The 102479-nt window shown below is 42.4% G+C and overlaps 2 protein-coding genes and 2 pseudogenes across 3 annotated transcripts; 2 read left to right on the top strand and 2 right to left on the bottom strand.

Annotated features, from left to right (window-relative positions):
- Positions 1–4254: 4254 nt before the first annotated feature.
- On the bottom strand, positions 4255–86283 carry C4H2orf76 (chromosome 4 C2orf76 homolog). Of its 2 annotated transcripts, none has more exons than XM_078070679.1 (6): positions 86023–86283; positions 61410–61554; positions 44105–44155; positions 40216–40253; positions 35912–35993; positions 4255–4606 (listed from the first exon to the last, which is right to left on the bottom strand). In XM_078070679.1, the coding sequence occupies exons 1-6, from the start codon at positions 86281–86283 to the stop codon at positions 4587–4589; spliced, it is 597 nt and encodes a 198-aa protein (XP_077926805.1). In that variant the 3' UTR covers positions 4255–4586. The 2 variants fall into 2 exon arrangements, with proteins under 2 accessions (XP_077926805.1, XP_035935547.1); XM_036079654.2 differs by lacking the exon at positions 4255–4606 and adding an exon at positions 27085–27259.
- On the top strand, positions 63845–64433 carry LOC118527706 (actin-related protein 2/3 complex subunit 3 pseudogene; annotated as a pseudogene).
- Positions 71626–71753, bottom strand: LOC118527715 (U4 spliceosomal RNA; annotated as a pseudogene).
- Positions 86163–91719, top strand: DBI (diazepam binding inhibitor, acyl-CoA binding protein). Its single transcript, XM_036079669.2, has 4 exons — positions 86163–86290; positions 87346–87463; positions 89743–89805; positions 91424–91719. Exons 1-4 carry the CDS (start codon positions 86282–86284, stop codon positions 91495–91497), a joined length of 264 nt encoding a protein of 87 aa, XP_035935562.1. The 5' UTR covers positions 86163–86281; the 3' UTR covers positions 91498–91719.
- The last annotated feature ends 10760 nt before the right edge of the window (positions 91720–102479 follow it).

Genomic DNA, 102479 nt, shown 5'->3' with positions numbered 1-102479 from the left:
TGATATAATAGCATTGTATGGTGACAGATGGTAGCTACACTTGTGGTGAGCACAGGATAATGTATAGAGAGGCTGAATCACTATGTTGCATGCCTGAAACTAATGTAACATTGTGCATCAATTCTACTCAAATAAAAAAAATTAAAAATAAGTAAAACAAAAGGAATGAATTTAACAAGAAGATGTAAATACACTGAAAACTATATAACATCCATTGAAGAAATCAAAGAAGACTTACACAACCAGAAAGACACTCCATCTTCACAGATTGGAAGATTTAATATTGTTAAGATGACAACATTCCCCAAATTGATCTACAGGTTCAGTGTAATCTCTATCAAAATTCCATCTGGCCTTTCTTTGCAGAAATTGATAAGCAGGGGCGCCTGGGTGGCTCAGTCATTAAGCGTCTGCCTTCGGCTCAGGTCATGATCCCAGGGTCCTGGGATCGAGCCCCGCATCGGGCTCCCTGCTCTACGGGAAGCCTGCTTCTCCCTCTCCCACTCCCCCTGCTTGTGTTCCCTCTCTCGCTGTGTCTCTCCCTGTCAAATAAATAAATAAAATCTTTAAAAAAAAAAAAAAGAAATTGATAAGCAGATCCTAATATTCATATGGAAATGCAAAGGACAGAGAATAGCCAAAACAATTTTGAAAAAGAACAAAGTTGGAATTTCAAAACTTACAAAACTTACACAAAGCTATAAATAAACAAGACTGGCATAAGGATAGCCATATGTATCAGTGAAATAGACTTTAGAGTCTAGAAATAAACCCATACAACTATGGTCAATTGATTGTCAACAAGGGTGCTGACTGAATGGCGAAAAAATGGTCTTTTCAACAAATGGTGCTGACACAACTGGTAGTCTCACACAAAAGAAAAAGCTGGACCTCTACCTCACACCATATATAAAAATTAATTCAGATGGATATGCAACTTAAATGTAAGAGCTAAAACTATAAAACTTGTACAACAAAACATAGATGTGAATCTTCGTGACTATAGATTAGGCAGTGGTTTCTTAGACATGGCATGTAAAGCACAGGAAACAAAAGATGAAATAGATGACATGGACTTCATCAAAACTAAAATCTTTTGTGCTTTAAAGAACACCACCAAGAAGTGAAAAGACAACCCACAGAATGGGAGAAAAATACTTGAAATCCTTTATCTAATGAGGAACTTGTATCCAGAATATATAAAGAGCTCTTACAATCCAACAGTAAAAAGACACCTGATTATATGCTAAAAGCCACCAGATTATATTCTTCATAGGTAAGTTTTATGGTATGTGAATTATATCCCAATTAAAAGAAAGAAAGTGATTCAGAAGTAAATGTGAAGAAACTCTGAGAATACCTTAACCAATTTAATTCACATATATTCTCCTGATGTGTATCCAGAAGAGTGATTTATGATGAAAAGACATTTCAGAGAAATAAGAAATGTTAAGTCATAAGAAAGCATTATGTTGTAATGTATGGGGATTAACATAACAATAAAAAAATTAAAAAAAAAAGAAAGCATTATGTCATTTTTTAATTGACAATAATTTTTCTTTTGTTGTTCTACCAAAATTATGTTACATCTTACATAGATGGCTTCTTAGAAATATGACTTTACAGATATGGCACTGCAGGTTACTGGGAAAAAGATGGTAATAATCAATAAATGGTTCTTGGACAATCAATTACATATGTGGGAAAAAATCAAATCCCACCTCACAACATTTATTAAAAACAATTCCAGATAAAGACTCAAGTTTCAAAGGTAAAACATTAGCACTTACAGGAGAAAGTAGAGAACATCTTTATGACAAAGGGGCAGAGAAAGAGTCCTTAACAAGACACAAAAGGCACTAAGCATAATAGAAAAAAATATACTCAACTATATTAAAACTTTTAAAGTCACTGAATGGTACATGTTAAAATGGTAAACTTGATGTTATATGAATTTCACCTCAGTAAAAATATTAAAAACTCTTTGTTTATCAAAAGACACCTTAAATGATATGAAATAGTAACTATACTGGAATTAAAATTAAAACTTAACATAAATTAATTAATGTCTCCTTAAAAAAGAGAGAGAGAAAAATAATTTGCAAGAACTAAAATCAATTTTTTTAAAAAAAGACACCCCTAAAGAAAACTGGAGAAAAGACATGAACAGGCAATTCATGGAATAGGATATATGGGGGGAAAGTAAGCATACGAAGAGAAGATGAAAATGAAGGAAAATGCAAATGAAGACCACAAACAGCAAACTATTTCCACCAAGCAGATGTGGAAAATTAAGAAATCTGACAAGTATCGGCACACCTGTGGATCCATGAGGGCTTTCATATTCTACCGGTGATAGCATAAACTGATGCAACAACTTTACTTATTTTTAAAGATTTCATTTATTTATCTGAGAGAGAGACAGATGGTGACAGAGATAGCAAGAGAGAGCACACAAGCAGGGGGAGAGGCAGAGGGAGAGGGAGAAGCAGGCTCCCTGCAGATTATGACCTGAGCTGAAGGCAGACGCTTAACCAACTGAGCCACCCAGAGGCCCCAAGATGGAACAACATTAGAAAACAATTTAGCGCTATCTTGTAATGCCAAATATTTGCCCTATGAATGTGTCATTTCCCACCCCCCCCCCAAGGAAACTTAGAAACATTCCTGTAGGTGTACAATAGTAAATGTCTATACAAGTATTCCTGGGCACTCTGGGAAGGCAATATGCTTGGTGTTGTAGGTGTGTAATCTCTCCAGATCCCCCACAAAGATAGAGCAGCCAGGATTGCAAAACTAAAATCCCACAGGCAGTACCTACGACAGACTATCCCACAGATCCTGCAAACCCTAAAACTGAACGGGTGGAGACACACCTACAAGACCTTCGTGACACAGCAGCTGAGTCAGAGGAAGTGACAGAGCAGGCGACAGACCTAAGAACTTCAAAATAACCAACAGGCAACCACAGGAAAGCCAGTGGGCCAACTAGAGAAGGGCATCTGACCCGGGCAGCGATCCACTGACTCTGACAGCAGGTGAGTCCAAGGGGCAAAGTCTGAAGGGACCAGGGAAGACTGGGCCCAAGAAACACTCAGAACTGACCAGGCCAGGCTCACAACCAGGACAAACCCCAGCTGAGGAGTAACTGCCAAGAACAAAATCCAAAGGGAGCAGGTCAGGAACACAGAGAAAAGAAAAAATAAATGAAATAAAAGGACCCAGATAAAAGCAGGGAGGGAGATGCCATAGTTCTTCGCTACTTAACAAAAATGACAGAAGAATGTATGTGCTCTAAAGTTGTGAAACTAGAACAACTCCTATACCTCCTTTCTTAAAGTTCAGGAATTCTAATATTATGTAAATGTAAGTCACAGTAAAAAAATTAAAGCCAAATCCCATACTGTTATTTAAGGAAAAAGTAAGGAGCAGAATAACATCCCTGTGGATAATGGAAGCATGCCGGAGAAACGCACAGATGCAAACTGTAGCCTAATACTTCAAAGATCTATTTATTTATTTGAGAGAGAGAGAGAGCACAAGAGGGGGTTGGGTCAGAGGGAGAAGCAGACTCCCCACTAAGCAGGAAGCCCACATGGGGCTCCATCCTGGGACCCGGAGATCATGACCTGAGCCGAAGGCAGATGCTTAACCGACTGAGCCACCCAGGTGCCCCTGCAGCCTCATACTTCAAAATGGCAAGAGAAAAGAGAGGACATGGAATGTGAGCCTACAGGTTAAGGGAGATTTAAAAGACACTCTTAAAAAAACATAGGCAAAGCTGAACTGTAGTGTTTAGGACTGGTGACGAAACAGCAAGACCAGAGGTGATCAGCGTAAAAACCAGGCTCGGGGAGGGAGAGCACTGTGTTCGGAAAAGGGAGCATGTCGGGCTGATGGGGTCAGAGTCAGTCTCCTTGCCTTGCGGGTCTTTAAATGCATTCCCTTGTTAACTAATTAACTTTCATTTTGTTTTATGCTCTATATACATGTATATATGTGAGCATATAATGCCATGTTAACAACTAAACTTCTTTTAAAAAAGAATGCTCACAGAAGTATTATTCATAATTGCTCCAAAATGGAAAAAGCCCAAATCCCACTGAAAGGAGAACGCATGAATAAATTGTACTATTCAGGCGATGGCCAATTACCCAGCAATGAAAATAAACCACCCATTGCTCCAATTAAACAAAATATAGACTGAAAATAGCCAATAGCATAAAAAAAAAAAGAAAAAAATCAAGAAAAAGCTGTAGGATACCATCTTTATAAACTTCAGAAACCAAGCAAAAGCTATATAATACATTGTTGAGAGTCTACATACATATGTGATGTTAAAAACTATTTTAGGGAGGCAAGGGTGGTAAATACAAAATTTAGGATGGAATATACATATGGGATTTTTAAAACTATGTGCTAAAGGGAAGGGAATGAGAAACCCAAAATTCAGGATGGTTTTCACTTCGAGGGAAGCAACAAGGATGAGATAAGGAAGGTGCTCATGAACTTTCTTCTTAGATGGTGTGGTGGGTTGGTTGGCAGTGTACTTCCCATTACCCTGTCATAATTTACCAATATGTTCTTCATGAAGAGCTTATCAGATCTGCAGACAAAGAGGGAAAGAAATGAAAATGGAATTCTCCCTTTTACCAGCCATCTGCTCCTTTACTCAGTGGTTCAACAGATAGTTGCTGTGTGCCCATTGTATGCCAGGCACTGGGTGAGGCTCTAGAGCAGAGCAGTGAACAGAACAGACCCCACTGCTACCCTCTGGGAGCACACAAGCTCGGAGGACTGGAGATGGTGCTGAGTGTGAAGCGACTTTTCAACATCTGCAGTAGGTAAGAGCCAGGAGCATCCACAGTAAGCACGATCAGTGTCAGGATGGGTGGGAGATCCCCTCTCAGTATCCCTTGAGGGAGGTGATTTTAAAATAAAGGCAATTAAATAGTCAACAGGAAACAGCAGAAAGGCAGACCAGCACTCCCAAGACCGAGGTCCCCCAACACTGCTGATTCGGTTCCATGAAGAAATTTTAATTTTCTTAAAAACAGAATATATATACATGCATGCATACACACACATACAGGCGCACACCCAGGTTATTCCAAGTTTATGTCCTCCCCCGGTTGCTGAGTTAGGATCTCCTTTCAGTTACCTATTCACAGTGACGATGGACGGTGGCCAGGCTTTGTTACACTTTAGGAAAGTACTGTTTAGTTTTAAATGTCCTTACTTGGTAGAATAGAGAGCTGGTGAATCCAAATCAATCCCTAAGATTTAAACTATTTATTATTTAAATCTCAGAGTCTCAGAATTGTTGTCCGGAGTCGTATTTGAACCCCACACTTTCTTTTTTCAAAAGAGAACACAGGGAAAGTGGGCTCACCCCTTAATCACAAGTAACGGGCAGTGTCATGTGCTGGAAGAGAACTGGCCTGGGTTCAGGAGCCGCCTGGGCTGACCTCCCAGCACAGAGTGGACAAGGTCAGCAGCTTCTCCTGGGCTTAGCTCCTGCATCCAGCAGTGGGGATGAAAGCCACCTCCCAGGCTGTTGCGACAATTAAAGGGGATACTACATGGATGGTAGAGGAGAATGCATGTAAGGAGAGCGCTGGTTGGCTCGATTCCTGGCACCCAAGAGCACCAGTGTGTGGACTTCCGCGTGAGTGTATACACACGCATCGTGTACGCATGCGCATACTATTACACATACAGCCGGTCCTGCAAGATGACTCCATTACAGAACCAGCCCGCAAGAAGTTGTATCAGAAGCTCCAGGGATCCTTCGGGTGGAGTGTGCTGTGTCTGAGGTCAGGTGCTTAATTGGCTAGGCACTTCCTGATTCTGTCAGCCAGGGTAGCCAGCAATTTGCCCTCATTTTAGTTCCCCTTTCACCATTTCTGCCATCCCAGAGAGTGCAGGAGCCTTACTGTCTTTATAGCAACGTTTCCTTCAAGTCGACTCACTTTTTTTCCTTGAATACATTAATTTTTAACGTGCTCCTGTGGAGAAGCAGCATAGCACAGAGGTTAAGAACACAAGAGTCTAGAGCCAAACTGGGAGGGTTACTACGCTGCCTCCCCCACTTCTGAACCTGATTTAACCCCCTCGTGCCTCAGTTTCCCCATCTATAAGATGAGGGCAATTATAGTTCTTATTGCAGAGGTTTATAATTAGGTTATGAGAATCAGCGCTCTTTCTAAGCATTTAAAACGAGCCTTCCACAGCGTAAGTGCTATATAAGTTGGCTAAAGGAGACCTCTAACATCAGTGGGAAACCAGGATCACTTGCTTCTTAAATAAAACATTAAAGATAAAAACAAAATGGTGCTGTTAAATTCTAGCTAGATAGTTGCCTGCTAAAATACTTTAGCAGAGTAGGCCTGGTCTCATCTTAAAAAATGTAAAACAGAGAGGAAGGCAAGAGGTGAAGGAAATCTTCAAGACTTGCCAAGGGCAATCCAAGGCCGCCTCCTCCACCCAACCAGAAGACCTGGAGAAGCAAAACAAGACTAACTTTCTCGCTGTGCTACCCCCCTGAAATCATCCCCTGGTACACTAGGAGGAGGCTTGAGTGAATATACACGCTGGCAAGTTCTGGAAGGGCCAGAGGTAAAAAGTTGGGAAAGGGAGAGGTGTCCCGAGTAACACATATAAATGAAAATGAAAGCAGGCACCCCCGTGTCGATCCATTGATCACAAACATCCCCAAGTTGAGGCAAAATACCTTACACTACCAGGCTGGCTCCGATGCAGAGAATCTGTTTTCACTTTGAAGTGTTGCTGTAGCCAGCGCTGCGGGTGGGACTGTCACTCACCTATCCTCCTGGCTGTCCTTCACCTGGGGGTGACTCCACACTTCCCAGTAGGTGATTCCAGGTGACAGCTCCCAGCCAGCTTGCCTTCTATTCTCTTCCGTGGGCAGGGCTGGTTCAATTGCCATGTATACTTTCTTTTAACCACCAGTGTCACCTGAGAGGGTGGCTGGAGGGGAGGGCAGCAGGTGTGGGGTCCTAGCACCTTGGGACCTCCTGTTCTGTGTGGCGCACGTCCCCAGCGCCTGTCAAGCTCAGTCTCTGTGGGCCCTGATGGACGGGGTGAGCACCCCGGGGCAGCCACCAACCCTCATAAGAGGATGAGGGGGATGTTTAGAAAGCAGAGCTCCATCCCTGGAGGGAAGGTGCCACAGAGCCATCAATACGCGGTCCTGCATAATCAGTTCAACACCAGAACAACGGAAATGGGAAGGGAAGATTAAAAAATAATCCAAATTTCATAGCCCTGAGGGGTGTGATGGAATGGTAAATAGGGTGAAAGCGTTAAGCCCAGAATCACAAAACACTCTCATCTGAGTCTTTTAAAACCTCAAGGCTAGGGTAGGAAACCACATTCTTGCCCTTGGGAGAATTATCTTAAGTCCCTCTGAAAGAGTGCCCATTTCTGAGGTTCCCTCTCTGTGGAGACACTGCGGAGCCTGGCCACTTTAGCTGAGTGTCAGGATAATTCACTGGGCCGCTTACAGTGGATCAAGAAGTTACGGGCCCTCTCCCAACCCGGGAAATTTGTCCACAGGACCGTTGGCAGGAGGCCTGGGGTCCCTGAAAGATGCTGGCAACCATCTCCCTCCAGGCTTCAGGTGGGGTGCCCGTGGTGGCACCAAGGGGCAGCATGGGCTTGTGGGGGTCGGGCATGCACAGGGGTTTCACGCCCAGCATCCTCCCAGCCCTCCCATGCTCTGCTCTATGTAATGTGCTTGCCCAGCCCCCCTGCCTGGGTGTAAGCCCCGGGTTTGCTTTGGTTCTTTCTCCTCTCTCTGCCCTTACATGCCTCCCTCCTCTTCCTCTTGCTCCCCTGTCTCTTCTCCATGCCCTGTTTTTTAAGATTTTATTTATTTGAGAGAGAAAGAGAGCACAAGCCGTGGGGGGGGGGGCAGTAAGGGGAGAAGCAGAGAGAGAGGGAGGAGCAGACCCCCCGCTGAGCAGGGAGCACACACAGGGCTTGATCCCAGGGCCCCAGGATCAAGACCTGAGCCGAAGGCAGACGCTTAAACGAATGAACCGCTCAGGCACCCCCATGCCTCATTTCTATTTTAGTGTTTAAAGACTGAGATTGGAGGGTTTTCCCATTTCTAGGTTTTAGATTGCCAAATCCAAAAATCAGAAATTGGGCTTTGACAATGGGACTGAATCTTGGAAACTGAGGCTTCCCAGAAAGTCCAGAATACGAGCTCCATGCAACTGCACAATGAAATACCCACAGACATTCAAGAGCACGGCTGAGACATTCAAAGTTGGCTACCTGGTAGAATCCAGCTTTGTTCACCCTGCTCACTGTGATATGAAAACGGTTTCAGACATTGTGCTGACTCCTCTTCTGTGCCACATGCTTTTCTCCCTCCAAACACTGGCGTTCCTTGAAGCTTCCCATGATTAACCAGCACCCAACATCAGCCTCCCCATGCCCTCTCAATCTTCATGACCAGGAGAGTGCATCTCGCTAATATCTTATTGGCCTTTCCAGAACTTTCCAGAGTATGTACAGCCCACTCCTAGTGCTGTACTAGGGATGATTTCAGGTGGTAGCTAAGAAGTGTGCATATCCAGCCAATGACAAGAGCTTCCTACCCATCACTGAGCCATGCTGTGAACAGGCACCTGCTAAGCACCTGACAGACATCCTGATATTGAATCCTGATGACAGCCCTTGCAGTAGGCACTGCTGGCCTAATTTTACAGATGAGTAAAATGGAGCTCAAAGTAAACTGCCCAGAGTCCTACCGACCCCGGAAGCTGTGATCTTAACCCCACTGTCTCACTGTGCCCATAGAATTCCCAAAGAGATTTCAATGAGTCACTGGGTTTGTGTGATACTGATTTAGGTATATTGTCAAATTACCTCCACACTGAAAATACTATTCTAGGTTTCCTCATGCTGTTACTACACAGAAATACTGAGGTATATAAGCTTGTGTTCATTTCGTATACTATGCATCTTTTTTTTTTTTTTTTTTGGCAATCTAACAGCTAAGATATTTCTCATGTTTAAAAACTTAAATACATGTACACATATAAGAAATAAATATACAGGGACGCTTGGGTGGCTCAGTTAAGCACTGGACTCTTGATTTCGGCTCAGGTCATGATCTCAGGGTCGTAAGATCAAACCCCAAGTCGAGTCAGCCTCCGTGCTCAGCAGGCAGTTTGCTTGAGGGTTCACTGTCCCTCTTCCTCTGCCCTCCCCCCCGTCGCTCATGCATGTGTGCACACATGCGTACTTTCTCTCTCTCTCAATAAATAGATCTTAAAAATATATATATAATATATATAAAAATAATATACATAAAAATAATATACATATATGTATATACACACACATACACCATAGGTATTCGCCAATAGAATCTTATGGCTGACAATCTGTGAAGGATTTAACCCAAAATTTCATGTGAATGAATTTAGATTTGAGTATCTGTAGGTAGCATAATGTGAAAACCTCTAAAATTTCGAGCCTATGCTCTGTGATATTCGCTGTAGAGATCTGAGGCAAATTAGTGTGTCTGAGCTTCGGTCTTCTCATCTCTAAGGAGGGGACGCAATATCCATGTCCCAGGGTTGTGCACAAGATCAGATAAAGGCATTCATACACAAAAAGCCCACCACAGTCCTCACAACACATCAGTATCTTGTCATTTCCTTCTCAGGTTCCTTAAATAAGGGACACACATTTGTTTGCATATCCTTACTAAATTCTTAAAAATCAATAATTTAGTCAAATCCAATTCATATATAGACGCCGATATATAATAAAATTATCCACTGTGCATAAAATCATGTGAAAAGAATGACACAGTAACTATCAACTGACATTTTATTTAACATGATCGAGTGCCACCGTCTTAGTACAAAGTGACCTTAACCGCTTCAAAATTCCTTCCTTATTTTTCCTGCAACAAATCATATGGTGAAGGAAGACCTTCATCAGGGTCATGTAATTCAGAAGGGCTTCTCTGGGGATATGTGCAGGCATCTTTGGGGACTTTGGAAGAAAGTCTCAGTAATTGGTTTTAATGAGGCTTCTCTCCCCCCACTACAGGACCTGTCCTGTCTCCCTTTTTATGTGTCAGGTCCTCAATGGTAGGGACCACATTTTACCTGTCTTTTGTATCCCCCAACCTAGCCAACTCAAATCAACAAATACATTTTAAACAGATAGTGCATATCCAACACTGTGTCAGGACACGGAGAGAATATAAAAGAAGGAGAAATTGTGGTCCTAGCTGTGAGACACAGATAATCTCATTAGGCAATTTGGGCATAGGCTGAGTTATCTGGCTGTTATTGCCGGTATGTGAATTCCTTAATGTAAGTTCCAGAAAGCCCAGTAGCTTTCAGAAGAATACAGATGCAATAGGGAAAGTGAACCCATTCATTCATATGTAAATAAATAGGCCTGTACCTTTATTAAGTCCTGATATGTGCCAAGCAGTGGAGCTATAACCGTGAATAAGACTTGATCCCCAAACTTGGAGAGAGCCCCATCTTGTGGGGAAGATCAACATATAAGAAAGCAAGGCAACAGTGTATTCTAACGGCTATAAAAAACTGGCCAGGACATGGTGAGGACCCAAAGGAGAGCATAATTGAGTCTACTAGCTGTGAAGTGGTGGGAGAGGTGGGTAAGAAAAGATCTTAGAGACTGGTGGTCCTTGACTGTCTCCCAAGATGAATGATAGTCTGGTGGAGAGAGGGTGGAACATTCCAGAGAACAGTGTGAGAAACCTGAGGTAGGTAGAAGCCTGGTGTGTCCAGAAAGAACACATGGTAGGGACAGAAGACGGCTATGGGAGAGAGGAGGGGGTTGCCAAATCACCAGCAAAAGGCTGGAGATGTGTCTTGAGATTAAGCCAAGAAGTCCCCAACGCCATGCTAGAGTCTGCACTTTATCCTGAAGGAAATGGGGACGACCAGGTGGTTGTAAACAAGGGAGGGCCACAGTCAGACTTGCATTTTTAAAGGAGCACTCTGGCAGCAAGCATGACAGACGGACCCGATGGATGAGAGTCTGTAGGTAAGGACACCAGACAGGAGAGTGTCTCGATGGTCAAGATGAGAAATGATGAGGGCCCAAACTAGGGCAGGAGCAGTGGAAAGAGAAGGAAGGGCGTTCCTGTGCAGTGTTAATTCCAGGAATTCTGAGCTGACTCATCCTGAGGAGTCATCAGAAAGTACTGAGAAGCAAAGAAGGTATCACTCATGGTAGCTACAGTTAGGAATTTTTTTCTAGCACATCCAGTGAGTATAAGGAGCCTCCCTTTTACCCCTAGAGCCCCTCCTGCCTTCCTTACAAAGATAGTGTATAGTTGGTTGTGAGCAGGCTCTAAATGCCCCCTCCATCATTTACTAGCAGAGTAACTGAGTGAGAAAACACGTAAAGTGGTGAGGCCCTGCACAGACTACACACTCACTAAATACTAGCTGTTACTGCACTACTGAATGAGGTCTCCCTTCCCATGGCTTGGCTTGTCCTGCAGAGGTTGCTGAACTTGTTTGTAGGAAAGATACTCAGACATGGCCTTTTTAAATATGGCTCCTGTCATTCATAGGAGGTCTACATGAAGGGAGCAACCACCAACCGGAAGCCAAGCAACTAGCACACCCAGTTCTTAACACAGCAATACTACAGGCTCCCTCTGTGCACATGGCAGCCCCCCAAGACCCACCCCTCACTGCCACCCCTGCCATGAGGGCCCTGTGCCCATGAGTGCACACACTTCAGAAGGTACTAGAAGGATGGCTAGTCAAATGTTTTTTGATAGAGGTCAGATACACATTTGAAAACAGGGAAATCTCATTTTTTGTTCAGAAGAACAAAGAAGAGTATGACCTTGAAGATCTGTAAAGGGGGCATAATGTGGGTTCAAAGACATTAAGGATCTTTTTTGATTACCGAGTTTTTAACTAAATATGAGATATGAAGTTCTGTTGGTTATGGAGGAAACAGATTTCCCCAAAAGCCCATCTAGGAGAGAATAAATCTCTCTTCACTCCTGAAAAACGAGGTTAGAGTTGGCCAAATTTTGTGCTTTTTAAAAAAATAAAATGGCATTGTTCTCTCTTCAATTCCAATTTCTTGTAATAGAGCTATTCTTCAGTGAGTTAAGTTGGGAGAGTAATTTAGACTGTGTACATATTTCCCTCAAACATCCAAAAATGAGGCCCCAAAGCTAATCTATGGTGACAGAAATCAGAATAGCGGCTGCTGGTGGCAGAGAGGCAGGGAGGAGACTGGGAAGGGGAGAAGGAAATGTCTGAGGTCATGGACATGCTCTGTAAAGACACAAATTGGGCTGTAGGTTACACATTTGTCACAACTCTTAAACTATACACTTAAGATCTTTGCATATTAATGCATGCAAATTATACTCCAATTTTTTTAAAGGAAGGAAAGACGGAGGGAGATTTCTAGTTAAACATGATAGAATGACCATATTCACTATAGCATCTCTGGAAACCCTACTAAAATGGAGTAAAGGGATAACATAGGTATAATAAGCCCTTGAAGACAGAGAGACCAGAAGATAAAAGGACAACAGAGTTCATCCCATTTTGGAGATGGAAAGTGGACAGAGAAGTAGGAATTGCCAAGGTAGAGTTGAGTTGGAGGAAGCTCCAACTGGAGTGGTCACAGAAAGTGACATCCCTAAGAAGCTGGCTCACTCACCCTTCCAAATCCTGGGAGCCTCAGGCCACTCTGGAGGTTTATTCTCTGGGCTCTGGGGCCTGGAACGCCACAGAGAAACAGGTTCCACCCAGATGTAGGGTACTACTTTGGAGCTTTTTAGCACCTCAAGCTTAAATATAAGTGGACAGACATTTAGGGAATGCCTCTACCATGTAAGAAAGAACCCAAAGCAAACCACTGGGAAAAGGAACCCAGAGGAAACAGAGACAATATGGGCAGCAGACTAAAACATTTAGATAAAATGTCAATTAATAATATCTTTAGAGAGAAAAGAGAAGATATTACACCCATAAAAGAAGGAAAGGACACTATAGAAAAGAAATAGAGAATTAGAAAAAAAATTGAAAATATGATAGCAGAAATATTTTAAAATAGAAAAAAATAGGAAGATAAAACTTAGTACACTTGCCAGGAAGGGAAACCAAAAAACAAAAGTTAAAGGCCCAGAGGAACAATTCCAGGAGTCCAATATTTGGCTAATAGAAATGCCAGAGAGGGGCGCCTGGGTGGCTCAGATGGTTGGGCGTCTGCCTTCGGCTCAGGTCATGATCCTGGGGTCCTGGGCTTGAGTCCCGCATCAGGCTCCTTGCTCAGCAGGGAGCCTGCTTCTCCCTCTCCCTCTGCTTGTTCTCTCTCTGTCTCTCTCTCAAATGAATAAATAAAAATCTTTAAAAAAAAAAAAAAGAAAGAAAGAAAGAAATGCCAGAGAGAACAAAGGAAACAGAGAAGAAAGAAATCAACAGAGAACCTACAGAAGAAAACTTCCCCAAACTGAAAGACGTGAGTTTCTAAATTAAAAGTGTCCACACCAAATTTAAAACACACCCTTCACCAAAGAGAGAGGAGTTAGGTCAGGAAACTGTGGTAGAAGTCTTTTAGTATGATTGATGTTTTTTTTAAATTGGTAAAAAGTTACACATATTTTTTAATTCTCAAAAAAGAAGAGAAGGTTCTTTTGATAATTTGGAAGTAGAATTTCATTCTGTTCTCCATTTTTATCAAATTATCCTTTTGGTTGGCAATAGAAACCAAGAGGCTACATTGTCCTTCCTTAAATATTAAGTTGGGCCAACTCTAGTAAGTTGTATATGAATTTGTGATTACAAATATTTGTGAAAGAAATTTCCTATTTTTTTTTTTTAGTTTTTATTTAAATTTCAGTTAGTTAACATACATGTGTACTATTAGTTTCACATATACATCCTCTTTCTTTTCTTAAGTCAGATTCCAGGTCCCCATCTGGCTTGAAATTCAATCTCACTCACTCACATTATTGAGCTTCCTTATCCTCTACCTCTAGGCTATGTAAAAGTCCTGGGGCAAAGTATTCCGGGGAGACTCTTTCAGTCTTCGGTTCACACTGGCTTTCCCAGAGGTTCCTGCTGTCTCTATCCATGTGATCCTGGGAAGCTGAGCAACCTGTTGGCTCCTGTGAGGAGTGGAGGTCCAGAGTCTTGCGTAGAGTGGGAGGGCTTGCCCCCTCGGAGGTACCTATTTCCTCCCCAGAACACAGACCCCTGCCAGGGGTAGAACCTGCCTTGTGGAATCATTCCAGCCCTCCAGTCCACTCCTCCTTCCCCTCCACCTCAAGCCTCATAGCAAAATCTGCCTGACCAGCATAAGGCTCCAGGAAAGACTGAAAGAATCTGTCTTCAAGCTGCTTCTGCTTTCAGTCTTCAAGCACCCCTGGGTTAAAACACCAAAGAGCCTTGACTACCTTGGAATGAGAGGAGAAAAGAATACAGAGAATTGCATACAAATTCCCATCTCAGTAAATTACCCTGTCCCCTTGGTCTGGAGATCTGAGGAAGGCCAGTCAGCAGAACCTCTGCACACAGGTCTCAACATGTTTCCATCACATATAGGAGACCTAAGACCATACACAGAATGCTCTCGAGGTCAGGAAAGCCCCATTCTGACCAGGCCTGTAACAGTTTGAAAAAGGGAGAGCTGGGGAGGAGTTGGGGAGCTCCCACCTGATACAGGCCTTCCTAGGATGGTCCTCTCTCCTTGCCAGCTCCTGTGTTTCATCCCAAGTGTGACCAAGTCTCTCCTCAGCATCTTAAAGAGCTAAGTGGCACTGATAGGACTGGGGACCGAAATTCAACCCCAACAGAGTCACCAGCTATGCAGAGATCCTCCCATCTCAGGCCCTGCTCCTGGGCTAATCCAGCCTCTGCCCTAGAATTTGCTTCCGTCGGCCAGACTTGAGCTGAATCATGAAGAAAGCCCGCAGAGGCAGTTCTGCACTCTGGTAGGTTGGTTTGGTTTTTTTTTTTTATTCTGTTTATGACCTGAAAGCTGTATTTCTTAACTTATTAAATAACCTAGAAATAAACACAAGGCTTTTTGTAAACTATCGAAGAGTTAATGGGATGTTGCATGTGAGCACTTCCAGCCTTCAGAAGGGAAGAGACAGCACCTCATGCTACCATGTCCCTGAGGTGGGAGTCACTCTGCTTCCAAAGCTCTGGGCTCTGCTGTCAACTCACCTTTTCCCATGCAGAAGGATCGCTTCCAGGCCCTTCCACCGAGCGGAGTGTCTTGTCTAATATCACTGGTTTGGAAAGGGATTTGTTTACGCATCTAAGCTCAGCTAAACAAAGGAAGTTGCACATAATGCAGTCTCCTTGGAAGCTTTAAGAAAGGACCTATTAACACTTGCTTGTCACTTTTCAATCTTTAGCTTTAAAAAATAATGCTTGACAAATAAGCAGGGGCATTTTGCAAAGCATAAATGCATCATGGTATTGTTTTTAGGAATAAGTAAGATTATTGAGGTCTGATTAAAGGTAGGTATTGGCTTTGAAATAATTAGGCACTGACTTTTGAAATAAATCTGAATTTTAGGCAGTAGCAGCCATATGATCACTTTTAAACAAAAGTACAAAACTCCATACCATTTACAAGCTGAAGGCTTTGACTTTCAGCTAAAGGAGTCCGGCTAAAGGCTGATTTGACACGTGGACAAACATACCCACTAAGCACAGTCACTGACAAATGCCCAGCCCTCTCGCCCTTGAGACTTTGAGGTCTAGGCAGGCTCTGCTGACACCTGGTGGCAGAGAGCAGGCAGATGGGCCTGAGTCCAAAGCAGATTTCCCTCTACCTGACCTGCCACCTGGATGTCGAGTCTGTGTAATGAATGCTGGCTAAAACAGCACGAAAGGTGTTATATTGGAGGAAGAGCTACAAGCTCTAAAGAGTAATGGCCAGGCATGAGCACCACTGAAGATGCCCGGGCAGATGTGAGGATATCTATACTGCAAAGCCTGCCTTTGCAAGATCGTTCTTCCCAAAGATTGTACGTGTTTGAACAACCTCTGAATCCATCTCTATATCCAATCATTCTACCACCCTTATCCCACTCCTGTTAAGCAAGTTATGCCCAGAAAATAGGGATGGCCTTACTCTTACGAAAAGGAAATTTGAATTATTCTGCTTTTGTTAATGAACTCGGCCCTAATTGGGAAAAATTCCAACCGGGAGAAAGAGGACGTGTACAGGAAACATTTGACAGGTAACACGCTGAGGGCACCCAAGGCAAGGGAATGGGGAGGGAAGATTTCTGGGAAAATGAGAGTCCTTCCCTGGGTCGCAGGAGCAGTGCTGGGCAGTGTTGTGGGAGCTGACAGGTGTAGGTGGACGGAAAAGAGCTGACAAGCAGTGGGAAACACCCAACTTGTAGGAAAAGGCCTGGCTTTTCTCCCCAGTGTTTGATGTGCCTTCCCTGTGTCTCATTCTGTGCCTAAACCTTCCCTCTGTGCAACAGGAGTCATCTGCTTTGTGCAAAAGCAACATGGCAGTTCTCCCCAAAACAGAGTACGTGTGTGCCAGGCACTGAGCCTGGTCATCTGACCAAAACCTCGGAGCACTTCCATGAAGTTGGTGCCGTTATCCCCCATTTAACGAGGAAAGAAACGGAGACGCGGAGAGACCGGGTGGCTGGCCCAAGGTCACACCTGCAAACTAGCGACAGTGTGTGCATTCTTCCAACCCAGGACTGTCTGAATTCAAAACCCATCCCCTTTCCTCCTCCTCACGCTTGCCGAAACCAAACACTGAGGGAAAGAGAATTCCAATACATGCAAAAGTGCACCATTTGCCTTTTTCAATTTGTGTAATTTTAAATGTCACCACAAGTTCCCTTCTAGGTCACTTTTAAAACAAGCAACTTTGCTTTAAGGCAGGTGAGGGGGAAAAAATCCTGCTGCAATTTGTACAGTTGTAGAATCCACTGTTCAATTTTCTGCTTGGCTTTCTGGGAACAGTTCAAACAGAAACAAATGACAACCTAGGACACTAATCTTGCCTATTGTGAATAACCACCACGGCGCTTTTCCACCTGGTAAAAAGCCCTCACATGAGGCACAGGATTGCCTCCAGGCATACACAGCAATCGCACCGCACAAAAGAGCTGTCGGCTCCATGAATTTGCAGGTGCGGCAGCAACCAGCTTCAGACCAATAAAAACAAACTATGGATGAGATCTTTAATCTCATTTCCTGAACTCCATTTGAAACACGTATGCACTCAGGACTGCTGACCAATTACTCCAGAGCCCATTCTACATCCGTGCATAAATCTGGATGACCATTCTTCAAGTGCAGAAGCTTCTAGAGTTCATCCAATCTACAACGGGTCTACTTTGCTGTGAAATGAGCTTCGAAAATCTGCAAGGTTTCGCCTTAAGATTCAAATACAGTCTCAAAGTCATTCATTCATTCAAGAACGATTTATGCTGGCCTATTAAGTGCCAGAGACTGTTCTATATGCTGGAGGCATTCTAATAGCAGGAGACCAGAAAAATAATTTTTTTAGAGTTAGAGGGGCAGGGAGTGCTGCAGAAGGCAGGCATTTGCTATTTTATATAGTGTGACTAGGGAAGTCTTCCTAATGGCATTTATGCAGACACCTGACAGAAATAGGGAAACTCACAAAAATAACTAGGAGAAAAGGCATTGCAGGCAGAGGGAAGAGCAAGTGCAAAGGCCCTGGGGTGTGAATGTGTTTGGCATACACCAGGAAGGGAAATAAGGCCAAGGTGGCTACATGGAGAGAGGAGAGATGCTGGATGAAGTCACAGAGGTCGTAGAGGCTGATCACATAGGACCTTGCAAGCCTCAGCAAGAGACTGGCTTTTTTCCTGAGTAGAGCATGACAATTTATGTTCTAGAACAATCACTCTGACTCCTGGGTAGAAAACGGTGGCAGGGCAGGAGTAGGAGCAGGAAGCCCCGTTAGGCTATTGCAGTAATCCCAGTGGGGGACAGTGGTGCCTCGAACCAGGTGGTAGCAGTAAAGAAAGTGAGTTGAGGCTGAATGCTGGATATACTTCAAAGGTGGAACAGACAGGGCTGGCTCATGGACTGGCTATGGGGTCTAAGACGTGAAAGAGAAAGGACTCCAAAGTTTCTGGCCTACACAAACGGATGAGAGTTCTTTCCTTTGGTGGGGAAGACTGAGTGACCAGGTTAGGGACGACAGATCTGAAGCGTGTTTTCTGACATCTTAAAGTCTGAGATATCTATTAGTTGATTAGCCACCTTAATGGAGATGGAGAGTGGCCAGTTCAATGTACGAGTGCTAGGTTCAGCGGGGAGATCTGGGCTGTGGGATAAAATGAGGAGTCCACAGCATGTCATTGTTATTTAAAGCTGTGAGATGCATGAGCTCATCAAGGGGGTTCCATGCAAATAGAGAAGCCCGAGGACCAAGCCCTGGGGATTCCAATGTTGGAGGAGATGACAAAGGACCCGCAGAGGAAATGAGGATGAGTGCCCAGTGGAACATGAGGAAGCCACATAAAGAAAGTGTTTGCCCACAGGGTCATGAGATCAAGCCCCATGTCGGGCTCTGCGCTCAGCACTGAGTCTGCTTGGGATTCTCTCTCCTTCTCCCTCTGCCTCTCCCGCTCATGTTCATGCGCTCACTCTCTCTCTGTCTCTCTCAAATAAAGTAATCTTAAAAAAAAAAAAAAGAAAGAAAGAAAAGAAAAAGTGTTTGCAGGAAGGAAGGTGTCCATTGGTTCATGTCAAATGTTTCTGACAGGTTAATTTGAAGACGGAGAATCATATTCCCTTGGCAACAGGGGAACCACTGGTGACCCGGACCAGAGCTGTTACAGTCAACTGATGGGAACAGCAGCCCAACCGGAGAGTTGAAGAGAAAATGAGAAGAAAGCGGGAAAAGGAGGGTGTGGATAACTCTGTTAAGGGTTTGCTGTAAAGGGAAGAGGGGGCAACTGGTGCGGGGGTCAAGATGGAAGACACCACAGCACGTTCACATGCCTCTGGGAATGACCCAGAAGAGATGGGGAGGACAGCCCTGCAGTGATGCTCTGGGCACCATGCCCAGATGGAGGACAGACTTGGAAAGGAGCACCGCTGGCTCACCACTGTCACAAGCAGGGGGACACGGGAGTGCAGCCGGAGCAGGCCATCTGCCAATGGCCTCTGTTTTCTCAGTGAAATAGGAAACAAGGGTGGCAGCCCAGAATGAGGAAGAGAGGAGGTGTCAGGGTTGACGGCCAAAGAGAACCTGGGGGACTAAGGGACCCAGAAGTGCAGAGTTGCAGGGCAAGGTCAGGAACTTCCTCGAGCCTGGCAGTCATGAAACAGAGCTTTGTCACTCTGCTTCCTTTTACCCGGCCATGTTCAGTTCTTCCTGGCACAGAGTGAGATGAAACCCCAGGGCTTGGGGGCGGTGAGGGGATGAGGAGGAGGACCAGAGAATCTCAGGTTAGGGGAGGGGCCGTGAAAAGGTGGTAGGGGCTGTAAACTCCAGGTCTGGTGAGGCTGAAGAACTGCTGGAGGGGGCACCAGACCGAGAGAGAGAGAGAGAGAGAGAGAGAGAGAGAGAGAGAGAGGGAAGGGCAGGAGGCATGGTATGAAGATCATGTTACAAGCTGGGGTGTGGCTGCTGGTGGTGACCATGGCTAGGGTGTGACTGCGGGAGCAGGTGGCTGAGACCGAGTCCATGATCACAACACCGCAGTCGAGCTGGTCAGCGGCCTGAGAGCCCCATGGTACTGGAAGGCTTGTCTATACTGAACTACAACAGGAGCAGTACTGGAGAGGTGACAGTGAGCCAAGAGCTAACACGGTGAAGGAATGAGGGGGAGTGGCCTGGGGGCCTGCAGGTGTCTGCAAAGGGGGTAGGGAGGTAGCAGTGCATAATCTGATGGCATAAGGAGCAAAGCTGAGGGGTACAGAGAGGAGGCAGGGCAGTGATTAGGAAATTAAATGAGTTTTTTGTTTTTTGCTAAAGAGAATTTAACACCGAAAGGACAGGAGACAGCTCTTGATCTTTCTGGCTCTCATTTCCCACCAGGTGAGAAATGGAGGGGGGAAAAGCCCTCATGATCCTCATCCTTCCCATTTGCCTTAGTCCTGTTGAAGAAATGGAAACTTCAGAGTACCCTGGTCACGGCTCTGACCCCAAGAACAGCGTCACTGGCAGGGACATCTTTCCCTGTGTATTGGACTTAACAGGAATGAGGCTAAAACTAAAAGCTTGAGTCTCTAAGGCAGCATTCCCAAAACAGCCTGCCTTCATTTATTTCAGGAGTCGTATGACATTATCTGGGACCTGAAATGGATGTGCTCCATCGTAAATCTCAGTAACCCAATGAATGACATTACTTACTGAATACTTCTGTAAGTGCCAAAAGCACCCAGCAGAGCAGGGTCACTGCTCTCTAAAAACCACATGGCAGAGAGAGCCGCATCACACACATCCTGTATGTTTCCTTTAAATCGTTACACATGATATAATCCTCGCACTGACTAATGATCGAAAAACGAATCTCCAAAGGCCATTATCTAAAGTCAACGTTAGTATTATAACCCAAAATGCACCTTTGGGGATGGGGGTGTGGGTGGGGGTGGGGAATAGTCTCAGGTCTGATTCATTGAATAAATAGATCTCCTTTGATGGAAAGAAATGGCAAAAGCTGCGCTCTCCTCTACCACCAGCCTCCTTCCCGAACGTAAGTGCTGGCCGTGCCGAGTGAAAGGTGGAGAGTGGCAACAAGTTCTACGCTGTGGGTCCAACGTTAGAGATGGGAGCTGCTCAGGCCTGCAGAACCCAAATCCCACTGTCTTCATAGTGGAGTTCAAAATACTGACCTCAAATCAATTAAGGAACTATTCTTACTTCAATTACCTTTGCTAATCTGATGAATCAGAAGAGTTTTGAGTAAAACGAGGGGCAACTGCCAGCAACCGATAATCGGAGCCCTGCCCCCAACACACACGCACATAATGAAGAAAAGATGACAAGACTCAGGTCCTCGGACACTGTCATACTTGGACTTCTTCTCTTCCCACTAGGGAGGTGGTTCCACCACCTTAGACGCGCCCTCCTTGCCTCCACATGCAGCGACAGTTTTCCAAAGGGGCCCAGGCAAGGCCACCTCTCAGGGTGTCCCAGGCAGGCAGGAACATCATCCCCTCTCCTGCTTGTGTCTGGAACAGGCAGAAAGACAAGGCAAATAAAACACCTTTGCTATGGAAAAAGCTCCTTGAACTCATAACTAGGCTTGGCTAGTTAGTGGGACTAGGGCCTGTAAGCTCTTGTGGCACAAGAAGAGGAAGTAAGTTCTCTTCAACTGAAAAGGGCAAAAAATCATATAGAAGGAGTGCCAACCACAAACAGTGGGGCACGGTCTCTTGGCCTGTGATTGACCCCCTTCCTACCATGTTTCTCCAAGGGCCCGACACCCCTTGTTTTCAAAGAATGGCAGAATGTGGGATTTGAAGTCAGAAGAAAGCTGCTCTCGGACTTAACCAAATTTCAGGTCTTGGGCAAGTGCCTTAATGTCCAACAACATCAAGGTTCTTGGCTCCAAAATAAAGTTGATTCTGCTGCACTGCTCATAATAAGCATCATAAGACACTTACTGAGCATGTAACTTTGTGCTAGGCCCTGTCTACTAAGTGCCCACAGGCAATCTCGCTTCATCCCCAAAACTCTGGGAGGTGGGGATTGTCTTTTCCATTTTACAGATGGGGCTGCCCCCAGTTCTCTCCAACAGGACAACTTAAATGAGATAATAGGTAACATGCAGTGTCCGGCACATAGTGAGGATTCAAAAGGAAAAAGAGACACCTCAACTGTATTTAAGAGAATAACTGTTTTAAATATCAAAGGATAGCGCTTTAGAATGCATGTTTTTAAATAATGACATATGTGCAGAAAAAGGTATGGAACATTAGGCTATGCAAAGAAGTGACCTTTGAAGAAGGGGATTTTCACTGTACCTTAGAGCTGGTTGTTTTTAGAAATCCGAGGTTACCTGTGTAACTTAAAACACACCAGAAATTCAACAGTCTTGCACAATATATGTTAAGAAAGAAAAAAAGAAGAAGAAGAATGTAGCAGGAGGGGAAGAATGAAGGGGGGGAAATCGGAGGGGGAGAAGAACCATGAGAGATGATGGACTCTGAAAAACAAACTGAGGGTTCTAGAGGGGAGGGGGTTGGGAGGATGGGTTAGCCTGGTGATGGGTATTGAGGAGGGCACGTTCTGCATGGAGCACTGGGTGTTATGCACAAACAATGAATCATGGAACACTAAATCTAAAACTAATGATATAATGTATGGGGATTAACATAACAATAAAAAAATTAAAAAAAAAAAAAAAAAAAACACACCAGAAAGATTAGAAACACTGAAAAACGTATATAGAAGAAATAACCTAGATAGAATATGCCAAAATGGTAATGGCCATTGCCTAATGGGTTTTTTTTTTTTTTTTTGCTTCTTTTAACTTCTATACAGGTATTAGTTTTTACTAATTCTTAACCCAAATACATTCTCCTTATAAACATTACAGAGGCTTTTCCCACGTCACCTCCCAGTACTAGTCCCCTCCCCAGAGGTAATCAATGTGATCAATTTGGTGTATATGCTTTTGTGCATATGAATAGATGTGTATATTCATATACATGTACACATATATATACATTATAGATTTTTTTTAAATAGACTCCATGCCCAGCATGGAGCCCAATGTGGCGCTTGAACTCATGACACTGAGCTCAAAACCTGAACTGAGAGCGAGAGTCAGATGCTTAACCCACTGAGCCACCCAGGCGCCCCTATAGATATTTTGTGCTTTTAAACAAATGACATCACAGTTTGAGTCTCTGCAATTCCATCCATCAGGATGTCCCAAAGATGGTCACATGTCCACAAATAAGATATACGCCCTTCATTGTTTCAGATTAAGTAGTTGAGAACATAGATACACCGTAGTTTGGCTATTCTGCTACTGACTTCAATTAGGATGTTTACAGTGTTTTTCTCTTGCAAATAACACTGTGGTGGATTCCCTTATAAAATGCCCCTTCTGCAGGTGTGAGAGGGTTCTTTGGGTCAGAGTCTAAGAAGTGGAACCTCTGGATCAATGGAATCTGCACATTTGTTATTTTAATAGCTAGCAAACCAAATTGCTTGCCTAAGTGACTGTACACGAATTTATATTCCCACTGGCAGAGTGGGCACACATCACTGCCAATACTTATTACCAAGCCCTTTTTACTCTTTGCCAACTTGACAAATGAAAATGTATCCTATTGTTTTGAATTTCCCTGAATAACAGGATGTGCATCTTTTCACGTTTATAAGCCATATAGATTTCCTTTTTTATGAACTACTTCTCTATAAAATGTGTTTTTCTGCTGCATGTTTGTCCTTTTCTCATAGACTTATTATAAAAGTCATTCACAAAATCTGGAAACTTATCCTTTGTCTCCTTTATAAGTGCAAGTAGTTTCTCCCCATCTTTGTCCTTCAATCTTTGATTTTTTTGGGGGGGAGCTAGTTTTTCATACAGATACATCAAATTTAGCAAATTAGAGTATTTGCATTTTGTGTTTTAGGGAGAACTTCTTTATCCCATGGTCATAAATATAATCCACTTTTTTTTCTAATAAGCTCATCATCTCATTTTTCATGTCAAGTTATTTAATCCATCTGAAATTTTAGTGAATGGTAGGAAAAAGGACCCTTAATCATTTTTTTAATGCCTAGTCAGGTGTTAAATATCTTTTTCTTACAAATACCTTTATCATATAATAAGTTTCCAAATACATTAGTCAGATTAGTTTGCTATTCTATTCCTTTGATTTTTTTTTTTCTTTTGGTCTATTTCTGTATCACTCCACAGCTGTTTTAATTCCTGCACTTTTAAGATACATTTTTACATCTGGTAGGCAATCCCCCTTCCTTCTTCCTTTTCCAAGTGATCGTGCCTCCTTTTGTACATTTACTTTTCCAAATGAATCTTTCAATCAGTTTGTCAAATATATAAATCCTTTGGGATTTGAGGGAGGTCACACTAAATTACAGATTCGGTATAAATCTATGTCTTTAGTATACCAAAGCTTCCATCTATAAACATGTGAGGTCTCTTTGTTTAGGTCTCTTATATCCTCTAGTAATATTTCTGTAGCTTTTGTGCACATGTCACTGTAGGTTTGTTATCAAGCACTCTGGAAGTCTCTCATTACTTCTCATAACGTGTCAGTTGATCCTCTTGCAATCCTATTGTCTGCAAATGGTTTACCGCCTCCTTTCCAGTATCGGTGCTTCTTATGACTTTTTTTTATTGTATTGACTATAATAAGGCCTGTGGAACAATCTTGGATAGTCCTGGCAACAGTGGTCATCTTGGTCCTGTATCTTCTCTAATAGACCTGCTTAAAACACTTCTCCATTAAGCAGTTTTTGTGGGTAACTTTCGTCAAGTGAAGGAAATCCTCTTCTAGTCTTAGTTTTTATTCGTGCCTGGGGTTGCAGATCATCAAATGCTTTTCTGGCATCTATTGAGATAAGCATAATTTCTTTCTCCTTTAATCTGTAGGATTTGTGAATTACTTTGATCGGTTTTCTATAGTTTTGAACCAATCTTCCATTCCTGGTGATAGCCCTTTTTAGTCATAATATAGTTTTCACACCTGTGTTTATAACTATATGTAACTAACAAGGAAAATACACACCAAAGGGTCATATATGCATATTTTTGCATTTTTGTTAAAAAAGAAAATATACAGGTAAAGATAGACTTAATTTTTCTTAGAAAAGAAAAACGTGTGTAAACTAAATGTGTGCAAAATGAGCAAATAGTGTGTGCTTTAACCTGTTCTACTCACTAAATTCTCTATTTGGGTTAATGTCGTCACCATCAGGCCACTCACTGGAGCCAGAATCCACCGAAGCCCCCACTCCTCCTTCTGCTAAACCCTCTGCACACAGCATTCACCAAATCCCAGGATCCCACCAGTCACTCTACCCCATGCCTCTAATGGGAGGCCACAGGGCAGAATGGGCAAGGTCAGGACTTCAAGACACGCCCAGCTCCAATCCCACTGCACATGATTGCTCTGCTTTGATGAACTACTTTACCTCTCTGGGCCCCAATTTTTTGATCTATAAATAGATAGGATATTACCAAGACTGAAAAGCTGTGGTCAAAATTAAATGAGATAATATATGTAAAGTACCTAGCACGATGTTTGCTGTGTAATGCATGAGCAAATGTTAACACTATCTCACGAAGGTCTCCTCCCCTCTCCTTCTCCTGTGCTGTGCCCTAGGTCAGGCTCTCCAGTCTTCATCTGGTCCATGACAACTATCTTTCTGCCATCAGGACACAGCTGCCAAAGCTCCCTTTCTAAAATACAAATCTAGCCATGTGATGTTATCTGTTTAAATCTTTCCACTGGCTCCCCCACTACCTACTAGATAAACGTCCAACTCCTTAGCATGAGGGATAAGGCCCACCTCAACCCCCCTCCTGACCTTCTCTTCCTCCACTCTGGTCTAAGGGCTTTCCACACCAGTACATTGAAATCTGTACTTTCTACAGAAAATCACAAGCTCTCTCACCGTGCTTTGCCTTTGCATATGCCGGTCCCTTTTCCTAAAAGCCTCTCCCTTATTTTCTACTAAGCAAAAATTCCTATTCAACCTTTTAAGAACAAGCTCAACTGATACTTCTTTTAAAATAAAAATTAATCCCACATAGAATTAACTACCCCATCATCAATGCTCCCATAGCAGTTCTCACTGCCATTATATTAAGATTACTTGCTTAAATATCTTTCCCCACTCACCAAGGCAAAAACTGTGTCTTATTTAATTCTTTGTTAACTCCCCAGAAGCCTGGGTCATTGGTCCTTTTTTAATGAATGAAATGAATAAATTTTCTGTTTTAAATAAGGCTCTACCACATCTTTCAACAAAGCAAAAAAGCATATTCTGATTATGTTAACCAGACTTCAAAGCTGATTTTTTTTTTTTTAAGTTAGCCTCCTACCACAATGAAACCAATTTGCCTTACTAGCTATTTTAAGGGTTCTTAGAAAAATTCTAGACCCAACTAACCTCGTAGGAGTCCTGATTAGATATACATCCTGGCTGAGAGGCCCCTTTGAAATCACTAGTCTTCAGGCACTAAGAGTAGCCATTATCAGGAATCGAGAGTATTATATTATTTTGAAAGAATGTATCTTCCATGTCTTAGACTTGTTCTCAATGAACAATTTTCTTCCAGAAGTGCAAACATCCTGCTACCTTCTCTCTCCAAAGAAATGAGTTTGGTTCTATTATAGTCTGTTCCTGAAGTAAGGAAACACAGCTCAGGGGGGAAAAAAAAAAAATTCAGCCATGTTATTTGTGTGGGCTGAAATATTAAAAGAAGAAACTCTCTTACATCAGAAAACCTCCCTAAAATATACACAATTCAATTCATGCATGGCAGCGTATCATCGTGAGCAAAAAGATGGCACTGGTGGTCATCAGAGACTCATAATCTTTGCTAACTACAGACAGTAACAGTGCATAGTGGCTCTAATAGAAACTGAAAAAAATACAAAATGAACAGAATGACCTTAGTCTTAACAATCTTTTTAAAGAACCCAACATGCAAGCCACCCAAATAACCCCTAATTTCAGAAAAATAAGTTATGACTAAAGAACCAATATTCCATGATGATTTTTTTTTTAAGATTTTATTTGAGAGAGAGAGAGAGCATGAACAGGGGGTGGGGGTGGGGCAGAGGGAGAGGGAGAAGCAGGCTCCCCGCTGAGCAAGGAGCCAGACTTGGGGCTGGATCCCAGGACCCCAGGATCATGATCTGAGCTGAAGGCAGATGCTTAACCAACTGGGCCACCCAAGCACCCCTCCATGATAATTTTTGAATAACTCTTTCACTTAAAAAAAATGTTTTTCTCATAAATATATATATTATTTTATAACAAGAAAGAAAGAAAAAGGGCAGACCTGCAGAGAGAGAAAACACCACAGACTTCAGCTCAAATAGCAGAGCCTGAGATTAATTTTTAAGTTTATTTGTCAATTTCCAAAACTCACTAGTGGAATAAAGAGCTTAATACAGGTATGCAAAAAGGGAGCCCCCAAGAGGTTTTCACCAGGATGAAATGGGATTAGCTTTGTAGTTCTTATAATCTTCTTCACAGAAAAATGCAATTTCAGTTTCATGAGCTGGAAAAAAAAAAAAAAAGACAATGGAAAAAATTTTAATGTAAAACTAGATTTTAAGCAAGCATTGAAATCCATATTACTCTGATTCAGTGTTTCAGATGCCTAAAGTGAGAAAGACGAGCTACTTGTTTGGTTTCACATTTCACCAAATCAATAAGAAGTATCAGCTGTCACTAAGAATTTAGAATTCAAGTAATTTAAAAGTAAAAAGAAAAATAACCAAAAAAAAATTAAAAACAAGAATGAGTACAAGAACTGGTTTCCAGGAAACCATAAAATTACTCATGTTATAGTCCTCTTAACAATCCTAGAAAATAAACGTTTATTTTTTTCCAAATGTGCTGCTCAGTTACTGAAGGAGGAGGGGAAAACGCTTTTTTTTCTCTCTGAAATTAGCCTGTAGGTATAATAATTTAATACTTAGAGGATCAGAATACTTTACAGATCACTTTACATTCTCCCTCATGACCCATCAAAATATGTGTCTGAAGAAGTTAATTTTTTGCCTGCTTATGACTAATTCATGAGGCTTCAACAATATGCAAAGTGAAAGACACAAATTGGCTTCTCCCGCAATACCTTCAAACACCTCTAATTATTCACAGGGGATATGGCACAGCTAAAGGACCCACAAAGGAGCAGAGCAGTCACAATTCTTTCAACCTAGCAGGTCAAGGACTCCGTCTTCTAAAACAATAAGTCAGCAACATTATTAATTCAGACTGGAGACAAATCTGATGGAGAGCCTTCCAATTATTAAACATGCAATTCTTTAAGGTGTGCGCCAACAAATTCCGCGTTTGTTTTTTTTAAATTAAACCAGAAGTTAATACAGTCTGCTTAGCTTTTACAGAAAGAGCAAAAGGGCCTGCAGACTCTCGACAAGAAAACAGACAAGATTATTTGTAATGAATACCGATCACTCAATTAACATATCCTCTAAAAACAGACAAGTAAAAACTCTTCAAGCCAAATAAACAGGATAATAGGGAGAGATGCCAAGGATTACCACTGGTCTCTTAGTTTACCAAACTCATCTCATCACAGAATTTATCACAAAAGAATGAAATTAAGGAGCTTAGCATGACATTTCAGTTAAAAAAAAAAGTTTTTGCTGGTTTTAAGAATATCAAATTTATTGTTTCTCAGTCATGAGTTACCCGTGCTCATTACAGAAAATACAGAAATGCTGAAAGAAGAAAATAAAGTCACCCATAGTTTCAGATCCTCATTCCAGTCCCAGTGCATCTTCAAGATTAAATGAAGATTAATCTTGATGAAAATCAGATTGCAAACTCTCGGCACAATGAGCCTGGGGGTGAGGGGGAGACAGGGCTGCGACAAACTGAGAATCAGTGAGAAGAGGCTGGAAACAAATGAACCCTGGGCAAACAAGAAGTTTGTACAGCTGAATTTTACATGAAAATAGCATTTAAAATGATGGCTAAGAGGCTCCACACGTGGAATCAGTAAAATGTTGAAGGGGGGGTTCAGAAAACTCAATATTCAGAGAGAAGATAATTTTGAGATCTATTCCTTTATATAAAAAGCTCCCGGGGTTTCCTTTTTTGAAGGGAAGCAAGCCCAAAGGTAGACCTATATCATTTGCAAGTAATTCTAATTATCCTCCAAATGCAGAATGAGCTAAAAGCACCCTGTTCTTCAGAATCACAACGCAAGGTTTTATCTACAATGTGCTATTTACATACAGAACTTTACATAGCGCTTTGCCCACGCAGCACTTTGCTCAATACACACTAACTGTAATTACAATTTTCACTTACTGCCGCTGACATTTATCTATACCCCTTTTGAGAAACAAATATATCGTAGAGTTCCTCAGTATGGTAATAATAGGTTCAGGATAAGCTGAAGTAAAGAAGAACTGACAAAGCATTTTTGTTTTGCCACATAGGTTTTCTTGGGTCTAATTAACTTACAGATCAATTCATTACTTATCTGAAGTATTTATATGCCATCTCTCACAATACACGCTCAACATGAGATCCCCTAAGATAAAGATTTTCAGATGAATACTTTTTTTCAAAACAACAACAACAACAAAACAAGACTGACAAATGGGTTCAACTCCCAATACTTCATGAAGGCTGATAAAATTTACACCCTTCAAAAACTGGAAAACAACACACAAGTTCAAAGTGGGTTACTCTAAACATTCAAAAGTCAGACATAAAATGTATTTTTTAAATTTTTTTAAAAAGATTTTATTTATTTTTGAGAGAGAGAGAGTATACAAGCAGGGGAAGCCCAGGCAGAGGGAGAGGGAGAAGCAGGCTCCCCGCTGAGCAGGGAGCCCGATGTGGAGCTCGATCCCAGGACCCTGGGATCATGACCTGAGCTGAAGACAGACATTTTACTGTCTGAGCCACCCACGTGCCCCATAAAATGTATTTTAAACTTGAGTAATGTGGTCCTCAAACAAACCAGATAGAATGCTTTTTAAAATCTGTAAAATTCTGTTGAAAATGTTTGAGAATGATGTCCTGTATTTACGCCACAAATTTACTTATCAATTAGAGTGAAAACAAATTACAGAAGATTTTCAAGACCTCTGCATCATCACCCCTTCGACCATTATCCCTTAAATTCTTGCTTCCCCAGTTCTACTTAAAATGGCTCCAAAGAACCCCAAGGAAGTCTACTATGTGCCAGTCCCCTAGGGCACCTGATTTTAAATTAAATGTGCTGCAGGCGCAGTGCACTCAGGTGCAGAGCGCCTTGGCGTGTGAATCTGAAATGAATGTAAAATCTAAAATCCAATAAATACATTGCCAGTTCATCCCTTTGTCTTACTATCAAATGAAATCAAGTAAGAACCCTCCAAATACTATGCACCATTTTAATGTGACTTTCAAGTTTAATGCAATGAACACAAGCCAGGACATTCAAACTTTGAAAATGAAATTAATAATTTTTTTAAGATTTTATTTTTTATTTGAGAGAGAGAGAGAGAGCATGAGTCAGGGGCAGAGGGAGAGGGAGAAGCAGACTCCCTGCTGAGCAGGGAGCCCGATACGACATGGGGCAGGGGCGGGGGGGGGGCTCAATCCCAGGACCCTGGGATCCTGACCTGAGCCCAAGGCAGATGCTTAACCGACTGAGGCACGCAGGTGCCCCTGAAATTAATAATTTTATAATGTGTCCAAACAGGTCAGCTCCATATATATACACACCTTTAACAGGAAAATAATAATGACTTTAAATAAAAGAATGTAAGAAAAACCAATTTTATACGTAAAAGCTCAAGAAAAATTCAAGGCAATATACTTAAGCTCCTAACTAATTTATTGCAAAAACTCACCTATCAATGAGGATTTATTGCACAGTTTTGAACTCCCTAGCCTGTACTAGTCGGCACCAAAGTAGTATAAGGCACAGCAACTGCTGTCTGAGAAGACAGACAGAGACATGCGCACGGACTCTGTATTACAGATAATTAATGATCAGGCAAGCTGTAATGTGATAATAAGTACAGGTTATTGGCCAAAAAAAAAAAAAAAAAAAATACAGGAGTGAGGTCTGGTTTCTGCAGCAATTTGAGACCAAAAGGACAAAGTTTTACCTTCTCTCCTAATCCAGGAGTATATCCTATCCTTCCAAGGTTCATAAAATCTGAAACTACAAATCATTCAAAACTATGCTCACAGCTGAGTTATATATTTATATATATTTTTTACAGCTGAGTTATATTTCTAAGTTTGCACCAAAGTGATCCAGCCAAGAGTTCCCAAACACAGTGCTTTATTTCACATTTGCTTCAAGCATCTGTTTTTTAGATCAGTGGGCAGAGAGGATTTCAAGGTTCAGTTTGAAGAGAGCAAACAGTAAAATAAATCTGACCTTTTAGAGACTGGACACAGGCCTGTGGATTCCCACAGTGGTGAAGGGAGGGGAAAAAGGGAAGAACAATCCAGGCCCCTTGTTCTGGAATCCCAAATTCCCCAAGCCCACCACCTACCTTCTTGAATACCAGACTACCACTGTTTTGATGTTTAAGGTAAAGAACAGCCCCTGTAAGACGCCATTAAGGGAGGAAAGCATGTATGCCCTAAGATATTATTACTCAAAAGAGGATGGGAAAGGCACCTGGAATGTTCAGGAAACACAAATCAAACACGATCCTGATAAAGAAGTGAGAGCCAAAGAATCCTGCAATATTAGCTGTACATCTGAGATAATCAAAAGGTGCTGGGCACAAAGTCAGGGTTCTGGTTGTGGGCAGACAACATAAGTTGACACATAAAATGAAAACCGACCACAGGGGAGCTTTGGAATGAGCACAGGATCCGGTTTGAAGCAAACTCTTCCCTCAGATAAGCACTTAGGGTTTGGCCCGCTGTATCTTGTTTTAAAATATTTCCAGTAAAACACAACAGGCTTGAAAAGAGTTACCCTGCCACCATTTCTTTCCTAAGGAAAGAGGATTCAAAAGATAATAGTAGTAGAATGTAGCCAAAGGAAAGAGATAAAACACCACCCCAAAACTACTGACATGCAAATTTACCACTTAGGGGAATGAGTCCATAAAACTACAATCATTAATGACAAGGTAAAAATCTTTACATTTACAAATAACAATTCTAAGTAAAGCTTTCTTCTTCCTTCAAAAAAAAAAAAAAAAAAAGCACATCTTTTTACTGAGGTCTTTTAGCTCTGAGTCCACAAGCGAAAATGTGCCCTGACGTCAGGCGCAGAATATACAATTAGGATCCGCAATGCAGTTAAAAGGCTGGGGCAGGAACCGGAGAATTTCTCTGTGAGAAAAGAGATCTTCAAACAAGTTTTTTCCCCTAAGATCCCCCTGCTCACAGTCCTTGTCTTCCTTTCATGAATTCTGCAGAAAAGTCTAATGATAAATTTGTTACATTGGCCTTATTCCCATGGCAACTGTGATGGCAGAGTGACAGCTCTAAGCAAGATCAAGTTGGGAAAAGGGAGAGTGAGGACTCGGAATTCTTCTCTTCAACCACTTAAAAACCTAACCAGACACGGCACCGAGGGAGGGGAAATTCCCTAGAAAAATCACACACTTCAGGTGTCATTTTTACAACTCTCCTCCCACTCAGAATTTTTTGTGGCTTCCAGGGACCACCGCCTCCTTCCCATGTGGATGTGAAGCTTCTCCAGGGCACAGCATGGCAGCTCCAGGTGACACGGACAGGAAGCCACTCCAGCCGGGCCAGGAGTCACCACAGACCAGGGCTGTGGGCTTGCCAGGGCTGGGGGGCAGCGTGAGGTTCCAGGACCACCCTGAAACTAGTGGGGAACTCGTGACAAGAATCTGATGCTCATCAAAGACCCATGGCCTTACAAGAATAACAGAAAGATGGATCTGATTCTTACCTTTACAGCTGGTTCATTACATGAGTCTGAAAATGACAGTTAAGCCAACAACTCAGTAATTTTAATAAATTCAAAACATTCGCCAATTGCCTTCTCTAAAATGGCTTCCAAATATGTGTTTCTGAGGGTCTCTACGTGCATCGTTCCAGATGTTTTCATAGGCTTTTCTCATTCAACTCTTAGGACAACGCTCTGAAACAGGTTCAGTGGTTTCTGTTTTGTCTTACAGGAATCAAAACAGAAGTTCAAAAACACTAAATGGCTTATGAACGGTCACAAAATAAGTAAAATGCATTGTTCCAGATGTTTTCATAGGCTTTTCTCACTCAACTCTTAGGACAACGCTCTGAAACAGGTTCAGTGGTTTCTGTTTTGTTTTACATGAATCAAAACAGAAGTTCAAAAACACTAAATGGCTTATGAACGGTCACAAAATAAGTAAAATGCAGAGCCCTCATTCAAACCAATTTTCTCCAACTTTAGGAGTCTATTCTTTAAAATTCGTTCCTTAATTTACATGGGAACTGTAGAAAAATTTTAAATTACGAGGACAATTAGATAATACCGAAAAGGAAAAAAAAAAAAATCAAATGCTTGCAGTGCCACCAGCCAGAGAACCATTTCTACAATTTTGTTACATGATTTTTTCTTCATATACACATACAGACGTGTAAATATATACATTTATAAACAATAATGGCATCACACAATATATTCTACTTCCATGCAATAAAGAAAGCTCTGTATCAGTGATTCACAAATGGGTAGGGTGACAGAACCCTGCCACCCCGTTGAAGGCACATCTCAACCTCGGGGGAGTCACGGAGCTTAAGGAAGCATACTCCTGTTGGCCTGGTAACAGATGCTACAGGAAGGTAAGAGTGGCAAAGTCTTACTGGCCAAACTGACCGACAGGAAGTTAAGAGGTAATATACATTCCCAATAGTAGTACCAGAGAGTATCCACTTCGCAACACTCTCTTGGATACTACCACTTTTCTTGACGTCTGTTAGTTTTGAAATTACTGCTTGTCCAAGGTCACCCAGCCAATAAGTGGCAGAATCGGGTTGTAAACCCACACACTCTGGCTCCAGTCTCTAATTCTTAACCACTAGACTAGTATACTACATAAAATAGCATCTATCTTCATGTGTATTTCTCTCTGGACTCGTAAGACTGAACTATTTTTCATATGTTAGCTATTTCTTCTATCAGTAGGATTTCTTATATTTTTCCAACCTAATTATAAGAGCTTTTTATAAATTCAGGCTAATACTTTTTGTCATATATGAAGTATTCTTTTCATAGTTTAGTGCTTCTCCTTTAACTCTGTTTACATTTTTTAGTTTTTACATGGACGAATCTATCATTTCTCCCTGCTCTATGGCTCTGCCTTCAAGGTCATGCTTGAAGAGCTTTTCTCCCCAAGATTATGAAACTACTAAGCTACATTTTATTTAAAAACAATTTTTTTAGGGGCGCCTGGGTGGCTCAGTCGGTTAAGCGTCTGCCTTCGGCCCAGGTCATGATCTCAAGGTCCTGGGATTGAGCCCCATGTTGGGCCCCCTGCTCAGCGGCGAGTCTGCTTCTCCCTCTCCCTCTGCCCTGCTCGTGCTCTCTCTCTCTCTCTCTCTCAAATAAATAAATAATCTTTTTTAAAAAAATTTTTTACATTATGACATATAATCAATCTACAATTTATTTTGGAATAAAGGTTGAGATAGGATTTAAATTTTATTTTCCCAAATACTTTGGCAATGGGCCCAACATCATTTTCTGGCTAATTCATTCTTACCCCACTTATTTGAGAGGTCAAAACTTTATCATATTGTGAGATCTTACTTTTTTTTAGTTTGTTTCTGATCTTTTCCATAGAGGTTTCAATCCCTACATCAATACCAAACCAGTCCGGGGGCGCCTGGGTGGCTCAGTCGTTAAGCGTCTGCCTTCGGCTCAGGTCATGGTCCCAGGGTCCTGGGATCGAGCCCCGCATCGGGCTCCCTGCTCCACGGGAAGCCTGCTTCTCCCTCTCCCACTCCCCCTGCTTGTGTTCCCTCTCTCGCTGTGTCTCTCTGTCAAATAAATAAATAAAATCTTTAAAAAAAAAAAAAAAACCAGTCCGTTGTAAGAATTATAGCTTTATGTTTTAACAACAAGCGGGGCTAGCTTCTAGATGCCCCGTGCCTCAGTAACACAGGTGCCACTTGCTATAATAATATACCAGCATTTGAGGAAATAAATGCCAAAATAAAAACTGTTTTCAAACAAGAGCAACCTTACATATTTATAACATGAAAAGACACTAAATGTAGCCAATAGTGTAGACAAACAAGGAAAGTAAGTCTAAGATTTTGTAACATGTTATTTAGAATCCTATTTAAATGAGAAGACCAGTCAGGAACTCACTTTAGCTACACGTGTCACTCAAAACTGAATTCCTGACATATGTCCTTAAAATAACTCAATAGAACACCTGTCAAAAAAAAAAAAAAAAAAAAAGTAAGGCTTCCTAACATGGACCTCTCTGAGAGGGCCCCGTAAGCTGTGTGTCTGGATAGTTACAAAGTGTGATTTGGACTGTTTCCTTAGAGTCACGGACCACAAAGGTGCGTCAGAGGCATAGCACCTTCAACAGCTCACACCTCTCTGAAAATCTTCACTCCCATTGCCAGATAACCTTCAGGTGTACATACACAGAATTAGAGTGACATCTAATGGTCACAAAACACGTCACATGGCATTTCTTTAAAATAGCACTACATGCACATTATAGGCTGAAAAGCGAATTTGGGCCCCCTTTCGAGCGCACACGCTAGGCTCCTATTTGAAATTCCACGACTCGGCGGGCCCTGAGTGATCCGGAGGACTATTAGAAACCGCACTACACGTTATACAAACATCTCACTTCATTATTCCACATTAGTTCTACCAGGTCCATTTCTCTCAAACCATCAGTTCAAATGATGCTGATAAGAGTAAGTAGGTTATTAAGTGAGTAATAACCTGTCAATCACTTAAAACAACCCTCAGCAGAATTCTGAGCATACCTGCAGAAAAGAACTATTTGCATTCTGCACATTTGGAGAGCAGATATCGCCTGCCCTCAGTCAAACGCTCTGAACGTACATCATTCTCATCCTCCTCCTTTGAATAATTATCAGGGAGTGTAAAGAGCACCCAGGGTAGCATTTACTTTGCGGTGAGTTATCCAAACATAATCAGCCGGGTGTTGGCAGAGAGGCTGGGGAAGTGAGCGCCCATCCAGCACCATGGGGCACTCTTTCTCACCGATTCCACCGGCACGCAGCGTGCTGTCTTCTTCCAGAATGAGTGTGTCGTCGTCTTCCAGACTCAACACAAGCTCGTTCGTCTAGGAAGAAAGAAAACCTCCATCTTATCGGTACCCATATGTGCTTCATATTTGGTGAAGGCTTCTCGAAGACACAGAATTGTTACTCTGGGTCACAGCAATAACCAAAGTCACATGCTGTTCCCGTCATCATCAGGGCAGAAGCAAATGGATGTGAGCACCTACCGTGTGCACACACTCCATAAGTGCTGGGGAGACAGCGCCCTAGCATGGAGCTCTGGGGCCAGGTCTGGATGAAAATTTGGGTTCCACTGATGCCCCGCTCTGTGTTCTCCACAAACTACACAGCCTCTCTGAGACTCAGTTTCCTCCTCTATAAAAAAACGGGGAGGGGGCCCTGGGTGGCTCAGTTGGTTTAGCATCCAACTCTTGATTTCGGCTCAGGTCATGATCTCAGGGTCGTGAGATCGAGCCCCATGTCAGGCTCTGTGCTGGGTGTGGAGCCTGCTTAAGATTCTCTCTCTCCCTCTCCACACCCTGGTCCCTCAATCTCTCACTCTAAAAAAAAAAAAAAAAAGGTGGGGGGGGATGAATCTTCTTTCGCCCCATGGTGAAGATGAAATGAGATGAAGTACAGAAAACCGTAAGGGAGTGTCAGTCATAGAGCAAGGCCTCTCCATGTTAGCTGTCACTGTTCTGTGGCTGTTGTCCTCACCATCGTCATTGTCATCTCATCCTCACAATATTCCAGGAGTCAGAGAGGTTAAGAAACAGACCCAGAGGGGGGCGCCTGGGTGGCTCAGTCGGTTAAGCGGCTGCCTTCAGCTCAGGTCATGATCCCGGAGTCCTGGGATCCAGCCCCACATCGGGCTCCCTGCTCAGCGGGGAGTCTGCTTTGCCCTCTGCCTCTTCCCCCCACCCCCACCCCCACTCACGCTCCATCTCAAATAAATAAGGAAAATCTTTAAAAAGAGAGAGAGAGTAAGAAAAAGAAACAGACCCCAGAGTACACGGAACTGAGGCCCCTGAGCTCTGACCAGCCTGACTTCGGAGAGAAGCAAGTTTACCTGTATGGCCGAAAGTCCACGTATCTATAAAAACCTTGCCCTAAGAGCAAACACTTGATCCCACGTCATATTAACTTGACCCCGTGTCATACTGACTGTAACCTTTCTCTATGAGGTTTGGGGTGGGGGTGGATGAGTTGGCCCTCCAATGAAATTTACAAATCCAGTTAAACATTATAATATAGGAGAAGATTTTGAGTTGATATCTGCCCCTAAAAAGCATACAGAGGTGACCACTAGTTGGACACACAGTACCACCTGTCAACAGAATGCAGCTGCTTAGCAACATAGTCTATTTCTAGAATGTTGCTAAGAGGGAACAGAAAGGCCACTCCAGCAGCTAAAACAGAAGGCCCAGAAGCCATGCTCCACAGTCCACAACTTCACCCACTAGAGAGCGCAGGGCTTGACCTCCAGAGTACACAGATTAAAGGGGGGGGGAATGTTATTTAAAAAAAATCATTTTAGGGGCGCCTGGGTGGCTCAGTCAGTTGAACATCTGCCTTTGGCTCAGGTCATGATCCCAGGGTCCTGGGACTGAGCCCTGAGTGGGGCTCCCTGCTCCGCAGGGAGCCTGCTTGAGCAGGGAGCCTGCTTCTCCCTCTTCTGCTGCCTGCCGCTCCCCCTGCTTGTGCTCTCTTGCGCTCTGTCAAATTAATAAATAAAATCTTAAAAAAAAATCATTTTAGAATAGGTAGCACAAAGGGGCGCCTGGGTGGCTCAGTCATTAAGCGTCTGCCTTCGGCTCAGGTCATGATCCCAGGGTCCTTGGATCAAGCCTCAGCAGGAAGCCTGCTTCTCCCTTTCCCACTCCCCCTACTTGTGTTCCCTCTCTCGCTGTCTCTCTCTCTGTCAAATAAATAAATAAAATCTTAAAAAAAAAAAAAAATAGGTAGCACATACTCATGATACAAAATTCTCCAAGCACATAGGGAAGGAGAGAAAAGTAAGTCTCCTCCCAACCCTTATCTACCAGGTGGTCTAGTTTCCTTCCAGAGAACTTACACTAATTCTGGCGTATCCTTCCAGAGGCTGTCTCTGTACACATTCATGCAGGCAGAAATGTGCAGGTAAACTTTTCCAAACACATAACAGCATATTGCATGCTATATTCTAACACATGACTTTCTCCTCTTAAAATATAGCTTAAAATCATTCAAAACCAGTAATACGAGCTGCCTCAATTTATCAAGGCCGCGGGCTATTCCACTGAAGGGATACATATACACACACACACACACAAAAAACGCACTCTGTCCCCATGGATGGACGTTCAGGTTGTTTCCATCTCTTGCTACCATAAACAACCCTGCAACAAATACCCTCATAACGTGTATCATTTTGCCTTTGTATGAGTTTTATGTGTAAGATAAGTTCCTAGAAGTAGAATTGTTAGGTCAGAGAGCACGTGCAATTTTATTTTGGCAGATATTGCTAAATGACGCTCCAGAGTAGCCGTACCACTTTACAGGAACGCTACCAATCGCTGAGAGTACCTAGTCCCCAGAGCATCACTGACATGGTGTACTATCAAAACCATCTGATCCTTGCCAACCTAACAGATGGAGAGTAAGTGTAGTCTGAATTTGCATTTATTTTGAGTCAAGTCGTAAATATTTTGTTTTTTAATGGACTTGAAGGATAATTTTTTAAATGGAATTGTAAAACAGCATCATATACTAAGGAAATCAGGCCTTTTCTGTAATATAAGTTAGAAAATTTTCCCCATTTTCACTTATTTCTCAATTTTTTAGTGTTTTTTTTCCTAGAAAAAGGTGCTGAATGTTTGAATAAAGTAAAATTATCAATTTTTTATGGTTTCTGGGTTTTCTACCATACTTAGAAAGACCTTCACTCTAAGATTAATTTTAAAATTCCCTGTTCTCTTCAAATGTTTTTGTCAATTTCCTTTTCTTTTTGAAGTTTTTAATTATGAAGAATTTCATACAGAACAGCACAATGAACCCTCCACGCACCCATCACCCAGCTTGAACAAATGATCTACTCATGTTCAGTTGGTTTCACCTCTGTCCTCACCTGTGAGCTTTATTTTCACATTTAAGTCATTAATCCAGTAGGTATTTATTTTGGCATAAAAAAAAAAAAGATATGGATTCAACTCACTGTTTTCTGGATATCTCCCAATTGTCCCAGTAACACTTACTGAATCCTCATGTTTTCTTCATAGCTTTAAAATATCATATTTACTATACACTAAATTCTGATATATATTTGGGTCAATTTTTGGACTTTTAATTCTGTGCCATTGACCTAAGAGTTCATATGGCAGCACCACACTGTTTTAATTACTAGAGTTTAATAATATGGGTAACACATGTCAGGGCTAGTCACTCCCCTTTCTCTTCCTTTTCCTAACTATTCTTATTTATTTTTTGCATATTAGTTTTATAATCAGCTTCTTTCATTCATATATAGATGGGGTGGCATTAAATTCGTAAACTAAGAAAAAACGGACATCTTCATACTGTTGCATCTTCCCATCCAAATATCCTAAGCATTTCCATTTAAGTCTTATGTTGGATCCCTTTTGGCATGTCTATTGTTTTGTGAAATTCAGGTAGAATTTCATATAAATAAAACGCACAGATCTTAAGGGGAGTTCAGTTCAATGAGTGTGGACAACTGAATGACCCTCACTAGCATTTCGAAGACTCCCCACTGAGCAGGAAGCCTAATGCAGGGCTTGATCCCAGGACTCTGAGATCATGGCCTGAGCCAAAGGCAGATGCTTAACCAACTGAGCCACCCAGGCGCCCCAAGCATTTATTTTTTAATTCACCTAATTTCATTGTCTTCTCTAATCCTAGATACCCACCATAAACTCAATCAGCTTTCAAATAACTGTATACCAGAGATTACAAAGAAAATGGCATGAGGGTATGGCTGTTGTCTATGAATTAGTCACTTCAAAAAACATTTTTTTGCAAATTTAATTTTTATGTTAAATATTTGCTTGATATAGAACATGCACGCTTTTTAAAAAATTAACACTTTTTTAAAGGATCTACTACTAACAGGGGCTTAGTGGGGGTTTTTTTTTTTCCTTAATGGCTGTAGAAAGGGTACTTACAAAATAAAAAATGCTATTATAATGGGAAATATTTCAGAAGTACGTGTGTTCATTCATTCATTCACTGAGACAGCCAACGGCGATCACTTGCCATGTATCAGATACTACTGTATATGAAACGTACCTTTGCTTTATGTGCTTGATGAACAATCTTTAGTTTATCTGAAAGAAAAAAAGTCTTCATAAAAGATTATTTTAAAACTTCATTTGAATAATCTGAAATGGGAGGGTGCAGCTATGAAATTGAGAAACTTAAGTCCTTGCCTTATGATCCATTCACTTAAAAATCTAGTATACGGTAAAAAAAAAAAAAAAAAAAAAATTACTTTTATATATCATCACCTTAAAGGTCACTGCTGTTTAAAGATATTTGAAAGCCTTCGTCTTTGACACACACAACTGGGTGCCATAACCTGCAATGAACTTGGCACATTTTCCCTCAGAATAGAAGACAGGTGGATATTACTCGATCCTGTTTTTTGGAGTTGTAAAAGGCTATAATTAGCAAATAATGGAAAAAATGTCAGACATTAACATAAGCAGTTCAAAAAAACCTAGTAATATCTCAGAATACATATAGTGACAGGAGTCAAACGATTATCCTGACAACTTGTTACCACTCTCTGAGCTCAGGCTCACTGGTAATGTGAGCAGGGCTGCTAATGCCCAAAGAATATCAGTATTTGCCTCCTGGTTTTCAAACACTGCACAGGCTCACACCATCTAATCTGCTTTATTCAATCCTCCTTCACTCCTTAATCTGTTTATCTTGATGTCAGGCTATGCTATGCTTTTCCAGTAAGTCATTTCTCTACATTCGGTGAAGTCCGACTCTGCATCAGTGAGCTCTTAATTATAGCAGGGGCTCAGCATTTAACGGGTTTCAAGTCAGAAAGTTTCCAATTCTTCACTCAGTTTTGTTTAACCATCCAATTAATGTATTATGATTACATGTATTATTATATCTGGACAAACTCTTAACCTTAAACTAAAATTCATTTCTATCAATCATGCCATTCGATTCAATAAAGAATTCCAATAGTAAAATGAAAGGATCTACTTAAAAAACAGGCCTTGATTTAACTCTGTTCTAATAATACGAAAGAAAAGGGTAGCTACCCAGTTAAGAACTAGCACTGAATTACCCATTATTTTAAACAGTCAACTTTCAGTTATCTATTGCAATTTTTAACACAAGGTCAGCCTAATCCTAGGACTGCGACTATGTACTGTTAAGAACTAAAAATAAATCTAATCTAGGTGAAAAAATGCATATTAGGAATGTAAATACACCACAATTGCTAAAAATAAGCTCAGAATGTACGCAAGAAAATAAACAAATTGGCTTTTGGATTATCTGTTATTCTGAGTTACCTATTATCTTTTTCTCATTATAGCTAGATATCGGTTTATTATTAGAGACAAGTTAGAAAAGCCAGTAAGGGGGCGCCTGGGTGGCTCAGTCGTTAACCGTCTGCCTTCGGCTCAGGTCATGATCCCAGGGTCCTGGGATCGAGCCCTACATCGGGCTCCCTGCTCCGCAGGAAGCCTGCTTCTCCCTCTCCCACTCCCCCTGCTTGTGTTCCCTCTCTCGCTGTGTCTCTGTCAAATAAATAAATAAAATATTTAAAAAAAAAAAGAAAAGCCGGTAAGTTTTTTAACTAAAAGGATCCTACTTAAAGTCTGTTACAACCAACAAGCCAAACTGTGGTTTGATCTTACCAAATATTAGTCATGTTCTACATATTTTGCTAATGAGCCTTTATTAGAAATATCCTTGCTCTAATGGGTCCTGCAAACCCACAATAAGAAGGCCACATTTTTTTTTAGCAGAATAAGAAATGATTTGAACAGAAATTTTCAGATTTTTCCCTCCAACAGAAACTAGTAAGACTTGGTAAGAGGGTCAGGGAAACAACCAGCTAGCAAAAGATATTGTACTAATAATGTCCTTTTCCTTGTTGAATAATCTCTTTCACTTGTTTTTACTTCTTTAAAAAAAAAAAAATCTTCATTACTAACAGAAACAGCATCTGTGGGTATTGTACCTGAAGTGCAAATTCCTTGAGGAAAGTAACCTCATAAAAATAAAAAGAATCGGGGCACCTAGGTTGCTCAGTCGGTTAAGCATCTGCTTTCAGCTCAGGTCATGATCTCCAGGTCCTAGGCCCCACCGTCAGGTTCCTTGCTCAGCGGGGAGCCTGCTTCTCCCTCTGCCTGCCACTCCCCCTGCTTGTGCTCTCTCTGTCTCTTTCAAATGAATAAATAAAAGCTTGAAAAATAAATAAATAAATAAAAAGAATATATCTGTGGTGCATTTGACGTGTTCACACAAGTGGGTTTAATCACACACGGCCTTAGGAAATAAACAGTATCAGCAGCTCCACACGGCATAGCCACCAATAGTTACTGTACACAGGCACAGAGTCTAGGTGATCAGGATTTAAAAATAAGACCACATCCAATGTGCTTTAGAACCCAGTCTGGTCGGGATAAATCAGTCTTAGATGTAGATGTCAATTAAATAGGAGGAGGGGCTCTAAGAAATCTCAGACTCTCCGTGGTCTGGGTGGTCTGGCCAGCGAGCCAGCCCTTTGCCCAAGGGCATGGAGACAGCAACCAGCAAAGCTGAAATCTGACTCTTTCCACTCCCCAACACCCAATGTGTTCTATTCCCACAGAGCAGGTAGCAATACTGGAGGACAAGGACAGGTGAGAAAGTAACGTTTGGCCTTCCTTTTTGAACACAAAGCAGCAGATTGTTACAGAGCCAAACCCAGACTGGGTCACTGAAAGTCTATCAAAACCCTAGTGGTTCTCTAATTTCTCATCTCACAGATAAATGTGTTCACTTCTTCTGCCAATTCACCTGAATAGTATACAAATCCTAGGTCAAAACAGTGTTAATAAGGTGGGACAATATAAGAGGTACGTTATCTATCCCCGTGATGATTAACAGTCACATATTCTAATGCATTCAGTATCTAAAACTTATCTTTCAAAATGACTTATATGGAACACAAGTTGGAATATGTATGCATATGCATGCATATGCATGCACATGCGTGCACACACACACACACACACACCCCATGCAAAAAGGAAATGGCATCTGTAGGTTGATTCAAGTTTAAGGTTATATTGCAAGTCATTATACTCTGAAAGCCACAAAAGCCAGAATTGAGAAGTTTCATATTTACTTAACTGTGCTTTTTATTCCTTTCTCTTATTCAATATTTAGTATGTAAATTCTTTAAGCCCAATAAATCAAAGTACTTTCCACTCAGTGCCTCCAACTTCTGCTTGACTACCCCTTATGACCTCACAATTAGTCTCTGGATATTAAAATGCATACACACGGTGAAGATTGTGATTTCAAAGTATTTTAGGTCATAAGTTGCTCTACCAAATGCGAACAGAATTAAAAGCCACTCCAAAAAATGATCTGAGGTAATAAAAAATTTATACTTCAAAAAATGTCTGTACCAATTAACAGAAATATTTATTAGATGCGTCATAATTTTCAAGTAAGGTCTCAAACTCAAAGTTTGGTGAGTGTCACTATGCTGAAGGTTAATAACTGTACCACCTTTATACCAAATAATGGAACCCAACTTCCTGCCTCATTACTGCATTGTTTAATCGACCCCTGTAACATGCAAAATTACTATATTCTATGCTTAAGTTATTGGCATTTAAAATGTTTAATCTCTTCTTTTAATTCCTAGTCTGAAATCATTTTTCTTTCCTGGTTACCTGACAAAGAAATTCATTTTAGACATCGTTTGCCAAACATGTTATTTGTTCCTCACAAATAGGCCACTTTCATATACTATTACAATTTACTTCACTGATACACCAGGATTCCTATATTTCTAAATAAACTTCCATACTGGTTTTTATTTACAGATAGTAAACTCATTTTTGAAAACCAAATTTAAATTGCTATCAACATAAAACTAACGTAAAATTGTATTAATATACGTTTTTAAAGAATAAATAAAATTAGTTACCATATTTATAATTTCTGAATGGTGGTGGCAGGTTGGTCCTTAAAGGAATATCTGTAAGAGAAAGATTATTTTTATTATATTCAAGTAGACACTTGTAGTATATGCACAGTCTTTTGCTACGTTCTCCTAGATCTCCAGACTAAGCTAGTTTGAAAAATTTGATAGAACACAAAATGAAGCTAACATGCCATCAAAATTCAGAGGTCACCTAAAACAATGGAACCACTGAGGAAATGTTGAGCTGTTACTAGCTGAACTAAGAATTCAGTAACGTTATTAAATGAATTGTCATTTTATTAAGTACAACAGCATCTATGTACATTCGAAATATATAGCATTCCTGTGTGAGATATTATTTTCTATTAGGTGACATTCATTTAGCATATGAACCTGAGAACTCATTCAGGCCTGTAGTGGAAACCAATGATCTAGATGAGTGTTATTACTCTTACCAAAATTCAGATAACCTACAATGTAACTCTAACTCAGCAAAGAAAACAAAACAAAAACAAATTAAATATTCTTTTTAAAACAGAATTTCAAATGTTAGATCTGTTTAATTTATTAGCACTTATAGTTCCTGAACAAGACACTGAAACACTGTGAAGGTGTGAGGTAAGGAACAGAGGGCCCCGTGAAATTGCTCACGGTTAGAGGTGCCTACATTCTAAGAAATCAAATCACAGTCTTCCATTCAGTCTGGACTTCTGAGAGAAGAGACAGTGAAGGCAAATGAGAGAGCACTTTGTCTTTCTTCCTCTGGATGTCAGCTCAAGTGCCACTCCACCGAGAGGTCTCCCCTGTAGGCCCTGCTAAGGGTGTGTCTCCCCTCAAACGGTTTCCTTCATAACATTCCTTACAACAGTAGTTCTGTTATGTTGGTCTCCCTTCCCTACTAATTCATAAACTCCTTGAGATTAAGACAGTAGGCCATAGCTCCTGAAACCGAAGACTGTGTCCACCACATCACAGGTTAATAGATAACTGGTTCCATGAGGGCAGGGACTTTAGCCAATTTTCAGTGTGTTACCAGTACCCAAAAGAGTGCTGGGCACATGTCAGGTGCTTAAAAATATTCGTGAATGAATAAATATAACTTAAGCCTTTCATTTGGCAGTTAAGAACTCCGAGGTCCTGGTTGGCCCAGGGTGTCAGAGTTAGGGCTAGAATCCAATCTTCCCATTCTGCAGCAAGGGGAAGGGGTTCTCTTCTGCAATGGCAGAAAGACACCAGCCATTCAACCCATTTGGTGAGATAAGAACTTTGGTGCACAAACACATAAAAAGGCCTGAGGAGGAAGAGACAAAACTAAACACCTTCCTTACGAAAGAGGCAAAAGAGGTGGCTTCTCATTTTGCACTACAACAAATAAGGCTGCGGGTAGTCATATGCAGACGTGCACTTGCATTTCACCCAGAAGTGGAATGGCTGGATCGTACAGTAGGGGTTGGTTTACCCTTTTAAGAAACTGCCAACTCATCTTCTAAAGTGGTTCTTCTTTACATTCCTACCAGTGGCCTATCAGAGTTCCAGCTCTTCCACATCCTAGCCAAAACTGGGGTTTTAATTAATAAACCTTTTTAATTCTAGCCATTTCAGTGGGAGTGTTGTGTTCTCACCATGACTTTATTTTTTAAAATAATTTTTTTTAAAGATTTTATCTATTTATTAGAGAGAGAGACATTGAGAGAGGGAACATAAGCAGGGGGAGTGGGAGAGGGAGAAGCAGGCTTCCTGCCTAGCAGAGAGCCCAATGTAGGGCTCCATCCCAGGACCCTGGGACCATGACCTGAGGTATGTACGTCAGAGGGCAATTTGATATGTATGAAAATTACATATGCATATACCCTTTGACCTAGGAATTCCACTCCAAGAATTGATCACAGAGATACATTCTCATACGTGTGTGTAATATACATACAAGGGTACTAACTGTAGCATTGCTTACAGTAGCAAATGCTCAGAAAAATCCAAATGTCCTCCAGTGGGGGGACTTATTAAATAAATAATATGCCCAAAAAATGAAACATATTTTTCAACTGTTAAAAAAAAAAAAAAGAAAAGAAAGAGGCACAGGAAGTGCTCTAGTAGTATCTTCAAGGTATGTTAAAGGTAAAGGAAAGCATAAAGCAGACCATTATTTTTAAAGTAAGCCACCTTTTGAGGAAAATGGGGGAAAAGTAAGCATATATGTTTGTATTTGCTTATACGTTCACGGGGTAGGGGAGAGCACGGTGTACTGGTCAGAGAACAGAAGTGGAAAGGAGAGTTTTTACTGATTTTCTTTTACGTTCTGACCTTAAAACTACATGCATGTATTATCTATAAAGAAAACTTTCTTAAAAACCCACACATCTGAATTAGGAAATGTGTTTTTCTAGGCAGACACTTAACGACTGAGCCACCCAGGTGCCTCTCACCGTGCCTTTAACTTGCACTTCACTAGACTAACGATGGTGAGTATGACGTATCTTCTTTGCTCAAGTGTTTGTTCAGATCTTTTAGCACTTTTTAATAGGGTTAGGTCCTACCTATGTAGTTGGAAGAGATTTTTGTTGTTGTTTTCTAGGCACCAGTCTTTGGTTGGATGTTCTACAAATATTTTCTCCAAGTCCATGGCTTGTCTTTTCATTTTCTTAACAGTGTATTTTGAAAAGCAAACTTTTTCATTTTGATGAAGCCTGACTAATCTTTTACAGTTTGTGCTCATTGTGCTGTATTTAAGACATTTTTACCAAAATCAAAGTCTTTAACATTTTCTTGTGTTTTCTTTTAGAAGTTTTATAGTTTCTGCTTTTATATTTACATTTATATCTTGACAAATTTTGAGTTATTTTTGCATGGGGTACGAGGTAAGAGCTGAGGTTCATTTATTTGCATATGGATATCCAATTGTTCCAGCACCTTTTTTTGGGAAGATCACCTCTTCCCCCAAAAACACCTTGGTCAAAAATCAACTGAACATACATGTAAGTGTAGGTCTGTTTCTGCACTGGTTTTCATTGATATGTCATCTATATATCAATACCACACACAATGTCTTGGTTGATGTAGCTTTATAGTACTAAGTCATGTAATCAGTGTAATTCCTACAACTTTTTTTCTTCTTTTTGTGAGTTAACTACAGGTTGATGTAGGACAGAACATTAGGGTTCGAAGCCGATGGCCAAGAAAGAATTCTTGAGACGTCTTTGGTGCAAAAAGGTGATTTTATGAAAGCACGGGGACAGGACACATGGGCAGGAAGAGCTGCACCGGGGTCATGAGGAGTGGCCCATTATGTACTTTCAAGTTGGGAGGGAGTTATAGTTTAAGTCTCTAAGAAATTTAGAAGCGAGGTTTCCAGGACCTTGAGGGGGTTAACTATTGTTGGGAAAAGGTCATTTATTACTGTCTAATACAACCTAAGTCATGAGACCCTTGAGATGTATCTCGGTGGGCCATATGTTTGGCGGGGGTGATTGCCAACACGTATCTTGGGGGGTTTAGAGATAAATAATACGTATCTTGGGGAGTTTAGAGATAAAGGAAATTTCTGAAGGAATTTTTATATGTTAAAGTAGACTTACAGGATCCAGGGTTGGGGGTTTGTGCTAGGATTGTCTTTTGCCCTTAGCAAAGTATTAACATTGAGGCAGTTGAGTCCTTAGAGGAATGTCATTCTGCCTGTTTCAAAGACTTGTCGATGGGCTGTAGGTAGTAAGGATATTTTATAATTTTTCTGCTGCCTTTGTTTCCCACATCATAGGTCTTTTTAACTTTCCTTATAAATTTTAGAATAAAATAGAATAAGTTATTTCTAAACTGTAGAGTATATAATTATGTATATATTTAAGAAGGGAGGAAGTGTGCTGAGATTTTGATTGGAAGCTATACATCATTTTGAGGAGACATGACCTCTTCACCGTATTTTTTCTGACCCACAGACACAAGGTATCTCCATCTATTTTGGTCTTTTACAAGTTTTCTCAGTGATGTTTTAAGAGTCTTCAGTGCAAAAGTCTTACACTCTAGCAAATGTATTCCATTTCATACTTTGTAATGCTATTATAAAAGGTTTTTTGTAATTTTCCAGCCGTATATTAGTAGTAACACAATTGATTTTTGTGTATTAGTCTTATATCCTACAACTTCCTTAAGCCTCGATTATAGTAGTTTTTATAGATTCTGCAGGATTTTATAATAATCATAATAAAATCATAATAGGTTATGTAGGTAATCATGTCACCAGTGAATAATGGCAATTTTACTTTTTCCTTTCTAATAGGGATGCCTTTTATTTCTTTTTCTTGCCTCAATAAATTGGCTAGAACTTCCAGCTCAGTGTTGAATAGAAGTGATTATGAGCAGACACCTCTCTCTGCCTGGTTCCTAATCTTAGGAGGAAAGCACCCAGTCTTCCACCATTAAGTATGATGTTGGAGGTCCATTTTTCATATACCCTTAACCAGGTAGAATAAGTTCCCTTCTATTTCTACTTTGCTGAGAGTTTCTAACAGGAATGGATGCTGGATTTTGTCTTTATCTACTGAGAGATTCATCTGGTTTTCCTTCCTTCATCTATTCATATAATGAATTACATTGGATTGCTTTTTGTTGTTTTTACATTGATTTTTTTTCAAGATTTTATTTATTTGACAGAGAGAGAGCACAAGCAGGAGGAGCAGCAGAGGGAGAAGGAGGCTCCCTGCTGACCAAAGAGCCAGACATGGGGCTCGATCCTAGGATCCTGGGATCAAGGCCTGAGCCAAAGGCAGATGCTTAACCGACTGAGCCACCCAGGTGCCCCCACTGATTTTTGATAGTAAACCATCCTTGCATTCCTAAGGTAAACTCCATATGGTCATAATATATTCTTCTTTAACTACTGTATCTCTTTGTGTGAAAGATGTTGGTTGGTAGCTGTTTTTTTCTTCTGATTACATTCTCTGATTTTGATATCAGGGTAAGGATGGCCTCAGAAAATAATATTTTCTGATAAATATTTCCTCCTCTTGAGTTTTATGGAAGACTTTCCGTAGAATTGGGATTATTTCTTCCTTAAATATATGGTAGAATTCACCAGTGACTGGAACTGGGACTGGAGTTTTCTGTGTGGAAATGTATTTTAATTACTGTTCATTTTAAAATACAGAATTATTCAGGTTGTCTGTTTGTTAGTGGGCTTCGGTAGTTTGGGCGTTTCAAGGAACTTGTCCACTGTCCTGGGATAACATATTTATGGCATAAAGTTGTTTAATGTATTCCCTTATTATTCTTTTAGTATTTGTAGAGATTCTGTAGTAATGTAACAACTCTCACTGTTGATACCGATAATTTGTGTCTTCTCTCTTTTGTTTTTTCCAATTAGTCCAGCTACAGCTTTATCAATTTCATGGATTTCAAAGAATCAGGTATGGCTGATTATTGATTTTCTCTGTGGTTTTCCATTTTCTACTATAATCTTTACGATTTCTTTTATTCTGCTTACTTTGGATTTTACTTTTCTTTTTCTACTTCCTTAACACAGAAGCTGAAACCAGTAATTTGAGACCTCTTCTCTTTTTTAGACATTTCTAGTCCTATAAATATTCCTGTAAGTACTGTTTTACCTGCTTTCCACAAATTTTGAAAAGCTGTGTATTCATTTTTATTCAGTTCATAATACTCCGTCTTTTGATCTCTGCATTTACAAACCGGTTATTTAGAAGTATGCTATTTGGTTTCCAAATATTTCAGAATTTTCCAGAGATTCTTCTGTCATTGATTTCTAATCTAACTCCACTGTAGTCAGAAAACATACATTATAGGAATTTAATCCTTTTCCATTTGTCATGACTTGTTTTATGGATTGGAATATAGTCTCTTGGTAAATGTTCTGTGTGCACTTGAGAGGAATGTGTATTATGTTGTTTGGTGGAGTGTTCTATAAATGTCACTTTGGTCAAGTTAGTCTAATAGTGTTGTTCAAGTTTTTTGTATCCTTACTGACTTTCTATCTACTTGTTCCATCAATTATTGAGGGAGCAACGTTGCAATCTCCCAGGGATTGAAGAGTCATCTATTTTTCTTTGCAGTTCTGTTAGTTTTGACCTCATATTTTTGAAGTTCTGTTGTGTCAGGTGCATAAGCATTTAGAATCATTATGCCATCTTAATTGACGCCTTACCATTATAAAATGATAGTCTTTATCCCTAGTAATCTACTTTACTCTGAAATCTACTTTATCTGATATTACTATAGCCACTCCAGCTTTCTTTTGATTGGTATTATCATGGTATAATTTTTTCATCCTTTTACCTTTAACTGATTTTTATCTTTATATTTAAAGTGCATTTCTTATAGGCAACATATAATTTAGGACTTCCTGTTATATGTCTGTCATTTAATTAGGGTGTTCAGATCATTTACATTTAATATGATTATTAATATGATTGGATTTAAACCTACCACTTTGCCATTTGGGTTTTGTTTTGTTCGGTCCATGTGTTATTTCCTCTTCTACCTTCTTTTGGATTGACCTATTTGACACTTTTTTATGATTCCATTTTAACACGTTTGTTGGCATATTATCTATAACTCTTAGGTGAGGTGTGTGTGCGTGCACATGCAGTTGCTTTAAAGTCTGTAGTAAACATCTTTATCTTATCATTCTACCTCCAAGCGATACTGTAACACTTTATAGTGAAAGAATCTTATGCTTCCATTTCTCCCCTCCCAGCCTTTGTGCTAGTGCATGTATTTTCCATAAACCCCACAACACATTGTTACTGTTTTTCTTTACGTAATGAAATATATTTGAAGAAAAATTATAAAATTAAAAAAAAAGGCAATCATATTTACCATTTCCTGTACTCTTCATTTCTTTGTGTGCCTCCAAATTTCTATCTGGTATCATTTCCCTTCTGTTGGAAGAAGGTCCTTTAGCATTTCCTATAGTTCAGGTCTCCTGGTGATGGACTCTCTCAGCTTTTGTATGTCTAAAGTCTTTATTATGCCTCCATTTCTGAAAGACGGGAATAGAATCCTAGACTGATTTTCTTTCAGTATTTTAAAGATGTCGCTCCACTATCTTCTGACATGGATGGATTCTGATGAGAAGTCTGATGTCCTTCATACTTGTTCCTCCTTATGTAATGTATGTGTGTGTGTTTTTTTTTTTCCCCAGCTGCTTTTAAGATTTTCTCTTTATCACCAGCTATAAGCAATTTGATTAAATATGCCTTGGTGTAGCTTTCTTCATGTTTCTTGGGGATTTGTTGAACTGCTCCAATATGTGGGTTTATAGTTTTCATCACATTTGTAAAATTTTCAACCATCATTTCTTGGGGATTTGTTGAACTGCTCCAATATGTGGGTTTATAGTTTTCATCACATTTGTAAAATTTTCAACCATCATTTCTTCAAATATGTCTTCTGTCCCCCTGTTCCAGCTCCCATCCTCCTGGCCTCCAATTACATGTATATTTGGCTAGTGGAAGTTGCCCCACCCCCCTCTACTGCTCTATTTATTTTTCTTTCAGTCTTTTTTCTATGCTTTTAGATGGCTTTTGTTGCTTTGTTTTCAAGTTTACCGATCTTTTCCTCTGCCCCATCTGATCTACACGTTAATCCTACTCAGTGCATATCCATCTCAAATTCATATTTTTCATCTCTAATTCCATTTGGGTTTTTTTTTTCCTATCCTCCATCTCTAACATGGTTCAATTGTCCCTCTACCTTCTTGAACATTTGCAATATAGTTTATAATAACTTTCAATTGTCCTTGTCTACTAATTTTGTCATCTGCAACATTTCTGGGCTGGCTTCAATTGATTGATTTCTCTCTTAATTATGGTTCATATTTTCTTGCTTCTTTGCATGCCTGGAAGTTCTGATTTGATGCAGGTCATTGTGAATCTTACCTTGTTTGAGTGCTGGATATTTGTGTATTTCTATAAACATTCTGAGCTTTGGTTAAATTACTTGGAAACTGTTAGATCCTTTTGAGTCTTGCTTTTGAGCTTTGTTAGGTGACAGCAGGGTAGAATTCACTCTAGGGTTCATTCTGCCTTACAATTCAGCAATACCCTTCTAGATACTCTGCCTGGTAACCTGTAAATTTCAAGGTCTTCCAGTCTGGCTGGTATGGAAACAAACAAAAAACAAAAAACTATTCCCAGGCCTGTATGAGCTCTGAGCATTTTGCCTTCTGCTTACATCAGGTTGTTCTTTACCTGGCCTCTGGTAGTTTCCTCACACACTTGTGCTGACTGTATCCAACTGAAGATACACATCTGCAAATCTTCAAAGACACTGCAAATGTTCGGAGTGTTCTCTCTGTACAGCCCTCTCCACGCCAGTTCTCTGTTCTATGAACTCTCCAGGCTCCACTCCAGACTGCCAGCTGTGACTCCTGAACTCATGGAACTAACCAAGTTCTGTCTGCATTCCCCTTGGCCCTGCTCTGTGGCCTAAAGACTCTCTCCACCTTGTTTGTTTCTCCTATCCCAGGGATCACTGTCTTGTGCTCCCTCATGTCCAATATCTGAAAACCACTGTTTCATAAATCTTGCATAGTTTTTTCAGTTGTTTCAGATGGAAGAGTAAGTTCAGTCCCTGTTGTTCACCTGGGCTGAAAGGAAAATCTGTGGCATATCTATTACATTCCGGAAAGTATTTCCCACTTTGCACAGAGTTTTCCTTTAATTTTATCTTTCCCCACCTTTGAACTTAACTTTGAGACCTAATGAACTTTTACAGAAGATTGTGGGATTACAAGATGAATTCTGCAAAAAAATCAATTTAATATTTCATTACTGCAAAGTTCACAAAAAGGTAACCACTAACTTTACTCGTTCATTTAGGTCACCATAAAAGGCATCCATAGAAAAATTAATTAGTAAAATAAGGCAATTTAATAAATATACTGCTGGCAGTTAGGATGCCACAAAAAAAGTCTGAAATGTTGGGTGCCTGGGTGGCTCAGATGGTTAAGCGTTTGCCTTCGGCTCAAGTCATGATCCCAGGGTCCTGGGATTGAGTCCTGCATCGGGCTCCCTGCTCAGTGGGGAGCCTGTTTCTCCCTCTGCCTCTTCCTCTCTCTCTCTTTCTCTCTATGTCTCTCATGAATAAATAAATAAAAATCTTTAAAAGAAAAAGTCTGAAATGTTAAATCACATTTCAATGTAAAGATCAATAAAGTTTTGAACATTATTAAAATATTGATGGGCAATAAAATAATTCTTTACCTCATAGTAAAGCCTCTAAAAATAGAAGGGATACAATTTGTAACTTATTTTTAGATGCTAGCTCTACATTTAAAGACTTTTAGGAAAGCACGAACACCTACAGGAAAAAAAAGAAATTGACTAATTTAATGACTAATCTGTATGAGCAAGAATACCAATACCCACCATTAATCAGAACAATGTGCCAACATTATAACCTAATAAGGGGTCTTGTCTGATATTATAGTAAGATTCCAAGGTTAAGATCTATCAAGATGCTTTTCACTTTAATTATGAAATAATCTAAACATAAAAAGTGTGGAGAATAGGGGCACCTGGGTGGCTCAGTCAGTTAAACTTCCGACTCTTGGTTTAGGCTCAGGTTGTGATTTCAGGGTCATGGGATCGAGCCCCGTGTCAGGCTCCACACTGGGCACATGCAGAGCCTGCTTAAGATTCTCTCCCTCTCCTTCGGCCCCCAGCCCCCCTGCTTGCTCGCTCTCTCGCTCTCTCTAAAAACTAAATTTTAAAAAAAAGTGTGGTGATTAGAACAAAATTCATTTAACCCACCAACCACATTTACTATATTGTCATGACTGCTTCAGACACTTTACTATTTTTTATTAAATAAAACAACATGATACAGTGGAAACCTTCTGTCTTTCCCTAGTCCCCTTATACCCCCCTTCCTAGAGATAACCACTGACTGCCCCTCACGTAACATATCCCCTTTATTGTTATACTCTCATTCCATAGGTCACAGCCACAGAGAATAGAGTGTTAGTTTGTGTCTTAAGTTTATAGAGTTAAATATTTAAACTAAAGAATCTACAGTATATTTTATAGTACAAACAAGAGAACATTGCCTCAACACAACATTGACGGAAGAGTCCCTTTGTGGTAAGGCGATAATGCGCTGTGACTTTGCTGCTGCAAAATTACCCTGTGTTCCCTTCTAAAAAAGAGGGGCATCGGAGGACTGCTTCTTTACAGCAGAAGACGAAACAATAAACGTAGAAGGACTCACAGAGGAAGAAGAATCCTGAGTTTTGTAAACATCAATGATTCAAGTAAGGATCATCGAGAGATACTAAAACTCCCGGAAACCTGATATGTGAATGGTCTCAATGTTTATCACTCCATACACTACTTATTAATCAGAAAGATACTTTTACAACAGAGAAATCCGGTAGACAGTGCCTTAACCAAATGACAGAAATTTGTATGACAAATAACAGGGCAAAGCAACATCAGGCACTTCCCGATGTGATGCAACAGTAAGGAATCACCTCCATCGATTTCAGCAAACTATTTACGTAGAGGCGTGCTAATCAACATTTTAGGTTTTGTGTGACATACAGTCTGGGTCACAACTGTGGCTGTGGTCCAAGAAACCTCATTTATAGAAACAGGTCGCAGGTCAGTCTTAGCTTGTCACAGCTCGTTGACCTGCAACCTACAGAATAATCTGGCCAAAAATGTTTAGCCTGAATCTAATCACAAGAAAACAATCAAATAAATCCAGATTTTAGGACAGTCTATAAGAACATGGACCTGGATTTTAAAAAAAAAAAAAAATCAATACAATGACAGACAAAAGTTGGGGGGCTGTTCCAGATTAAAGGAAACTAAGAAGACAGGATGTGCCATGAAAAGATACAGTGGAGGGGCGCCTGGGTGGCTCAGTCGTTAAGCATCTGCCTTCAGCTCAGGTCATGATCCCAGAGTCCTGGGATCGAGCCCCACATCAGGCTTCCTGCTTGGCGGGAAGCCTGCTTCTCCCTCTCCCACTCCCCCTGCTTGTGTTCCTGCTCTTGCTATCTCTCTCTAATAAATAAAATCTTTAAAAAAAAAAAAAGAAGAAGAAAAGATACAGTGGAACCCTAAATACAAGTTTCTAAGTGAAAGAAACCAGTCTGCAAAGGCTACATATTGTGCAAATCCAAGCACATGATATCCCGGAAAAAGCAAAACTACAGACAGTAAAGAGATGAGCGGTTGCCTGGGGCTTGCAGGGGAGGATGAAGAGGTGAAGTATGGAGGATTTTTATGGCAGTGAAACTATTCTGTATGTGTAATGTGACACATTACTCATTTGTTGAAACCCACAGAACTTTACAGCACAAAGAGTGAACTTCAATGTATGCAAAGTAAAAAAAAAAAGAAAAGAAAAACACCACCATTCAGGAGGACGAGAATGCAGACGGTGACGAGAGAATCTAGATGTATTGCAAATGTATGAAACAACCTTCCTGAGGGCAGTGGAGGAAAAGCTGCTGACATCAGTAACTGTGGCAATGAAGACATTTTTTTAATCTAAGGCAAAAGGAACTGCGCCAAAGCGCTGACTTCTAGTTAATATCAAGTTGCTTCCCAGAGGGTACAGATTAATGACTCTGTATACTGGAATTAAAAAATTAAGTAAATGGATGGCAGATGATGGGAGCCAGACTTCTCACTTAGAGTAGGAATATAAATACACAAGGGGAGGAAGCCAGAAGGATACGTGTTGGAATGGATTGGAAAACATCAGGAAGGACTCATGTTTAACATATAGATACAGATGGTGACATGAAAATACTCATAGATAGGTGTATGTACACAGGGTGATCTATTTCTTTGCTCTTTCAGCTGAGAGAGCTTTAAAGAACAATACCCTAGGAGTAGTGAGCACAGCTAGCACCCAGATCTGGCTCTCAGGAACCGGGGCTCCTTTGAGAAATGGCTGATTCTGGGACTGGGGCAGGATATAAACACGACGAGCCTGAAGCATCTTATAGCACCAGAAAGTGAGAAAGTACCCAACACACACACACAGACAGAAGGGGCACAGAAGACAACTCAAGGTCCCCAGTGGCCAGAGCCAGAAGAGTTTGCACAACAAAACAAAATCTCCCCTGCAGAAGAATTCCAAATAAATGATGTAGGTATTACCCCGTAAAGGAGGGGGAACAGAACTCCCCATTCTTGAACTGTGTGTGAGCTGTGCACAGCGACTGCCTTCCAAAGAGTACAAGATGAAGAGAGAGAAGACTAACTTTACAGTGGAGAAGCCTAACACTACCACAGCCGGGTGATCTAACGGCAATGATCATAATCATGTAGAAAGTACATGTCCCCGATATGACAGGATAAAAGTGACACTTCACCTTCATGGCCTTCCTCTCAAAAACCCATAACCCCAGTTTAATCACGAGAAATGTAGCAGGCAAATTCCACTAGAGGGCTGTCCTACAATAGGCTTGACCAGTGCCCTCAAAACCGTGAAAGCCATCAAGCAGGAAAGATGATTTGAGGAACCCATATGGCCCAGAGGAACCTAGGGAGACATGACAACTAAATGTAGTGTGCAATTCTAGAAGAGATCCTGGAACAGAATAAAGATACTAGGTAAAAACTACGGAAACCAGGGGCACCTAGGTGGCTCAGATGGTTAAGTGTCTGCCTTCGGCTCAGGTCATGATCCCAGGGTCCTGGGATCAAGCCCCATATCGGGCTCCTGGCTCAGTGAGGAGCCTGCTTCTCCCTCTCTCTCTGCCTCTCTCCCTGCTCATGCTTTCTCTCTCTCTCTGTATCTCTGTGTCTCAAATGAATAAATAAAATCTTAAAAAAAAAAAAAAACTATGGAAACCAGAAGAAACCATAGACTAGTTAATGATGCCTCAATATTGGCTCATTCCTTGCAATAAATGTAGCAGACTAAGGTAAGACATTAGTAATGGGAAAATGTGGACAGGAGCATCAGATACAAAGAAACATACAAAGAAACTAACTCTCCTAGCATTCACCCAGTGGAACAGCTGCTTTACAGAGTAACATACCATCAGGAGTAAGGAGGGCTAGGGAAGCAGCTCTGAACTAGAAGGTTGGGCAAATCCTCTACAGCTTTTTTCTGTTTCCTGGGCGGACTGATTTTACATTCAGAATCAAGACCTGAAGTATTACAAAATATTTAAAAGCTTCCAAATCAAAGAATAATTAAAATGTCTTCTATTATCTAGATAATTGGTTTGTACACTACTCTGAATCTAGAAAATTAGTCATCTATGTAAGGTAGTATACAGGGTACGTCTGTGATCAGAATATCTGATTAACATCCATTCCCCATATGTTAATAACAGGTTTATTTTATTATATTTACATACTTATACATAAATATAATCTTTTATATTTATATTTATAGTTATAAATAGATGTATTTATATTTATTATATTTACACAACTTTAGGTTTTAATAGCATGATGTTGGGAAACTGATTCTCAATAAGTATGAATCCAGTTTAACCAAAGTTCCTTTGCTGAGGGAAAAACAGACAGTTATGAAAGGAGACTAGCTAGATTAAGGATGGCAAAAGGTGAACAGTTAGAAAGGCAACAAGGCATCTAAAATAACCCCTCCCCCCAAAAGATCATTCGTCACAATGACCATTTCTGGCTATATGCAAAATTCACTATGCCACAGTGTCAAACCACTCTTCTAGCTTTCAGGGTTCAAAACACTAGAGCAAGGGGAACTCAGTGCAAAGACTCTAGACACAGTGAATCCATTTACCTTGGAGATCCCACTTCACAAGTGAGGCAGTAGATCAGAAGAAAGGCAACTTAGTGTGGTGTGTAAGAGAATATATGCTACTGGAGGGGCGGGGGTGGGAGGATGGGGTAACCGGGTGATGGGCATTAAGGAGGGTGCGTGATGTGATGAGCACTGGGTGTTATATGCAACTGATGAATTATTGAACACTACATCTGAAACTCAGGATGTACTATATGTTGCCTAATTGAATCTAAATTTTAAAAAAAGAGTACATATGCTAAGCAAAGTCAGTCAGAGAAAGATAAATACCATATGATTTCATGCATATGTGGAATTTAAGAAACAAAACAAATGAACCTAGGGGAAAGGAAGGAAAAATAAAATAAGATAAAAACAGAGAAGGAGACAAACCATAAGAGACTCTTAACTATAGGAAACAAACTAAGAGTTGCTGGAGAGGAGGTGGGTGATGGGCATTAAGGAGGGCATTTGATGAAATGAGCACTGGGTGTTATATGCAACTGATGAATCACTAAACTCTACCCCTGAAACTAGTAATACACTATATGTTAATTAACTGAATTTATTTTTTTTTTTTTTAAGATTTTGTTTATTTATTTATTTGACAGAGAGAGAGAAACAGCATGAGAGGGGATAGGGTCAGAGGGAGAAGCAGGCTCCCCGCTGAGCCGGGAGCCCGATGTGGGACTCGATCCCAGGACTCTGGGATCATGACCTGAGCCGAAGGCAGTCGCTTAACCAACTGAGCCACCCAGGCGCCCTAACTGAATTTAAATTTAACAAAATTTTTTTAAATGTTGGGGCACCTGGGTGGCTCAGTCGTTAAGCGTCTGCCTTCAGCTCGGGTCATGATCCCAGGGTCCTGGGATCGAGCCCCGCATCAGGCTCCCTGCTCCACGGGAAGCCTGCTTCTCCCTCTCCCACTCCCCCTGCTTGTGTTCCCTCTCTCACTGCGTCTCTCTCTGTCAAATGAATAAATAAAATCTTTAAATAAATAAATAAAATAGTACACGTATAGTTAAACTGCCTGGGTTGAATTGCAGCTTTGCCTTTTATTAGCCATGTAACCTCAGGCAAGTTTCTTACCCTCTCTGTTCCTTAGCTTTTTCACCTATAAAATGGGATAAAACAGTTCCTACTTTAGAAGGATGAAATAAGGGGCACCTGGGTGGCTCAGTTGGTTAAGCATCTGCCTTCAGCTCATGTCATGATCCCAGAGCCCTGGGATGGAGTCTCACATCGGGTTCCGTTCTCAGCAGGGAGTCTGCTTCTCCCTCTCCCTCTAACACTTCCCCTGCTTTGCTCATTAACTTGAAAAATTCCCCAGAAATAAACTCTTTGGTCTTTGTTATGTACAAAATTATAAAAGGTAGATATGTGGCCCACCACCCTTTCAGAGAAGTTCCACAGTGCCTCCAATCGGATAGGCTTGGGCACAGAGCCCACAACTCAAAAGAACCCGCACCCCAAAAGTTCACCCTTTAGTCAGTGGGACACATTTGCCACATGTACAATTAAAATAAGAAGCAGTTATGTTATTACTAACACAGGTGAAAGATGTGGACAGGCAGGGCTGAGCATCTAGCTGTGATCCGTACTACTACTCTGATGGGGAAGGCACCAATGGCATCTGGGAAGAGAAGAGCATAGTGACCCGGGGTGGGGTGAGGTCAGCGGGGGGGGGGGGGGGGGACAGCACATTTTCCCCCACCACTGCAGCAACCTGAAGATTATACCTCATTCTCAAGGACTTTGAGAAGAACTTATCCTGCACTGTACCAAGAACATCATAGCACTTACTATGACAATACTAAGAAACACTGTAATCCATAATACGCATAAAGATTTCAAAATAAGAAATACAGGGATTTGTTTTTATTTCAAAATCCAAATATGCTTCTGGTGTTATCTTTTCAAAAGCAAGACACTCTGTAATTGGCAATATCTTAGTACCAACTCTCAATTTCCCCCTAACAATTAAGAACACAGCAATAACAACATATGCTCCATATGTCAGCCTACAGTTACTATAAGGAGTAATGATGTTCTCCTTAGGAAATCTTTTAACAGTCACTACAAGGGAGACTGAGCGGTCTGTGTTCTGTATAGGTCGCCTACCTTGCCTACTCCCTACTCAGGTAATACTGAGCAGTAAAACTACCCAAAGTTGGAATTCTTTGTCCTATTTTTGCAACTTTTCTATGTCTAAAAGTATGTCAAAGTAAAAAAAAAAAAAATTAAGATGGCTATAAAGCAATATATTTGTCAAAACTCATGAAACTATAATCTGTACACCATATGTAAATTACATTTCAATTAAAATAACCAAAGCTCATTCTAGATGTTTTATCAAATGTTGACAATTGGAACACTTCAATAATTAAAAACAGGGGTTAGAGGGCGCCTGGGTGGCTCAGTTGGTTAAGCGGCTGCCTTCGGCTCAGGTCATGATCCCAGGGTCCTGGGACCGAGCCCCACATCGGGCTCCCCCTGCTCCGCAGGGAGCCTGCTTCTCCCACTCCCCTGCTTGTGTTCCCCCTCTCTCTGTAAGACAAATAAATAAATAATCTTTGGGGAAAAAAAAAAATAACGGGGGTTAGAAACCCATCGAGGTCCTATCAAAAGCCTTCACTTGGGACACTTGGGTGGTTCAGTCAGTTAAGTGTCTGCCTTTGGCTCAGGTAATGATCCCAGGGTCCTGGGATCGAGTCCCACATTGGGAGCCTGCTTTTCCCTCAGTCTGCTGCTCCCCCTGCTTGTGCGCTTGCTCTCTCTCGCTGTCTGACAAATAAATAAATAAAATCTTTGGGGAAAAAGAAAGCCTTTGCTCACTTCATACCTATTGAATTTTAAGCTCGAAATGATAAAATAGCAGCAGTTGGTCTGGCTGTCATTTCTGTGATCTCAGTGACCAGCAGCTCTCATGATTCTCTGGCCGGGCAGAGGCCTGCCACCTTCCTAGCTTGCTCCCCATGAGGCCCTCTGTGTGCTCAGCCAGGTGACACAATTAGCTACATTGCATTCCCTTGTTAATCAACCTCCAAATACAAAAACCCATTATAAGAAAACCTAGATCTTAATTTTTTTTTAATTAAAAAAAAGTGGGCGCCTGGGTGGCTCAGATGGTTAAACATCTGCCTTAGGCTCAGGTCATGATCCCAGAGTCCTGGGATCGAGTCCCATGTTGGGTTCCCTGCTCAGTGGGGAACCTGCTTCTCCTCTGCCCCTTCCCCCCCGCTCATGCTCTCACTCTCTCAAATAAATAAAATCTTTCAAAAAATTAAAAAATAAATAATAAAAAATTAAAAATTTAAAAAGGAGGGAAAAAAGGTAGAAGCCAAACATGAGGGTAATAATTCCTGAGGTGGCACACACAGTGCTAAATGAGCCTCGGGAAGGTACTTCAGGCTGATGCCAAGGAACAGAACAGGAGGTGACCTAGTACCTGTCTGAGAACCTAGATTAATATCTTTCAAAGTATTTTTAAAAGATTACCATCCATGCAATAGTCAACTATTTTTTCAAAATACTAATAAAGCAAAATGACTAAGACATCTCATACCTTGCTTTAGAAATACTATAAATTCCTTTGTAGTTTGGTCCAAATTAACTCCATGATATACTATAGGCTGGAAATTGCGATGCTCAAATGAACGAATGAGGCGAACTGTAATGGTCACTTCTTTGGAAGCCATGTGGAGAAATTCCTGTGGTAAGGGACATGAGAACAGTCTAAATAACATAAACTCATAATAATCTACAAGCCTGCATTTCCACCATGAGCTCCAGGGCACCCAGCCATCTCTCCCACATCGTATGGTTACTGACAGTCCCCAAACCTAGGCCAGAGCCCAGGCACCCACAAGGGTCCCAAGGTTACTCCCACCTATCCACTGTGACCCTAGACAGCTTTGTCATAGTCACTAATGTCCTGATTGGCACAAAATGATATATCTCTCTCCCTCCTCCTCTGCCCCTCCCTTCCCCTCTTAAAAACAAAAAACAAACAAACAAAAAACAATGCAGCCAGGTTTCAAGCATCAGTTAACTCCCAAGTCCATGCTCTAATATGCTATTGGAAAATCATGCCAAATTATTTCCTCCCAAAAAATCTGCAAAGTTGCCCATGTTCTAAAGATACAATTATGGTATATTTCTATCTAGTAGTAACTACTTCATGGTACTTTCAACTTTACATATAATTTTCAGCCATAATATACAATTATACTAGGAAACAATACCTGTAATATGACACATTAGAAAGGATGTCCAACCTCACTAGTAATCAGAGAAATTCAAGATGAGACCTATCACTCACCAAACTAACAAACTAAAAAAAAATCTGATAATACCTAGTGTTGGCAAGGAACAGTGTGTAAAGCAATGAGAATTTAATCAGGGAAGGTGGGCATCCCCAACAGGTATCTTTTGATCCAGCAATTTCATTCAAAGGTACCCTAGGGAATCTGTGAAATACGTGCATACGAAGAACACTGTTAATTAATTGCAAAGACTAGAAACAACATGTCTGTCAACAGAAGAGATAAGGAAATTATGGCATACAGTGGAAGAGTACAAGCAGCAAAAATGAATGGACCTATGCATCAACATAAATGAATCTCAAAAATAGTATGGCAAATGAAAAAAAAAAAAAAAGCAAGTTGCAGAAGAGTCATAGTACCCCACCACTTACACTAAAGTTCAAAAACATAGCTTTTATTATGTTTAAAAGGAGATAATTATAAAATTTTTAAAAATAAATAAATAAAAGGAGATAACTGTTATTTCTGAGGCAAAGGAAGGATTATGCAATTAGAGAGAAGTACATGGGCCATTATATTGGTAGAATTTCACATCTTAAGCAGGATGTTAGGTACATGGATAATGTATTACTCTTTATGCCTTTTAGTGTGTCTGGACTATTTCATAATATACCCAAACAAGCCACACTAATTTGGCCTAGAAAATCTCTGTATCATAGAATGCTTAAACAAATATTTTACTAAGGTTGAGAGAATATATAGCACATTATGTGTGAAAAGCAAAGGTTCAAGCTGTTTTAATACAAAAATTTATAATTATAATTTACATTGTTTATATTTAAATGAATGGTTCTTAATGAGCTTAATCATTTTTTTTCCCCTCTAAAATAAGGTAAGGGCTCACCTTATAATCTTGCTTAGTACTTAATGACCTCAAATTAACAACTGGAATGGATACTTCCAATATTAGCGATGACATTATTTCTTCTTAAACCTGGATTACCATGCTCCCCCAAAATTCTGATCTTAGAATCTATCAAGTAATAGCACTTCAGCAGATATCTACAAAATTACAATGTAAGATATACTGAAGTACTTGATAAAGTATACTTCTTGAAAAAGGGATACTGTAAAAGATTTCTGTAAAAGATTTTAGAACAGTGTTACAGGTTTGCTGAAATCATGACCACTTCTTCCTCCTGTCATGGAGCTCCCACAACAACAAAGAAGCCCTCCAAAACACACACACACACATCCAGGCACACATGCTAGGAAGCCCTATCATGTAGTCCAAGTCCCCAAAGAGTTTAGACATGCCAGATCTAACTAAAAATCAACTCCACCTCTTTGCTGTAACACACAGTTGGATTTCACATAATAGAATCTTAATGAATAGTAGCCGCTTTTAGCAAGTCAACTTGGGATAAAATAGGTTTGGGCATAAGGAGAGCTCATGGAGGCAGGAGAAGATCCTAGATTCCCAGGTGCAATAAATAAACCATATAAATGGTCTAACGAGGCTGGTCAGACTGGCACATGCATGGCTTGTGAAACTTTTATAATTAGAGGTTTGTTCCTTCCACTTAATAAAAAGCTGCCCAAATGTCATCCTTAAATAGTTGAAATTTTGCATTTGTGTTCATACCTAATTTTGGTCAGCAATGCATTGTCATCTTCATCAGAAATTTGTTATAATTTGTACTCAGTCACTAAAGAATAATAGCTACTGCCCCAACCTCCTCATCTAGCTTGAAACACGGGCGCCACCAAGATGCCGGCTTACCACTCTTCTCTCATGGACCCTGACACCAAACTCATTGGAAACATGGCACTGTTGCCTATCAGAAGTCAGTTCAAAGGACCTGCCCCTAGAGAGACAAAAGATACAGATATTGTGGATGAAGCCATCTATTACTTTAAGGCCAATGTCTTCTTCAAAAACTATGAGATTAAGAATGAAGCTGATAGAACCTTGATATATATAACTCTCTACATTTCTGAGTGTCTAAAGAAACTCCAAAAGTGCAATTCCAAAAGCCAAGGTGAAAAAGAAATGTATACGCTGGGAATCACTAACTTTCCCATTCCTGGAGGGCCTGGTTTTCCACTTAATGCAATTTATGCCAAACCTGCAAACAAACAGGAAGATGAGGTGATGAGGGCCTACTTAACAGCAACTGAGACAAGAGACTGGACTGAGACTTTGTGAGAAAGTTTTTGACCCTCAGAATGATAAACCTAGCACGTGGTGGACTTGCTTTGTGAAGAGACAGTTCATGAACAAGAGTCTTTCAGGACCTGGACAGTGAAAGGAGCCTGGGCAGACACTTTCCACAGCTGTGGGCAGTATTTTACAGCAAGATGTACACAATTATTTGCCTCTATTTGATAAAGTTTTATACAGAAGAGAGAAGAGAGCATGTCTTCACTTGAAGAGCTCTTTATCAAGAATTTGGGTGGGGGAGGGAAGAATGGGTGATTTGAAATTTTCTGCAGTATTAAGCTAGTGCTTAATAAAAATAAGTAAGAATAAAGAAATTTCTAACATTCCATGTCAAAAAAAAAAAAATAGCTATTGTCAGGAGGCAACCATTACCTGATTTGTCCTAAGGACGGCAGGAATTGCAGCTTGTAGGGGTGCCTGGGTGGCTCAGTCTGTTAAAGGTCTGCTTTTGGCTCAGGTCATGATCCCAGCATCCTGGGATCCAGCCCCATGTGCGGGGCGTGGGGAGGGCGGCTTCTCCCTTTGCCCTTCTCCCCACCCCCTACTAGCCCCTACTCCCACTCACTCTCTTGCACTCTCTCTCTCTCAAATAAATAAAATCTTAAAAAAAGAAAAAAAAGAACTACAGCTTGCTAGTTTAGGGAGGCAGGCATACTGAAGAGACAGTTTAGAAAGCTAATATTACAGATTATAAAATATGATATTTTCCCAGAGGTTCAGCTACTTAAAAAAAAAAAAATCTGGTCAAATTTAAAAGGCATCCTACTGAAGCGACAGAGAAGCCAAAACCAATAAAAACTTTGGAATAAATTAACAAAAAATATTCAAGGACAGACAAAAGATTTGAATAAATGAAATGACCATGTTGTTAACTATGAAGGCTCAAAGTTGTAAAGAAATCAATTCTCCCCTAAATTCATCTAGAAACTGAATAAAATCTCAATCAAAATATAAAAGGGTACCTTGGGGGACCTGTCACAAATATTTCTAAAATCTGGAAGAATAAATTTGTGAGCTTAGTCAGCAAAGTCATAAAAAAAAAAAAAGGCAGCACCAATTATTACAACACATTATTAAGCAATAGTTAGACATATAATAGTATACATGAATAAGCTGGTATGATTCATATATTCACCAAAGTCAGTAATAAAAATTTTAAAGGACAATTAAGCTGTAGCAATTCAAGCTGGATAATGAAGCAGGAAAAACTGGCAAATCAGTGGAACACAACAGAAAACTCAGAAATAGACTCAAGATTAGAGAACTGAGTATAAAAGTGGTGTCTGAAGGCACCTGGGTGGCTCAGTCGGTTAAGCGTCTGCCTTTGGCTCAGGTCATGATCCCGGGGTCCTGGGATCGAGTCCCACATTAGGCTCCTTGTTCTGCGGGGAGCCTGCTTCTCCCTCTCCTCCCCACTTCTGCTCTCTCTATGTTTGTCTCTCTCTCAAAAAAATAAATAAAATCTAAAAAAAAAAGTGGTGTTTGACATTAGTGGGGAAAAGATTATTTAATAAATGGCACTGGGAAAAACTGGTCAGACATTCAGAGAAAAGTAATGCTAGATCCTTACTGTAGCCCTTATACAAAAATAAATCATACATGGAACAAATATTCACACTTAACTGTAAAATCATAAGAGAGGCACCAGAAAAATGGGCACATATTTTTATAATCTTATGGTAAGAAAGGCCTTCCTAAGTGAATAAAAATCAGCAACCATCCAGAAAAAGGCTGATAGGTATAACAACAGAAATATGTAAGAAAAGACCAATACCTTAGTAGAAACATGGGTAAAGGTAATTGGCTATCTTTAGGGGTGGCTCGGTCAGTTAAGCAGCTGCCTTCGGCTCAGGTCAGGATCTCAGAGTCCTGGGATCGAGCCCCATGTCGGGCTCCCTGCTCAGTGGGGAGTCTGTTTCTCCCTCTCCCTCTGCCTCCCGCTCTGCCTATTTGTGCTCTGTCAAATAAATAAATATAATCTTTAAAAAAAAGAGGAGGTCAGCATCCAAGTTCAGACTAGAAAATTCTGCTCAATAAATGACTTGGTTTCTTTTTTGCTTTATTTTATCTTATTTGTCAGAGAGAGACAGAGAGAGAGCACGAGCACGAGCAGGGGGAGCAGCAGGCAGAGAGAGAAGCTGACTCTCCGCCGAGCAGGGAGCCTGATGCGGGGCTCGATGCAGGGCTCGATCGCAGGACCCTGGGATCATGACCTGAGCTGAAGGCAGACGCTTAACCGACTGAGCCACCAGGCATCCCTGACTTGGTTTCTTCAATAAATAACACAAGAAATAAAGAAGGGGATGAAGATTATAAATTAAAAGAGACTTAAAGAGATCAACCAATGCAACATTTTAAATGGATTCTGATTTGCATAAATGTTTTTAATGTGAGAAATTTTAAACATATAAAAAATAGAATATGACGATATTAAGAATATTAATTCTCTTTATTTGATATTATTATATTTTTGAGTTCTTATCTTAAAAGAGTAAGGTATATATAGGTGAAATGGTATGAATAATTTGCTTTCAAACACCCTGGCAGAGGAAAAACCAGTATGAGAGTGTAGATTAAAAGAAAAAACGGCAGAACATTGTTAACTGCTCAAGCTGGGTATATACAGGACCTCGTCATGCTATTCTATTTTTTATGTTTAAAATTTCTCACAATAGAAACATTTTAAGAAAAATACACAAAGATGTACATTCAAGGAACTTGTTTTTCATTGAAGTGCTTCTAGGAGTTAACAAAAAATTAGAATCCATCTAGATGCCCATCAACGAAGAACTGCTTAGGTAAACTCTGTCACACAGTTACCATAAGATAAAATCCCCTGCAGCCACTACAGGGGATCCGTGGGTACCATTTTGGAAGATGGCTATGACAGACCAGTGAACTAAAAAACAAGCTAGAAAACCACAGGCATGTAGTATCTCCATAAGCACACGAAGACATCGAGTGCCATTTACCAAAATGCTGACAGTGGCTATCTCTGAATGGTAGAAATATAAGACTTCTCTGTTTTATATATTTTTAATATTGCTTGATGTTTTAATAACGATTATGTGTTTTTAAGTTAAGCTGTTTCACTGTATACTTAACATTTGTGCTTCTCTGGTGTGTTTTGCATGGACAAAAAGTTATTTTTAAAACAAAGCCATTTCCTTTTAAGAGGTAACAGGACAAAAGTAAACAATACAGAACTGATGTATCAATACTGTCAAGGATAGAGAGGGTGAGGAACTTAGTCATGCAACGGACATGCAGTTAAGGGATACCAATAAATCTCAAATGCATGCAACAGTCAGAGGTTCCAGAAGTAGGTCACACACCCAGGACAAGTCTAATCTTGTCTGAGATGGCACAGAGGCCCTCGGTACCCAGCCCCTCCCTCCACTCTGATGCTACCTGTCACCACCACGATCCACCTTCCACATAGCACTCCAGCAGCCAAGACAGCCCACAGTCTCCCACACATACCAGTCTCCAAGCATCGGCCACACCTTCCGCCCCCGGCTTTCCCCACATTCCCTCTGTCCCGCACCTCTTTGCCTCACCACGCAGGCAGCCTTCAAAACTCAGTCGGGACCACCTGCTCCAGGACACCCTTGCCATCAGCAACTCCTCTGCCCTGGGCTCAGCTACCAGACCCTCTGGCTGGCCACAGCACCTGGTCATGTCACAGGGAAGACAGCTGTTGAAGGGGTCTGGCTTATCAGCCCCTTGAGGGAAAGAATGCTATACGGCTTATTTTGGATACAGCAACATGTGTGGCCTGAGGCACACCAGAACCCCAACAACGTCAGCAGAACCGAGTGCAGCTAAGGGGCTGAGGAAAACCTGAATCCTTTCCTGCACTGCAGTCATAGTACCTCGGGTCTATGAGCTTTTCCACTTCCCATAAAAATATTTGAGACCTTAGGGAGCCTGGGTGGCTCAGAAGGTTAAGCGTCTGCCTTCGGCTCAGGTCATGATCCCAGGGTCCTGGGATCGAGTCCCACACCGGGTTCCCCGCTCCGCGGGGAGTCTGCTTCTCCCTCTGCCTCCTCACCCCGCCCCACCCCCCACCCCCCTCACTTGTGCGCGCATGTACACTCTCTCCCTCTGTCGCAAAAATAAATAAAATCTTTAAAAAAAAAAAAAAAAGGAAGAAAATATTTGAGACCTTAAAGAAAAGTCCTATTGCTCCAGAATATGAAAACTTTTAAAAATCGGAAGTAACATTTAATCAAATACCTGCACCATATAACATTTCAACAGCAACTCAACTCTATTCATAATGATGTTAGGTTTAATATAGGATATGTGTACATTTTAAATGATGTAGTGTGGTGATTTGAAAAGAAACAGTACTGAGGGGTGAGGGGTGTAAAAAAAAAAAAAAAAAAAGAGAGAGAGAGAGAGAAAGTGACAGTGCCTAGAAGTTAGGAAGGTCTTTAAACCTCCCTGCCTAAAAAAAACCTGTTCTGGCTGATACTTACCCAGCTGGTTTGGGATAATGAAGAAGCCACCATATCCAAAGCAAACTCAACTCTTGAAAACAAAGAAAAAACAAAAGAAACAGAAAATCTGTGTAGGAACCTCCTCACAGAGAGCTCCCACGTCCCCGACAGGTAACGGGTGTCTCATTAGAGCCAAGAATGGATGCAGCCCAGCAGCCTCCCCTCCTGGACTAGAATTCCCTGGTCCTTACAGGGCAGGTCGGAGCTGTTTTTTTAAGGCCCAGGCTCCAGCAGCATGAACGGCAAAGATGGAAATTCAGCATGGAAGGGTCAGGGAAAGCCAAGCCAAGCTGCATGCTAGCTTCCCTAAACACCCAGCTATTCTCATTCCAAGCTGGCCCCTCTCCTCATTGCAAAATTCTGAGTGGAGGGACTGTCAACCAGCTGGCACGGGCTCCTGAGGTGAAAAAATTGAGCACAGTATGTAAAGGCTCAGAGCCTACCATGACAAGTACAAAATATGCATACTCACAGAACACTTAGTTGTTGATGTTAGGCGGATCTCTATCAGCCCAAATGAGATAAATGAAACAACTAACTGCAGCCAGTGCTGGTTATTCGCAGTGGATAAGGTCTATCAAGTGGTCGCAAACACTGAATTAGTGAATACTGAACCGCTGCTCCTAGGGAAATACAGGGTTAGGTTCTCATGAGTCACTGGTGCATCTGGTCGCAACATTTTCATCAACTGACCAATATGTAACCTTGTTTTATGTGTGTTTATGTTTAAAGATGCCTGATTTTATATTGCTGATTTCTTACTAACATTCAACACACAGCCAACAGCACTATAACTCAGGTCTGGAAAAAAGTTTATCTAAGGCATGTATTTTTCTCCTTCAGGCACATCACAGCCTTCCTGGGCACTTCAGCGCTCCAGGTGGGGGCCATTTTAAATAGTGAGATCGCCAACAAAAAGCACAAAAATGTGAAAAGCATGGCACTAAACAGAGCGCAAACCAGACACTTGTTTACAATATGAGAGCTGAAACAAGAAGGTCCCCTGGTTTGACCTCAGCTGGGAATGTGAATATTGGTTAACTCAAATTTTTCAGTGTTCTGCACATTTCAACCAAAAAAGTACTCTGAGTCTTGCATACAGGGTTACAAATAAATTTTAGTGAGTAGGCAAATTCACAAAGAATATGCAAATAAGGAAGACTGACTTTATTACCCAAAAAAAAGGACATGCGCCTTTGAAGCATTTGAAGAAAGCATGCTCTTGACCTTTTTGTAAGAGAATGGAATCCAAAATGAGTTAAGTATTAGAAGCTGTGACAGTACGAAAACACTCAACATTTGAGCAGTTAAGATGGAGGAGGATTCTATAACCACCAGACAGAAGAGGGTACTGGGTGACCTTCCTTCCTGCAACCCGCAGGTTTCTGAGAAGTGGTGGATAGGACTTGAATTTTAACAGACCCCTAGGGTGAATCATTTTGGAAAAACTAAAAATCTTTGTGAACTTGTATCTGCTTCCTAAATGTAAATATTATAAAGCCAAAATTGCCATATAACAAGTTTGCTTCAAAGTTCGTCTTACCCATATGGGGCCCTGGCTGGCTCACTCAGTAGAGCCTGCGACTCTTGATCTCTGGGTTGTAAGTTCAAGTTCCATGTTGGGTGTAGATATTACTTAAAAGTAAAATTTAAAAAAAAAGCTTGTGTTGCCCACAAAGAAAAGGTACAACTTTCAAAAAAGTACTGTTCTAACCAAAGAATATATATGTTTATTGCACTAAATGCCTAGTTTTCCTCTAGAGTTAGGAACTAATATTACAGGGCAAAGAGTTAATTCACCTTCTTTTTGAAACAAATCAATAAAAAGAGGATAAGAAAGACAGTTTATTGTTCCTTTATGTGAGGAAACTAAAGTGGCACAGATGATCAGGTATAAAAGTAGGATAAAGAAGGAATTCTGCTAAGATGACAATCACTGAAATGCAAATGATTCTAAAATCGTACCTTACTGATTGTGGAGTAAATAATCATATGTATTGCTAAATATCATCTAAATAGGTCATTTCACCAAAAAAAAAAAAAGTTGTTTAAGACCTGGGGAGGAGAGGGAAAAAAAAACATTATTTTTATTACTCTTAAAAATACTGAGCACCTGCTAAGTAGGTGAATGATAAATGTTCACCTTTTAAAGAGAACTCAACCTTGGCCAGTAACTTTATATTTCTAAAGTTCATAAGAATCATTTATGAAGTTCGTAAATTAAATCACATCACATTGAAGATTATGACTAAAAGTGAAATGTTGGGTGCCTGGGTGGCTCAGTCGTTAAGCGTCTGCCTTCGGCTCAGGTCACGATCCCAGGGTCCTGGGATCGAGCCCTGCGTCGGGCTCCCTGCTCCGCGGGAAGCCTGCTTCTCCCTCTACCACTCTCCCTGCTTGTGTTCCTGCTCTCGCTGTCTCTCTCTCTGTCAAATAAATAAATAAAATCTTTAAAAAAATAAAAGTGAAATGTTAATTTAATCTCTTCTGGCCTGTTTCAAAAGCATTTTTTGTTTTTTAACTCTTAGAGGGAGAATAAAACTTTATTCCAAAAATAGATCTCAGGGGCTCCTGGGTGGCTCATTCGGTTAAGCAACTGCTCAGGGCATGATCCCAGAGTCCCAGTATAGAGTCCCACATCAGGCTACCTGCTCAGTGGGGAGTCTGCTTCTCACTCTGACCCTACCCCCCTTTCGTGCTCTCTGTCGCAAATAAATAAAATCTTAAAAAAAAAATTAAAAAAATAAAAATAGATCTCAGTGACAATGAAATAGTAAAAGCTGGTCATTATAATACAAATGGAGAAAAATGAACAGGAATTGGCTTTAAATTTTTTCAAAAGCATAATTTTTAATTAGCAATAATCGCGCCTCAGATAAACCTCATTGGCTACGATACTGCCACTGCACAAAGCTAAAAGCGTAATTTTTAAAATATGAAATTAAGTATACACTTATAGACTAAGACCATGTGAGGATTAAATAAACATTTGAGAAAGTCATTTTCAATGTATTAACTTATGATTTTAAAGTCTTTAACCTCAACCTTTTTTTTTTTTTTTTAGGTAGGTCAAGAAAAATAGTCTTCCTCCTTAGGTGTTCACATAGCACAGTATGTACAAAATAAATATTAGAATATTAGCTAAATCTGATGGCTAGCAAACACTTCTCAGTGTTGTAAGTACTTCATTGCATAATGCCATTAGCAGCTGCCCTTTCCTGCGCAAGGGTCATAAGCAATTCTAGTCAACAAACTGTTGAATGCTGTTCACTCTGAGTATATTACCCCCTGAAAAATCAACACCTATAATTCCACAGACCTGCCTTTGTGACCCTCAAATTAGGGCAAATACACAAAATCACAATTTGTGTTCTCTGCTCAAAACAAGGCAAGATACTCAGAGAACTGACTATCCTGGACAGTTGAGTTTTCCAAAGGGCTTAGACACCTAACTCTTTGGAGAGAATACTTCACACACTTTCCTTCTGAAACACGACATATGGAATACAAGTTCTATTTTTCTTGATTCACAATCATCAGTGAGAACGTTAATCCTTGTACCGTGTGTTGGGAGGCGAGTCTCCACAGATCTCTCACATGTTTGCCTCTCTTATGAGGAACTGGCTGCTCCAGTTCTGAACACTCTATGCCCAGGTGTGTGTCTAGCAAACAGCCTAGAAATGTCCTCTCTCTCCAGAGGAGAAGGCAGGTTTGCTTGCTGTCCAGTATAATAAAAGTAGTGTCTCCGGGGCGCCTGGGTGGCTCAGTCATTAAGCGTCTGCCTTCGGCTCAGGTCATGATCCCGGGGTCCTGGGATCGAGCCCCGCATCGGGCTCCCTGCTCCGCGGGAAGCCTGCTTCTCCCTCTCTCACTTCCCCTGCTTGTGTTCCCTCTCTCACTGTGTCTCTCTGTCAAATAAATAAATAAAATCTTTTAAAAAAAAAAAAATGTAGTGTCTCCCTCTGGGCTGAGGTTGGGCAGGTTTGTTCGCAGCACTTTATAAAAGATTAAGATTACCTGAACTCAGGGCTCTCCAGCCTGACTCAAACCCACTGCGTGGACAGCATCCTGCTGGGCCCTTCCCACTCCCCCCAGGGGATCTGTGGGGCAAGAAGCACTGACACAAACATGCAATGCATGCTTCTGCCTGTGCTATATAGAGTCCTCTGGCTCTGACCCCAGAGTGCCGTGTCTTTTGCCAGTGTCTGGCAAACTGTGACAGGCTGACTGTTGGCTTTCAAGTAGGACAAAATCTCAGCTTCTTCACAGTTCTTGGCAGCTGTTGCTGACAAGAATGGATGCTGCCACAGACAGGGCTTTTTGGATCAGGCAAAGGTCTCGTGGGCTTAGGGGATATAAGAAGATCCCCTGGGATCTGGCAGCAAATGCTCTTGTCCAAGCGGTGGGTGTGGAGGAGAAAGGGTTAATTAACTTCTAGAGGATGAGCAGCAAAGGGGAGGACTGCAAGGAGCTGTCCAGTGGTGCTTTGGCTGTCCGTCAGTCAGTCGGTCGGTCAGTCAGTCACTCTCCCTAGCAATGCTGCACATCACCCACCCCTCTGATGAGAGGCAACGTGGCTGCAGCAACAGTGAAGGAGTCCGCAAAGCCGAAACAAATGATGTCAGCAATGAGGATCTAGAGCTTTGGGTGACTGAAAAGTTCATTAAGTTGAGCCAGGCCACTTGGAACTAAAAGCATGCCTTACTGACTGGCACAGAGCTGCTCTCCTGCTGTGCACCCCCAGTTCCTCCCCTCACCCTCTACCCTGACATCTGCTTTAAGGAGGAGGAGGATTATGGGTAGGCTGGGCTCTCCCTGTCCCTAAGAGAGACTGAAGGCTTTACGTATCCAAGTACACCGGGGAACTTCAGGGAGGGGAGGGACTCAAACTTTCTTTTTTTTTTTTTTTAAAGATTTTATTTAGAGAGAGACAGGAGAGAGGGAACACAAGCAGACGGAAAGGGAGAGGGAGAAGCAGGCTCCCCGGTGAGCAGGGAGCCCGATGCGGGGCTCGATCCCAGGACCCTGGCATCATGACCTGAGCCGAAGGCAGACGCTTAACGACTGAGCCACCCAGGCGCCCGGGACTCAAACTTTCATGGCTCTGTGGATACAAACACCCAGGTACCATCCTACCTGGATCTGTGCTGGGAAGAAGTACTCAGATTCAGCCAAAGGGGTTTGGACAGGATTCACGGTGGGAAAGAGACTAACACGACCCAGTGGATGGGGGCCCTTCAGGCCAATTCAAAGTACTGTTGTTTTTACATGTGAATGTATGAATGGTACGTTACATTTACTTACACTTCCCTGTATGTAGTGCCAGAGCGGATTCTTCCCCCATCGGGAAGAGCTACGCCACCACAAGCTCCCCAGGCTCCCTCCCTGTGAAGAACCCAAAATGGACACGGTCACTCTGCTCAGTGGCAGAACTTCAAGGCCATTCCCATAGCCCTGGCTAATGTTCCCACAGATGGAGCTTATATTTTTACTGACATCTGAGCTGTCACCAAAGGCCTAGTGGTTTGATCTGCCTCTTGGAAAACTATCCACTGTGAACTGTGACAATTCTCAGCTGCTGACTGAACCACCGGGGCAACTCATCTAGATGCCCTCTTCTCCGATGAGACCCCCTGGCCTCCAGCTCCTGCTGGAGCCCGCACCATCCAGACCGCCACCACTGCCACCTGGGTCCGTCCTCATGCACGGGCACAACAACAACAACTCCACCTCTGAGGAGGGCCACCGCCAGGCTTGTGACTCCAGCCAGAAGCTGACGCGTTGGTCCTGCGGTGAGGGAGGCCACATGGCACACACTGCTGCCCAACCCTCACCCCTGCTCCCAGCAGATGGATGACATTCGACCTTTGACCTCCTCTCAGGACTCCACACTCCCGATGGCAGTTTTTTCCAGGTTTCAGTATTAATGTTGCAAATCACCTGACTCTGGTCACGCCACCGTGACCCTTGAAATGAACCTGCGCCGTGTGTTTGGTTTTCCATCCTATTTGCAGTCTGACCATGGTTCATCTTTTATCATCAACACTAAGGAACAATGGGCTAAAAGTCGAGGTATTCCATAGACGTTCCACTCCTCCACCATCCACAGCCATCTGGCATCATGACGCATTGAAAAAGCCTCCTGAAAAATCAACTCGAAAAGATTTCTCAGCCGACCTGCCCAACCTCCGGGAGCACATAACGTGGGGCAGCGGTCTATGCACTGAATGTGGCCACCCCCAGAAAAGGACTGGCCTCTCGCAGCCATTTCCTGGGTAATGATCCGAACACACAAAATTGAGGCAGGGGAGGGGCGTTTATACAGACCAATGTGAAATCCTGGGATTCCACCCTGGCCATTCCTTTGTATAATGCTTCTTTCTTTCCTCTACAGAAACCCCCCTGCCAGCCCATGTGACAAGAAGCCAAAAGGGGCTTAGGGGATTTGAATTCTGGATTCTCTTGAACTGACCAGGTCCTAGATCACAAGCATAATGACCACTCAAATACACTGCAGGCCAAAGTGGGGGACATAATGAGTTTTATATGGGGGGCCTCTATGAGTTTTATAAAAATTCCCTTTGGGGGCTGGCGGGGGGGAGTGGTGCCTGGCTGGCTCAGTCAGTGGAATGTGTGACTCCTGATCTTGGGGTCGAGTTCGAGCCCCATGTTGGGTATAGAGATTACTTAAAAATAAAATCTTTAAAAAAAAAATATCTTCAGGGAATAGGAGCTAATTAGAAGAAAGGTAAAGTTATAGCTAGTGGAATGAGACACACAGATTTTTGTAGAGGTGGAGGGAAGGAAATAACCTCAGCATCTAAGGCATCTACACAGAGAACAACTTATACCCCAGGAGATGTGGGTGGGAAGGATCGCTCATTAGAGATCTTCTGTCTTGAAAACTACCTGCCCTTACAAAAGTCCTCATGAAGCAAAACAGCCTGCTGAATTGCCCCCAAAATATTCTAAGCACCTCCAATTTACTGACACCTGAATCTGCCAAGTCCTGAAAGATGGTTCTGACCACAATAGATCACCATTATCAGAACTGTCTATCAGAAACACATATCCCAGCTCCTATGCCTCCCATGCAAAACACCTGCCAACATTTCCAGGTGTCTTCTTCACTGCCGCACGCCACCCCCTTCCCACAGCCACGCCATGGGACAAACAAATGTCACTCAGCTAGTGGCACAGACAAACAAGACAGACCAGACTGACTGCCCTCAGGCAGTCCCTCCAAAAATAAGTTCCAAATGCAATGATGTGTACTCAAGTGAGAACCCTAATGCCTACCAGCTGGCAAAAGGTTATACTGGAGGCCTTGACGCCTTGTGCCCTCAGGAAACAAACTGAGGGTTGCTGGAGTGGGGGGTGGGGTAGGAGGGATGGGGTGACTGGGTGATGGACACTGGGGAGGGTATGTGTTCTGGTAAGCGCTGTGAATTGTGCAAGACTGTTGAATCTCAGATCTGTACCTCTGAAACAAATAATGCAATATATGTTAAGAAAGAAAAAAAGAAGAAGAAGAATGTAGCAGGAGGGGAAGAATGAAGGGGGGGAAATCGGAGGGGGAGAAGAACCATGAGAGATGATGGACTCTGAAAAACAAACTGAGGGTTCTAGAGGGGAGGGGGGGTGGGAGGATGGGTTAGCCTGGTGATGGGTATTGAGGAGGGCACGTTCTGCATGGAGCACTGGGTGTTATGCACAAACAATGAATCATGGAACACTATATCTAAACTAATGATGTAATGTATGGGGATTAACATAACAATAAAAAAATTAAAAAAAAAAAAAAAACATCATGAGCAAGCTCTTGGATACCAACAAGCAGACCAACAGTGGCAATCACTCCAAAACTAATCTTAATTACTCAGGGGGAGCTTCTAGAAAGATTAACTGGCTCATTACTTCAAGTGTACCCTATGGGTAGTTTTCCCTACAATGAGACCTCCAATTAGAAAAGGTGGTATGAAATCTGTCTCCTGTTTTAGCTACAGTGATCAGTACCACCACCTTGCAGTGCAGGGCATTCGGGTCAGGATCACTCAGCAGCCAGGCTTGTTATGGGTGACAGAACCCTTCTAGACTACAGACCTATATGCCTTATGAATACAGATATAAATATCCTTAAAATATTAGCAAACAAAATTCAGCAATATATACAAAGAATTATAAGTCATGACCAAGTGGGGTTTCTTCCAAGGAAGCAAAGCTAGTTCAATAATTGAAAAGTAATCAATGTAATCTGCCATATTAGAAGGCCAAAGAAGAAAAATCACATAATCACATCAATCAAGACAAAAAAAAGCATATGACAAATTTCTACATCCAGTTATGATAAGAACTCCCAGAAAAATAGGAATAGAGGGGGACTATCTCAACTTGATAAAGCACATCTACAAAAAAAATCCACAGCTACCAATATATTTAATGGTGAAAGACTAAATGCCTTCCCCTTAAGATGAGAAACAAGACAAAGATATCTACTCTCATCACTTCTTTTCCTCTCTCATCACTCTTATTCCACACAATCCTGGAAGTTCTAGCCAGTGCAATAAGACAAAGGAAAAGGAAAATAGGAAAGGAATTTATTTCCAAAAAAGGAAATAAAAGACACATAAATCAGAAATAAAACTGTACCTATTTGCAGATGACATGATTATCTATAGAGAAAATCCAAAGGAATCTACAAGAAAAAAAGCTTTTAGAATGAGTTCAGCAAAGTAACAGATACAAACATATAAAAACCAATTGTATTTCTATATACTAGCAATGAACACATGCACACAATTAAAAATACTATATCATTTGCAATCACTCAAAAACAAGCATAAATCTAACAAAACACATACAGGACTTATATGCTAAAAAGTACAAACTGATGATCAAATACATTAAAGAAGATCAAAATAAAAGTTAAAACATATGGAGTTCATATATTAGAAGACCTGAGAGTAAATAAATCAATTCTCCCCACACTGATATACAAATTTAATGCAATTCCTATCAAAATCACAAAAAGATTTTTTTGTAGACATAGACATTATTACAAAATTTATATAGAAAAATAAAGGAACTAGAATAGCTAGAACAATTCTGAAAAAGAGGAATAAAGTTGGAGGAATCTGTTTACCCAATTTCAAGATTTATTACATAGCTATAGTAATCAGGTCTGTGTGGTATTAATGGAGGAATAGATGCATATATCAACAGAACAGAGAGAAAACCCAATAAAAGACCACATAAATATGCCCAACAGATTACTGATAAAGGTAAAAAGCAGTTCAATAGAGGAAAGATATTTTTTCAACAAGGTGCTGAAGCAATTAGACATCAGGAGGAAAAAAAAAAAGAAAAGAACCTCAAGTGGGGGGTGGGGATGAGTTAAGGGGTGCACTTGCTGTGATGAGCACTGGGTGTTGTATGTAAGTGATGAATCACTAAATTCTACATCTGAAACTAATATCACACTGTGTGTTATTGGAACTTAAAACCTTGAAAAAAAAAAGGAACCTCAACCCAAATCTTATACCATATACAAAAATTACGTTATTCGTATTATTTGCATTTACTAAATGCAAAACTATAAAACTTTTTTAAAAATAGGAGAAAATCTTCAGGATATAGAACTAGGTAAAGAGTTATTAGATGCCAGATCCAATCCATAAAAGGAAAAAATGGGTAAGCTGGATTTCAGTCAAAATTAAAAACTTATGCTCTATGAAAGACTCTGTGAAAGGATGAAAAGACAAGCTAAAAACAGTGAGAAAATATTCGCCAACAAAGGTCTAGTACCCAGAATACATAAAGAACTCTCAAAACTCAACATTGAAAAAATACAATTAAAACATGTACAAAGACACAAAGAGACATTTCACAGAAGAGATATACAGATGGCAAATAAGCACCATGAAAAGATGTTCAACATCATTAGCCATTAGGAAATGCAAATTAAAATCACAATGAGGGGCGCCTGGGTGGCTCAGTCGTTAAGCCTCTGCCTTAGGCTCAGGTCATGATCCCAGGGTCCTGGGATGGAGCCCCACATCGGGCTCCCTGCTCCGCGGGAAGCCTGCTTCTCCCTCTCCCACTCCCCCTGCTTGTGTTCCCTCTCTCACGTTCTCTCTCTGTTGAATAAATAAAATAAAATCTTTAAAAAAAAACAAAAAATAAAAAAAAATAAAGACACACAGAATGAAAGTGAAGGAATAGAAAAAGATATTCCATGCAAATGGAAATGAAAAGAAAGCTGGAGTAGCAATACACATATCAGACAAAAGAATTTAAAACAAAGACTGTAACAAAAGACAAAGAGGAATATTACACATAATGATAAAGGGGTCAATCCAACAGGAGGATATAACACTCATAAGTATTTATGCACCCAACATAGGAGCCGCTAAATATATAAAGCAAATATTAACAGACATAAAGGGAGAAATCGACAATAATACCGAATAGTAGGAGACTTTAATACCCCACTTACATTAATGAATATATCATCCAGAGGAAAAAAACCAATAAGGAAACACTGGCCTTAAACAACACATTAGGCCAGATGGACTAAATAGATATATATATAACATTTCATCCAAAGGCAGAATATACATTCTCTTCAAGTGCATAGGAAACATTCTCTAGGATAGATCACATGTTGGCCCAAAAAACAAGTCTCCATAAATTCAAGAAGACTAAAATCATATCAAGAATCTTTTCTGACCACGACAGTATGAAACTAGAAATCAATCACAAAAAGAAAACTGGAAAAAACACAAACACATGGAGACTAAATAACCAATGGGTCAAACAAAGAAATCAAAAAGAAATTTAAAAAAATACCTGAAACACATGAAAATGGAAACATAACCTTCCAAAATCTATGAGATGCAGCAAAGGCAGTTCTAAAAGGGAACTTCATAGCAATGCAGGCCTATCTCAAGAAACAAGAAAAATCCCAAATAAACGGTCTAACTTTCAACCTAAAGGAACGAGAAAAAGAACAAAGCCCAAATTTAGTAGGACATAATAAAGATCAGAGCAGAAATAAATAAATAGCAACAACAAAAAATAGAAAAGATCAACAAAACTAAAAATCTGGTTCTTTGAAAAGACAAACAAGATCAAACTTTTAGCTAGACCAACTCAACAAAAAAAAAACAGAGAGGATCCAAATAAACTCAGAAATGAAAGAGAACTTACAACTGACACCACAGAAATACAAAGGATCAAAGAGAGTACTTTGAACAATTATATGCCAACGAACTGGAAAACCTAGAAGAAATGGATAAATTCCTAGAAACACACAACCTTCCAAGACTGAATCACGAAGCAATATAAAATATGAATAGACTGATTACAAGTAATGAAACTGAACCAGTAATTTTAAAACTCCCAAAAAACAGAAGTCTAGGGACAGATGGCTTCAGAGATGAATTCTACCAAACATTTAAAGAAGAGTTAGTACCCATCCTTCTCAAATTATTCTAAAAAACTGAAAAGAACGGAATATTTCCAAAATCATTTTACAAAGCCAGCATCACCCTGATACCAAAACCAGACAGATGCCACCAAAAAAGAAAATTACAGGCCAACATCCCTGATGAATACACATGCAAAAATCTCAAACAAAATATTAACAAACCCAATTCAACAATACATTAAAAGACCGTACACCACAATCAAGTGGGATTTATTCCAGGCATACCAGTATAGTTTAACATCCACAAATCAATCGAGGTGATACACCAAATTAACAAATTGAAGGATAAAATCATGGTCATCTTGATGGATGTAGAAAAAGCACTTAACAAAATTCAACATCTATTTATAGCAAAAACTCTCAATGAAGAGGGTAGACATAATAAAGACCCTATATAACAAACCCACAGCTAACATCAGACTCAATAATGAAAAGCTTTTCCCCCATTAAACAATTTATCACAACACTACATCTACTGTAATCAAAGTGATGCTGTTTACAGACATTATCATATGAATATTTTTAATGAGAACTGCTATAAAAACAAGCATTTACTTGACTTTTTTTCCAATTGCTTGCACATCATAATGGCCAAATTTATGTAACCAGTAATAAAGTTGCAAAAGCTCTAACTTTTTAAATCACATAGATTTCCTTATCAAAGGATAACACAAGGGCTCCCTGATAATGGAAATGTTCTGTATCTTAAATATTTCATTGTTAATGTACTGATTATGGTATGTATTATAGTTTTGCACAATGTTACCACTGGGAGAAATGTGTAAAGGGTGTAAGGGATCTGCATGTTACTTAACAACTCCACGTGAACCTACAATTGCCTCAAAATAAAAATTAGGGTTTTTGTTTGTTTGTTTTAGTGCATCATCTCAAAAATAAAGTTTTTTAAAATGGCATTGTCTCTAAAGGTATTATCAGCCAAAACACCTATCATCAGATTTTAATATTTCTAATTTTCTTGTTGATGGGCAATAAAAAAGCTCACTAGAAAATTCACCTAACAACCTAGTTCTAAAGCATTTATCAAGGGTCTGTCATGTGCAACTAGGAGCTAGGGAAACAGGCAAAATGAAAGCAGATTTAGAAGAGTTTATACTTCCAATGAGATTGAATAAGAACTACGGTACTGAACTCAAGCTATCTTCCTAAGGTGCTTCATTACTCCTGTCCATAATCCTAAGTATTTCCAAACAGGATACAGGAGTTTTGTCTCAGCAGTGTTTATCTTTACTTATGTTTAAGTTAAGTCTTCAGAAAGTCCTCTCTCGGGGCGCCTGGGTGGCCCAGTCGGGGAAACGTCTATCTTCGGCTCAGGTCATGACCTCAGGGTCCTGGGATCGAGCCCAGCATTGAGCTCCTTGCTCAGCAGGGAGCCTGCTTCTCCCTGTCCCTCTGCCTGCCGCTCCTCCTGCTTGTGCTCTCTGTCAAATACATAAAATCTTAAAAAAAAAATTAAAAAAAAAAAAAGAAAGTCTTCTCTCCTTCTTTACTCCCAGCCAGTGTAGGACACTTCCCCACAACCCCCTGCTCCCAAGCCCTGGTATCCAAGTCTCACCTCAGCCCAAACCACCACCCTGCCATGTTAGCTGGAAACAGGACTCAGGAAAGGAGCAAATCGTACACATACAGGTCACACACACACTTCTCTCACATCCAGCTTGCTGCAATTCCTCTGAATATAAATACTCAAAGGAACAAGAGAATGGCAGGCGGGAGGGGTTGGTTAAGACTTGCAGCTGCCCAGCCTCTAGAAGAGGAGTTATGCCATCAGAAAAGTTAAAGAGACAGAGGAATCGAAAAGAAGGGCGGGGGGGGGGGGGGGGGGGGACATGCTACATTCTTATCCCATCTCAGCTCTTACCCCCCTCCGCCTTCACAAACACCCCCAACTCTGCCCACCTACTATCCCAGAAGCATTTGCCAAGAGCTTCCTTCCCTTTAAAACACACTAATCTCTCACCTTTGCTTGAGCCATGCCTCAAGAATCACATTACAAGAAGTGAAAATAAATACCAAAGGGATATAATTCATCATTTGTGAGTACTCTAGCCCCTGCCTTCTAGTAAAGCTTTACTGCAACTGTAGTCCATTTTTTTTAATGATTAGGTTGCTTTTAGAAATTAGAGGTTTAGTTTAATCAAGAAACCTAGTATTAGGACGCCTGGGTGGCTCAGTCATTAGGCGTCTGCCTTCGGCTCGGCTCAGCTCATGATCCCAGGGCCCTGGGATCGGGCTCCCTGCTCCATGGGGGGGCCTTCTTCTCCCTCTCCCACTCCCCCTACTTGTGTTCCCTCTCTTGCTGTGTCTCTATCAAATAAATAAATAAAATATAAAAAAAAAAGAAACCTAATATTAAAAAACTCTGGAAAACAGTATGGAGGTTCCTCAAGAAGTTGAAAATAGAGCTATCATACGACCCAGCAATTGCATTACTGGGTATTTACCCCAAAAATACAAACGTAGTGATCCGAAGGGGTACGTGCACTCCAATGTTTATAGCAGCAATGTCCACAATAGCCAAACTATGGAAAGAGCCAAGATGTCCATCAACAGATGAATGAATAAAGAAGATGTGGTATATATATATACAATGGAATATTATGCAGCCATCAAAAAAAAAAAACCCCAAATCTTGCCATTTGCAAAGACGTGGATGGAACTGGAGGGTATTATGCTAAGTGAAATAAGTCAATCAGAGAAAGACATGTATCATATGATCTCACTGATATGAGGAATTCTTAATCTCAGGAAACAAACTGGGGGTTGCTGGAGTGGTCGGGGGTGGGAGGGATGGGGAGGCTGGGTGATAGACACTGGGGAGGGTATGTGCTATGGTGAGCGCTGTGAATTGTGTAAGACAGTTGAATCACAGACCTGTACCTCTGAAACAAAAAATACATTGTATGTTAAAAAAAAAAAAAGAAGATAGTAGGAAAGGAAAAATGAAGGGGGGGAATCAGAGGGGGAGATGAACCATGAGATACTATGGACTCTGAGAAACAAACTGAGGGTTCTGGGGGGAGGTGGGGGGATGGTTAGCCTGGTGATGGGTATTAAAGAGGGCACGTATTGAATGGAGCACTGGGTGTTATACGCAAATAATGAATCATGGAACACTACATCAAAAAATAAATAAATAAATAGGGAAAAAAGAAAACTACTATTCACACCCACTGAGCAAGAACCGCTTTCACCTGTTAATGTATCTTGCCCGTCTGGCTTTACACTGAGACCCAGCAAGTGTAGCCTGTGAATAGTCAAAATTGGCACCCCCAAGCATGTGAGGGCAGGTTGCAGCAATGACAAGAGCCTCTCTACTAAATGGGAGGGTCAATTAGACTGATTAGGTGGCTCATCAGGTTCCCCATCTTCCCTTAATATTTGTTTTGTGTTCTGTTTCCAGCTAGGAGTGATACAAAGAGATTACATGGTCCTTGCACCAGAATTCATCTACTTTACCATAGCCTATAGCTGCATTCAGTTCCAAAAACTTAATTTCCAAGTTCATGGCTAATCAAAGTGAATACATTTCATAGAGAGCAAAGGACTCTGTTCATCACCTGCCATTTGCTCAGTGCCTAAGAAGTTCCTGGCACTTGGAGATAGAGCACTGACCAATACAAGGTGATCCCTATTTTCCCCGGCTTATGTAGGGGAGAGAAATCAGACAGAAGAATAAGTAAAAGTGATTGTAAATAAAATTATTACGAAGTGTGCTAGTTGTTAGCAAGGATATAAACACAGCTGAGGAACCTGCATTTTCTGGGGATATGAAGAACTATTTCCTTTCCAATGCTATCGAAATATAGAATTAAAAATCCAGTTTCATAAAAATTCATACAATTTATTGATCCCCAAATTTACTCTAAAATTTACTTCACAAAATTAAATCTCAGATGCTGGCTTGTTAGCTCTTTATGTTAAAAAACAAATGCCATTCCAATTGCCTAGAATAGAAACAGTAAATGGAGGACTTAAGGCAACATATCAGTAGGTGGAAATCACACAAAATGGGTCCCTGAGGAATGAGGGAAGGAAGAAGGACACAGGCCAAAGAGCATGCCTTCAGCTATTTCAAAACTTGGCCTAGGGTGGGCCCTGTAGCAAGGAAAACCCCTTAGCACCCTGCTCCCTGAGTCCCACAATCCTTACTAGTTATATACTTCACTTGCATTAGGCAACTTTTGTGGACTCACTTGGGCACAGAACTACCATGTGGAAAATTGGGTTTTTTTGTTTGTTTTTTAGGAAAGTGGAGTATATACCAAATAAGAAAGCAACAAATCAACCTCACTTAAACTGGTGATTGCCAAGTTAAAACACTAGCCTTGCTTTCCACAGTGTCCAGACAAAACTCAATCACATCAACCAATCTTTGAGGAATACAAAGTTACATTGTCAGTTACCTAATTGTGCTATTGTGCTAAACACAATAACCTAGTGTTAAAACCTAATGACTTTAAGATACATTTGACTATAAATCTGACCCACACAGACAATAATCTGAATTTCCATCAAGGAATCTGTAAGCACTAAATGATGGAACAAAAATGAATCCAGGCTTCATGTGTGCCGGGGGGGGGGGGGGGGGGGGGCGGGGGGGGGCAGGGAACAGCTCTGAACTGTCACTTTGGTAGGGCGGGAACCTCTATTTCTTAAGATTCAAATGTAATCTCCCCAAATTTAACTACAATCTTTTTGTTAATTTGTTTGGCTTTGCTTTCTCTACCAAAATTATTCATAGACTTAAGCCTCTAGACTTGTTCCCTGCTACTGCATCTCCACTTCTTCCCAAACATTTTATAAAGGCTGGCCTACCACTAGTTAGAAGTTACATCTGAAAGCTTTCACCTGGCCTTTCTTTCTAAACACCTGTGGCTGTAAATGGGGGGGCTGGGGTGTGTGTGTGAGGATTTCTAGTCTAGTCCTCTTGACACAAATTAGGAATTGGAGAGGAATGATCTTTGTAAATGATCTCCAGTGAATTTTCCATCAATTCCCTCCCTTCACCCAGCTTTGTAACCACCAGAAAATTCTCATCAACTTCAAATTCCGCCAGCCACCTGTGCTGCTCTTTTCTGTTCCCATGGAGAGGATCAGCCTCTACAACAACTTCGCAAAGATGTGCCTCCCCTCAGTCTCATCATCCTCTGCTTAAAATCTTCTGGCTTCCCATCTCAAAATAAAAGTCCAAATTCCTATAGCTCTTATAAAGGACAAGCTCTGCATCATCTAGCCAGTCTGACACCTCTTTAACTCCCCAGCCTCATCTTTCTACTCTTTCCCTCCACTCTTTGCTCACACCTTTACACTTATTTTCTGCCTGGAATGCTCCTTCCTCTCCTTAAAAGGCTTTCTCAAATGTTACCTTCCCCTACCCTACCTTCCATGTAAAACTGTAAACTTCCAACTCCCTAAGCCCCTAACAAACTGCTCTAGTCCCCCGTGAGGGGCGGAGCCCACTCGTCCTCCCCAGGCCTGAGAGATTACTTGTACAGAGGCGCATCTTCCGGGCTCCTCACTCCAGACACAAGACTGAATGAAGAAGTCTCTGCTCTTTGGCCACCGCCCCCTCTCCTCTGCCCCCGCGGTCCACTCCCCACAGCAGCCGAACCCTGACCCCGACTCGGACCTGCGAGCCCTCTCCAGCAAGCACGCCCGACCTCCGCGGGCCCCACCTGTTCCCGGCGTCCTCTTCGGCTCCTCACTGCGCTTGTGCGAGCAAACCCACGTGGGTTCGGGCGGGGTTTGGCGGCGCTGCGGCGGCTGGACACGCCCCCCCAGCGTAGAGCTGGCTTCTGATTGGCTGCTTCTTGCCTGCCTGGCGGGGTTGGAGTCGTCTGCGGCTGCACCTCTAAAGGCGCTGCCAGTCGAGTCGTGTGTTTCCTGCTCTTCGCCGCCTCCGCGGGTTCTCCGGATCTTCGCAACCCCACCAGCATGTCTCAGGTATAAAGCGTGCCTAGCCTGGCTGCGAAGGTGCGGCGAGGCTGCAGGCTAGGGGGAGGGGTGTATCTCCCAGGAAGAACTCCGCAGGGTCTTTCCCTTCCACGCCCCGCTGTGCCTCCTGGACCCGTGCCCCGCTCTGACTCTTTGCAGGGAGCCTCGTGAGCGGAACTTGCAGGGTTTGGACACTGCTACCCACCCGCAACCGCTAGAAAGTTGCCCATGGGGTGGACTTCGCGATGAAGCAGGAACAGGGGTCGGAGGCGAGGGTCCTAGGTAGAAAGATGGCAGGTAGAGGGTTCCGTGGATTGAAGGAGCAAAGAGACCGAGTTCACCATCCGGAAGGTCAGGGCAGGAGTAGGGACGCCATGCAGAATGGGGAAGCAAGGAAGCCGTGGCTGACAACTTAGAGGTCAGGGGACATAGGGGGTTAGTGTCCAACGTGCGGGAAGGGGAGGGCTTGGGGAGAGGTGGCCCAGAAGCCTTTTTCCTCCTTCGAATGTAGTCGCCTTTCGGAGACTGAGCTGTGTGGGCTGACCTCTGACTCATCTCACCTCTCTCCAATCAGAACACTGAAACAGAGGTCAGCGCTGGACGCCCAGCCCCAGGGGGCGGGGTCCAACGGGCTCCGGTCGCTGACACCTCCGTACTGAAACCCCGTCCCCTTCTCAACTGTTTGAAACACGCTGTGCTAGCCCTATCCGCAAGTCAGGGCTTTACTGAGACCCCGGCCTGACCCAGGGGTGGTCAGGCAGTTGAGCACGCTTTTTCAGTGAAGTATATGCCTACTGCAGGCACTCCTAGCCTGCTTCCTTCACCATTGTGTTTCCAGCACCTGGTACCTGGTATGGTAAGAGCATCCAGTACATAGTTATCCATCGAACGAGTGAACCCCTGTGCTTCCCCTCCTTGTTTTGCTGAATCTTTCTGGCTGCCCTGTTGGGGAGCTGAGAACACACACTGCTTTTCCTCACAGGCATCGCAGGAGTGCTGCCTTTCCACCCTGTCTCTCCCCATTACTGAGCTCTATTTAGGCCTTTTCTCTCCCTCATGTTTAGGCTGAGTTTGACAAAGCTGCTGAGGATGTTAAGCACCTCAAGACCAAACCAGCAGATGATGAGATGTTGTTCATCTACAGCCACTACAAACAAGCAACTGTGGGTGACATAAACACAGGTATGGGGTGCCTGGGTGGCTCAGTTGGTTAAGCATCTGCCTTGAGCTCAGGTCATGATCCCAGGGTCCTGGGATCAAGTCCCGTGTCAGGCTCCCTGCTCATCGGTGAGCCTGCTTCTCCCTCTCCCTCTGACATTACCCTCGCTTGTGTTCTCTGGCTCTCTCTAGCTGTCAAATAAATAAATAAAATCTTTAATTAAAAAAAAAAAACACAGGTATGCTGAGATGAGCTTGGGAAGGCCCTCTACTCATCAAGGCAGACTCAGCAGCCTTGACGGGTGCTGGAACTCTTAATCTATGGGAACTGCACACTCAAAACCACCCAAAGCCCTACTCTTCAGGTGGAACATGGTAATGGCTCATGGCGTCCCCCCCGCCCCGCCCCCATGCCAAGATCATGCTCCTGAATGGGGCTCATAGACCCTGTACTGTTCTTGGTGGCTTGGGTAGCAGAATTCAAATCCTAGTTTTTGGAAGGACTGTACTGGTTACCACCAGCATTTTCCATCTACTTTGGAGGAAGCAGAGACCCCAGCCTGGAAGAGACTTAGTCCAAGCTCTGAGCTCAGTAGTAGCTTTGTTGAATCCTAGTACTTCCACCGCAGACAGGCAGAATCAAAGTCAGAGCACTCGGCAGCCGGGCCAAGCCTGATAGCCGGAGCAGAGAAGCCGGCTTCCTGAGGCCGGTCAGAAGCATTTTTGCTGACAGTGGTTCCCGCTGACCGTTTCTTCCCCATTGAAAAAAATCTTAGTACAGATTTTGAGGTGGTAGTTTAGACTACCATACTCTGAATACAGTCTTTCCTGCTTTGGACAGTTTTCATTCTGCCCCTAAGTCCCTGCAACTCAGGTGTGTACTGAGGCAACAGCACAATGCAGTCTCTGCAGGGACTCGGAGTGCAGTGGCCACGGCAGCATAGAAGAAGGTCACCCCCTCCTCTGTTCAGGAGGGAAAGCATGGCCAATTTCACCGTGCTTGGGGTGGGCGGTAGAGCAGGTGGGTGGCTGCCAGCCATTGGGAAGCAGGAAATGGTGCCCAGAGCAGTGCCAAATCAAAGTTCCCAGGAAGGGCTTAGCTGAGAGAGGTCTTGGGGCAAAGGTGAGTTCTGCGCTGGGTTTATAAACTTTATATCCTCCCAGGAAGGGAAAGGAGAGATGAAGCGGGGCTGGCCAGAGGAGCTGAGATCCTTTTCTGCCAAACAGGATTTTCCCAGACCCTGGCCTCTGCCCTGCTTTTACATGAGTATGTAGACTGGCTTGGAAATCTGTCGCTTCCTCATTGAGGAGGCGTCAGCTCATCCTAGGGCTCCATTGTCCAATAGATTGTCACTACTAGCCCCATTCAGTTTTAAGTTGAAAATAGGTAAAATCCAGAGCTCAGTCCTCAGTGGCACAAGCCACATATCAAGTGCCACAAGTGGCCAGTGGCCCTGAGTTAGTGTAAATGTACATGTCCATCATCACAAAAAGGGCTTTTGGAGTGTGCTCACTCTTCCTGGATGACGACTCTGTAGGCGCCCTCTCCAGCATCCCTGGAAATGCTTCTCTGAAAGCATCTGAGGAGACTTGCAGTTTCTCAGGCACAGTGGTCTGGGCCATGGGCACTGGGATTGCTCCTCTTGCCTTTGTTCTCAGGGTGGCAGTAAAATAGGTCAGCAGGGAAGTAGCCAGTGTGTTTCCCAAGTGCAGCTGATGACAGGTCTGGTGTAAAATCATGGTGTAACTTTAAGAATGCTTTGCCTTTGGAGACAAAACGCCCACAGATTAACAAGAATTAGACTAACAACTTGGTAGAAAAATGGGGCAAGGATATGAACAGACTATTCACAGAAAGAGGAGCCCAGAAAACTGATAGCAATAATAACGTGAAAGAGAGAAATTGGGTGACTGAGAGCAGGGGTGGGAGGGAAACTTTATAGTATTCTCCGTGACAGCATTTCAATTTTAAGCCATATGAATGGATGTAGTACTTGTTTAAAAAAAATTTTTTAAGTATGGTTTTTAAAAGGAGAAATTTTGGAGTTAAAATTTAACTTCTAAGACAAAGTCTGCCTAGTAATGAGAACAGTTTTCTTCCTATTTTCTCTAAATCTTAAGTTTGGATTTCTGTACATCTGGGTTTCTGAAGGCAGAACCCACTGTGCTGGACCCATTTAACTCCCTAACAGAGCTTGGAAGGAACCAGTGAAATGAAAGATGGCTTTCAGGACAAGAGAGTCGATGACGTTCTCCATTAGAAATTGAAGCAGGTCTAATGTCTTTTTCTTTCCTTGTTTCAGAACGGCCTGGGCTGTTGGATCTCAAAGGCAAGGCCAAGTGGGATGCCTGGAATCATCTGAAAGGTAATTGTTCGTAATCAGTTTCCCTAGTCTGTGAAGCCCAGTAATGAAATACTCTTGATTATGGAGTGTAAGGGGTAAGGAGAGTAAACAGAGTGGATGGGGCACATGCCAGAAACCAGCCTGGCCTGGCCAAAATGGAAAAAAACTGGGCCACCTACTTTTTCTCCTAATACCATGTATGCCTTCTCCAAGAGCACCATCTCTGAGCAGTGGTATTGTCAGGAGAGGAGGGCCTGGGGACCAGGTTACTGAAAAACAGACTGTGGCGGGGGGGGGGGGGGGGAGGGCGGGTTGCGGTGTGTGAAATAGTTGGCCTGGGCTTTATATGTATTCACAAGAAGGAGTGGTTGCGGGTCGCCTGGGTGGCTCAGTCATTAAGCGTCTGCCTTCGGCTCAGGTCATGATCCCAGGGTCCTGGGATCGAGTCCTGCATTGGGCTCCCTGCTCCGCTTCTCCTTCTCCCTCTGCCGCTCCCCCTGCTTGTGTTCCCTGTCTCACTGTGTCTCTCTCTGTCAAATAAAGAAATAAAATCTTAAAAAAAAGGAGGAGTGGTTTCCTGCCTGCACCTTCCTCTTCCTTGCAAGGCCGGGCAGTGATCCCCTAGCCCAAGCAGCCCTCCCCAGCTCCCTTCCAGCCAGAAAGGCACATAAAGGAAGGGAGTGAGTACTCCCCATGAACGGAGCTACTACACGCTGAACAGCAGTAGCCAAGAAGTACCCCAGCTCCGACTTCATCACGTGTCGCCTGCGGCAGCAAGACCTGCCAATTGGCACTGAAGCTGCCTACCAGCTTTTGTGTTCTCGCTCGCTAGCTTCTGAATAAGCCCTCTGTCTTCCTGCAAATGAAAAGCCCTCGGATTCAAAAAGGGCCAGGATACAATCAATATACTCCTAGGATTTGCAAGTAGCTGGAACAGGAATGCGCGTCTGACTGCCCGTCGTCACTGGCCATTCGCATACCGGTGTCCAGGCGCTCTGCAGTGTTTCAGAAAGCGCTCCAATTCCCAGCGTCTCTCCCTCACCGCAGAGTCCAGGAAACCGGGGCTCACTGTCCGTGTCCTTTGGACTGCGGCACAAGGGCAGAGATGTGCCTCATTCACCTCCACGAGCTAGCTGCCTTTGCTCACAGTTCTCGAAACTTTTCCCACAGCTCCTCTCTGGGGAGAAGAGGGTGCCTGGCTTTGCTTTCTCACTGCCAGCTTTCTCCAGCAGAGAAGAGCCCAGCAGATAGGTCAGAGCCGGCCAGGAAAGTCACTGCAACTCCCCATGTTAGGCTTTCCGACCTGTCTGGAGCATCCAGCCTTGCCCCCGAGGCTCAGGGTGACCACTCACTCACAACAGTGGGGGACTCATGTGGCCAGCAGGCCAATGACGGGCCTCAGGACAGCTGCACGCATGTTAGGGGTTCAGTGCTTTCGGGAGCATCAGCTGCAGGCCCAGCTCCTTAAGTATTTCAAGTTGAATCCTGGACATCTGTGAGGTGCAGGTAAGAGAAACCCTACTTCACAGGGGAGAAACTGAGCCTCCAAGCATGAAACTGGGACTGTATAGGGCTTTTAAGTCTGCTGCTTTTCTACCGTGCTGCCTCTCTGACAAATAATCCTGTTGATTCCTTCCAGGGACTTCCAAGGAAGACGCCATGAAAGCTTACGTCAACAAAGTAGAAGAACTAAAGAAAAAATATGGAATGTAACAGACTGGATTTGGCTGCCAACACTGCATTTCATCTAAACTGATCTAATGCCTTTCTTTTCTAATACTGTGGATGACATGAAATAATGCAAATAGCCTGTTAGCCTAGGTCCTGAAGACCGCACAGGGCATGGCTCCAACAGAGTAGGGCCTGCCATGGTTACTGACCTGCGCTGAGTAGTTTTTATCCGTAGATCTATTAAAAGCACATTTGTTACTTTAAGTCTTCAGTAATCTGGGTTCTTGAAATAGTTTACTCCATTCCGATCGCTCCTCCTCACACCCTTTTTCTAAAGATTTCATCTGGAAGTGTTTGAGCTCACCCTCCTCTACTCTGGTGGGGTGCGAGGCAGGTGACACACCTCTGGTGGGGAGGGAAAGGGTTACAGAAATAGCCTGTCCTACCTCCTTCTTCCTCCCCCTTCCAGCCACACTGACCGGGTGGGCTGGCTGAGACCTCAGGCCGCAGGGACTGCCAACCCTCTGCTGGGGACATTGCTGGCCTCAAGCTCCAAGTAAAGCAGGGTTGACAAGTATTTGAGGTTTGTCTGAAGTCCCTCCCGTCCATAGTTCCAGAGCAAAGGAGCAAGGCTAGAAGCCCCAGTCAGGAATGAACTGTGCATCTGCCACGGGGTATTCCCAGAGTTCCAGGCCCGTGGGCAGCTGGGCAGGCAAAACTGAGTGGGGAAGTGGGTGTTCAGCAGGAAGAAGGGAGATCAGGACCCAGGAGGCCAGGGGTTAAGGTTACAGAGAAGAAAGGCTGGAGCTTGACCCTGGGGGTTATAGGTTGTCGAAAAGTAAGAAAAAGACAGCCGACAGGCCCTCCTTGCCAGATGCTCTACCCGACTCACTCCCACAGTCTTGCGAGGAAGGTCGTGGTTTTCCCATTGTGCAGGCGAGGATGCTGAGGCTGAAAGGGGTCAAGGGAGAAGCTCCTTGAGGCCAGACAGCTGTCCGTTCCCTCCGAAGCCTCTGCCCTGGTCTTAGACCTAGTTCAGCCCGCTGTACAGTACAGGGAGGAATCAGATTTGCAGTGACTTGCCCAAGGCCACTCGGCTGGCGAATAAGAGCCAGCATTCACACGCTCATCTCCCTGGCTCAGATGCCTGCACCACACAAGGTAGCCTCCCAGGTGTGCCCTGTGCTGGAACGGGAGAAACCGGAACAGCAGGAAGGGCCTGGCGTACAGCATACCTTCAGTGGAAAGTGGCACCAGATAGAAGTCTTGATAATGAAGCTGAAAATCACAGAATTTATCAACAAAGGGGCTAGGCAGCTGCTGGAAAGTAGACGTGGTCAGAGGCATTCAGATTGTGGACCTGACGGCATCTGTGGGTTCTGAGAATGGTGATTGTCCCGTGCTAGCCCAGCCTGCACATGGAAAACGAGCCCCAGAAGCTCAGGTATAGATGGGGGGCGGGGGAGTGTTCCCAGTGGGGCCAACGTTCAAAACCTAGACGTGCGCCCTGAGTGAAGTGACTTCTTGAGCAGCCATGTCATTTATACGGGAGTTAGCCTTCCCTGGGCGCTAATGTGACTGAGGGCCTATGAGTCAGGAGGCCCTCCGTTCTCTCTGTTCTGCTCTCCCCCCTCCCCAGCTCCACGGCACCCAGCCTGCCAAGGCCACGGAACTCCCAGGCATCCCTGAGCCCGAGGTGGGGGCAGAGCCACTCAACTATACCCATACCTGCATTCTCTCCTTGGATCAGTTTTTGGCTGCTTCAGGGGTAAACCAAAGGAAAAACCACCTTCAATGAGTCCAGGGCATGGTTCTTGTCCAGACAGACCTGGCTCTGGGGTCAGGCCTACCTCACTTAACCTGGAGGGTGGTGGTCAGTGTGAAATGTAATTGTGTGAGGACCTCCTGCCTAGCGGGGGTGCCCGGTGTGTGACCCCCCTTCATCAGGAATTTTTCTCCCGCCGGTTTTCTACCAACTCTTGTCTCTGGCAACATCCCTTGCAATGGCTGTCAGAGTCAAGGACCTAGCCCAGAAGCAGATGGTCACCCCCTGTGGCGACACTGGCAGGGGCGCAGGCAGAAGAACCTGCCCGGTACTCGAGCTCGTGAAAGGAAGCCGTAGCAAGGCGGATGTGTGCTCGGGCGCCGTATTGCCGCCCGGCTGCCGGCCAGCATCACGGAACGGGCCTCGGCCTAGGGAAGCCCTGACAAAGAGGGGGCAGCCTGGCCATCTGCAGTTACGTGGGCTAGGACTGTGTTAGGACTACACCATGGTTCTTCTCCCCCGGACGCAGATGGGAGAGAACCACCACGGGAGCGGAAAGGCCCACCTGCCCACAACTGGCGTGGCCTCCAGTTACCGGCTGTCGTTAGCTGAGAACCTGCAGGGTGAGCCTCCCGCTCAGGTTCATTACTTCGGTTGGTGAATTTAATCCCGCGGTGCTTTGAAGTCGGTACTACACCTCAATGCTCTGTGATGGGAATGACTGGACCCATTATTCAAATGAAGGGATTAAGACTCAGGTGACGTGAATGGATCCAAACCCAGGGCTCTCTGCCCAGGAAGGGCCTGCTTGTCCCCTTCTGTCACATTCTCTCTCGTGACCACCGGCTGCCACTCAGCTTTGCAGTGCCCCTGTCCGATGACAGGGGTGACCCTTGCCCCACTGGGCTAGGAGGAGGTGCTGTGAAGTCCCCCGCCTACTGTGCAGGTCTTCCTGAGGGGCAGCTCAGGGAAGCAGATCACATCTCCCAGGCTGGAGCGGGGACCCCCAATGGGCCATACTTTTTTCTTTTTCTTTTTTTTTTTTAAGCCATACTTTTTTAAGCATCTCAGGTGATTCTGAGACTCTGCCAGGTTTGGAAGCACACCCGCGCCGCCCCCCCCAACACACACACGCACTATAAAGTAGTGGAACTGGTTTCTCCAAAAGTAACAAGCCGTGGTGTTCTTTTTTTTTTAAGATTTTATTTATTTGCCAGAGAGAGAGAGAGCACAAGCATGGGGAGCGGCAGGCAGAGGGAGAAGCAGGTTCCCTGCCAAGCAAGGAGCCCGATGCAGGGCTCGATCCGAGGACCATGGGATCATGACCTGAGCCGAAGGCAGACGCCTAACCGCCTGACCCTCCAGGCGCCCCACAAGCTGTGGTGTTCTGGGAACACGGCACCAGTGGCTTCAGGGGCCATGCCTGTTCCGATGGCTCCTGCGGAAATGCACGTACAGCCCCAGGCTGGATCACAGGCTGTCGTTCGGGAACAAATGAGATCGGCAGTGCGGAGCAGGGCAGGGCACCAGTGTTCACCCTCCCCCCTGTGAGGCAACCACAGCACCCCTGTGGCCCTTCTTACCTCCAATCTGCCTTTGGTGACAGACTTACCTGTGAATCCCAGTGCGGTGTCTCGGGTGCTGGATCATGGGTCTTCTTGGAGCCACATTTTCTTCATCTAGAAAATGGGCTGACAAAATGGGTAAGGAGCCTCACATAATGCCTGGCAAACACAGCTTCCTAGCAGCCCGGGGGGCCTTCCCTAGTATGCATCCTCACCCTCGAGACTTCCTTCCCCACCATCCAGACAGGTCCTGGCCTGGAGTTACAAAGTACTGCTCCTCACCTTGGCCATGCTCCAAAAGGTGGGAAGTCAACCGTGCAAATAAGTGTGGGTCATCCTAGAATGTTCTCCCCACACAAGAGTAATTCCAAGAGCCAAAAGCCTGGGAACCAGTGCTGTAGATCAGGGGCCAGTAGGGGACCTGGCTCAGCCGCTGCCTGAGTTACATAGACATGAGGCAAGTTAGGTCACCTCTGTTAGCCTCAGTTTCTTCATCAATAAAATGGGGTTGAGCAGAAGGTCATTGTCCAGTGTAGGTAGGAAGGAAAGCCAGAGGAGGGGAAATTGAAGGCCCCAGAAATGGCTGGCTTGATGGGAGCCAGGCTAGGAAGTTGTTGAGAGGGTGGTTTAAGTAGCCAGATGATTACAGGTGTTTCAAATTAAATTACAGTTGTCTGGAGTTGAGGACGGACCAGGAAAAATAATCAGTAGAGGCCGGCTTTAGCAGAGGTGTGCCCTAGGGGCCTGAGTCAAGGCAAGTCAATGCCTCTGGCCTTGGCAACTCCCAAGTAAGATTTCAGAATGTTTCCTCTCTTAATTATTTGTGTGATTGTACATGATCTCTCTTGCGAAAGAACATGGAATAGCTAAGAACAGACCACAAAATAAGCAAAGCTCTTTCAGGAACTTAGGATTTAAAGATAATTCAGACACCATCTTTGCCCTGAAAGATCTGTAAACCACAAACCAGAGGGCAACAGAAGTGCCCTGGGGTGCCCTCTCTGCATTCATCCAGAGAATCAATCCCCCCCTGCTTTGCAACACCCCTGCCTTGGCTACAACTCAGCCCTTGGAAGACCAGGAATTGGTCAACCAATAGCTTTTTCTTATGTTTTATGATTTTTCTAAGTAATGAGTGAACTTAAATCTAGACTGTATTTTTCTTTTTTAGGAGCTGTAAAGCCCCATAAAGCCTTTCCAGGGAAATTGGTGCGATACCAAGCACAGGCCATGGCACTTGGGGGGAGGGGTAATCTCTCGGCCCTTGAAGCTGGCTGCTGGCCCTGGGCTATCTCAGCCACTTGGACCCACCAGCTACAGTGGAACACACAGCCAGGTACTGGGAGAGCCCTAGGCCTTTGAGGACCTCCCTCCCCCATGTCCCAGCATCCTACTTCAATAAAGACATTCTTGACCTTGGGGAAAAAAAAAAAGAATCTCGAGACAAGATCATCCTGGATGTGGGATGGGCCCTAAACCAATGACTGGTGTCCTTTTAAGAGGGAACAGAGAAATTTGAGACACAAAGATGCAAGAGAAAAAGGCCATGTGAACATGGGGGCAGAGATTGGAGTGATGCAGCCATAAGCCAAGGAATGCCAAGGGTTGCCAACAACACCAGAAGCTAAGAGAGAGGCATGGAACGGAATCTCCCTCAAGGTTCCCAGAAGGAGCTGACCTTGCCAGTACCTTAAACCTGAACTTCTGGCATCCAGAATTGCGGGAGAATAAGTTTCTATTGTTTTAAGTTACCCAGTTTATGGGATTTGTTGCAGGAACCCCAGGAAACTCATGTGCCTACCGACTCCTGTGTGGCTACCCATGGGCTAGTCCCTTCCACCAGCAGCCCTTCTTTAGGAGTAAGACCCTGAAGGTCTTTGTCAAGTATAAACGTGACTCATGACCTGGAGGACTCTCTTGGGAACACTTGATTGGGTTCATCTGTGTTGGAGATCTGGGACCTTAAAAGCATGGGAGTTAGCAGTTTTGATGGCAGTCATGAACAAGCTAGAGCTCAGGTTGCTACCAAGGTGACCACACTGAGAAATCACACACCAACCCCAGGGCATCACCATCAAGCAGGAGAAGTCAAAAGAAAGGGGGACTGCAAAGTGGGAGGAGTTTTGGAGAGGCGACTACCCCGCCCTTACCACAGTTTTGCCCAAGTGTGGCCCTAAGGGATGCTGCCAGTTCATCAGGTGATACACTGGACTGGAAAGAGCATGGGCTTTGCAGATAGATTTGAATTTAAATCACGACATGACCACTTTTGTTCTTCGTGACCTTGAGCAAGTTTCTTATCTTCCCTGAGCCTAAGATTTTTTGTGTATAAAATAGGATAATCTCTATGAGGGAGGATTGAATAAATGCCTAATACACAGAAGAAAAATTAATACATGGTAACTATTATTAGTCAACAAGAGGGTTTAAATTAAAAAATGAATTAATCTTTTTTAGGATTTTAAGGTTTGAGAGGTTCTGGCTGAAGTAGCCCAGACTCTTTCTCAATCTTAAATTGTATATCTTTTGTGCTCATGTGAACTTGGACCATCATCCCTTCTTTTAAGGAAATGTCTCCGCTCCACTATTCCTGAGGAATTAGCCCATCAGGTCAAGTGGGCATAAAGAAAAATCCCTCCAAAACTCCCCCATTGGTGAGAGAAATGATTTGGTTTACACCACTGTGGCAAAGTGGGTGATGGCTCCCAACCCTTTACATCCTTCAAGTAATTATATTATCTATGCAACTTTGTGCATTACTCTGAAGACCCTCCCACTAGAATGGGCAGAATTTTCATTTCCACTCCCTTGACACTGGGTATGGTCATATGACTTGCTTTGGCCAATGAAATTTGATCAGACATGATGCAAGGAAGAGCTGTGGATGCGCTTACTTGGCTTGGTTTGCCCTCATATACTTTGCCATCTGCCATGAGAAGAATATTCCTGAGGAGAATATTCCTGAGGAGCAGCTGTCCCAGGTAGATGTGAGAGACAGGTAGAACACACCTGAACCTAACCCACAGCCTAAAGTTAAGTCCATTTGGTCTCAGAGAAGCCTGGCAGAGCCACCATCAACTGAAGACCTGTGAGCTACTACACACTGATGAGAAATGTTGTTGTAAGGTCCTCAGTCTTGGGGGTTGTTGGTTATGCAGCATTTTTGTAGCACATGTTCACAGAGGACATTTGACGTTTTTGTCCATCCAGCATCCCCTCCCTCTCCCATTTGAGCAACTGTTGAGAGGTGGTTCTGGTAGGCTGCCAACCACAGAACCTCATTCCAGAAGTGGACATATCTGAGTCCATTCAAGACAGTGGGAATGGGGCGCCTGGGTGGCTCAGTTGGTTGAGCTTCCAACTCTTGATTTCAGCTCAGGTCATGATCTCAGGGCCATGAGATCGAGCCCCGAGTTGGGCTCCATGCTCAGTGTGGAGTCTGTTTCAGATTCTCTCCCTCCCTCTGCCCCTCGCCCACCCCGTGCTCTCTCTCTCTCAAATAAATAAACAAATCTTTAAAAAACAAAGATGGGGGAAGGAGAAGGAAAGGACAAAACGATATCCCCTCCCATCTGAGGATCTCCAGTAGGCAGAAAAATGATGTCCCAAGGATGTCCATGTTCTGATCCCCAGAACCTGTGAATATGTTAGGTTACACAGCAAGGGGCAATTAAGGTTGCAGATGGAAATAAGGTTGTTAATTAGCTGACCTTACAATAGAGAGGTGATCCTGCATTATCTAGCTGGGCCCACTGTAATCACAAGGGTCCTTAAATGTGGAAGAAGCAAGGAGAACAGTCAACGTCAGAGTGATGTGATATTGCTGGCTTTGAAGAAGTCATAAGCCAGGGCCTCCAGAAACTGAAAAAGACAAGGAAAGAGAGACTCCCCTACAGCCTCCAGAGGGAATGCAGCCCTCCTGGCACCCTGACTGTAGCCTAGTGAGATCTGGGTCAGACTTCTGACCTCCAGAACTGGAAGGCAATAAATCTGTGTTGTTTTAAGCTACTAAATCTGTAATAATTTGTTATAGCAACAGGAGACTAGGTAAGATTATAGGAAACAAATACAGGATCTGTCCCTAAAGAACCACATACACCTCTGCTTGTGTCTCATTGGCCAGAATTTAACCACATGCTTAGCTACAAGACAGACTGTGCACCTTGTCAACCCAAATAGAACTCGGATATCATTAACAGGGGAGAGGGCGAGTTTACGGATGGCAACCTAGGTCACAGAACTCCATTCCTTGGGCCACAGTGATGATCCAGCATGGTCAGGACTCAGCCGATTAGCTCTTACCATAGATTTTATTTGGCCACTGGAAGAAAAAAGTTATCTGTTGCTGTATAACAGGTCACCCCCAAACTTAGTGGCTTAAGACAACAACAATAATTTCATTACCATTCTCATGGTTCTGGACTCGACCGGGCTTTCGCTGGATGCTGTTTTTCAGGGTAGCTCATGTGGTTGCCACTAGATGATCATGGGGATGGAGTCCCCTCAGAGCCTCGTCACTCATGCTGGTGCCTGGTGGCTGAACCTGGCTGTCAGCCAGGACCCCTACACAGGGCTCGCCATGTGGGGGAGGCTTCCTAATAGCACGAGTTCCCAGAGTGGGTGTCCCAAGAGACCCAGGCAGAACCCGTATCACCTCGCCTCCCAAGCCACATAGCGGCACCTCCGCCATCATCATAAGTGCACCCAACTTCAAGGACAGAGAACACAGGCCCCATTGCTTAATAGGAGAAGTGTCAAAGTCCCATCGTTGGAAAGGCCTGTGGGATGGAAGACACTGTTGCAGCCATTTGAGGGGGGGACTGGGGTATAACCTGTCAGAGATTCATGACCTTATCACATGAGGCCTCCTTCAAGCTGTCCTTTCTAGATAACTGAACCATTACATCCCCTTTTTGCTTGAGCTAGTCTGATGCAGGTTTCCGTCACTTCCTGGTGACAACGTTTTAATGCACGTCTCACGGGGCTACTCTCGGGATAAGATGACTGATAATGCTTGCAAAATTCACATCACAGTGCTAACTCTAGGGACCTCCTAAGTGAAATTTCCCTTCTCCCTGTTCCTTCCCTTCCACTGACCCTTCACTTCCCCTGTGGGTGGTGGGAACTGGCAGCCAATGCCATCAATGATGCAAGAGAGCAAGAACAGCAGCCTTTACCACCATGGACAGTTCACACCCCTTGCTTGCAGTTATACTCTTGGGAATTTTGTAATGCATTTGCTCCAGCCCAATGCAGACAAAGTTCCGCTCTTCGGCGATAGTCTTTTTTTCCCTCTACCCACTGACTTAACATTTCCATCAGTTTGATCTTTTTTTTTTTTTTTTTTAAAGATTTTATTTATTTATTTGAGAGAGAGAGAATGAGAGACAGAGAGCATGAGAGGGAGGAGGGTCAGAGGGAGAAGCAGACTCCCTGCTGAGCAGGGAGCCCGATGCGGGACTCGATCCCGGGACTCCAGGATCATGACCCGAGCCGAAGGCAGTCGCTTAACCAACTGAGCCACCCAGGCGCCCCTCCATCAGTTTGATCTTAAACGGGGTCCTGCACTATCTTCATATTAAAGCAAAAGATTTGACAATTGATTTTAAGAGTTTTTAAACAAACCTTTTAAGGTACAGTCTCTTTAAATGCATCATACTGTGAATCCCCAGTAGACCTCTCCTTCATATCTCAGCTCCGGACTGCCACATTGAAAATTCTTTTCTAATTCGAAAAACAACGTGCATGTATTACAGCTAACTTGGAAAATACCAGAAACTGTAAAAAGGAGAACAAATAATCTCTCGTAGTCCTTTAGCATATCATGAGGATCACATTGTGTAGAAAGTTCTATAACCTCATTTCTCCCCGCTAAAAGTATATCGTGAAAAATGTCTGGGTAATATTTGTATCACATTGTTGAACTGCCATTGAATTAGTATCCTGATAAGTAATATCCAATTTTTGCTATTATTATGATAACTTATAAAATATCTTCATATTTAGATCTTTGAAAACATTTTGACTTTTCACTTAGAGATAAATCCTTGGATATAACTTATGGATTCAAAATATAGAATTTCTATACATATGTAAAATATTTCCATAAAAAAGCTTTTACTGGTCATTTACCCATGTGCCCTGCCATCATCACATCCTTGCCAGCATTGAGTAGTATCACGTTAAAAATTGTTTTGTCTTTATACTTTGGAGGGTAAAACATGGTGTCTTGCAGTTTGAGGCTCTTTCTCAGGTCCAGCGCTGCTCCCCAAAGTTTAATTCAATGGCCAGGGAGCAGAAGGCCAGATGTTTCCCATGAACCAAGGTTGTGTGTGTTAATGGGTTAACCAGGGAGGCCCTGAGGTGCCCAGGAAGCCGAGTGGGACTGAGGCGTCCCCACCCTGCCTCACAGGCCAGGTGCCATGCAGGGGGCACCAAATGCAAAGCCTTTTTTGGTGTCACTGCAGTGACAAAGCCACCGTCCTGAATCGCGCACATGATCAAGACCCAAATGCTCACAAAGGAGCCTGAGCTCCTGCGTGGAAAGAGGGAAATGTGTTGGAGGCTCCAAGGGAGGAAGCCACTTTCCAGCACTGATAGCCACAGGACAGAACAGCGCGACACACAGACGGAGGGAGGGTCTGCAGGAGCTGGTGACAGGGAGCAAGAAAAGTTAGCCTCAGGGCGCCTGCGTGGCTCAGTCATTAAGCATCTGCCTTCGGCTCAGGTCATGATCCCAGAGTCCTGGGTTCGAGCCCCACATCGGGCTCCCTGCTCAGCAGGAAGCCTGCTTCTCCCTCTCCCACTCACCCTGCTTGCGTTTCCTCTCTCGCTATCTCTCTCTGTCAAATAAATAAATAAAATTTAAAAAAAAAAGAAAAGAAAGAAAGAAAAGAAAAGCTAGCCTCCTTTCAGCCTCACCCAACTTTAAAGGATTTTGAGGGCTTTCATCTTATTTATTTCTCTCCATTTTATTGGGAAACTTTTCCAACATACAGAAAAGTTGAGGGCAACCCTCGTGGGTCCCCTCCCTCTTCAGGAGCTTTGTACTATCGCTCAATAAACTTTGCTTTGCTGCCCACTAAAAAAAAAAAAAAGAAAGAAAAAGAAAAAGAAATAATAAAGAAAAGTTGAAAGACTTTTACAGTGAATACCCATGTAGCCGCTACCTAGATTTTTACCACAGCATTTTACGCCAGTCGCTTTCTCATACAGCAGCCCATCCACCCCTTAATCCTGCAACCTGAACTCTTTTTGATGCATTTCAAAGTAAGCTGCAAATATTAATATGCTTCCCCCTAAATACTTAAACGGGTATATTATTAACTTGAGTTCAACATTTGTTTACAGTTTTATTTCTTTGGGGTCAAATTCAACTACGATAAAATGCAAGCATCTTAAACATACCACGATAAAATGCAAGCATCTTAAACATACCACTAGATATGTTTTAACAACTTTTAACATACTTGTACAACCCAGATCCCTGTCAAAATATAGAACACTGCTATAATCCAGAAAGTTCCTTCATGCCCCGTCCGGGTCAGTATCTGTCACCATGCTCCTGGAGGCAAATGCTGCTCTCATTTTTTTTTTTACCCTAGATTAGTTTTGCCTTTCTACAACTTCATATAGGTGGATTCATACATTTGTATTCTTTGTGGGAGGTTTCTTCCACCTTATCTAAGAACACT

Source organism: Halichoerus grypus, chromosome 4 (assembly GCF_964656455.1).
Source record: "Halichoerus grypus chromosome 4, mHalGry1.hap1.1, whole genome shotgun sequence".
NCBI classification, from domain to species: Eukaryota; Metazoa; Chordata; class Mammalia; order Carnivora; family Phocidae; genus Halichoerus; species Halichoerus grypus.
Note: the sequence above shows the minus strand (reverse complement) of the source record. Positions and strands in the feature narration are given on the sequence as shown.

Bases quoted from the DNA above. Each gene is read 5' to 3' on its own strand.
- DBI (XM_036079669.2), top strand. The intron at 87,464-89,742 runs GTATGGGGTGCC...TCCTTGTTTCAG, and splicing joins TGTGGGTGACATAAACACAG to AACGGCCTGGGCTGTTGGAT. The intron at 89,806-91,423 runs GTAATTGTTCGT...GATTCCTTCCAG, and splicing joins TGCCTGGAATCATCTGAAAG to GGACTTCCAAGGAAGACGCC.
- C4H2orf76 (XM_036079654.2), bottom strand. From the start codon at position 86,283: ATGCTGGTGGGGTTGCGAAGATCCGGAGAACCCGCGGAGGCGGCGAAG. The intron at 44,156-61,409 runs GTATGAGATGTC...TTTCTCTTACAG, and splicing joins TATAGTATTTCTAAAGCAAG to ATATTCCTTTAAGGACCAAC. The intron at 40,254-44,104 runs GTAACTAATTTT...TTTTTCTTTCAG, and splicing joins ATTCAGAAATTATAAATATG to ATAAACTAAAGATTGTTCAT.